Genomic DNA, 144,179 nt, shown 5'->3' on the forward strand with positions numbered 1-144,179 from the left:
TTTTTCAGTTCTTCCTGGGTGTCATCCTCATGCTGAGTCCTGGCCCACAGCCCAGACTCCTGCTTCAGACAAACCTAAGCACTTCCTGTTTCTCTTATAATTGCAGCGGGAGGCCAGAATACTCTGCGGCTTGGAGTAACTGTTCTTTTATTAGTTTTTTTTTAAAAAATCAATACCCTTATACATGGGAGAGAAGAAGGGAATAAGTCCTGTAATCAGTCTTCTTTGCTGGACGGGAGGGAATTGGAGGAATGAGTGAGAATGGGAACAGACTGATAAATATTGTTGGAACTAACATTATTTGGGGTATAAGATGCACCCACCTCCCCCTTAAAGGAGGGTGGAAATATCAGTGCGTCTTATACACTGAATGCAGCCATTTTTGCTGCCCCAAAGCCCCGTCCCACACCTGCAGAGAGCTCCTGGGTCCTGGGGGATGGCAAAACTTAGAAACATAGAAACACAGAAGTCTGACGGCAGAAAAAGACCTCATGGTCCATCTAGTCTGCCCTTATACTATTTTCTGTATTTTATCTTAGGATGGATATATGTTTATCCCAGGCATGTTTAAATTCAGTTACTGTGGATTTACCAACCACGTCTGCTGGAGGTTTGTTCCAAGGATCTACTATTCTTTCAGTAAAATAATATTTTCTCATGTTGGTTTTGATCTTTCCCCCAACTAACCTCTGATTGTGTCCCCTTGTTCTTGTGTTCACTTTCCTATTAAAACACTTCCCTCCTGGACCTTATTTAACCCTTTAACATATTTAAATGTTTCGATCATGTCCCCCCTTTTCCTTCTGTCTTCCAGACTATACAGATTGAGTTTATTAAGTCTTTCCTGATACGTTTTATGCTTAAGACCTTCCACCATTCTTGTAGCCCATCTTTGGACCCGTTCAATTTTGTCAATATCTTTTTGTAGGTGAGGTCTCCAGAACTGAACAACTTCCCTTGTTTTTGCGAAAAACAGGTCAGTTTTTGCCCATTATTTTTTGCAAAAATGGGGTGGGCAAAGGCAGTGGTGGGCAGCAGCTGGTGCGGTCAAGTGCTCCATCCTGGTAGGAAATTCCAAGGTGCGCATGCAGCTGCTTGTCCCCGATATGTACTCATGTGCCCCCTTGCAATATGTGGCTTCTGCACATGTGCTGCAAGTAAAATGTCACGTGAGGATGCTCGCGTGAGCAAGATTTTGATGATTTTTGATGATTTTTTGCTTCTGCGCATGCTACTGTAAAAAAATGAATGAAAAATGAGCCTTTTTCACAAAAATGGGGGGATTTCTACCATCCCCCAGCACCCAGAAACTCCCTGTAGGCTTCCCAATTTTTAAGAATGGTCCATTTTTCACAAAAATTGGGCTGTTTTTGTCTTCTAACTACTCCATCTAGCATGATGGAGGAGGAATACTGGAGTTGAAGTCCACTAGTCTTAAAGCTGTCAAGTTTGAAGACCCCTGTGTTAGACATGAGGGTAGTGGTGGGCTACAAGCCGGAATGCTAAATTGCGCTAGCTGCCGCGGCTTGTAAGTTCTTGCAGGACCAGCGCGATTTTGTTGCTGCACCTTTGGAGGTAGCAAAATCGCGCACGGAGCCACAGGTAAAACCTTGGCGAAACATGGGCGCAATTTTGCTACCTCCACAGGTGCAGCAGCAAAATCGCGCTGGTCCCGCAAGAACTTAGGAGCCATGGTGGCAAGTGCAATTTAGCATTCCGGCTTGTAGGCCATCACTGAATTAGGGGTACAAGTGTCTTCAAATGTGGCAAGTTTAAGACTTGTGGACCTCAACTCCCATTGCTGATCTAACATGGCTAGAGAAGGAATTCTGAAAGTTGAAGTCCACAAATCTTAAAGCTGTTAGGTTTGAAGCTTGTAAAAAGTGTACATGGTTGTAAAAAGTATGCATGTTTGTAAAAAGTATTCTGCAACATTGGTATTTTATTAAATAATATATTACTACACAATTTGTTTCAGAATACTTTTTCCCTTGTTTTCCACCTCTCAAATCATGGTGCATCTTATACTCCAATGTGCCTTATACTCCGAAAAATACGGTAGTTGTTGTCTAATTTAGATAATAACGCTGGTACTCTGTTACACATTAAAGTTAAGCAATCTAACAAAAACACTTACCAAATTCTCTGTTTGAAGGATTCTGCAGATAATCGAGTTTGTGGAGAGGGTCGGCATACAAATCTAATAAATTATTATTATTATTATTATTATTATTATTATTATTATTATTATGTCAGTACAACACAGCAAACGAGATCACTATGCTGGATTTCGTATTTCATCACCAGTCAGGTGCTTCCGAAGCACCTAAGACTGCGTGATGTAGCGACGAATTATGTTTGCCGATCCCAGTAAAGCGACCTTTTGCAATTGACAGATGGAGATTTTGTCAATTCTGATGGTTTTCAAATGTCCACTGAGATCCTTTCACTGGCTTATGCCAGAGTTGTTGCAGCTCGATTTTTAGATCTTCGTATTTCACGAATTTCTTTAGCTGCTTCTCCTCAATTCTGCTGTCTCCTGGGATTGCAATGTCGACGATCCATACTTTCTTTTTCTCCACGATCACAATGTCTGGTGTGTTATGCTTCAGAATTCGGTCAGTCTGAAGTCGGAAGTCCCACAGTAGTTTTGCTTGCTCATTTTCGACCACTTTTTCGGGCTTATGATCCCACCAGTTCTTTGCCACTGGTAAATGGTAGTTCCGGCACAAGTTCCAGTGGATCATCTGTGCCACAGCATCATGTCTATGCTTGTAGTCAGTCTGTGCAATCTTTTTGCAGCAGCTGAGTATGTGATCGATTGTTTCATCTGTTTCTTTACAGAGTCTGCACTTTGGACCGTCTGTTGATTTTTCAATTCTGGCTTTGACAGCATTTGTTCTAATGGCCTGTTCTTGTGCTGCCAGTATCAGTCCTTCTGTCTCCTTTTTGAGTGTTCCACTTGTAAGCCATGACCAGGTCTTTTCTTTATCCACTTTACCTTCAATCTTCTCCAAGAACTGGCCATGCAATGCTTTGTTCCGCCAAGTGTCCATACAACATTGAGTTACATTTTTTCTGTACTGGTCCTTAGTTTGCTTCACCTTGAGAAGCTTCCTATTGTTGACCTCCATCAATGCTGACTCTTTGCTCCCCTTCACATAGTCAGCTAATGCATGCTTCTCTTCTTCTACTGTCTGCTTCACTTGCAAAAGTCCTCTGCCGCCTATTTTCCTTGGTAAATACAGCCTGTCAACGTCACTGCGGGGGTGTAGTGCATGATGGATCATCATTAATTTTCTGGTTTTCCTGTCCAGGTTGTCCAGCTCTGTTTGAGTCCAGTTCACTATGCCAGCTGTGTATTTAGTGACAGGTATGGCCCACGTATTTATAGCCTTGATAGTGTTGCCACCATTCAGTTTGCTCTTCAAAAATTTTCTGGTCCTCTGGATGTACTCTTTGCTGATCACAGATTTCATATGGCCATGCTTGATATTATCCAGTTGCAAGATGCCCAAGTATCTGTAGGCTTCTGGCTGGTGGCACTTGATGGTTTGACCATTTGGCATTTCAATGCGCTCACTTTCAGTGATTTCCCCCTTTTTCAGTGCCACTGTGGCACATTTATCCAGGCCAAACTCCATGCTGATGTCATTGCTGAAGATTTGCACAGTGTTGGTTAGTGACTGTATCTCAGTTTCTGATTTTCCGTACAACTTCAGGTCATCCATATACAGCAGGTGTGAAATTTTTGGTGAATTCCTAGCAGTTTGGTAGCCTAGGTTTGTTTTCTGTAGGATGAGTGACAGCGGGATTATAGCGATGATGAATAGCAATGGGGACAAAGAGTCCCCCTGGAAGATGCCCCTTCTGATATTGTTCAGTCCATCGCTTTCATTCCCAACAAAAAGCTATTATTATTATTATTATTATTATTATTATTATTATTATTATTATTATTATTATTATCATCATCATCATTATTATTATTATTATCATTATTATTATTATTAATAATCATTTTTGAGGGGCAGGAAAAAAGTAACATTCTCAAAAAAATCCAGAAAACTACAGATCTGTTTCTATCTTACATTTCTTAAACGAAGCAATAGATTGATCCCAGTGAGACAATGTCATATCTCACGCAAGGAAACAGAGAGTGGTTTTCTTCCTACACATGGAGCATCTGTTGTCTCCCCAGGCTTGTCCTTGCCCCATCCTTCAGCTGTTTCCACCAGCTGTCTGAAATGAAGCGTTTCTTGTTTCTCTGTGCCAAAATGAAATCCCTTCAATATCACTTGCAAGGTAGCCAGGATCAGTGAAAAAGCCAGGAAGGGGTCAAAATGACCATATTGTAATCCTGAGTGGGATTTCATTAAAGCAGGGAAACTCATTAAATTAGAACCTGGCTTTCAACAAGATTCCACATTACTGATTGAATATTGCTATCTGTGATTACCAATATTGCCGTCTGTGATGACCCGATTGGAGCAAGACATTTAAAGTTGTTTAGCGGTCTTCTTACCTCTTGGCTGTTCTTACATTTTAAGTCCCTTTGGCACTAGTAAAGCAAGGCAGGCAGAAATAATAATAATAAAAATAAAATCTCCTTCTAGCAGGATTTCTCCATTGAAACAAAGGCCTTCTGCAGATAGATCAAACATTTCCACTTGCTGGCAGCAAAATTCAGATCAGCCTTATGATACGGTAACTGCAGTTATGAACTTGAGAACCTCAGGCAGATGCCCCCTTGGACAATTCTGCTGCATGAAAGCTTTCTGACATTTGCCCACATTAGCCGAGCTGCGCAAAATCCACTTTAAGACCATTGATTTTACACCATCGATTTTACACTCCATATACTGTAATTCATAAGTTTGCTGTACAGTTAGTGGGTCACAAAGTTGTGAAGCCATACGAACTTTTGCTGCAGTGTGGAAAAAGTTTTACTCTTCTGCACAAAACTAACATTTTATGCTATATTTAAAAAAAAGAAATACAATTCACTGCCATTAAGATACAGTTGGAAGCAACCCTGACTTGAATTATAAAGAAGACAAATGCTTCAGACCTTCGTAAAAATAAAATGTCTGTACTTCAGCCAGTAGTGAATGTGGTATAGGACTGCATTTTTTTTACCAGTGTAAAATAAAGTCTTACAGAACCGGATTTCAATATTTAGTTTTAACACGTATTTTTTTCTGAATAAAATCCATACCTGTCAGATTCCATCTTATATTATGAATTTCTTCTTCTTTTTAAAAAAAATGTATTTATTAATTTTTTTCCGTTTTAAAAGCAATACATAATCATATATACATTTCTATCAATGTTATCTTTTGGTTACTTTTAGATTTCTTGATGTTTTATTTCAATGTTTAATTTGAGTTTCTTTTTTTTTGTCCATTGGTACCATTTTGTCCAGATTTCATAGTAGTCCGAATCTTTTTGATTATTAAGTTCCATTGTCAATCTGTCCAACTCTGCGGAGTCGTATATTTTCTTGATGATCTCGTTGTGTTTGCGGGTTTTTCCAGTTCTGTGCAAATACAATCCTTGCCGCTGTTGTTATATGCAAGCTTAAATATTTCACATTTTTAGAATAAGACCCTCTCATAATGCCCAGTAGAAAAAACTCTGGTGTATATTCTATTTTTATTATGAATTATTTCTATTATAAATTTCTTCTAAGTTTGCTTGTTTGCTTGCTTGCTTAGTTTATTCATTCATTCATTCATTATTTGTATGTTTGTTTGCTTGCTTGCTTGCACACTTCTGTTTCGGCACTTGGTGCTGAAAAGGTTCACCAACACTGTTCTGTATTCTATGTTCTTCTCCTTTTCATACTTTCTTGCCATCTTTTATTTATTTGATTTGATTTCCTCCTGTTATTGCATTAATCTTTACATTTTGGCAGAGCTCTGAAAATTGTATCTGTACCTGTACCTCTTGTAATGTAGAACAAGCTTCCTGTACACTGGACTTCTGACAAGGTTTAAGTTGGTTACTTCTTACATGCTACTGAATATGACAGGAAATACTATTCAGCTCATGTAACTGGTTGGGTTTTGTTCTGCCGGCGTGTTTCAACCGCCCGTAATTACAGGGTAATTAGTCCAGGAAGACACACACCACACGATAAAAGGAAAACCCAAAAGTTTTTAAGAACAGAAAAACAGAAACAGCTCCCTTTTTAAATGTCAAAGGGATTTTCTGGTACACACAAGGCATAGGTGAAATGCAATCCAATTGCTCACCCAATAACTGGGAAATTGAGTCCAATTCAAAAGTCCAGAGAGTCCACACACACAATCCTGAACAGCAAAAAAACACAATCTTGACGAAACAATGAATCAGATAAACTGCCATGAGGCTAAAAAACCAGGCTGCACATTTATCTGTAGCACTAATTACAGCAGCCCCACCCAACCACAGGTGGCCTCATTTTCTCTTGTAATAATCCTTCAGTTGTTGTCTCCTATGCATCATTCTACACATGCATGGATGTGTCATTAATTCTTGTTCAGAATCCAGGGATGATACAGATGACTGATCTCCTCCTGGGCTGTCTGCCAAACTCCCCTTTTCCCTGTCACTCACGCTTCCTTGGTCAGAGGAGACTTTGTCGGCAGATTCTACTAGGAGCAAAACAGGCCTGCGGCATGTAGATGTCTCCCCCACATCCACCTCCACATTGCTTGGGGCAGGAGCTGGGCCAGAGCTAACCACAACAGGTTTATTTATTTAGTTACTTTTATTTGTCAAACCTGAAATTCCAACAGCTTTTACATATATATTTCAAAATCAAGGAAGCTCAGAGAATCCATCTGATTTTCTTTTTACTAGATTTTACCAACTGGTTGCTCAATTGATGCAGAGCCCATGTACGCACTCAGTGCATGGATACAATGCAGAAAAGTGCCACTGGTTTATTTATTTACTCTCTAAGGACTCTTCATTATTAGAACAACCATGTCCTGGTTCCTATGGCAACGGCTACTCAGCGGCAGATTCCATCAAAATACAAGAGCAGGCTAAAAAAAAGGGAAACAAAAGAATGTTAAGAGTTTGGATAAATAAAAAGAGGCTTTCTCTCTTTTCTTTCATTCTCTCCCTCATTCCCACTCTCACACTTTCATTTAAAAAAACAAACCTTTACAAATTTTCCCACTCTCCCACTTTCATTTTTTTAAAAAAATAAAGAACGATGAATCTTTACAAATTTTAAAAGAGAAATAATGCAGAATTCTGACAATAATTTAATTCACCTAAAATTCTCTTGGCTTCCAGCTCAAGTAAGTAATTTTGCTCATCTTATTGGTTGACGCTGGTACTTTAGTCTCTCCAAGCTTGGGTTAGAGTGCAAATACAGTGCTACCTCTACCTAAGAATGCCTCTACTTAAGAACTTTTCTAGATAAGAACCGGATGTTCAAGATTTTTTTGCCTCTTCTTAAGAACCATTTTCTACTTAAGAACCCGAGCCTGAAAAAAAATTCCCAGCAAATTTGAGAGCGGCACAAAGGCCCAGCCAGTTTCCTGCCATTCCTCCTTTAATCATGGCTATCTCGGTCTTTTCTGGGTTACCAGGGGAGCCTTTCGGTGGCGCTTAAGGAGGCTTTGGCAGTCCAGAGCGAACGAAGCATTTTCCTTTCTCTGGGTGCTTGGAGAGGGAATAAATCTCTGCCAGCGTCCACAGAAAAGAAATGCTCCCTTCGCTCTGGGCAGCCGAGGAGTCACCACAGCAAAGGAAAGGCTCCGGCTACAAAGCGAGCAAGTGAGAAGAGAGGGGAGCCCTTCAGCATGGGAAGGAAGAGGCAGCAGGTAGCAGCAGCAGCCAGTTTATGGGGGGCAGTGTATGGGAGGCAGCCATACCCAAATTCCGAGCTTTTATTTCTTTCCTAATGGGTTTGGACACATTATTTGCTTTTACATTGATTCCTATGGGAAAAATTGATTCTTCTTAAGAACGTTTCTACTTAAGAACCTGGTCACGGAACGAATTAAGTTCTTAAGTAGAGGTACCACTGTATACAGTTTGGGGAATAATGTGGCCATGCTGATGGTAACAAACAATCATTTGTGTAATTAGTGAGTCTAAAAACATCCTTTGAAGAGGTTGATGTTCTTCCTTGTTCTAGAGCCAGTGATGGAGAATGTTATTTTGCTCGGGTGCCAAAAGGGCATGTGCATGCCTCATGGAAGCCTCCAAACAATGGGTAGTCCCATTGGGCCATTTTTCTCCCTCCCCAGGCTTTAAGAAAGCCTCCAGAGCCTGTGGATGGTGAAAAACGGGCCCAACGGGCCTACCAGAAGTTCGGAAACAAACTTTTGGTAGGTCCGTTGGGCCATTTTTCGCTCTCCCCAATCTGCAGGAGGCTTTCCTAAAGCCCAGGGAGGGCCAAAATGGCCTATTCCCACCTTCTGGAAGGTCGAAAATCAGCTGGCCAGTGCACACATACATACTAGAACTGACATAGGGCAACGGCTTGCCTGCCCTCAAATATGACTCCGCATACCACCTGTGGCACGCGTGTCATAGGTTCGCCATCACAGTTCTAGAGTCTTGCATATGAGAACTACCATATCTCACCAACTCGCACCTCTCCCAGTCTTTTGCAAAGCTCTGAAAACACATCTCTGTCGACAGGCTTGGGGGCACTAAGACCTTTTGATATCCCTGGCTCATGAATGAAGAATAATGAAGATGAATGTGGACGTCTGTTTCTTAAATGTGTAGAGGTTTTTATAATTAATGTAAATTAGATTTTTATGTTTTTAGTAGTGAGTTTTTACTACATTTAAATATCTAAATATTATATTTCTTCATGTACTGTATTCTTTGTTGTGAGCCGCCCTGCGTCTCAGGAGAAGTGTGGCATAGAAATATGTTTGTTTGTTTGTTTGTTTGTTTGTTTGTTTGTTTGTTTGTTTGATTGATTGATTGATTGATTGATTAAACAAATAAACAAACAAATAAACAAACAAATAAACCAACCAACCAACCAACCAACCAGCCAATCAAACAACCAACCAGCCAACCAACCAACCAACTGATAAGAAGTACAAGAAAAAGAATCAAAATCTTCTGATCTTAAGATGCATGGATAGAGGATAACTCTGTGTGTGTGTGTGTGTGTGTGTGTGTGTGTGTGTGTGTGTGTTTGTGTTTGTGTGGGCGTTTAAGGTAGAGAACTTGCTGGAATTCATGGGTGGTTCTTTTACCTTCAACATAACAAATCTTTCTCAAAAAGGCTTTGCGAGTTTGGTTCTTGAGAGTAACAACATCCAGGTTTGTTTGGACTTACAATTTTTTGGGTATGTACGATTGCTTGGTGTGTATGTGTATGACTGCATAGTGTAGTACAGGGGTTTTTATAGATCAGTATTTTACTGTTTATATTTGACTTCTACTGTATTGTATTATTTATTGTTGTAAGCTGCCTTAAGTCCCGTGGGATTGGGCGGCATATAAACCAATTGTTATGTTATGTCATGTCATGTCATATTATATTGTTATGTTATGTCATGTCATGTCATGTCATATTATATTGTTATGTCATATCATGTTACGTTATGCTATGTTATATATTATTATATTATATTAAATTATATTAAATTAAATTAAATTGTACTAGAGAAGTCTGACTTGGTCTCCAAATAACCTTTCTTTTAATAGATGTGTGAGATAGGGAACTAAATGTATAAACTAATTTAGACAGTTTGGACTTTTTTGTTACGATGGAAAATGCAAAGAGACAGTTTGGTCTAGTGGTTAAAGTACCAGCCTAGAAACTGGGTGACCATGAGTTAAAATCTCACCTGTGTTTTCTTTCAATATCTTTCAGTGCAAATTGGGTGCTCTGGGGTGGAGCTCCATTTTCGTTACCCCACCGCATCCTCCCCCCCCCCAGTCTGGGCAGTAGCCCACCCTTGGCTCTAACCTCTGCACCACCCCGGCTCTTATGTGAAGAAGTGTTCTGGGTGGGTAGCCGGAGCCTCCCACCACCAATGCTATCAGTTCTTAGAACTGGGCTGAACCGAGAGCAACCCACCACTGCTATAAAGGCAAGATAGGATCTGTACATTAGTATGAGGGCGGATCTGCAGGGCAGGATAAAGAAAAGTCAAAAGGGCAGATAAGTGATCAGAACACTGTTTGGTGTGTGTGTGTGTGTGTGTGTTTGAAAGAGAGAGAGAGAGAGAAATGTGTGACACACATAAGAAATAACACCACTTTGATCCCAGCATTGAAGCTGTCATCTTAACTTTTTTTTTAAGTAGCCCCCTCCTCATTAGTTTCTATCAAAAAGAGATCAAGGCAGATTTTTCTAGCAAGAGAAACGAGGATAATTCTTCAGCTCCCCTTTGTGTTGCCCATATTTAATAGCTACTTTTATCTGTTTATATTTCAGGCAATATATTACTTACATGCTGTAATAAGTAGCAGCTTCTTAACCATTCCCCGATGCACAATTAAAATCCAGCCTAAAGTCTTAGAGAGATGTGTATTTTTTTAATTTAAAAAAAGTTGCATCACACTGCTCTTCAAAATAATGGTGTTATATTCATTTTCTCAGCCCTTTTCCAGCAGATCTTTACATTATGGTAAATAGTTTTGAAGTTCAGAGACTGAATGTCTTTGACATAAAATGTTTACAGCTTCCTCTTTCCCCCATCATTCAAAGTTGTGTATCAAAAATCAGTGTTGTGCTTTCCTGATACTCTGTGTGGAACTGCATAGGTCGACGTGACCTTGTGTGTTATTCCAGACTTGCCTCCCTCGATTGTCATGGACACAAAATTACTTGGCTGGCTGAGCAATAGTTCCCCCCCCCCCAGCTTAGTTCACCAAAACAGAACACAAGCAAATCTTCCTTGCTCAGGATTTTAAACAACTGAATCCATCATATTCAGCAAGTTCCTTACATATTTCTGGAACATCTGTCACCAGCCTAGAGGTTGCTATTTTTCCACAAACATTTTTTTAAATAATAAGAATTAGCCTGCCTGCTGTGCCTTTAGTTGTATAACCAACTCCTTGAACTTTGTGGTAAGTGCAACCCTTATTTCATAGATCGATTGGCAGATGACTGAGATGGCAGGGATCAAACCCACTTTATTTTCAATGTAAGAGCAAACTAGACAAAGGTCAGCATTGGGTGGATCAGTTCCATCCAACTAGGGTTGGTTCCTCCCAGTTCAGATCAGATCACAGATCGGACCAGATCACAGCAGCAGCAGTAAAAAAAGCAAATTCCATGCTTGGCATGATTAGGAAGGGAATAGAAAATAAGTTGGTAAGTGTTGTATTGCCTCTGTACAAATCGATGGGGAGACCACACTTGGAGTACTGTGTACAGTTCTGGTCACTGCACCTCAAGAAGGATATAATGGAACTGGAAAAGGTGCAAAAAAAGGCAACAAGTATGATCAAGGAAATGGAGCACCTCCCTTATGAAACCAGGTTGCAACGCCTTGGTCTCTTCAGCCTTGAAAGACAGCGTTTAAGGGGTGACTTGATTGAAGTGTATAAAATCATGCATGGGATAGAAAAGGTGGATAGGGAAAACTTCTTTTCTCTATCGCACAGTACTAGGACGAGGGGGCACTCCCTAAAGCTCATAAGTAAGAAAGTGAGGACAAATAAAGGGAAATGTTTCTTCACCCAGAGGGTCATTGGTTTATGGAATTCACTTCCAGAATAGGTCGTGACAGCTGTCAGCCTGGATAGCTTCAAGGCAGGATTAGACAGATTCATGGATGCCAAGTGTATTGGTGGTTATTGAAACGGATGTCCATGTGCCACCTCTATGTTAGTTGAGGCAGGCATGATTCCTTTGAGTACCATTTGTTGGGGGTCAAGGGAAAGGGAGGGTTTTGCCTTCTCTTTATGCTCAAGATCCCCATGCCACTGTGTGACACAGAATGCTTGATGGACTTTGGCCTGATTCAGCATGGCTCTTCTTATGTTCTTATGTTCTTATCACCCAAACTGTTAGCAACCCCCTGGTTACATAATTTTTGGCAACATGGATCTGGTTCTGTCTGTGCCATTCTGTGTGTGCTACCATCTTTTTTGGGGGTAATTTTTGATGATTTTTTTTTCATTATTTTTAGACTTCTCTTCATCCTCTTCTGTGAAAAAATCCCCCCCACCTGCCCACGGGTGAATACCAACCTTTATTTCTTCACCCAAAGCACATCTGAGCAACTCCTCAACTGTGTTTCAGCTTGAAACCACCTTCTGAGCATGCCCAGAAGTGAAATTACCAGAAGGGATGCATGCACGCGCAGTCACAATGCGCACCGGTAGCAAAGTGGAACACACACACACACACCAATCCAACTTGTGATGCTGAGATAAGTAAATTCATTTTCAAGCTTTGTAAACTGATCTTCTAAGTTCATCTTTCAACTATTTGAGGGCTACGGTGCATGTTTTCTTTACAGGAAAGCCCCTCTAGGTAAGTCACATATAGCGCCCGGAAGTTACTTATGTAGACTTCACTTGACACACCCACACCTGAAGGCCTGATTAACAAAATTACAATGACATCCACTAAACGGGTGATGGCAAATCTTTTTTTCCTCGGGTGCCGAAAGAGCTTGCGTGCGTGCTATCCTGCATGTGTGAGTGCCCACACCCATAATTCAATGCCTGGGGAGAGCAAAAACAGCCTCCCCTCCCCTGAGGCCCTCTGGAGGCTGGAAATGGCCTGTTTTCCACCTTCTGGTGGGCCCAGTTGTTGTGGTTAGCTCTGGCCCAGCTCCTGCCCCAAGGAATGTGGAGGTGGAGGTGGGGGAGACACCCACATGCTGCAGGCCTATTTTGCTCCCAGTAGAATCTGCCAACAGTCTCCTCTGACCAAGGAAGCGTGAGTGACAGGGAAGAGAGGAATTTGGAGGACAGCCCAGGAGGAGATCAGTCAGCTGTATCATCCCTGGATTCTGAACAAGAATTAATGACACATCTACGCATGCATGGAGTGATGCATAGGAGACAACAACTGAAGGATTATTACAAGAGAAAATGAGGCCACCTGTGGTTGGGTGGGGCTACTGTAATTAGTGCTACAGATAAAAGTGCAGCCTGGTGTTTTAGCCTCATGGCAGTTTATCTGATTCATTGTTTCGTCAAGATCGTGTTTTTTGCTATTCAGGATTGTATGTATGGACTCTCTGGGCTTTAGAATTGGACTCAATTTCCCAGTTATTGGGTGAGCAATTGGATTGCATTTCACCTGTGCCTTGTGTGTACCAGAAAATCCCTTTGACATTTAAAAAGGGAGCTGTTTCTTTTTTTCTGTTTATAAAAACGTTTGGGTTTTCCTTTCATCGTGTGGTGTGTGTCTTCCTGGACTAATTACCCTGCAATTACGGGCGGTTGAGACACGCCGGCAGAACACCAGTAGGCTCGTGTTTTGCCCTCCCCAGGCTCCAAAGACTTCCCTGGAGCTCTGGGAGGTAAAAATGCCCTCACCCATTCCCCTGGAGGCTCTCTGGAAGCCAAAACCACCCTCCAAGAGCCTCTGTGCAAGCCCAAAATCAGCTGCTGGCACAGACATGCACGTTGGAGCTGAGTTGGGGCAATGGCTTGCGTGCCAGCAGATATGACTCCATGTGCCATCTGTGGCACCTGTACCATAGGTTTGCCATCACTGTCCTAAACTGTTCTGAAGATGTTACTTAACCTGGTATTGAAATGTTCAGAAACCAGGGCACAAACCTTCATCCTCATGCATCGTGCGTTTTTTCCTGGTTATCCTATTTCTTCCCCTGCTCAATTCTCCAGCCATCTGCTATGACCTGCTGCCCTCCTAGCAAATGTTAATCAAGTTTAGAATGGAAGCTCATAAACAGAACTTTATCTTCCCTTCATGAAGTTGTATCATTTTGTCCAAGGGAATACAAGTTGTAATCTCTCTCAATTATTCTTCTTTCCTTGACTTCTGTTACATTAAACATTCAGAAGATTATAAAATTGGGGGTGGGCTACTGGGGGTTCTCAGGGGTTTGGGAGAACCTCTAGCTAAGATTCTGTGCAGTTTGGAGAACCCCCAAATCCCACTCCTGGCTGGCCCTGCCTGTCCATCCACCCACCCACCCGGTAGGGATTGCCGCTCCCGGTGCACTGTGAGCGCAACTCTGCATCTCTAGTGTGTGCATGTGTGCGTCTGAGATTTTGCTTCTGCACATGTGCAGGAAGCAAAATTTCACGAAGGGATGCACGTGTGTTTGAGATTTTGGTGACATTTGGCTTCTGTACATGCACAGAATTTAATTTAATTCAATTTAATTTATTAGATTTGTGTGCTGCCCCTCTCCAGAGACTCGGAGCGGGAAACAAACCCCCCCCACTGAAATCTCACCGTGTGCGTCCCCTCGCAAGGTTTTGCCTCCTACGCATGCGCAGAAGCAAAATCACACCAGAGAGACAGAGCTGCGCATGCAGCTCTATTTCCGCTACCGGTACGATGGTGTTGACTGTACTGGTAGTAACCCGCTATTGCAACCCACCCATCGAAGGAGTTCCTATGCGGCCTGTTTTGGATGCAGGTTAAGTGCAGGGCAAGGGTGGGCTACTGTCTGGATGGGGGGGCAACGCAATGGGGTAGCGAAAATGGAGCTCCTCCCCAAAGTACCCAATTTGCACTGAAAGATGTTGAAAGAAAATGTAGGGCGTCCTGCATAGTTCCCTCTAAGCTGAGCAGTGAGCAATTGCTCACTTAAAAATCATCATCAACTCAGAGTTTTCCAAACCTGCCTAGAAGCCGAGAGGGAACGAGTGAGAGGGAAGGAGAGAGAGAGGAAGAGAGGAAGAGAGAGAAACAGATAGAAAAAAGAGAGGAAGGAAAAGAGAAAGAAAAAGAATGGGAGTAAGGAAGAGAGAAAGAAAATCAAAATCTAGTTTGAAACTAGCTCAACTATTTAAGTGGCATTTTGATATTGATAGAGTTGCCCTATTATGAGCTCACTGTTATAGACACACAGTACAGTATTTTATTTTGAAATTCTCTGAGGCAAAACAGGGTGGGTTTTTTATTTGTTTGTTTGTTTGTTTATTTATTTATTTATTTATTATTTTTGTGCCTCCCAGTCCCGAAGGGAATGCCGCTCAGACACTATACTTTTCCACCCACCCCACCAAAAAATTAGAGGGAACACTGGCATCCTGCATAAGCCACGCCCACAGTGTGCTAGTTGGTAGCTCTTCACTGCATGGAGGCTATGTGAACACGGAAAATGGGCCTGCCGGAAGTTCAAGAAGGCTGGAAATGGGCTGTTTTCACCCTCTCGGAAGCTCGAGGAAAGCCTTCAGAAAAAGCCTTTGATGACCTTTTGATGAGCAAAGTCAGATTTGGGGAAGCCAGATTCACTTAACAACTGCAGTGATCCCTTTAACAGCTGTGGTAAGAAAGGTTGCAAAATGGGGCAGAATTCACTTAATTGTCTTGCTCAGCAGCAGAAATTTTGGGCTCAATTGTGGTTGTAGTTGCAGGTATACTCATACCTGAACATAAAAAAGAAAAGGCAGATTGCATCTGACTTTATATTTATATTTAGTGCAGATTAGGTGAAACCTGGCTCAATAGTAGTAATTTCGAGAGGGATCTTGGAGTCCTAGTCGACAATCACTTAAATACAAGTCAGCCGAAGCAATCTTAGGTTGCATTAACAGAGGGGTAGAATCAGTGATGGGCTACCAAAAATTTTACTACCACACCGTGGTCGTGGCTTATGCATTTTGGTTCAACATCTTTCAGTGCAAATTGGGTGCTCTGGGGTGGAGCTCCAAATTTTGCTACCAGTACTGCGTTCCTGACTGTACCCATAGTACCACTTTATAATACCTTGGTAAGACTACACAAAGGCTACAAAAATGGTGGAAGGTCTTAAGCATAAAACTTATCAGGAAAGGCTCAATGAACTCAATATGTATAGTCTGGAGGACAGAAGGAAAAGGGGGGACATGATCAAAACATTTAAATATGTTAAAGGGTTAAATAAGGTTCAGGAGGGAAGTGTTTCTAATAGGAAAGTGAACACAAGAACAAGGGGACACAATCTGAAGTTAGTTGGGGGAAAGATCAAAAGCAACATGAGAAATTATTATTTTACTGAAAGAGTAGTAAATCCTTGGAACAAACTTCCAGCAGACGTGGTTGGTAAATCCACAGTAACTGAATTTAAATATGCCTGGGATAAACATATATCCATCCTAAGATAAAATACAGGAAATAGTATAAGGGCAGACTAGATGGAACATGAGGTCATTTTCTGCCGTCAATCTTCTATGTTTCTATGTTTCTATCTGTATTGATTCATAAGTAAAAAGAAAATAATCAGTTACATATCTCTTTTTCATCACAATATTTACATTCAGACATTATCTTTTTCGCATATCGCTCAATATATACTGCTCAAAAAAATAAAGGGAACATTCAAATAACACATCCTAGATCTGAATGAATGAAATATTCTAATTGAATACTTTGTTCTGTATAAAATTAGGTATAATTTTGTATAAGGGTTTTTAACTGTTTTAATATTGGATTATTATATGCTGTTTTTATTACTGTTGTTAGCCGCCCCGAGTCTACGGAGAGGGGCGGCATACAAATCAAATCAAATCAAATCAAATCAATTCAAATAAAATAAGATAAGATAAGATAAGATAAGATAAAATAAAATAAAATAGTAAAGTAAAGTAAAGTAAAATAAATAAATAAAATAAAATAAAATAAAATAAAATAAAATAAAATAAAATAAAATAAATAAAATAAAATAATAAAATAAAATAATAAAATAAAATAATAAAGTAAAGTAAAGTAAAGTAAAATAAAATAAATAAAATAAAATAAAATAAAATAAAATAAATAAAATAATAAAATAAAATAATAAAATAAAATAAAATAAAATAAATTAAAATAAATAAAATAAAATAAAATAAAATAATAAAGTAAAGTAAAGTAAAGTAAGGTAAAGTAAAGTAAAGTAAAGTAAAGTAAAGTAAAGTAAAGTAAAGTAAAGTAAAGTAAAGTAAAGTAAAGTAAAGTAAAGTAAAGTAATGTAAAGTAAAGTAAAGTAAAATAAATAAAATAAAATAAAATAAAATAAATACAATTGAATGTGCATTTCTTCAGTTTCAAAAGCAAAATGGTGCTTTCGATTCCATGGGGGTATTGGTGTAGCTGTCAAAACCTCTTCAGAGCAGCTGGGATCATACAGCTGTCCTTTGCAGCTGCTGTACATTTTCCAATCCAGGGGGGGGGGGAAGACAGAATTGAAAGATACCCTTACATGTCCATCCCCATGAGTTCCAACACAACTTTTTGCCTTGGAACCCAAAACACTACACAATGCTAATTCATAGCTATATTATAAGGCACACTTTGTGTATCCATGATCAGGGGTCTCCTTACTGCAGGAGTGATTCAATTTATATTGAAAGATGATGTGTCTCTCTAAGTGTAGAATTGTGGATCTCCATTTACACAACTTCTACCGAATGAAGGGAAATGGAGTCGCCATGTCAGCTGTGATTCCGTTTCATTTGTGAAATATTCTGTTCGCCTGTTGCTTTTAATGAATGAAAACCCCAGAGAATTCTCCACTTAACTAGGCAATAAGGCCTGGCCTCAATAAGAAAGGAAAGTGCAAGAACAATACAATTTATGACAGTAATTGAGACCAGAATTTGAGTTGTGAGTGAAGCAGTTGTTAAGCGAGGCACCTATATGACTGTTTTGTTCAATGATCACAATTCTAGCTCTCCTAGTTGTGGGTCATTAAGCAATCACGTGGATCGTGAACACCAGTGTATCTTCATCTACTTCTCCTCTGGATCCTCCCATTTTACTCCAACAGCAACATCAGACCATATTTATTTTCCCAACTCCCTCTCCCTTTTATTATTTTTTATTGGATTTTTATGATACTTTATCTCCGTAATATAGCAGCTCCGGGCAGCTTACAATATACAGTGGTTCGTTCCATGACTAGGTTCTTAAATAGAAAAGTTTGTAAGAAGAAGCATTTTTTCCCATAGGAATCAATGTAAAAGCAAATAATGTGTGCAATTGGGGAAACCACAGGGAGGTTGGAGGCCCAGCAGATTCCTAGAGAGGCCCCATGGAGGCTCCTCCCTATCTTTTCCAGCCCTGTTTCCTCCCAGTAGATTCCTAGAGAGGCCCCATGGAGGCTTCTCCCCACCTTTTCCAGCCGTGTTTCCTCCCAGGAGATTCCTAGAGGAGGTTTCTCCCTGAGGGTAAGAATCTTTTCTACCCTGTCAGCCAACCCCAATGTCAGAGGACATTGGATCTTCTGGGGTGGAACTCCATTTTCATTACCCCACTGTGTCGTCCCCCCATCCGGGCAGTAGCCCACCCCTGGAAGCCACAGTTCCTTGAAGAATTAAATATATATAATTTATATATATATAAATTATAATTTACAGAGACAGAGAGACAGAGACAGAGAGACAGACACACACACACACACACACAGAGAGAGACAAACAGACAGAAAGACAGACAGAAAGACAAGATACCTATAGGTAGATAGGTAGGTGGATAGAGAGAGAGAGAGAGAGACAGACAGAGAGAGAGAGAGACAGACAGAGAGACAGACAGAGAGAGAGAGAGAGAGAGACAGACAGACAGACAGACAGACAGACAGACAGACAAGATAATGGTAGATAGATGATAAGTAGGTAGGTAGGTAGGTAGATAGACAGACAGACAGACAGACAAGGTAGATTGATGATAGGTAGGTAGGTAGGTAGATAGATAGATAGATAGATAGATAGATAGATAGATAGATAGACAGACAGACAGACAGACAGACAGAAAAGGTAGATTGATGATAGGTAGGTAGGTAGGTAGGTAGGTAGGTAGATGGATAGACAGACAGACAGACAGACAAGGTAGATTGATGATAGGTAGGTAGGTAGATAGATAGATAGATAGATAGATAGATAGATAGATAGATAGATAGATAGATTGATTGATAGATAGACAGACAGACAGACAGACAGACATGGTAGATTGATGGTAGGTAGGTAGATAGATAGATAGATAGATAGATAGATAGATAGATAGATAGATAGATAGATAGATAGATACACACACAGACAGACAGACAGACAGACAGACAGACAAGGTAGATTGATGATAGGTAGGTAGGTAGGTAGATAGATAGACAGACAGACAGACAGACAAGGTAGATTGATGATAGGTAGGTAGGTAGGTGGAGAGAGAGAGAGAGTGAGAGAGAGAGAGAGAGAGAGAGAGAGAGAGAGAGAGAGAGAGAGATTTAATTGCCAATTGAGCACTGCCCTCTGTAAAGCAGAAGACCTGGTTAACCAATCTTTTCCAACTACAGTACTGTACTGTACTTGGAACCATTAATCTCCATTTGTTCCTTTGCAGGTCAGATTGAATTCCGTAACCGAGTATAAAGGAAAAGGAAGCCGACATCCTCCTGGTGTTTTTCTTTATGGACAGGAACATGCGAGTGTGCACATTGTAGGAATTATTTGGCAACCCTAGATGGAAAATACGTTCATTGCAGGCAGCTGTGCGTGTAACTCAGTTCCTCAGTTCCTGTAGGGAGCCAATGATTCATCCTCCAAAAAGGGCTTTTGCTGATACAGGTTTGTTTTCAGAGGAAACATACACTGTGAGGTGGGATTGGTGATGATGGCAACGTCTCTGCTCCCTTACTAGAACCATTTCAATGAAGCAGAAGCAGATTGTTTGTATCTAGGAAACAATGGCTTCATGCTGTCATCCAGCACCAAATTAACAGAATAACAGAAGAGAATAGCAGAGTTCAAAGGGACCTTGGAGGTCTTCTAGTCCAGCCCCCTGCTCAAGCTGGAAACCCTGAAACATTTCAGAAAAATGGTTATCCAACTTTTTCTTTAAAACCACCAGTGTTTGAAAATCCACAACTTCTGGAGGCAAGTAGTTCTACTGATTAATTGTTCTAAGGTCAGGAAATTTCTCCTTAGTTATAGGTTGCTTCTCTTTTCGATTTGTTTCCATCCATTGCTTCTTACCCTGCCTTCAGGACAAGCTACTGGAGAATAGTTTGACCCCATTCTTCTTTGTGGCAGTCTTATATACACTGCTCAAAAACATAAAGGGAACACTTAAACAACACAATATAACTCCAAGTAAATCAAACTTCTGTGAAATCAAACTGTCCACTTAGGAAGCAACACTGATTGGCAATCAATTTCACATGTTGTGGTGCAAATGGAATAGTTGTGCAAATGGAATAGTTGTGCAAATAAAATAGTTGTGCAATTAAAATATTCAATGAGAATATTTCATTCAGATCTAGGATGTGTTCTTTGAGTATTCCCTTTATTTTTTTTGAGCAGTATATTATCTTATATATTGGAAGACCAATATATCTTATGTTGTGGTTGGCTCTGGCCCAGCTCCTGCCCCAAGGAATGTGGAGGTGGATGCAGGGGAAACATCAACATGTCATAGGCCTGTTTTATTGCCGACAGAGTCAGGTAGTACAGTTTCCTTGGATGAAGAAGAAGGTGGGAGTGACTTGGAAGAGGGGGGCTTGGCACACAGCCCAGGAAGCCAATCTCCATTATCTTCGTTCAATTCGGATGCGGAAGTCTTGGACTCACGCAGGCGCAGAGTTATGCGTAGAAGAGAGGACATATTACAGGAGATAAGAGAGGCCACCTGTGTTTGGGTGGGGCTCTAGTAATTAGAGCTGCTGATACAAATAGCAGCGTGTTGCTTTCGCCGTTGTGGAAGATTATCTGATCGCAGTTCTTCAGGACCGTGCTTTGCTGTTTTCCGGACTTTGTTGATTTTTCACGCCTTTGAAACCAAAGCAGAACAAAGTGTGTGTGTCTCACTTCGTTGGAGGAAGGAGGGCTGTGATGTTTCTTCACAGCTGCTAGCTAAGTACTTAAGGACTGATTAAGGGAATTGTACAGCCTACAAGGTTGTTTTGGGACAAGTGCTCTTTGCAATACAAAAAGGGTGCGTTGTTTCTTTTGAATTTTGTGATAAAGAACATTGTTTTGAATTTTCAAACATGTGCATGGCTGAAATTTGTACCTTTGAATTTTCGGGAGGCTCATCCCAGAGAGCCTGGCAGAACATCTTATATTTTATATATTGGAAGACTGCTATCATGTTACTCCATGTCCTTCTTTTCATACTAGACATACCTAATTCCTGCAACCTTTCTTTGTATGTTTTAACCTCTAGTCCCCTTTGTTCTTCTTCTCTGTCGTCTTTCTAGAATCTCACCCAAATGCAATCACTTTGTCCACCACAACGTGTTTCATCTTTTAAGACCTTTCTTGGAAAAACAAGGTAAAGGCATCAATTTAAAAATATGATGTCAAGGAGTTATGTGCATCCACCTGCAAGTTAAGATTGTCAAGCTGCCAAGTGCAGGGGATTATATTGATTTATACACATTGTAAAGGAAATGCATTCGGCTTTTCAAAGTGAAGAATTACCAGGGTGGTGGGGATAGCGGTGGTACTGAAGGGTCTTGCATGAAATGGCAACATAGGAGAGATTAAAGAAACACAGAATTTTAAGATGAGCAAGACAAGAGTGATTGTGATAATACCCGTTAGAAACTCAAATACAGTGGCCAATTTTATAGGGTGATTTGAGTTATTACTTTGCTGGCTTCATCTACAGAAAACCTTTTAAAATAAGCTTGGCAGCCAATGTACTTGGCTGATCTTGAGCATGGAAGTAAGGTAGAAAAAGAATTCTTTTGCCGAAATAAAAAAAGACACACACATGCCAGATGTTGTATTTCTAATAGAAGATCAGCCACAAAGGAATTTAAAAGAATTCTCCCCTGCAAATAAAAATAAGATATTGATATCAAATTTATTTCATATCCATTCAGAAATAGATTTCATGTAGTCCTCAATTTACAACTGTTCACTAATTTATGACCATTTTTCACACTTACTACTTGTTGCAGCATCCTCATGGTCACATGATCTACATTTGGATGTTTGACAACTGGTTCGTATTTGCTAAGATATTCATAAACTGGGAGAGCCAATGGTAACAAGGTCAGCCAATGAGTAGGCATAGCAACTAAGTCAGCCAATGGGAGCTAACCACTTCTGAATCTGCGCAGAGAATCGAAACTGGAACTTAAACATAAGGCTGGGCATGGTTCAGTCACCACTTAGTTCTCTTGTCCACGCTGCACTCTGCCCATTCTGTACTCTCTGTGTTTGTCTGCTCTGCTGAAGTGAAACTAACTGCTTGTGTTTACTTGAAGAAGTAATCTGCTAATGGTATTATAAATTCATCTGTTATTATGTTTACCAAACAGTTATTGAATCTAGCTGAATCAGTCATCTGTGTGTGCTTCTGGTTTTGATTTTGCAACAAACTCTAATAAATGTATGTATGTATGTATGTATGTATGTATGTATGTATGTATGTATCAGATTTATATGCCTCCCCTCTCTGGGGATAATATTTATGATGGTTACAGTGTCCCAAGGTCAAGTGACCTTGTTACTAATTTAACAACTGCAATGGTTCGCTTAACAAATGTGGCAAAGAAAAGTCATAAAATAGGGCAAAACTCACCTAGCAAATTTCCCATTTAGCAACATAAATCCTGGACTTGAGGACTACCTGTACTTTTCCAGAGGCAGTTTTTATTTATTTGTCTTATTTATTAATCAATTGTATACGGCTGACCATCTCACCAAAAGCTACTCTTTGCGGTGAACGACGAGATAAAATATTTGCTACTGTTTTCATGAAAAGCACTTTGGCATTCTTCTTTGCTGAAATTCATTGAACCATTTGCTTTTTTATCGTTTGCTCAAGAAGAACGGAGTTACAAAATGCGTTGGGCGGCAATAAATTGTAATATACTGTATATCAATGACTGGTAACAGAAGGTTCTTATCAGCTACTTCTGTATAGAAAGAGATTTCTTTAATCTCCCCAAAACTCTGCAATTCCCAGGCTGTTTCGTTGAAGGCAGAATTATTCAGCATTAGGACCAGGCATTACTATTTTCTCGTGAGAATTAATTTATTTTTACTGTACCATTGACTGAGCAAATTAAGTGGAGCTGTGGGGCAGAGGGAAGCACACATTCAAGACAACTGTAGTATGTACTGAGTATTGTAGTACTCAGACAAAGTGTTGGAATGCCCTTGTGGATCTCAGCACAAGAAGCACTTTATAAAAAAGAATCAGCCAAGACTTATCGGAAATTGTCCAAACAAAAAAGGAGAATATAAGATAGAAGTCTAAATATCAATTGATTGCAGAGGGATTTAGTTTCCAATGGTTTTCCTATATAGAGCTGAGAAAAAGATTTTAATTAGGCAAAAGAACTGAACAATACAAGAATTGGAATTAAGTGCAAATGGTGAACATATCATTGTTTAACTACATAAGCTTTTACTGAAATTTGAAACAGGAGAACAATTTAATGAGTGCATGATAAAATGGGCTAAGAACTTTGGTTACAATATACAGATGGATCAATAGGAAAACATACCAATAGTGCTTAGATTTATATACCACTTCCTAGTGCTTTACAGAACTTTATAAGCAATTTACAGAGTCGGCATATTGACCCCAACAATCTGGGTCCTCACCTTACCGACCTCAGAAAGATGTAAGGCTGAGTCGACCTTGAGCTGGTGAGAATCGAACTACAGTGTATTGGCAGTTGGTAGAATTAGCCTGCAATACTGCATTCTAACCACTGCGCCATCCTGGCTGCTATGGAGCTCAAAGGACTGAAATTTATATTATATTATAATGTAAAAGATATTTTTAATAAAATGATATACCTTTGGTGTATATTATATCGGAAGAATCTATAAAGGTATTTCAAATTTAGGTTGGAAATGTGGATAACATGAAGGGTCATTTTATCATGCTTGTTAAAAACAGTAGAAAATTTTGGATTCAAATACACGTGGTGATAAAAATAATTTTATAGATTAATGTCTATGAAGATTCTCAGTCATCCTGATCATGGTTGTCCCAAAAGTGCTCTTTCAAGAGGCAACTGGACTTTCTTATTTTTCTTCAACTGAAGCCAACATTTTTCTTGCTGGGATTAATGGACAGCAACTAGAAAAGGTTTAAGGACAATTGGTCTTTTTACAATTGGTCTTTTGGGGTGAAATTATTATATTTTATTTTTTTTAATTTTTTTGTTTTGTCCAATACACAATAATACACAATGAGGGTTATAGAGGATATAATCAGGTAGAATGTATAAAAAGGGGAATAGAGGAGAAAATAAAGGAGTAAAATATAACTATGAAAGAATAGCAGGAAAAGATATAGGTATAGAAGAGAAGATATAGGAGATATAGGAGAGACAATAGGACAGGGGATGGTAGGCACTCTGGTGCACTTATGTACGCCCCTTACTGACCTCTTAGGAACTTGGAGAGGTCAACTGTGGATAGTCTAAGGGTAAAGTGTTAGGAGCTAGGGGATGATACTATAGAGTCCGGTAGTGAATTCCACGCTTCGACAACTCGATTACTAAAGTCGTATTTTTTACAGTCAAGTTTGGAGCGGTTAATATTAAGCTTATATCTGTTGTGTGCTCTTGTGTTGTTGTGGTTGAAGCTGAAGTAGTCTTTGACAGGCAGGACATTGCAGCATATGATCTTGTGGGCAATACTTAGATCATGTTTGAGGCGTCTTAGTTCTAAGCTTTCTAGACCCAGGATTGTAAGTCTAGTTTCGTAGGGTGTTCTGTTACAAGTAGAGGAGTGAAGACAGAGCTCTTCTGGTGAAGTATCTCTGGACATTTTCGAGGGTATTAATGTCAGAAATGTGGTATGGGTTCCAAACAGATGAGCTATATTCTAGGATGGGTCTGGCGAAAGTTTTATAAGCTCTGGTAAGTAGTGTGAGATTGCCAGAGCAGAAGCTACGCACAAAAGTAGAAAATTCTAACATACCGATAGTGGAAAAATGATAGTGGAGAAAGTATAGGCCAGGAGTGTCAGACTTGCAGCCTGCGGGCTAGATACATCATGTACTAGCCACACTCACCCCGTTTAGTGAAGGGAGAAAAAGTCATGATTCAACACGTGACAACAATGTGACGTTGCGAGTTTGACACCCCTGGTATAGACCATAAAGAAGAAAATTGAATAGTAAAGTTAGAGAGGAAGGGTAAAATATAAATGCTTCTAACTGCTGTAAAGGAGTTCGGAACACGCAGGGAAGAAATGCTACTGATTCGGCCCAGTTTGGGCATACTGGTAGCAGCGGCCGCCCGTGGTTTGGAGAACCAGTAGTGGTGGCAGCACGAGGCTCCACCCACCCATCACCATGTTCTTTTTTAAACCCTCTGCACATGTGCAAAGTCTTCTGTGCATGAGCAGAAGGTGAAAAAGCATGTGCGACGGTAGTGCAAGCACAAAGTGTGCGCTTTCGAACCAGTAGGGAAAGCAAGTAGATTGCACTGCTGGGAACAGGCTTATGTATAACTTTTCCTTTTCTTTCTTTCTTTCTCTTCTCTGGCTCTTTTTATATCTTTCTCTCTTCTTCCATTCTTGTGCTAGTTATTACTTTTCTTTTTTGTTTTACATTTGTGCTGTTTTTACTTTGCTAATAGCTTCTTTAATCTAAATTAAAAGAAAAAGAAAAGTGTTGGATTCTGAAGAATAACATTTTATACTTTTTCTCCCAAATCTCATTAAAAAACAAAAGTTTCCTTCCAGTCAGTCCTATCTTTTTTTTCTTTCTTTTTTTAAGAATAGGATTCTTTATTGGCCAAGCATGATTGGATACACAAGGAATTTGCGGATTATGGTATATTAGTTTATGTATAAGCAACATACTAAGAACTTTAGTTTATATATGCATAGTACTTAAGATTTTGAAAATTCTAACCCAAATTTACTAGACTTTTTAATATTCAACATATATTCAATTATGTATTCAATGGTGGACATTTTAGTTAATTTGTTGAATTTGTTTTTATATGGGTAATATTAATGTCAACATTAGTTTAAATATACTGCTTGATGATTATGGTAGAATTAGTTTATGTATAAGTAACATAATAAGAATTTTGTTTCATCTACATATATTAGTAAAAATTGGGAAAACTTTAACTCAAATTTATTAGATTTTTTTTTAATATTCAATATATAGCTAACTATGTATTCTTTTTCTGTATTTGAATTTACACTTTCAAGATAAGCGGGGGAAATGTACCCCCACTTTATGTTTAATGTTTGTATGTGTGTTTGTTTATTTTAAAAAATTAATTAAAAAAAATTGGGGGGGAAAAAAAGGAATTTGTCTTTGGTGCATGTGCTCTTCGGGACATCTTTATGCTGTTTTCTTGATAGTAAAACAGAGGTGATTGGTCATGAAATTATTCTAATTTAGAGCACCAGTATTCCCTGGAGGTGTTCTATTAAAGTAGCAACTAGGGCTAGGTTCTTCTTAGCTTCTGGACAAGGCTTCTTGTGCAAATTCTATCATAGGTAGAATACTAGAAAGAAATGGGCAAAGTTCTTAATCAACTAAAAGGGTTTATGACATGATTTTAAGTTTTTAGCTGCATATGTATGAGATATATTCAACTTGATGTTTGAAAGAAAGGCAAATATAAATATGTGTTCTGCTGGCGTGTTTCAACCGCCCGTAATTACAGGGCAATTAGTCCAGGAAGACACACACCACACTATAAAAGGAAAACACAAAAGTTTTTATAAACAGAAAAACAGAAACAGCTCCCTTTTTAAATGTCAAAGGGATTTTCTGGTACACACAAGGCACAAGTTAAACGCAATCCAATTGCTCACCCAATAACTGGGAAATTGAGTCCAATTCTAAAGTCCAGAGAGTCCACACACAATCTTGAACAGCACAAAAACCACGATTTTGACGAAACAATGAATCAGATAAACTGCCACAAGGCTAAACCAGCACACTGTTCTTTTACAGCAGCCCCACCTTTTACAGCAGCCCCACCCAACCACAGGTGGCCTCATTTTCTCTTGTAATAATCCTTCAGTTGTTGTCTCCTATGCATCACTCTACACGTGCGTGGATGTGTCATTAATTCTTGTTCAGAATCCAAGGATGATACAGATGATTGATCTCCTCCTGGGCTGTCTGCCAAACTCCCCTCTTCCCTGTCACTCACGCTTCCTTGGTCAGAGGAGGCTTTGTCGGCAGATTCCATCGGGAGCAAAACAGGCCTGTGGCATGTGGATGTTTCCCCCACATCCACCTGCACATTCCTTGGGGCAGGAGCTGGGCCAGAGTAACCACAACAAATATGTCCTGAATTCGGGATGGCGCAGTAAAGTGCAACACTGCAGGCTACTTCAGGTAACTGCTAGCTGTAGTTCAGCAGTTCAAATCTCACCAACAGCTCAAGGTTGACTCAGCCTTCCATCTTTTCGAGGTGGGTAAAATGAGGACCCAGATTGTTGGGGGCAATATGCTGATTCTGTAAACCACTTAGAGAGGGCTGTAAAAGCACTATGAAGCAGTACGTAAGTCTAAATGCTATTGCTATTGCTATTTTAGGAATTGTAACTCAGTTCCATTTTCAGCAATTCTATTAAAATGCATAAAACTTAAGAGGGCTGAGAAAAATACACCATCCTGTGACAACCACAATAGAAAAATACTAAAATACCTATGTCAATTTTGTGCTCTCAGATGCTAATGGAATACAATCCCAAGACCTCTAGAGAGGGTGAGATTTACAGACATCAATATCCGAAACGGAAACTATATTAAAAAAAGACCAGCTCCTTTTGTGCCATTAAAAAAAATGATATTCAATTGCAAATGTTACATTGAAGATGAGTAATACTTTTATTTCATTAAAATATAATGGAAATGTATTTTGTAAAAGAGTTAGGGTTTTCAATAACTTATTAATATTTACAATTGCAAATGTTGCTTTATACTTATAATACAAAAGATTCCGAAAAGCTTTAGCAATGGCGAAGATGTACCATATACTTCCCAGCCCAGGGGGGTGGAGGGGAACAGAATTAATTAATAGAATGTACGGATTTCTATTACGTTATGGACATTAATATACATTGCAAACATGTGTTGGTTTAATACTGCCTTCACTGTCATTTCCCAATCCTTGTAAACTACAGTTTGGCATCAATAATTCACTGTGCTCTAACTCTAAAATACAGAACAACGGTTCCAGAACATCCTGACAAAGGAAGCAATGGTTGAAACACCTGCAGATGGGCCTCTTGTAAATAATTCAATCGCTATGAGTTTGAATGCTACCCTGTGAGCTCTATCTCAAATGAACGTTAAGGCAAAAACACTCAGCAGTTTTAAGCCCCTGTTTGGCTGCTGTGTTTTCGTGGGAGAATCAGTTCTCTTCCTCCGTCCATGTCTCATTCGTGGATTTAGCTCTGTGGATTTTACTTCTGCCATACCTGTTGTGTATTTTTGTCTTCTGACTTATGGCCACCTGAAAGGAAGGTCTAAGAACCACAAGGGTCACTCTTTGGAGGGAGTGATTGTATTCTCAACAAATGAGTACAGAAGTTCAATAAAGGCTACATATCGGCACTGTAGGCCCTCAATCTCCTATGCCAGCGACGGCAAAACTTTTTTGGCTCGGGTGCCAACAGGGTGTGCGTGTGAGCGATAGTGTGAGCGGCAAGTCTCACACCTATAATGCAATGCGCTCCTCCATATGCACGGGCACAATCCCCGCGCTGCCTCCCTGCGCATTCACTCAGGCCTCACTGAAGCCTCCAGACTTCCAGTAGGCCCATTTTTTGCTGACCTCAAGTTTCAGGAAATTTTCCTGAAATCTGGGGAGAGCAAAAAACGGCCCAAATGGAAGTTCAGAAACAAACTTCCAGTTGGCTGGTTGGGTTGTTTTTTGCAGTCCCCAGGCTTCAGGAGGCTTTCCTGAAGCCTGCGGAGAGCAAAAACAGGTGAAAATTAACAGGCCAGCACACACATATATGCTTGAGCTGACATGGGGCTACCTTTGAAAAGTGTTCGGAAACTTCAGATCGTGCAGAATGCGACAGCGAGAGCCATTGTGGGGCTTCGTAGATTCGCCCACGTTTCTACAACACTCCGTGGCCTGCACTGGCTGCCGATCAGTTTCCAGTCACAATTCAAAGTGTTGGTTATGACCTTTAAAGCCCTACATGGCAATGGACCAGAGTATTTCCGGAACCGCCTGCTACCGCACGAATCCCAGTGACCGATAAGGTCCCACAGAGTTAGCCTTCTCTGTGGCGGCCCTGGCCCTCTGGAATCAACTCCCCCCCTGGAGATTAGAATAGCCCCCACCCTCCTTGTCTTTCGCAAATTACTCAAGACCCACCTATATTGCCAGGCATGGGGGAACTGAGACACCTCCCCCAGGCTTTTATATTTTATGTTTGGTATGTATGTGTTGTATGAAACATAGAAGTCTGACGGCAGAAAAAGACCTCATGGTCCATCTAGTCTGCCCTTATACTATTTTCTGTATTTTATCTTAGGATGGATATATGTTTATCCCAGGCATGTTTAAATTCAGTTACTGTGGATTTATCTACCACATCTGCTGGAAGTTTGTTCCAAGGATTTACTACTCTTTCAGTAAAATAATATTTTCTCATGTTGCTTTTGATCTTTCCCCCAACTAACTTCAGATTGTGTCCCCTTGTTCTTGTGTTCACTTTCCTATTAAAAACACTTCCCTCCTGGACCTTATTTAACCCTTTAATATATTTAAATGTTTCGATCATGTCCCCCCTTTTCCTCCTGTCCTCCAGACTATACAGATTGAGTTCATTAAGTCTTTCCTGATACGTTTTATGCTTAAGACCTTCCACCATTCTTGTAGCCCGTCTTTGGACCCGTTCAATTTTGTCAATATCTTTTTGTAGGTGAGGTCTCCAGAACTGAACACAGTATTCCAAATGTGGTCTCACCAGCATTCTATATAGTGGGATCATAATCTCCCTCTTCCTGCTTGTTATACCTCTAGCTATGCAGCCAAGCATCCTACTTGCTTTCCCTACCGCCTGACTGCACTGTTCACCCATTTTGAGACTGTCAGAAATCACTACCCCTAAATCCTTTTCTTTTGAAGTATTTGCCAACACTGAACTGCCAATACAATACTCAGATTGAGGATTCCTTTTCCCCAAGTGCATTATTTTACATTTGGAAACATTAAACTGCAGTTTCCATTGCTTAGACCATTTATCTAGTAAAGCTAAATCATTTACCATATTACAGACGCCTCCAGGAATATCAACCCTATTGCACACTTTAGAGTCATCGGCAAATAGGCAAACCTTCCCTACCAAACCTTCCCCTATGTCACTCACAAATATATTAAAAAGAATAGGACCCAGAACAGATCCTTGTGGCACACCGCTTGTAACCTGACTCTGCTCAGAATACTCGCCATTAACAATAACTCTCTGATGTCTACGCTTCAGCCAGCTGCAAATCCATTGAACTATCCAGGGATTAAGTCCAATCTTCACTAATTTATCTATCAGCTCTTTATGTGGAACCGTATCAAAGGCTTTGCTGAAGTCCAGGTAGGCAATATCCACGGCACCACCTTCATCCAACACCTTTGTGACATAGTCAAAGAAATCAATGAGATTAGTCTGACATGATTTGCCTTCAGTAAAGCCATGCTGATTTGGGTCTAATAAGTTATTGTTTTTTAGGTGCTGATTTATCCTCTTTTTGAGTAGAGTCTCCATCATTTTAACTACAACTGATGTCAAGCTAACTGGCCTGTAGTTACCAGCTTCTTCTCTACTGCCCTTCTTGTGAATAGGCACAACACTGGCCATTCTCCAATCCTCAGGAACTTCTCCTGTTAACAAGGATTGGTTAAAGGTATGGTTTTAATTGTTGGGGTTTTATATATCTTTTCTTTTAATATTAGATTTGTTTACTGTTATATTGTTTTTATTGTTGTTGTGAGTCTTCAGAGAGGGGCGGCATACAAATCTAATAAATTGAATTGAATTGAATTAAGGCAACACCTTGGGTGTCCTCAGATATGGCTCCGCATGCCACTTGTGGCACGCATGCCATAGGTTTATCATCACGGTCCTATGCTATTATTACAGGAAAAGGAGTTCCTGTTCAGCTATCACATAAGATGCCGTTACTTTCCTACTGAAGTGATACCTATTTATCTACTCCCATTTGCATGCTTTTGAACTGGCAAGAACTGGGGGCAAGAACGGGAGCTCACCCCATCACGCAGCGCTTGGGTCTTTCCAGCCAACAAGCCCAGTGTCTTGACTGCTCAGCGATACATGATGTCATGCTGGACACATGACCACGGATACCTCTTTGGACAGCGCTGACTCCATGGCTTTGAAACAGAGATGAACACCACTCCCTATAGTCGGCAACGACTAGCAAAGTAAAAAGGGACTCCTTTATTTTGACCACATCACATAAGATAAGGTGGGGAGGAAGGTTGGTGCTTAAAGAGAAGAGTGGGGCAACTTTCAAATAATGATAGCTGTACTAATAAGCTTATTGCTGAGTGAGTGGTATGAACAACAGCTTGCATTCCTATTATAAATGGAAGAAGATACTCTCTCCTTGCACAGATATTCAATTCTTGCCACCTGTAAAATCAGATTTTTCTCTGGGCTGAAGCTCATATAGCACATGCCAGTGAGGTGCCACAGAATGCAGTTTTTTTGTGGCACATAATTCGTAACATTAAAACCATTCGATAACGTGAATCTGCCCCACCAAACTGTCAACTTCACTCCATATTCCTTTTGTTGTCATTTGTATTTAAGGGAGCAGGGCTGAAGATTACTCACCACGAAAATCATACTTTTGGCAAGTTACTTGCACTAGTCCATGGAAAGTTAAGTGACAGGAAGAAATGTATCCCACCTGTGTAAACATTAATACTGAGAATTGCAAAGTGTTCCTATTGTGGAAGGAAAAAAATCATGGGAAGTTTCGGGGAAAAAACCGTCAAAAGATAGGATGGACCATTTAAAACTCACCAGCATTTCCCTTTCCCTTAGAGCTACAATTTGCTTTTGTTTCACTATTATTATTTATTTACGGAGAAAATGATAGTTGCTCAAAAGATTAAAATCCTTGGTTTCAAATTAAGTCAAACTAAGCAGTTAATTCATCAGCTTATTTCTTGTAGGCACACATTACATAAGGCATCACTTACTCTGGAATACTTCCCTGTAAACGAACTACTGGACATTTCTTCCAAGCCGTCATGAGAAATGGAAAAAAATAACAATCCTCTCGTGTCTGATCATAATGAATCTTTCAACTAAAAAAGAGGTTCAAAATGTTGGATGGGATTAGAGACCACTTGACAAAAGAGGAACATGAATGTTATTTTCAGATTTCTCTGTAACTATTGGTACCGCTGATGCTTTGTTTCCATTTTGGTATCATCAAAGTTTTATCAGTACATCACTCAAGTCTTTGAGTCAACGTAGCTTTTGATGTCCTTGCTTCATTCTTTTTTGGCCATATAAAAACTCCTTTGTCCATTAGAGGAGAAAAGAGTCCTTGCAACTTGACCCAGGCAGCCACAGTGGAGAATCAAACAATGATTTCAGCTTTAAGGTTTACCTTTTGTGGGAATCCTTTTCTGTCTTGCCTTATATGCTTGTGGCAGGCATGACCGGTGCAAAGCTTGGAGGACACTGAATGCCCCAAGGAAAGACAATTGCCTGATGCCAGGCGTGAAGTCTGTTTGACAATCTCAGTCCAATATATCCGTTTCAAATGGAACCAGATGATAGTATGACAAGTTGGTGACATAAGCTGTTGGGTCATCAGCATCCTGCAACTCAGGGGTAAATTCACTAACATTTTCAAACCTAAAAATGGACAAAACAAAGAACTGTCATTCATACTGGAGGCTTCAGTTTCCGGTCACAATTCAAAGTATTGGTCATGACCTTTAAAGCCCTACATGGCATTGGACCAGATTACCTCCAAAACCACCTACTACCGCGCGAATCCCAGCGACCTTTGAAAAGTGTTCGGAAACTTCAGATCGTGCAGAATGCAGCTGCGAGAGCTATCATGGGCTTTCCTAAATATGCCCATGTCACACCAACACTCCACAGTCTGCATTGGTTGCCGATCAGTTTCCGGTCACAATTCAAAGTGTTGGTTATGACCTATAAAGCCCTTCATAGCACCGTACCAGAATATCTCCGGGACCGCCTTCTGCCGCACGAATCCCAGCGACCAGTTAGGTCCCACAGATTTGGCCTTTTCCGGGTCCTGTCGACTAAACAATGTCATTTGGCGGGCCCCAGGGGAAGAGCCTTCTCTGTGGCAGCCCCGGCCCTCTGGAACCAACTCCCCCCAGAGATTAGAACTGCCCCCACCCTCCCTGTCTTTCGTAAACTACTCAAGACTCACTTATACCGCCAGGCATGGGAGAGTTGAGATATTTCTTCCCCCTAGGCCATTACAAGATATGCATGGTATGTTTGTGTGTATGTTTGGTTTTATAATAAGGGTTTTTAGTTGTTTTATTATTGGATTGTTACATGCTGTTTTTATCATTGTTGTTAGCCACCCCGAGTCTACGGAGAGGGGCGGCATACAAACAAACAAACAAACACATACATACATACATACATACATACATACATACATACATACATACCACAACATACAATAAAGGAGATACTGACACAAAAGGAGATACTAGTTTATGTTTCTATGTTGTAACACCACCAAGATAATAGCCAGAGCTTTGCTGGCTGAGGAATTCTAGGAATTGAAGCCCACAAGTCTTAAAATCGCCAAGGTTGGAAACCCCTGATATACGGTAAGTCATTCACCCATTAGAATTTGGGGAATCTACATGACTGGTCAAATTTAACTGTCTTTTCAAGAAGATTATCCAGTATGAGCAATCTACAAGAGAACCTGTATAGATACCGCTGGCCTGTGGAATTTGAACACCTCGATATTTGTTTGTTATTTGTCAAACATATATAGGATAGTAGTAGTTTATATAAACATAACATAAGTAGAAAGCAATGATAAAAGAGGACAATAGGGCAATAGGACAGGGATGGTAAGCACAGTGGTGCGCTTATACATGTCCCTTACACACCTCTTAGAAATGGGGAGAGGATGACTATAGACAGTCTAAGGTTAAAGTTTTTGGGGTTTAGGGAAGAAACCACAGAGTCAGGTAGTGCACTGTTTTTCAACCAGTGTGCCGCGGCACACTAGTGTGCCGTGGGACATGGTTAGGTGTGCTGCGAAACTCAGAGAGAGAAAGAAAGCAAGAGAGAGAGAAAGAAAAAGAAAGAAAGAGAAAGAGAGAGAGAAAGCAAGAGAGAGAAAGAGCGAGAGAGAGAGAAAGAACAAGAGAGAGAAAGAAAGCAAGAGAGAGAGAACAAGAGAAAGAAAGCAAGACAGAGAGAGAGAGAAAGAGAGGGAGGGAAGGAGAGAGAGAGAAAGACATAGAGGGAGGTAGGGAGGGAGAGAGAAAGAGAGCAAAAAAGAGAGGAAGGAAGGAAGAGAAAGAAAGAGGGATGGAGAGAAAGAAAGAGGAAGGAAGGGAGAGAAAGAGGGAGAGAGAAATAGAGCGAAAGGGAGGAAGAGAGAATTTTTTTGTCCAAACTTTTTTTAGCGCCCCCCCCCCGGCCGCACTCAATGTGCGCCAGGGTTTCGTAAATGTAAAAAATGTGCCGCGGCTCAAAAAAGGTTGAAAATCACTGAGGTAGTGCATTCCAGGCATTGCTGAAGTCTATCTAAATTGTGTCTATTGTTTTACCCTGATCGGATTGAGTGGTCCATATGTTTTTGCAGTGTAAAAGTTGCAAATTACAAAGAGCTGCAAGTACAAATACGACACTAAAGATGAGGTTTAATTCCAGGGTAAATGTATCCAAATACAGAGCTTTTTGACAATGATACATCAGCCATATTAGCATCTTGGTTAATTTGTTCTGAATGTATCAAGCCTTGCAAATGGCCAGGTTGGTATCACAAACTGGTTATAAAATGTGAGAGAACATGTGGGACAGTAAAACTGGTCTCCATTTCAGTTATGGACGACTGAGGTTTAAACAATAGATAAAAAAAGATATAAATTTGTGTTCTCTGCCACAAATCTCTCTTTTTTTAACACTTTCTATGAGATTAATCATTCGCCTATTTTAGAGTAGGTTGTTTATTGGATAATGGTTCATCTGCACATTTTCTGACTCATGATGTTTACTATGGGCTGATCGTAACCTGAATTTTTATGTACAAGTTGATCATTTCAAACTATCATAACTGCAGCAACAATACGGTGTACAGATAAAAGCCACCAAGGGAAGAGAGTGCCACCTACTGAAAAATTTAAAACATCTTGTTTTGAACGATTCCTATTGAGTACTATCTGCTTCCTCTTTAATCAAAAACCACGTCACTATTCTCTCACAAGACTGAAAGTTCATCCGTGCGGAGCAATACAGTATAGTCAATATGTTATTCAATCCTGTCTTTAGATTAAATGCACAGAAGTAGAAATGGCACTATTGTAGTTTGGGATATGTAAAATGATTGAACAAAATGTTTAAATAACAAAGCACACACACATGGTGAAATTCAAAAGTTTCCCCTACTGGTTCTGTGGGCATGGCTTGGTGGTCATGTGACTGGGTAGGCGTGGTTTGGTCATGTGCACAAATCTCCTATCTTCTCAGAAATATTTTTTTAATATTGGACTTAATGATATGACTTCCTTGCTGTGTTAATAGTAATGAGGACTATATGAAAAAAAATTGCTAGATTAATCCATGTGAAACCAAGTAGGAATCTGTGACCAATCCACAACATATATATGCAAAATATATTTAGCAGTAATAGTATTTCCATCAGTAATGCAATATTTTCTTTAAAAAAAAAAGGAAATGCTATCTTTCCAGTTTTTATGCAATTCACATTCTTCATGCTAAATTTCTTTTAAGAATTTATCCTCATTCCCATTTTAAATGCAGAGGCATATTTGTGCCTGAGATTTATGCACCAATCCAATACAAAGAGAAGTCTTTAAACCAAGTGTTTTAAAATCTTTTTTTTTTTAGATCACACAGACAAAATTAAAAGAGCAGGTGGGAAGTAAATGGAGGACTTGGGAAAGTAATGATTGAGGAGAAAAAAATCATGAGAAAAGCAAAGATGCTGTCGTAACTTTGAACAGTTGCTAAGTCAACTGTTATAAGTCGAGAACTACCTGTATTCACCAGATTTATAAAGACTACTTTAATCTTCAGTGAATGAGCCCCCTGACCCCTGTGAATGGAAAAGGATGGGGGACTTAGAAGTATCTGAGCTGCAAGAAAGGCATTGACCTCTGATCCTATTTGGACTACAATACAAGGAAGTGACGATACACCATCTTCCTTCTCCCTAACAGGAGTTCAATATTTTGTTTCTCACTTACACTCAGTGTGGGGGAGGAAAAAGAGGAGGTGGTTTTATACCTACAGGCGAGGGTGTATATCTAGGGGTTACAATTACTTACAAGTGTTCTGCTGAATCAGTGTCCAAATGTCTTTCTTTGCCATTCGGTAGACTGTGATCGATTACTATTGTTTCTGTATTAGCTAAACAAAATCCATTCGAACGCATGATTTCTGGAGAAAAAGAAAAGCGAAAGTTTACAAACCTGACCTATATTCCTAAAACCTACATGCTTAAAGGTAAGTAGAGTACAGTGGTACCTCTACTTACAAACGCCTCTACTTGCAAACTTTTCTAGATAAGAACCAGGTGTTCAAGATTTTTTTGCCTCTTCCCAAGATCCATTTTCTACTTACAAACCCGAGCCTCTGAAACTGTAACCGGAAAAGGCAGGGAGAAGCCTCCGTGGGGCCTCTCTAGGAATCTCTTGAGAGGAAACAGGGCTGGGAAATGCTGGGAGAAGCCTCCATAGGGCCTCTCTAGGAATCTCCTGGGAGGAAACAGGACCTCCACCCTCCCTGTGGTTTTCCCAATCACATGCATTATTTGTTTTTACATTGATTCCTATGGGAAAAATTGCTTCTTCTTACAAACCTTTCTACTTAAGAACTTGAGGTACCACCGTATCTTGTTTCAGGGTGTACCATCTAGGGCAGGGGTAGGGAACGTTGGCTCTTCTGTGACTTGTGGACTTCAACTCCCAGAATTCTTGAGCTAGCATGATTGGCTCAGGAATTCTGGGAGTTGAAGTCCACAAGTCATAGAAGAGCCAACGTTCCCTACCCCTGATCTAGGGCATCTGTCCCCAAATGGTGGTCCATGGACCACTGGTGGTCCGTGAGAAAAATGTTGCGGTCCACAGAAAAAATATTTGCATTTTTAAAATATTGCACTAAATACTATTTATAATTTTTAAAAAATCATATTGGTAGTCCATGGGATTTAAAATTATGAATTTAGTGGTCCCTGAGGTCCAAAGGTTTTGTGACCCCTGGTCTAGGGAATTTACAGAATTGCTATTAAAACTCTCAGGAAATCCCAATTCCCTGCTGCTTACTCAGAAGTACACACATACTATCTACTGTGGACCTCTCCCGATTCCTAAGAGGTCAGTAAGGGGCATGCATAAGTGCACCAGCGTGCCTTCCGTCCCCCGTCCTAATGTTTCTCTCTTATTAGTATCATGAGAAATGTTTATCTGGGAACCCCAAAGTTTTTGCTCACTATTTCTAGATGATCTGAATTAGGTAAGGCATAACTAAACCTTCTTAATGTATTCTCCCTATCTAATGCTTAAACATTTACTGTAGATGATTATTGTATCAATTCCAACTTTGTTTCCTCTGTTCCCCACACCAGGAAATGCTGTTAAACTTGATTTATTGCAAGAAGGAAAGAAAAGTCACAGCCTTGTTCTTCTCCTTCCTATTCAGGCTGATGAGGGACCGTTTAGGGAAACGAGGGCTTTTTCATTCAAACTCTTTTGATGATATATGTGGCTCAAGCAAACATGCTAAACAGATCCAAAGTGAAATGTGATCGGAAGGCCTCCCCCCCCTTTTCTCCCTAACCCTTCTTTTGTAAAATTAAATACAGTGATACCTTATCTTACAAACTTAATTGGTTCAAGGATGAGGTTCTTAAGGTGAACAGTTTGTAAGATGAAACAATGTTTCCCATAGGAATCAATGGAAAAGCGATTAATGCATGCAAGCCCAAAATTCACCCCTTTTGCCAGCCGAAGTGCCCATTTTTGCTCTGCTGGGATTCCCCTGAGGCTCCCCTCCCCTTCCCAGTGAGGGGAGCCTCAGCGAAATCGCAGCATCACAAAAACACGGAAGTCCTCAAAACCCCACCTCTGGACCTTTTGCGATGCTGCAATTTCACTGAGGCTCCCCTCACTGGGAAACCCTACCTTCGGACTTCCGTTGCCAGTGAAGCGCCCGTTTTTGTGATGCTGGGATTCCCCTGCTGGGATTCCCCTGCAGCATCGCAAAAACACAGAAGTCCGGAGGTGGGGTTTGCCATGGAGGGGAGCCTCAGGGGAATCCCAGCAGCACAAAAATGGGTGCTTCGCTGGCAACGGAAGTCCAGAGGCGGGGCATCCCAGCAGCAGGGGTGGGTTTGTAAGGTGAAAATAGTTTGTAAGAAGAGGCAAAAAAATCTTAAACACCAGGTTTGTATCTCGAAAAGTTTGTATGACGAGGTATCACTGTATTATCTTATTGCATTCTATCTGTTCTAGCAAACCTACCAGATACATTTGCCTTGCGAGATTCTGAATTCAACAGCACATCAAGAGAGGTCAAAGGAATTTGTCTGATTTCTCCATTCATTCCCCCACCCCAAAATAGTACACAAAGCATGGCATGAATAATTACAATGAATATATTTATATTTTATCCTTTCCATTCTGCAATAACCAAGGACACATTATTTTCTTTGATGTGCAGACCTAGAAACACCATTCAATATTACATTTCAGTTCACAAAGGGCTTCAAGCAACAGTGGGTTGCTACCTGTATGGTAGAGGATGGTGCATCGGTAGCACAAGGCGCACTGCATGTGCATCTTTGGTTCTCTTACATGCGCACGCGCATGTGTCACAGCATAGTTTTGCTTCATGCGCATGCACAGAAGCAAGATCTTGTGAGGGGATGCGTGTGTATGTGTATGAGAGATTTTGGTGGGTTTTTGCTTCTGCGCATGCTGAGACGTGTTGATAGCTTATCTTCGGAACTTTTTTCCTCCCTGAAGCCTGCTAGGCCAAAAATGGGGGATTGCATGGGGATGGGGTCTTTTTGTTTCCAGCAGGCTTTTTGTTCCCTGCTAGGTCAAATATGGGAGTGGGTTTGGAACAGTGATGGGCTCCTACGGGTATGGTCAGGTACACAGTACCAGTAGCAAAATTTGGAGCTCCACCCCAGAGCACCCAATTTGCACTGAAAGATGTTGAAACAAAATGCATAAACCACCACGGTTTGGAAAGAAAGAAGAAAGAAAGAAAGAAAGAAAGAAAGAAAGAAAGAAAGAAAGAAAGAAAGAGGGAGAGAGGGAAGGAGGGAGGAATGGAGGGAGAAAGACAGAAAGAGAGAGAGAGAGGAAGGGAGGGAGGGGGGGAAGAAGGGAGAGAGAGGGGAAGGAAGAAAGGAAGATAGAAAGAAAGAAAGAAAGAAAGAAAGAAAGAGGGAGAGAGAGGAAGGGAGGGAGGGAGGGAGGAATGAATGAATGAATGAAGAAAGAAAGAAAGAGAAAGAAAGAAAGAAAGAAAGAGAAAGAAAGAAAGTGGGAGAGAGAGAGAGAGAGGAAGGGAGGGAGGGAGGAAGAAAGGAAGGAAGGAAGACAGACAGACAGCAAGAGGGAAGGAAGGAAAGAGGGAGGGAAGGAGGGACAAAGGAGAGGAAGGAAGGACTACAAACTTGGCACTAGAGGCAGCTTCAGGGGATAATCCAGGGTTGGAAGGGACCTGGAGGTCATCTAGTCCAACCCTGCTCCAGCAAGACATTGTTAAAGTGAGTTTCTGTCTTTTGATTCCTCCAGTCACGACTACATAGCCCCACCCACCCAGTCACATGACTCCACCAAGCCATGCCCACTAAACCACACCCACAGTATAGTAGGAAGTACAGTATGTTTAGATTTCACCACTGGTCACAACTGCTAAGAATTCTAGAAGTTGAACTCCACATACAACTGGAGGCTGCCCCAGTCAGGAATGTTGATCCTTGTGGTGATGGTAATCAATTATTCAGCCACTCATAACTTATGAAGAGTTATTCATAACACTTCATAACCCAAAAGACATCACTTTCAAAAGATTGTCAGGAATTGCTTGCGTTTTCTTACTCTTTATTTATTTTATAAATACTTGAAAGAAAGTGTAACAAGAGAGGACAAATCCTTATATCCTAAGATTTTTAATAATATTGCTTCTTCATTGCTTATTTGACCCCTATGACAATCATTAAGTGTTGTACCACATGATTCTTGACAAATGTATATTTTATTTTATGTACACTGAGAGCATATGCACCAAGACAAATTCCTTGTGTGTCCAATCACACTTGGCCAATAAAGAATTCTATTCTATTCTATTCTATTCTATTCTAAAGAGTCAAGAAGAATAAAAGAGCAGAAAAGTACGGTAATAGAAAAGAGATTTGCAAGCTGCATAAAACTGAATAAGAGTTAAGATTAGATTGGTACTGCATATAAAGGTGACTTTTAAAATCAATTTAGCACTTTAAAACCATTCTAAAAATCAAATCAATATTCATTAGTACAACAAGGCAGTCAATAGGATAAACATCATTGCCCGAATAAATAATTAATAGGTACTTATGTGTAATCTGAGAAAGCCTGCCCATATTATAATGAATAAAGCTTTATGTTAAGAGAAATCCAACCTTAGGATGTGGTAGAAGTGCATATGCCCAATTACGATCTATAAATAGCTTCCAGGTTAAATTCAATTCAGTACTAGATTATTAACTGCTTATATAAATTATTGCATGCTCATGCTTGTCATTAGTATGTTTGTTTGTTTGTTTGTTTGTTTTATTTGTCAAACATGTATAGGTTAGTAGTAGTTTATATAAACGTAGCATAAGTAAAAAAGTAATGATAAAAGAGGACAATATGACAGTAGGACAGGGATGGTAGGCACAGTGGTGCGCTTATGCACGCTCTTTACAGACCTCTTAGAAATGGGGAGATGTCGACTGTAGACAATAAGAACATAAGAAGAGCCATGCTGAATCAGGCCAAAGCCCATCAAGTCCAGCATTCTTTTTTTGGAACTCAACAATTAGGTAAGTATATTGTTCTATGTTTGAGTTGCCCTATGTGTGCAACCATACAGATAATGAATTCTATGGGCATTTATTCTTAAAAACACAAGTCTAAATGTAATACGATTGATTCGACGTTGCTCAGGGAAAGGTTTACCTAAGCAAAGATCTGGATCAGATTTCAAACTGGGAGACTGACAATAACAAAATGTAACATCATTTCAGCTTCCCAGGTGTTGATACATGTAGCTTAACAACCGGTATCGATAATAGAAACATAGAAACATAGAAGTCTGATGGCAGAAAAAGACCTCATGGTCCATCTAGTCTGCCCTTATACTATTTTCTGTATTTTATCTTAGGATGGATATATGTTTATCCCAGGCATGTTTAAATTCAGTTACTGTGGATTTATCTACCACATCTGCTGGAAGTTTGTTCCAAGGATCTACTACTCTTTCAGTAAAATAATATTTTCTCATGTTGCTTTTGATCTTTCCCCCAACTAACTTCAGATTGTGTCCCCTTGTTCTTGTGTTCACTTTCCTATTAAAAACACTTTCCTCCTGGACCTTATTTAACCCTTTAATATATTTAAATGTTTCGATCATGTCCCCCCTTTTCCTTCTGTCTTCCAGACTATACAGATTGAGTTCATTAAGTCTTTCCTGATACGTTTTATGCTTAAGACCTTCCACCATTCTTGTAGCCCGTCTTTGGACCCGTTCAATTTTGTCAATATCTTTTTGTAGGTGAGGTCTCCAGAACTGAACACAGTATTCTAAATGTGGTCTCACCAGCATTCTATATAGTGGGATCATAATCTCCCTCTTCCTGCTTGTTATACCTCTAGCTATGCAGCCAAGCATCCTACTTGCTTTCCCTACCGCCTGACTGCACTGTTCACCCATTTTGAGACTGTCAGAAATCACTACCCCTAAATCCTTTTCATTTGAAGTATTTGCCAACACTGAACTACCAATACAATACTCAGATTGAGGATTCCTTTTCCCCAAGTGCATTATTTTACATTTGGAAACATTAAACTGCAGTTTCCATTGCTTAGACCATTTATCTAGTAAAGCTAAATCATTTACCATATTACAGATGCCTCCAGGAATATTAACCCTATTGCACACTTTAGAGTCATCGGCAAATAGGCAAACCTTCCCTAATTAAAATTATAGTGGTAAAATAACATTCAGAACAGAGAACAAGTCTAAAGTGAGTAACTGTTGTTGGTTCTTCTAATGAATAATCCAAAATCTATCCTGGGCATTCTGATCCTTCTTTTTTATGCACATCGAAACGTTTCACAGACAAAAACATAATCCAGTAGTTACCATTACAATACCTGCTGCACAAGTAACACCCCACCAATAATGTCTATAGCAGTGATGGTGAACCTTTTTTCCCTCGGGTGCCAAAAGAGCACGGGCATGCACTATCATGCATGCACGAGTGCCCATACCCATAATCCAATGCCTGAGAAGGGCGAAAACAACTTCCCCAGGAACAGGCTGCTTTCTCAATTTCTGGTGGGCCCAATAGGCTCGTGTTTCGCCCTCCCCAGGCTCCAAAGGCTTCCCTGGAGAAGGTAAAAGCATCCTCCCCCATCCTCCTGGAGGCTCTTTGGAAGCGAAAAATGCCCTCCCAGAGCCTCTGTGTGAGCCAAAAATCAGCTGGCTGGCACACACATGCACGCTGGAGCTAAGCTAGGGCAACGGCTCACGTGCCAGCAGATGTGGCTCCGTGTGCCACTTGTGGCCCCTGTGCCATAGATTCACCATCACTGGTCTATAGGAACCCAAAATGAAATATAAACTGATTTTAGGGAAAGAAATGTAAGCATGAAAACAGTTAAATTTTCTGAGATTGTAAAATCTCATGAGATTGAATAACTTTATAAAACTGAATGTTAAAAAAAAAAAACACTGTAAAGTATTCTTAAACTCCACCAGTTCATATTGAGTTTGTATTGAGATGAATCACAATTCCTCTTGCTATCTAATGCAGATTAAAGCAAACCACTTAAACCTTACCAGATATTTTAACTGGACTCTGGAAACTTGGTTGGATTTTATGGACGTTGTCGTTTTTTAACACTTGATCTAAAGGAGATCTTTCAAAAAAGGTGAGGACAACTTCAGATCGGGAATACTGAAATAAAATTAACAAAGACAATTATAATCACCGGAGGAGGTAAAATAACATTTGGGGCATATTGCATGGGCCCAGTTAGAAACCCCTTTGTTCAATCTTTAGCGCTTGCAAATAGGACCAAGAAAAATTTCTACTTGAAACTCTACAGGTTTATATATATAATGATAAACCTGTAAAGCATCTTCAGGCTGGTGCTTCTGTCCTTGTTCTAGAGCGAACACAGCGAGACCTGAGCTGCCTTCCTTCTATAAATACTGGTGGCTGGGTGTGGTTTGATGGCTCAGCAATTGCCTGCTGTGTAGAAACTTCCTGGTGAGTCAGTGGGGTTACACTTGGGGTCGTTAATTTAACTGAGGTATGCTGATTAGTTAATGATTGTGGATTAGGGGTGATATCATTAACTAATCAGCATACCTCAGTTAAATCTGAAGACGAGTGGGACCTCATCGAAACGTTGCCAGAAATTTCTAAATCCTACATGGGAAGAAACCCGAATATACCAAGACCGTCATACCTGTACCCGTGAAAATCTATGAAAACATATCTATCTATCTATCTATCTATCTATCTATCTATCTATCTATCTATCTATCTATCTATCTATCTATCTATCTATCTATCTATTAGATTTGTATGCCGCCCCTCTCCGCAGACTCGGGGTGGCTAACAACAGTAATAATAGTCTTCGGAGAGGGGCGGCATACAAATCTAAGTAATAATAATAAACAGCATATAACAAATCTAATGTTTAAAATAATTAAAAACCCTTATTTAAAACCAAACATACACACAAACATACCATGCATAAATTGTATAGGCCTAAGGGGGGAAAGGGTAGTTCAGTTCCCCCAACCCTGACGACAGAGGTGGGTTTTAAGGAGCTTACAAAAGGCAAGGAGGGTGGGAGCAATTCTGATCTCCGGGGGGAGCTGCTTCCAGAAGGTCGGGGCCGCCACAGAGAAGGCTCTTCCCCTGGTTGCAGACCAACCTTCTAATGATGCCTTTCACACTGGCTAGGAACACTGCAAGTTGTAGTTCCAACAAATATAAAGATTGTGGAAATTTGAAGTGGGTAAGGAGCTTAACAGAAAGTAGACCATCTATTGAACTGCATACTGTACCAGCTGTATTGAACTGCTAAAATTCAGCAGTAAACTATTGATAACTGGTTTTTTGATTATTTTTAATTTTGGCAGAAAACAAACAAAAAGACACTTAAGTGTTTAGGTTTTACCCACCTAGAATATAGATAGATAGATAGATAGATAGATAGATAGATAGATAGATAGATAGATAGATAGATAGGATTTGTATGCCACCCCTCTCCGTAGACTCGGGGCGGCTAACAACAGTGGTAAAAACAACATGCGACAATCCAATACTAAAACAGTTAAAAACCCTTATTATAAAACCAATCATACATACAAACATACCATACATAAATTGTAGAAGCCTAGGGGGAAAGAATATCTCAGTTCCCCCATGCCTGACGGCAGAGGTGGGTTTTAAGGAGCTTACAAAAGGCAAGGAGGGTGGGGGCTATTCTAATATCTGGGGGGAGTTGGTTCAAGAGGGCCGGGGCCGCCACAGAGAAGGCTCTTTCCCTGGGTCCCGCCAAACGACATTGTTTAGCAGTGCCTCAGAGAGAAAGTCCAGAGAGTGGTAAGGACAGCTGAGAAGATTATAGGAAGTTTTCTTCCTGTTATTCAGGATGCTGCTTATAAGCTCTATGTGCTTAGAGCTCAAAACATTGTTGGAGACGCCACACACCCATTTTACGGTCTGCTTCTGTTGCTCTTCTCTGGGAGGACGTCTCCTATAACCCACCAGGTCTCCTATAACCCACCAAGCCCACTTTAAGGTTTACACTACAGTTTCGGTGTTAACCTGTTACCTAGGCTAAAATGCAGCCATTTGTGGCTCTCTTCAAACCATAATTCATAAGACTAACTTAGTGTATACAGTAGTCCCTCACCTATCGCTGGTGTTACGTTCCAGACCCGGCCGCGATAGGTGAAATCCGCGATGTGGAATTTATCGACTGATAGTACTTATTTAAGTATTTATATTGTAATTGTTTGGTAAGTTTTCATTGTTTTAAGTGTTTATAAACCCTTGCCCCACAGTATTTATTTTAGATACAGTATTTAAATACAGTATTTACAATTTTAGATTTTATTTTTTTTAAAAAACCTGCCGATCGAGTTCGGCGGGCTGTTTAAATCTGCCGATCGACTTCCTCAGAAACCCGCGAACCAGCGAAGATCCGTGAATGATTTTTCTCATTAATATTTCTTGAAAACCCGCGATGAAGTGAAGCCGCAGTAGGTGAAGCGCGGTATAGCGAGGGACTACTGTATTTTAAAATTTCTTCACTGGTTTTTCATGTCTCCCAGGTAATCGACATCGAACAATTGAAAAAAAATCAACATTGCCACTGAAGTTTATCATTCCTCTCACTTACCTTCCAAGGCATATTTATAATATTCTTTAGGAGCTTCTCTACCTCGTTCAGCCTGGCTTCTATGTCATGAGACTCTTTAATGGTAATTAAGCCTAGAAAAAAACGAAGAAGAAAATCTGAGGGAAAGTTACATTTTATCCCTGATTATACACATTTCAACCTGTATTTTAGGTTCTCAATACAGTGGTACCTCTACCTAAGAACGTCTCTACTTACGAACTTTTCTAGATGAGAACTGGGTGTTCAAGATTTTTTTGCCTCTTCTCAAGAACCATTTTCCACTTACAAACCTGAGCCTCCGAAACTATAACTGGAAAAGGCAGGGAGAAGCCTCCGTGGGGCCTCTCTAGGAATCTCCTGGGAGGAAACAGAGCCAGAAAAGGTGGGGAGAAGCCTCTGTGGGGCCTCTCTAGGAATCTCCTGGGAGGAAACAGGGTCTCCACCCTCCCTGTGGTTTTTCCAATCGCACGCATTATTTGCTTTTACATTGATTCCTATGGGAAAAATTGCTGCTTCTTACAAACTTTTCTACTGAAGAACCTGGTCACGGAACGAATTAAGTTTGTAAGTAGAGGTACCACTGTATATAAGAATATAACTGATATATATATATAGCCTTGGTGGTGCAGTGGTTAGAATGCAGTACTGCAAGCTGCTTCTGCTGACTGCTAGCTGTAGTTCAGCAGTTCTAATCTCACCAGGCTCAAGGTTGACTCAGCCTTCCATCTTTCCGAGATGGGTAAAATGAGGACCCAGATTGTTGGAGGCAATATGCTGACTCTGTAAACCGCTTAGAGAGGGCTGTAAAGCACTGTGAAGCGGTATATAAGTCTAAGTGCTATTGCTATAGCTTCAGTATATAAGAATGAATGAGACAAAATAATCCCCACTTACACATATAAAAGACATGTGGCTAACCAAAGTTATCTATATACTTTAACCCGGGGGTAGGTTCCACTTATGTTCACTACCAGTGTGAATTGTGACATTTTGCGCTCATGTGTGTCCACTCACAATCCTTTCTACCATTTTTACTTCCACGCATGCATCAGAAGGTGGTTTTAGGTCGAAACACAGCTGAGGAACTGATCAATTGTGCTTCGGATGAAGAGATAAAGGCTTTTTTCACAGCTGAGGACAAGGAGAAGCCATACAAACAATGAAAAAATTGCCAAAAATTCCTAAAACAAAGATGGCAATGCTCATGGACCAGCACAGGCCGGACCAGATCTGTGACTCCAAAATTACATCACCAGTGGTTTGGGTGATCTGGTCTGAACCGGGAGGAACTCACCCCTCCTTTAACCCTTTGCCAAATCCACCATTGCTCCTAACAATAACAGCTTAAAGAGAGAACACTTTCAAGTTTTTAAATGCCCCCTTATCTCATATCTTTTAATGTGAATATAAATCACATAATTGGCCAGAATATTCACCTATCTTTTAAAAAGCACCAAGAAGGAGAATTTAAAACTATCTGAAGCCTGAGCTTTATAGATTATAATACCACAAATAAGACACAACGGATCTTTTTCCAGAGGGTCATCTGGATCTAGAGCCTCGGTGGTGCAGTGGTTAGAGGGCAGTACCGCAAGCTACTTCTGCTGATCACCGGCTGTCAGCAGTCTGGCAGATCAAATCTCAGTAAGCTCAAGGTTGACTCATCCTTCCATCTTCCAAGATCGGTAAAATGAGGACCCAGATTGTTGGAGCCAATATGCTGACTCTCTGCAAACCACTTAGAGAGGGCTGTAAAGCACTCCGAAGCAGTATATAAGTCTAAATGCTATTGCTATAAATGCTATAACTCTCTGGATTACACCTTCACCTTGAACGCAAAGGTTTCTCTCTGTAAATCCTCAGCGCTGATCTACAGAAGAGAAGAATAATTTAAGACTTTCTATCAGCATGGATCCCCGGAATATGCACCCCTCTATTTTGTGCTATTATTAAAGAATGATTGTGTGGAAAGCACATTGCCTCCCGCCTGTTAATGAGGTAGCAAATGAGACTCAGACACCTTGTCCCTTACTGCAACTGACTACAAAACTATTATATCCTGACTAGCTCAATCTTAATAACTTTTTTTTTTCTTCTTAATTTGCTAGTTTCCTCTGACATCTCAGCAGAAGCCGGCGCTGGGCTGACTTTGAATTATCTTATTTTATTTATTTTTTATTTATTTATTTTGTCCAATACACAATTAGGGTTTTAGTGTGTGTGTGTGTGTATGTATATATATATATATATATATATATATATATATATATATATATATGTATGTATGTATGTATGTATGTATGTATGTATATATATATATATATATATATATATATATATATATATACATACACACACACACACACACACACACACACACAGTAAAATACATGATGAAGGTTATAGAGGAGATACTCATAGTAAAATATATCTAAGAAAGAATAGAAAAGAAGGTATAGTAATAGAACATATCAATGAAAGAATAGAAGAAGAGATGTAGGAATAGAAGAAGGTATAGGAGATATAGGAGAGCAATAGGACAGGGGACGGAAGGCACTCTAGTGCACTTGTACTTGCCCCTTACTGGCCTCTTAGGAATCTGGATAGGTCAACCGTAGATAATCTAAGGGTAAATTGTTGGGGGTTTGGGGATGACACTATGGAGTCCAGTACTGAGTTCCACGCTTCGACAACTCGGTTACTGAAGTCATATTTTTTACAGTCAAGTTTAGAGCGGTTAATATTAAGTTTAAATCTGTTGTGTGCTCTTGTGTTGTTGTGGTTGAAGCTGAAGTAGTCGCCGACAGGCAGGACGTTGCAGCATATGATCTTGTGGGCAATACTTAGATCTTGTTTAATGTGTCTTAGTTCTAGGCTTTCTAGGCCCAGGATTGAAAGTCTAGTCTCGTAGGGTATTCTGTTTCGAGTGGAGGAGTGAAGGGCTCTTCTGGTGAAGTATCTTTGGATATTTTCAAGGGTGTTGATGTCTGAGATGAGATATGGATTCCAAACAGATGAGCTGTATTCAAGGATGGGTCTGGCAAAAGTTTTGTAAGCTCTGGTAAGTAGTGTGAGATTGCCAGAGCAGAAGCTTGGAGGGTAAGTTCGTTGGATCTGGTTTGTACTTGGGCAGAAACCTACCAAGAAATACCAGAATTATAGGCCAGAATGGAACATTCACGGCCATATCCATATTCTCACCTAAAATACTGTACAACACAAATGTATTGTGTCTAGTACTCAAGACTGACTTGATGAAAACTTTGCACTTATATTTGTTTGTTTAAATTTCCAACTTTAGAAAATCTCTGAACATGAGGTCTTTCCACTGCAATTTGGTCAGTATCCAATAGAGGGAGCCATATCTCCACACTTCCACTACTTCTAAATATTTATGGAACCTATTGGAACACAGTTCTGCTAAATTTGTCCCATTACATGTCCTCACACCATCTATTACATAAATTACACAGATTTGCCTAATTTTGGAAAAATATGGAGAAAACTCCAGAAAAAGTAATAATTAATAACATTTCTGATTGCTCCAATATGTGCAAACTGACATTAGAGCTAAGAGGTCAAAAGTATTCAGAATATTACCAAACGTGGGAACAATGGTACAAATGGATGGAATTAAGAAAAACAAACAGGAAAACTATAAGTGACAGTCAGAGTTAATAGCAATGGAAAATATAAATACAGAAATCATGTAAGGTGAAATAGTAATATATAATTAAATTGATTGACATCTCAAGTCGAAAGTAATATTATATAACTACACTGTTCAAAAAAATAAAGGGAACACTTAAATAACACAATATAACTGCAAGTAAATCAAACTTCTGGGAAATCAAACTGTCCACTTAGGAAGCAACACTGATTGACAATCAATTTTACCTGCTGTTCTGCACATTCAACTTTGTACAGAACAAAATATGCAATGAGAATATTTCATTCATTCAGATCTAGGATGTGTTCTTTGAGTGTTCCCTTTAGTTTTTTGAGCAGTATATATTGACTGATGTGCGAAAAAGATAATGTCTGAATGTAAATATCATGATGAAAAAGAGATATGTAACTTATGAATCAATACAGATAGAAACATAGAAACATAGAAGATTGACTGCAGAAACAGACCTCATGGTCCATCTAGTCTGCCCTTATACTATTTCCTGTATTTTATCTTAGGATGGATATATGTTTATCCCAGGCATGTTTACATTCATTTACTGTGGATTTACCAACCACATCTGCTGGAAGTTTGTTCCAAGGATCTACTACTCTTTCAGTAAAATAATATTTTCTCATGTTGCTTCTGATCTTTCCCTCAACTAACTTCAGATTGTGTCCCCTTGTTCTTGTGTTCACTTTCCTATTAAAAACACTTCCCTCCTGAACCTTATTTAACCCTTTAACATATTTAAATGTTTCGATCATGTCCCCCCTTTTCCTTCTGTCCTCCAGACTATACCGATTGAGTTCATTAAGTCTTTCCTGATACGTTTTATGCTTAAGACCTTCCACCATTCTTGTAGCCCATCTTTGGATCCATTCAATTTTGTCAATACTGTATCTTTTTGTAGGTGGGGTCTCCAAAACTGAACACAGTATTCCAAATGTGGTCTCACCAGCGCTCTATATTTATATTTAAGATACTGTTTTTAATGTTATTTAAAAAACCAATAAAGTCTATTTCAAAAAAATAAATAAATTACACAAATGGAGAGACCTAAACTAGTAGACCACCTCTCAGTTAAGTGCCTCCCTTCTGCATTCAGCAGAGAAGCAACCAACTAGCAACGCAAGATACATTTTGAAGACAGAAAAAGGAAGGCATATGAGGAGACGATGCTCCTGCACAGAGAAAGCTAATTGTTCAGCAGATATTAGGTGGTATTTTATCTCATTTGACAATGCAAATGAAAGTGTAGGGAACGTTATGCTATGGAGAGGCATTTAATCCCAAAGCAACTTTCTTACACTTTGAAACAGCACAGCCAAGACACAGTCTGGATATCAGAGATAAATTCAACAGAAATCTTCCACTTAGCCAGATGGCCTAATTCATTTGGGTCTCATGGCTTGACTTTGGCTTGAGCCACATGTAGATACTTGGGATATTGGTAGAAAAATCCCCAAACCCCCAACACTTTACCCTTAGATTATCTACGGTTGACCTATCCAGATTCCTAAGAGGTCAGTAAGGAGCGAGTACAAGTGCACTAGAGTGCCTTCCGTCCCCTGTCCCATTGCTCTCCTATATCTTCTATTCCTTTCTTCTATTCCTATATCTCTTCTTCTATTCTTTCATTGATATGTTCTATTACTATATCTTCTTTACTATTCTTTCTTAGATATATTTTACTATGAGTATCTCCTCTATAACTGTCATCATGTATTTTACTATGTGTGTGTATATATATATACCCACTAAAACCCTCGTTGTGTATTGGAAAAAATAAATAAATAAATAAATAAATAAAATAAAAATAAATAAACCATCTGTCCCGCTTGCTATTATCTCCAGCTACAAATGGACCTGTTTTTTGAAAAAAATGGGGTGCCCAGTGTATTTGGAAGGCCTGCAGAGTGCTCCCGGGGGCTTGCAAAAGCAAAAATACCATTGTTTTGTGGGGAAAAGACTTTTTTTTTTTTACAAAAATGGGGGCATTTTAACCTTCCCTCAGCCCCTATGAGCAGTCTGCAGGCCTCCCAAACCCTCTGTACACCCCATTTTTGCAAAAACCAGGTGTTTTTGCCTTATCCCAGGTGCCTGGAGCATTCTACAGGCTTACCAAACCCTCTGTGTGCCCCTTTTTCACAAATATGGGTGAAAAATGAGTTGCACAGATGGTTTGGGAGGCTTGCAAAGTGCTCCATGGGGATGAGAAGGACAAAAACTTTTTTTCTTACTTACCTCTTTGAAATATTGGTGCGTCTTATACACTGGTGCATGTTATAGTCTGAAAAATACGGTAAGTACTGTGTTGTTGAGCAAGTGTGTACATATGATTTAGAATTATTCTTTTCTTCTGAATATTACATAGGCTATGCCTCTGTATATGTAATCTGTATCTAAAATATAAATGCTAACAGTCCAGCAAGATCTGTTTTCATGTGCTTATTTAGTTCCTTCCTAAAGACTCAACAAGGAAAGAAAAGCTATAGTTTCTGTTGTGGTTAGCTCTGCCCCAGCTCCTGCCCCAAGGACTGTGGATGTGGGGGAGACATCCACATGCTGCAGGCCTGTTTTGCCCCCGGTGGAATCTGCTGATGAAGGCTCCTCTGACCAAGAAGACATGAGTGACAGGGAGGAGGAGAGTGGGGCAGACAGCTCAGGAGATCAATTATCTAGCTCCTCCTTGGATTCAGAACAAGAGTTAATGATACAGCCACGCATGCGGAGAGCGATGCATAGGCAGCAACAACTGAGAGATTATTATCAAAGAAAATGAGGCCACCTGTGGTTGGGTGGGGCTGTGGTAATTAGTGAGGCTGCTATTTATAGTTTGGCCATTGTGGAGGATTATCTGGTCGTTGTGTTTTGTGACTGCTTTACTGACTTTGACCTTTTGTGTGCTGCTTTTTCCCCGCTTTGAAACTAAACCAGAGCAAAGTGTGTGTCACTTTGTGAAAGAAGAAGGACTGTGAACTGCCTCACAGCTGCAAGCTAAGTATCACAGAACTGATAAGGGACTTGTACAAATTACCAGTTTGTTTGGAGACAAGTGCTCTTTGCTATACCAAAAGAGGGCTTGGTTTAAGTGAATTTTCATTATAAAGAACATTGTTTTGAATTTTCAAACGTGTGTGTGTCTGAAATTTGTACCTGTGAATTTTTGGGAGGATTCTACCAGAGAGCCCGACAGAACAGTTTCTATTTTTTGTTTTGTTTTTTCACATCCAGCCAGCAAAAGACCAAATTTGCAGGTGAATTTTAAAATATTGGGATGGGTGCAGATAGTTTAATATTCCTGCTTGCAAGATTGGCTTTAGGCATGGACAGCACAGACTTAAAAGATATTTAGTTTTAAAAATAACTGCTTAATGACTTGTCTGGTATTAATATAATGGTTTCAGCCAGAATGTTCTCCCGCCCTGGAGGAGGTAGTTTGGTCAAAAGAATTCTACGCTGTGGGAAAAATTGAAAACGCAGAGCCTGTTTTATTTTTCCTACGTTCTGATTAATTAAAATGTCTCTCCTTCCAAGCAAATTACTGCTCAATGTTCAAGAAAGACTAGGGCTGCAAAATTAATCTAAAACGTGATTAATTCCACACACACACCCCCTCTCGAAAATAGTAATTTATTTTAGGTACAACAAAAAGTGAGAACTATATTTTTAATATAGAGTCCTCGGAGAGGGGCGGCATACAAATCCAATTAATAAAATAATAAAATAAATACTGTGGGCATATTAGTCTCCCATTTTCTAAGCTGGCACATGTATTGGACTACAATACCTGTAGATGAAAGTTATGGAAAACGTATCCCTCTCTGCATCATCGTTCCTTTTTTGGCAGTGGTCTGGCCCTTTCCTGGCATCAGACCAGATTACTTACAGGACCGTCTTCTGCCTCATTTATCCCAGTTTCAGTCAGTTCCCACAGAGTTGGGCTTCTCCAGATCCCATCAGCCAGACAATGCTGTTGGGTGGGGTGTAAAGGAAGAGCCTTCTCTGTGGCGGTCCCTCCGGAGATTCGCACTGCCTGCACTTCTGCAAGTTCTTAAAACTCACATCTGCCAACAGGCTTGGAGCCATTGAGCCTTAATATCTAGCCCCAGCCAATGACTGAATGTATGGTGCATGATGGGATGAATGTGACTGATTGATTTTAAGTATTAAGTATTTTAACTTAGATTTCTTACATGTTTTGTATTAATCTTTGTTGTGAGCTACCCTGAGTCTAAGAAGAAGGGCGGCATAGAAATCAAATGAATGAATTAATTAATGAATTAATCAATTAATCAATTAATGAATTAATCAATTAATAAATTAATGAATTAATCAATTAATGAGTAAGTAAGTAACCTAACTAACTAACTAACTAACTAACTAACTACTTAACTAACTAACTAACTAACTAACTAACTAACTAACTAACTAACTAACTAACTAACTAACTGGCAGCCAGGGGAATCCATGGAAGGTCCAAAAAAAATATCGAACTGATAGCAGTATCCATGCAATTAGATCACAGTCAACTGCTTCCAAATTGACCTTTTCAATCACCCCCTGTCCTTATCTGTGCGTAAGCATGAGGACAACCTATGGACAGCATAGCTTTTTTGAAAAAAATAACAATCCAGAAATTCATCAAAATGGCTTCATTGAAATTTGAGCAGCAAACCCCCCCAAAGAGGCATCATGATTATTCATGAATTTTTCCTATTTTACTTTAAAACTTCACCCTCCAATTGCCTCCAAATTCCACCCCCCCCCCTTTGGAAAGAAATCAAACCAAACAACTAGGGGCACAGACTGTGGAAAAAACTATATTAATTTTTCAAGATGCTATTGAATTTGATGCAGTGGTGGTATTCAGCCGGTTCTATCAGAAATGGACAAAACAGTGGGGGGTCCCACCCATGTTTTTGAGGTTATGCACATGTGCAGAGGGATTTGTGCATGTGAAGAGGAGCTGTGTGCGAGCGAAGCAAGAGAGCATGCATGCTCACATTTGCGTACCAGTAGGGAAGTTAAGTGAATATCACCCCTGATTTGATGTTTCCTAAAGTTGGCTTTTATTTTTATCTTTATAAATAGTGTTGGGCTAACCGAACCCGCAAAGTTCAGGCTTCTACCAAACTTTGTGGGGTTCGGTATACCGAACCTGAACCCAAATTTTTGCAAAAGTTTGGCAAAAGTTCAGGTTCGGGAGAGCGCCAGGGAGTGCCGCCACCCAGCTGTCACCTTCCGTAACAGCTGGGGGGCTTCCCGGCGTTCTCCGGAACCCAAACCCGAACTTTTGCCGAACTTCCGAGTTCAGCGTTCGGGAGAACGCCGAGAAACGCCCTGGCTGTTTCTGAAGGTGACAGATGGGCGGCGGCATTTCCCGGTGCTCTCCCGAATGCCGAACTCGGAAGTTCGACAAAAGTTCAGGTTCGGGTTCCGGAGATCGCCGGGAAGCACCCCCACCCGGCTGTCACCTTCCAAAAAAGCTGGGGAGCTGTCGGCTGGTCAGGTGGCGCAAAAGGAGGTGGGGAATCCCATGAGGGGATTCCAGGGGTGGAGATTTGACGTCACTGAGACGTCCTTCCTGGCTGGCCGAAATGTGGACTCCAGGAAGGACGTCTCCATGACATCAAAGCTCCGCCCCTGGAATCCCCTTGTGGGATTCCCCACCTCCTTTTGCGCCTCCCGACCGGCCGACAGCTCCCTGGCTGTTCTGGGAAGCGCCGCCACCCAGCTGTCACCTTCAGAAACAGCCGGGGCGCTTCTCGGCAGTCTCCCGTACGCCGAACTCGGAAGTTCGGTGAAAGTTCGGGTTCAGCAAACAAACCCGAACCCGAACTTTGTTGGGTTAGCCCAACACTATTTACAAATATGTATTAAACTCATGTTTGGAACTTCATTCAGTAAATGCTAACAAGCACACAGTACATACACACAAAAACCTCTCTTGGATTTATGCCACAACCTTTGGACCAAACAGCAATGGAGTGCGTTCTAAAATTAACCACAAGTTACTCTGAAATATGTTAGTATGATTGCTGACACACAAGAAGGAAATGAGGGCTATGCCTATTTCCTCTCTCTTTAAAGCGCCATCTGAAAAATCAGTGCATCCTGCCACTTACTCATAGTTTGACAAACATCTGTTCCTCCACACACTGAGTATGCATATTCTTAAAAGTGCTTTCAACAAAATTCCATTTATCTCCCTGCTGTGGGAAAAAGAAAACAGATGAACAACCTTATTTTGTGGAATTGGGATGATTGCATCTGTGTTCAGTGTTTTAAGCAGAATTTTATGTAATATTGTCCTGAGTGGCTGACTTGAGAAACAGCAAACTAGCAATAGCAGTTGCATTTAGACTTATATACAGCTTCACAGGGTTTTACCGCCCTCTCTAAGCGGGTTACAGAGTCAGTGTGTTGCCCCCATGAAACTGGATCCTTGTTTTACCGACCTAGGAAGGATGGAAGCCTGAGTCAACTGTGATCTGGTCAGAATTGAACTGCTGATCTCCGGAAATCTTGTCCAATACTGTACTTTAAATATACTCTATGGTTCAGTGTGTACTGATAACTGCATCTTCACACAATTTCATTTATGATTTTGTGGCGTGTTGTGATGCATGGTGTAGTGATATGGTGATATGGTGTGATATGGTGTGATGTTATGTTATATGACATTATGTTATGTTCAATGATCCCGCTATATAGAATGCTGGTGAGACCACATTTGGAATACAGTGATCCCTCGAGTTTCGCGATCTCGATCTTCGCGAAACGCTATATCGCGATTTTAAAAAAAATATTAATTAAAAAAAAAACCACTTCCGGGTTTGGCTTCGGGAGTCAGCTGGGAAGCGGCGCGGCTGTTTTAAAAGGTCGCAGCCGGCCTGGGGGGCTTCCCAGCACCCCCCCCCCCGAACCCCCAACCTGGGTCTTCCCGGCCATCCACGCAAAGGGGAAACCCCGGCTCCTCGTTGATGCCTGCCGCTCGCCCGCCCGCCAGCAAGAGGGGGAAGACCCAGGGAAGGTTCCTTCGGCCGCCCAGCAGCTGATCTGCTCGGTAGCGCAGCAGCAGCGAGGAGCCGAATCGGGGTTTCCCCTTTGCGTGGGCGGCGGGGAACGCAAACTCCACCATCTACACATGCGCGGCCATAGCAAAAAGGGCGCGCAAGCGCAGATGGTGTTTTTACTTCCGCAACCCTACATCGCGAAAAATCGATTATCGCGAGGGGTCTTGGAACGGAACCCTCGCGATAATAGAGGGATCACTGTACTGTGTTCAGTTCTAGAGACCTCACCGACAAAAAGATATTGACAAAATTGAACGGGTCCAAAGACGGGCTACAAGAATGGTGGAAGGTCTTAAGCATAAAACGTATCAGGAAAGACTTAATGAACTCAATCTGTATAGTCTGGAGGACAGAAGGGAAAGGGGGGACATGATCGAAACATTTAAATATGTTAAAGGGTTAAATAAGGTCCAGGAGGGAAGTGTTTTTAATAGGAAAGTGAACACAAGAACAAGGGGACACAATCTGAAGTTAGTTGGGGAAAGATCAAAGGCAACATGAGAAAATATTATTTTACTGAAAGAGTAGTAGATCCTTGGAACAAACTTCCAGCAGACATGGTTGGTAAATCCACAGTAACTGAATTTAAACATGCCTGGGATAAACATATATCCATTGTAAGATAAAATACAGGAAATAGTATAAGGGCAGACTAGATGGACCATGAGGTCTTTTTCTGCCGTCAGTCTTCTATGTTTCTATGATGGGCTACTTAAATTTTTACTACATTGTGGGCGTGGTTTATGCATTTTGTTTCAACATATTTCAGTGCAAATTGGGTGCTCTTCTAAAATTATACACATTCAACCTCATTTACTGCAATAGGAAAAATATACCCGGACACCAGAAGGGGAAAAAAAAAAAATTTTTTTTACTACCGGTACTGCGTACCTGACCGTACCCGTAGGAGCCCGCCACTGATTATGTAACATGCTGTGAGCCGCCCCGAGTCCTCGGAGAGGGGTGGCATACAAATCCAATAAAATAAAATAAATAAATAAATAAATAAATATGTTATATGCTACGTTGCTTTTATATTGTGGTACACCATAAGTGTGATGAAGAAGAAAAGTTGGGATCATTTTCTTCTGGCAGCCGGCAGTCAGCAGAATTAAGCTGCAATACTTTTTCTAACCACTGTGCCACCATAGGAAAACCAATGTAAAAAAATCTGTAGCATTAATTGTTCCCATGTAATAACTAAATTACTCATACATATGCACAATGTGTAGGAGTGTCCTTATGGGCTGTGGAAAACACCTCTCTTGCTTTACATTTATAATTACTATGGTAACCAGAAAAATTTCTGGATACTTTGCCCAGTGATTGAAATAGGCTGCATTCCCAAAATATATTTGAACGGTTAGAAACCTTTTTCTTTTGCAGATACAACAAAGGTGGTTTTGTTGATTTCTTCAAGGGATGCCGTTTGATATCATTTTGGAGTCGTAATTGTATATTGTATCCATTCCAGCAATATACTGTGATATCTCATACAAGCTCCCCTTATTGGAGCAAGGAAAATGATTGTATCTAATGTGAAGAACACCAAAAGAGTCCTCTGGTTGAATTTGCTTGACCTATGACCATTTGTTCAGCAACTGTTTGCAGCACTGAATGAATGATGGTTAGGAAGAGGGAGATTGTGAGACCACATTTGGAATACTGTGTTCAGTTCTGGAGACCCCACCTACAAAAAGATATTGACAAAATTGAACGGGTCCAAAGACGGGCTACAAGAATGGTGGAAGGTCTTAAGCATAAAACGTATCAGGAAAGACTTCATGAACTCAATCTGTAGAGTCTGGAGGACAGAAGGAAAAGGGGGGACATGATGGAAACATTTAAATATGTTAAAGGGTTAAATAAGGTCCAGGAGGGAAGTGTTATTAATAGGAAAGTGAACACAAGAACAAGGGGACACAATCTGAAGTTAGTTGGGGGAAAGATCAAAAGCAACGTGAGAAAATATTATTTTACTGAAAGAGTAGTAGATCCTTGGAACAAACTTCCAGCAGACATGGTTGGTAAATCCACAGTAACTGAATTTAAACATGCCTGGGATAAACATATATTTTATCCTAAGATAAAATACAGGAAATAGTATAAGGGTAGACTAGATGGACCATGAGGTCTTTTTCTGCCGTCAGTCTTCTATGTTTCTTTGTTTCTATGTTTCTAGGATCAACCCTTGGATTTCTGGCTGACCTAACACCTCTGCAATCATGTGATTGTGATGTGAGCACTTGGCAACAGGTTTCCACTTATGCCCAGTTACAATGTTCTGTGATCACATGATTATCATTTGCAACCTTCTCTCCTAGCTTCCCCAAGAAAAGGAGTCGCCTAAGACCACGGGAAAAGAGAAATTTCTCATGGTGTTAGGGACTAAAGCTTTTATTCTGGCGCCTTGGAACATATATTTACAATCTGACCAATCAGGCAGTGTCCCTCTGACCTTTCTGCCAATCAGCTTAAAGCTCTGTTGGGAGAACTGGCGCTAGACTTATGGTTGGGGGTCACCCCAAGATGCATTATGGGTCGCAGCATTAAAAAGGTTGAGAACCACTGCTTAAGTCTAAGGAATTGCATAACTGGGTAATAATCTTTCATTTTGGGGAGAATAATAATATAAAGTCTATGTATTTACTTTATATAACATTAACCATGCAAAAGAATGGATGGGGAGCCTTTCCTCTCCATTGAGACAACATCTGGTTATACACTGTATAATTAATTGAATTGTCTTAGTAATACATGTGTGAATTAATTGAAATCTATGGGGACTTAAATTGGTTCTGATTACTTTAAGTACCTCTGATGGCCATGGATTTATTCTAAAAACTGCTATGTTTGCAGAGGTAAATACAGTAAAGTTATTACTGATGGAGAGCAGTATTTGCACTGATATTTTATGATGTAGAAGTCAATTAGCTATTTTCCACAGACAGTAGCTGCTGTTGCTATGCTGCAGCTATAAAGATTAGTTTCACAACAGATAAATTGCATCAACTGTGACACATTTTATTGTGCCAATGTCAAGAGTCCATTAAAAAAAAAAAAGCCCTGGCTGGTAAACAAGAGATGGAACCCTTTAATTATCTGACTGAAAGTAAGTTTTTTAGCTGTATAGTTCTCCTGTAATTGCTGTCGTTTTTAATGGTGGGAGTAGGTGGGGTGTTGAACATCGTGAGGCGCAATACACAGGATCAGAAGCTTGTTTGCATTTTTTGTAATAATCAGCAACTTTCGTGCATTTTGACGAAGCAATCTTGCTGATACACTGCAAATATATTAGCCATTCCTAGCATTGTTTTTAAAGTATACAAGTAGCCATTTTGGGACCAGCAATTTGGTCATTAAGCAAAACGGTCACTAAGGTCCCATCTTGTTCCGGCTGAATGGATATGAATGTTTAATATTAAGGGTTACTTTTATTGTTTTAATTGTGTTTATATTGCTGTTCGCCACCCAGAGTCCATAAGGAGTTGGATGGCCTATAATTCTCAATAAATAAATAAAGATAAAGATTAAAGATTAAAGATTAAAGATGATAAAGATAAAGATAAAGATGATAAAGATAAAGATAAAGATAAATAAATGAAAGCATCGTGATTTTACAATTTTACCTCAGCTTTCTGCTGCTTTATAGTCACACCTCAGACATTTTTAAATAAGAAGACTGGCCTCAAAGTTACTTTTTCATTCCTGGGTAATGGGAAATGTTAACTAAATGAATCAGTTCATAAGAGAAACACTGCCTATAAACTAATAGCAACCAAGCTGGCCTTACAAATAAAAAGTTACTAGTCCACATTTTTGTCTGCTAGGTATGAGTAGCCTTTTACTCGTGATGAGAAATAACCTTTTTGTTCAGAAGATGCAGTAGCTCTCTGCAGAGGAAGGGTTTCCATTAACTACCTCTGCAGCTGTTTATGTTGCCTCGGGCTGCTGCAAAGAGCTCTCGATTTTTCCACACATTTTTCAGGTAAGCTCAGGGAAAAAGAATAATGCTCCTTCCTCCCTCAATTTTTACAAAGGGCGCCTCTAGGTCAGGAGTATCAAACTCAATTTCATTGAGGGTTGTGTTTGACCTCATGGTGCCAGAAGGGGGCGTGGCCAGTGTGGACATAGCCAGCTCAATATCACTTGTGTCGAGGTGACTAGAGTCTGCCACATTCACCTCAGACAGAACTCTGCCACAGAGAGCACTCTGCCAGCGAAAACACACTCCCAAGCTCTATTTTGGGCTCCCGCAACCCTCTGCCAGTGAAAACGGAGCTGGGGAGGGCCACCCATGGCACTGGTAGAGGCACTACGGGCTGCTCCTTCACTTTTTCTAGGGCAGGCCCACAAGCCAGATCTAAGCACCTGCAGGCTGAATCTGGCTCCTGGGCCTTGAGGTTGATACCCTTGCTCAGTGATGGGCTACCAAAACCTTTACTACCACGCTGTAGGCGTAGCCTATGCATTTTGTTTCAACATCTTTCCGGACAAATTGGATGTTCTGGAGTGGAGCTCCATTTTCGCTACACCATAGAAACATAGAAACATAGAAAGCTGGTGAGACCACATTTGGAATACTGTGTTTAGTTCTGGAGACCTCACCTACAAAAAGATATTGACAAAATTGAAAGGGTCCAAAGATGGGCTAAAAGAATGGTGGAAGGTCTTAAGCATAAAACATATCAGGAAAGACTTAATGAACTCAATCTATATAGTCTGGAGGACAGAAGGAAAAGGGGGAACATGATCGAAACATTTAAATATGTTAAAGGTTTAAATAAGATTCAGGAGGGAAGTGTTTTTAATAGGAAAGTGAACACAAGAACAAGGGAACACAATCTGAAATTAGTTGGGGGAAAGATCAAAAGCAACATGAGAAAATATTATTTTACTGAAAGGGTAGTAGATCCTTGGAACAAACTTCCAGCAGACGTGGTAGATAAATCCACAGTAACTGAATTTAACATGCCTGGGATAAACATAAACAATTCTATTGCTATAGCTGTATTGTCTTTTCAAAGGAACTAAACTATCTTCTCACCCATTCTGAAACTTCCATCTCAAATCCTGCAAAGTAATACACAAGATTCACTAGGTGCCTGGCACAAGAAATATTTTGTCAAAATATTCCCATTAAACAATATTTAAATCTACCGCAAAGTATTAATATTGAGTGTCTATGGAGATTCTCAGGCATCCAGGTCATGGTTGTCCCAACTGTGCTTTTTCAAGAGGCACCGGACTTTCTGGTTGCCTCTGGAAAAAGCACTTTTGGGATACTTTAATACTGGGACTGAAGAACTGCAGTTTTGTTGGTTAGCAAGTTTCCACAGCAGTACCGCAGATTTGACTGCAGATGGCAGCTTGGGACGGTGAGTCTCTCCAAAATTCTTTCAGCTTCTTGCTTCCAGCTGAGGAGAAACCAATGTGGGAATCACTTCACATTTCCAAGATCAGAAAAATGAAGCGAGAGCCCAAACAATAGTATGAAGATTACGTGGCAGAAGCAGAAGAAAGTGAAACTATGTGAATCCCCAAGAAACAAACTGCAATACTGTAGATTACCAGGGACACCTGAAATTTAACTGAAGATAACAGCTCTAACACTGCTAAAACACTTACTCTGTCTAACAAATATAAGAACCCCAAGGGAATTAATACTCTGGCTCAGAACTTTCTCAGTAAGCTAAGCTGCACTTCTATTACTATTAGTTTTTTCCTATCATCCTTTTCCTCCCACTTAGGACTGTATTACTATAACTTGCTGCTTGTATCCTAAGATTTTTATTAATATTGATTGTTTCTTCATTGCTTATTTGACCCCTATGACAATCATTAAGTGTTGTACCACATGATTCTTGACAAATGTATCTTTTTCTTTTATCTACACTGAGAGCATATGCACCAAGACAAATTCCTTGTGTGTCCAATAACACTTGGCCAATGAATAGTGTGTCTGCAAGAATATAGATAGTCTTCGATTTACAACAGTTCACTTAGTGCCCATTCAAAGTTACAACGGCACTGAAAAAAACTGACTGATGTCAATTTTTTACACTTACATCCCCATGGTCACATGATTTACATTTGGATGCTTGGCAACTGACTCACATTTATGACGGTTGTAATGTCGCGGGAGGTCATACGATCCCCTTTTGCAACCTTCTGACGAGCAAAGTCAATGGGGGAGACCAGATTCACTTAACAACAGGGTTACTAATTTAACAACTGCAGTGATTCACTTAACAACAAGGTTACTAATTTAACAACTGCAGTGATTCACTTAACAAATGTGGCACAGAAATGTCATAAAATGGGGCAAAACCTGCTTAACAAATTTCCCACTTAACAACATATATTTTGGGCTCAATTTTGGTCGTATGTCAAAAATTACATGTACTGCAAGAAGTTCAGGACATAGAATTCTTTTTTTCTTCCTAGTGCTTTCCTCCAAGTATAAGGTCTTTTTTGGGTGGGAGGAGATAAACTAAGCGTTGATCGATTGCTTGTGTCAGGAATTGATTGACCGGGTTGTCACCAAGCTTGATATCATGGCCTGAGAGGCACCCAGACAGCTTTCATCCTTAAGGTGGAACTAGACTCACAGATTTCCTGCCTAATCTCGTGCCTTAACCACTATTCCAAAGTGATTTTGCAAAAAAAATATATAATGAAATGAAAGCTAAATCTTGCAAAATTTGCCCAATTCATTTGAAATCTTGTGCTCTTGGCCAATCCTTTGTGTTATTGCCAACTCAGATTCTGAAAAGGAAATTTTAAAAAAGCAGCCAGTTCCCGAAATAATGAACAAACCCTGGCTGTGGAGCAGGGGCAAAATTCAGCAGGTTCTGGAGAACTGGTAGCGGAAGTTTGGGTAGTTCACATAACCAGCAAATACCACGTCTGGTTGGCCTCAGAGTGGGGTGGGAATGGAGATTTTACAATATCCTTCCCCAAGAGTGGGAAGGAAATGGGGATTTTGCAATCTGATCTTGTGTAGCTTCTTCTCTGGCAACATTGCACTGCTAACCGGAGCTTACAAAACATTTGTTAGACCAATTTTGGAATACAGCTCACCTGTCTGGAACCCACCTTGGATATCAGACATTAAAACAATTGAGAGAGGAACTCTGAGGTGGCGAGGAGGAGCACGTGCTTTTCATACACCCTTCTCCCATACACAGCACCAGAGAGACAAACCCAGGTAGGCAAGAGGGGGAACGCCACCGAAAGGCTCCTCTGGTACCCCAGAAAAGCCCGAGATGGCCATGATTAAAGGGGGAATGGCAGGAAACTGTCTGGACCTCTGTGCCGCTCTCAAATTTTCTATGAAACTTTTCCAGGCTCAGGTTCTTAAGTAGAAAATGGTTCTTAAGAAGAGGCAAAAAAATCTTGAGCACCCGGTTCTTATCTAGTAGAGGCGTTCTTAGGTAGAGGTACCTCTGTACCTTATTCCACCAGACTTGAAATACTGCAATTAGACAATTTATAACTACGTTGCCTCCGATCTGATCTAACTGTAGTTCATAAAATCATACACCAAAATGTCCTTCCTGTTAATGACTACTTCACCTTCAACTGCAGCAATACACGAGCAAGTAATAGATTAAAACTAACTGTGAACCGCTCCAAACTCGACTGCAGAAAATACGACTTCAGCCATAGAGTGATCAATGCATGGAATGCACTACTTGACTCTGTAGTTTCATTCCCGAAACCCAAAAACTTTAACCTTAGACTGTCTACAGTTGACCTCTCCCCGTTTCTAAGAAGTCTGTAAGGGGTTTGCATAAGCACACCATTGTGCCTACCATCCTTGTCCTACTTTCCCATTGTCCTCTTTTATCATTACTTTTTATTTATGTATTTTTTTTTTATTTTTTTATTTTTTTATTTATTTATTTATGTTTATACAAACCACTACTATCCTAGACATGTTTGACAAATAAATAAACAAAATAAATAAAAAATTTCCTTCCCCCAGGAGGTGGAAGGGAATGGAGATTTTATAATAGCCTTCCCCTGCCACACCCACCAAGCCACGCCCACAGAACAGATAGGGAAAAATTTTGAATTTCACCCTTGCTGAGGAGTTCCAGGCAGAAGAAATTGTGCCACATTGGGTGCAGTAACCAAGAGACACAGCTGCCCCCGGTCTCTAAAGATGAGTCGAAGCTGCCACTCCCTCTTAGTGCAGAGGGTCATTGGGAGGTGAGCAGAGCTAGAAAGAAACCTCATCCTTCCAAATAACCAACACGAGGCTGCTATCTATCTATCTATCTATCTATCTATCTATCTATCTATCTATCTATCTATCTATCTATCTATCTAATTATCTATCTATATCTATCTATCTATCTAATTATCTATCTATCTAATTATCTATCTAATTATCTATCTATCTATCTATCTATCTATCTATCTAATCTATTTATCTATCTATTTATCTATCTATCTATCTATCTATCCATCCATCCATCCATCCATCTATCTATCTATCTATCTATCTATCTATCTATCTATCTTCCATCTGTCCATTTATCTATTGGATTTCTATACCGCCCCTCTCCAAAGAAGAGAGGAAGAACCTCAATCCTTTCTTAAGGTAACAACCATGTCTTGACCTACAGTTTGGAATTTTCATGTTTGTAACTCTGGACCTGGACTGGTTGACAACCCTGTCTGGTTCTTGTGCCTGCTGTTGTTGACTTGGACACTTTTCTCAAGGCAAGCTTCCTGGTCTTTGGGGGACTTGATTTCTCTCCTCTGTGCCTTCATGCTTGTACACACATTTCCTTGGTCACTTGTTTATTTGTTTAAAAACTTTCTAGTAAAATTTGCAAATCTCTCTGGGGGTTGTATGCATGTGGCCTAAGACAGGATACTTTTATCTCTCTCTTTTTTTTGTTACATACGCTTAAAAATAATATTAATGTGTTTTGGGAATACCGTCCAGAAAGAGTCATGATGATGATGATGATAATAATAATAATAATAATAATAATAATAATAATAATAATTTATTAGATTTGTATACTGCCCCTCTCCGAAGATGCCAATAAGCATCACATAATTAATGCTGATTTACGCACTGGTCTTTAAAAGCCTTTGATGATATTGTAAGGGCATGTACAAAGAAGAATGATGGGAAATGCTATTGCACGCCCAGCTGATTTCTGATAAATAGAAGACTTAGTATATAGGCTAGCTCCTGCTGGTAGCCTCATCAGAAAATTAAAGGTTCTTGGAAATCTTCTGATGAGGCCATCAAAAGCATGAGATAGCATTATGCAGTTAATGCATATTGAGAATAACTGTAATTCCAAATACAGTAGTGCAATTCAGAACTGCAATCTGACAATGATGACATAAGTAAGTATCCTGATGATATTAATTAGTTCCTTACCTACACAATACAATATCTCCCTTTCCCCTCCCTTCATCCAGTGTCATAAAAGTCAGGTTAAAAACATCATAGGAACATATGCTAGTATGCTCAGCTTAGTATGCATAGTATGCTAAAGCTTAATTAGTTTTAACCCTGGCTTATTTATGATCATAACATTATGAAGTTCACCCATTTGCTTCGTAATCCTATTCTATAGATAGATTGCGCAATTAAAAGTACTCTAAGGGAAAATCAATTTCTAAATTGTTACCAATAAGCTTGACAGTGACACCATTCAAATATACTGCTCAGAAAAATAAAAGGAGCATTCAAATAACACATCCTAGATCTGAATGAATGAAATATTCTCATTGAATACTTTGTTCTGTACAAAGTTTCACTTGATTGACAAGCAAGTGAAATTGATTGTCAATTAATGTTGCTTCCTAAGTGGACTGTTTGATTTACTTGGAGTTATATTGTGTTGTTTAAGTGTTCCCTTTATTTTTTTTGAGCAGTGTATATTGTGGTCAACTGATTTCTAATTCTACTGACCAAAGGAAGCTCCATCTAAGTACAGTGTGTGAACTCTGCCCTTGGATAATTTAATCCTTTAATAAAATGTGATCATCAACCAACTAGAGAAGTTATGGTATTCTTCTAAGTTATATCTACTGGCCATCATATAGTTGCCAACTCAAAAGACTTTGCAACATTCAGCAAGGTATTATTTGCACTGCTATCCAGACTTCCAAATCTGAGCCAACTTCTCCAACCAGAGAAAAGAAAAATGCACAAATCCAGTCACACCAGCTTAACTTAGCAGCCCAAGAAACATTTATCTATTTATTATTTGGATTTCTATGGCGCCCTTCTCCAGGGGACTCAGGGTGGCTTACAGAATAAAAAATACAAAATCAACAATATAAAATCCTATGCTAAAAGCTACATTTACGATGCCAAATAATTAAAACCTACTCTTAAAAATCCAAACATTCAAAACATTCAACCGACATTCGTCTCCATCAAAATCATAGTATTCAGCCGGAGCAGATATCAATGCTCAACGGCCCCAGGCCTGTTGGCAAAGGTGTGTTTTTAAAGCCTTATGAAAGGCCGGGAAGGTCGGGGGCAGTACAACTCTCTGGAGGGAATTGGTTCCAAAAGAATCAGAGCCACCACAGAGAAGGCCCTTCCCCTAGATCCCACCAGGCGATATTGCTTGGCTGACGGGACCTGGAGAAAACTGACTCTGTGGGATCTGACCGGCCGCTGGGATACAGGAAGCAGGCGACGGGATATTCAAATATTATTTGATCTATCTATATCAGTAGAAAATCAGTGTTGTCAAGATGTTTTATTCCTTATGAGGATTTCCAGGCATTTACAACCTGACCACAAATGTTCAAATTTCTCTAAGGATGATAACCCAGAGCAGAGAACTAATTATGAAGCTCTCAGCTGTGATTTTATGCTGCCTAGCCAGGAGATCAGTCCTTAGAGTTGCAGAAACAGTGAACTCTGTCCATTTTCCTTCCTCGATATCTCTCTATTCAGCGGCTTCAGCAGCAACTATGTACCTCTTGTGTACACAGAGCCCGAGTATCCCGTTCAGTTTCCCAGCAATCAGAGCCAAAGTACAACCACAGAATTAACAACAAGACTGCCTGCCAAGGATTTCAATGTGACTTGACTGCACTGCTTGTTCTTACGGCCATCCACTTGCCGTCTTATACATGACCCCATGCAAAGCCACACAAGGAACAAGCAAGGCCTTCCACAATGTAGCATTTCATTCTTCTTACAATCATCATAAAACACAACTGTAACTGAGGCTACAGGGACAATGAAATGGAGAGAAAACATTGCAGAAAGGGGTCTATATTTAAGTTTAATTTTATATCAACAATGAATATATTTCATCTATCTATCTCTATCTATCTATCTATCATCTATCTATCTATCTATCTATCTATCTATCTATCTATCTATCTATCTATCTATCTATCTATCTATCTATCTATCTATCTATCTATCATCTATCCAGGGCCGCCGATAGACCGGTACTACTGGGAGTCCCGTCCCGGGCCCGGCGAAATTGACCAATTAGAGGGGCCCGCAGTCAGCAGCTCCTTGCACATGCGCAGACTGTCACCTCAGCAAAGAAAAAGGCCGGGCCTTTTACTTTGCTGAGGCAGCAGGCAGCAGGCAAAAGAGGGAGGGTACAGTCTGTGCATGTGCAAGGAGCTGCTAAATTGGCGCCAGAAGGCCCCTAATTGTTCAAAAAGTTGTGAGAAGAGGAAGCTGAGCTTCCTTCTTAGCGCCTTCCAAGTTTTCCGGCAACTGCAGCGCCCCGCCCGGCTGGAGCTTCCCTGGCGGCTGCAGCAGGTGAGCTTTGGGGTTGGTGGGAGGGTAGCGGCAGCGGAAGGGCGGCGCACAGCGGGAGGGTGATGGGGGCGGCAGCGACAGCCGCAGCGGGTAGTAGCCCCCCTCTCCCCCCTCTCTCCCTCTCTCTTTCTCTCAGCAGTCGCAGCGGGTAGTAGCCGTGGGGCAGCAGCAGAGTGGTCAGCTGTGAGGCAGAGCTCTGGAACAGAGGCACTGACCGCAGCGGCTGGACAGCATTTACGGCGTCTAGCAACACGGTCTAGCCGCCGCCGTCAGTGCTCCGTTCCGGAGCTCTGCCTCACAGCTGACGACCTTGCCGCCGTCGAGAGAAAGAGAGAGAGGGGGGGGAGAGAAAGAGATAGCAAGAGAGGGAGAGAGAGAAAGAGAGGGAGAAAGAGAGAGGGAGAGAGGGGGGAGAAAGAGAGAGAAAGAGATAGCAAGAGAGGGAGAGAGAGAAAGAGAGAGGGAGAGAGGGGGGAGAGAAAGAGATAGCAAGAGAGGGAGAGAGAGAAAGAGAGAGGGAGAGAGGGGGAGAGAGAGAGAAAGAGAGGGAGAGGGAGAAAGAGAGAGGGAGAGAGGGGGGGAGAGAAAGAGATAGCAAGAGAGGGAGAGAGAGAGAGAGAGGGAGAGAGGGGGGAGAGAGAGAAAGAGAGGGAGAGGGAGAAAGAGAGAGGGAGAGAGGGGGAAGAAAGAGATAGCAAGAGAGGGAGAGAGAGAAAGAGAGAGGGAGAGGGGGAGAGATAGCAAGAGAGGGAGAGAGAGAAAGAGAGAGGGAAAGGGGGGAGAGAGGGGGGAGAGAGAGAGAGAAAGAGAGAGGGAGAGAGAGAGAGAGAGGAGATAAAGGAAGAGGAGTGATAGAAAGAAAGAGAGAGAAAGAAAGAGGGATAGAAAGAGAGAGAGAGTGAGAGATGCTCAGTGAGCCTTTCTTTGAAGTTGCCTTTCTTTCTTTCTTTCTTTCTTTCTTTCTCTCTTTTTTCTTTTTCTCTCTTGCTCTCTTGCTCTTTCATTCTTTTTTCTTTCTCTTGCTTTCTTTCTTTCTCTTGCTTTCTCTCCTTCCTTCCCTCCTTCCATTTCTTTCATTCCCCCTCTCTATTTTTATTTCTCTTTCATTCTCCTTTCTTTCTTTCTTTCTTTCTTTCTCTTTCTTGCTTTCTTTCTTGCTCTTTTTCTTTCTCTCTTTTACCTTCCCTTCCTCTATTTCTTCTTTTCTTTCTCCTTACTACCTTCTTCCCTCCCTCCCTTCCTTCAGTCCTTCCTCTCTTACTCTCACCTTTCATAAGTTTCCTTGCTTCCTTCCTCTGTTCATGTCCCTTCCCCCTTTCTTTCTTTCTTTCTTTCTTTCTTTCTTTCCTTCCTTTCCTCCCTCCATTTCTTGCTTTCCTTTTCCTTCCTCCCTTCTTTCCTCCATCATTCCCTTCTTTCACTCCTTCTCTCTTACTCTCCCCTTTCACACCTTTCCTTGCTTTCTTTGCACCCTTCCTCTGTTCCTGTCCCTTCCCTCTTTCCTTCCTTCCTTCCCACCCTTCGTCCATTCATTCACCCATTCCTCTCTTGATCGCCCCTTGTACCATTCTACCCTCCCTCCCTCCCTCCTTCCTTCATAGCTCGCCCTCGCCTTTCTTCCCTTCCTTCCAGATGGGAGTGCCCCCTCAAGACACCTGCCTGACTGCTGGTACCCTGCTTTTTCTCTCCCCTCGTCCTTTCCAGCTCCTCGCGTTTGCTGGCTGGGGAATTCTGGGAGTTGAAGTCCAGATATCTTCAAATTGCCAAGGTTGGGAAACACTGGCCTATGGGACCACCTCGCTTGGCGTGAAGCGGGAAATGATCCCCGGGGGATGGAGTGGCTTGGCGACTTAAAATAGTTTTAAAATGGCGGGGGGGGGGGCAGACACTTAGGCTGTATGGGGCCCCAAAATTCCTGATGGTGGCCCTGCATCTATCTATCTATCTATCTATCTATCTATCTATCTATCTATCTATCTATCTATCTATCTATCATCTATCATCTATCATCTATCAATCTCTATCTATCTATCTATCTATCTATCTATCTATCTATCTATCTAACTATCTATCTATCTATCTCCGAAGACTAGGGGCGGCTCACAACAAATTTTACGGATGTTTTTTCTACTTTTTGTTAGCCTTTTTTCACATTTAGATAAATTTAATCACCATAATAAATCTATGATTTTTTTCTTTACTGCGTACCACTGTCATTTTTCTTTTCTTTTCTTGAGTTTCTTTGTATTTCATTATTAAAAACAAACTATATCTTTTACAAAGATCCTTAATCTTTTTTTCTTTAATTGTCTTTATTTTATTTCAGTTAAAATCAACTCCAAAATGAATTTTAAAAAGGGGGGTTTATATATCTTGGTCTGGGAATATCATCCAACGAAGAGAAGTGTTATGATAAATATTTGTAATATAGTATGCTAACTTTTTCAAGGTGTTTTAAATGCATTTAAATATTTGAAATATTTGACTTCTACAAATGTTACCAAATAACTGGGAGTCAAAAACCCTTTGTTAGAACATATTTACACATCAAATTAAATCTGCTTATGAGAAAAGGATTCATTACTTGAATAGATGCATAACATGTTGGATGGAGAAATGGATGAAACATATAAATATCAAATGTAAAACTTGCCAACATGGTGATTACATCATTACTACAGAGTCAAGAATGCAAAAATTTGTCCTTAACTGCACTTTGTGACAAGTGTTTTTCTTCACCTAGATGCTTGTTCGATTTTGAACAGAGAATCAATTTATCACAAGGATAAGTTATTATTATTATTATTTATTGGATTGGTATGCCACCCCTCTCCGCAGACTCGGGGCGGCTAACAACAATGATAAAAAACAACATGTAACAATCCAATTTAATAAAACAACTAAAAACCCTCATTTTAAAAACCAAACATACACACAAACATACCATACATAACTTGTAATGGCCTAGGGGAAGGAATATCCTAACTCCCCCATGCCTGGCGACAAAGGTGGATCTTGAGTAATTTGCGAAAGACAAGGAGGGTGGGGGCCGTCCTAATCTCTGGAGGGAGTTGATTCCAGAGGGCCGGGGCCGCCACAGAGAAGGCTCTTCCCTTGGGGCCCGCCAAACGACATTGTTTGGTCGATGGGACCCGGAGAAGGCCAACTCTGTGGGACCTTATCGGCCACTGGGATTCATGCGGTAGAAGGCGGTTCCGGATATTGGTTCTGAGGATCTGCTCTGTCATGCCACCTGAGTCATTTTTGTTTCAACTTTTGTTTCTTAAAATGAATGGAGGGTATTTTGGGGGGCTCCACTATAATTATAGCATTGCTTTTGCAGAACCAGGTAAATTCGGTCCCTGCAACACTTATAATCTTGAAAGAGCATGGAAAAGCTGCTGACAGCACATTTCGTATGTATGGTACTATTTTAAAGCATCTATTTTAATGTATGTTTCAAGGTGTCCAATAAGTGATTTAAGTCAATGTAGTAATTTAGAAATTTGAAGGAGCAGAATAAGGCTGGAAGGGACAAAAATTTTATGTTATATTTTTATTTATTAAATTTATATGCAGCCCAGCTCACTGTTCAAGCAACTTGGGTGGCACAAGGCAACTCTGGGAGGCTCAGAAAGATCACCGGTCCTTTCATTTTGCTATCACGGATTCCTGGATTAATGTCACTTCATCTGAATATCAGAGTGTGCTTCACTTATCCTGCTGCAGTAACTGTTTATCTACTTGGGTAAGTAAACATTTGATGAATTAGGATGCCCAGCACTCATACCAGCTACACACAGAGGTGATTACTGAGAGTCCAAAGAACAAACAGGACTAACAAGCATCAACAACCAGTAACTGGTGTCCATAAAACAAAACTATGACGCTATTACTTTGCTGTTTGCCTGTTATCAGCATCCCTACCAGTTATGAGGCTAAAATTTAAAGTGCATTGATAAAGTTGAGAACCCCATGCCAAAAATCAGAAAATCTGAATAAACGAACATTACATCACAACGCCCCATACAACAGCAACCATAACATAGAAACATAAAAGATTGATGGCAGAAAAAGACCTCCTAGTCCATCTAGTCTGCCCTTATAATATGTCCTGTATTTTATCTTAGGATGGATATATGTTTATCCCACGCATGTTTAAATTCAGTTACTGTGGATTTACCAACCACGTCTGCTGGAAGTTTGTTCCAAGCGTCTACTACTCTTTCAGTAAAATATTTTCTCACATTCAGTAAAATATTTTCTTCTATTATTTTCTGCATTTTATCTTAGGATGGATATATGTTTATCCCAGGCATGTTTAAATTAAGTTACTGTGGATTTACCAACCATGTCTACTGGAAGTTTGTTCCAAGCACCTACTACTCTTTCAGTAAAATATTTTCTCACATTGCTTCTGATCTTTCCCCCAACTAACCTCAGATTGTACCCCCTTGTTCTTGTGTTCACTTTCCTATTAAAAACACTTCCCTCCTGAGCCTTATTTAACCTTTTAACATATTTAAATGTTTCAATCATGTTCCCCATTTCCCTTTTGTCCTCCAGTCTATACAGATTGGGTTCATGAAGTCTTTCCTGATAAATTTTATGCTTCAGACCTTCCTCCATTTTTGTAGCCTGTCTTTGGACCTGTTCAATTTTATTAATATCTTTTGTAGTTGAGGTCTCCAGAACTGAACACAGTACAGTATTCCAATTACAGTAAAGTTTCATTTTAGGAATGTACTTGTTCAACCCTCATAATTAAAGGGCAGTGCAACAGGCCAACTGTTTTCAACACCCACAGATGCCTACCACCATCACCCCCAAAGACCCACACAGGAATTCAAGGAGGTCTAGCCACGTGGCTCTCTACCCCTTCTATTCCTACAGTCCTCCTTCTTGGCTAAGGGGGAAAAATGAGGTTATGGCCCCATACATTCCCATCCTCGCTCTCAAGTTATTAGCAGAAAAATAATTATCGCAAGTATTTCGTATTATCATTTTTGTGGTGAAGCCTTGGGGTGGCTGTTTTGCGGCTGTTTTAGTATTCCCAGAGACATTATATCGATCATGAATGTCAACGACTAACTGAGACGAAGAACAAGTTCTGAGTCTATGCTTGAAATAGGGTTTCCTGCCTGAGCAGGGGAGTTGGACCAGATGACCTCCAACATCCATTCCAAATCTCTTGTTCTGTTCTATGGAGGAATGATTAAGTCTGACTGAGACTAGGACCAAGTTCTGAGTGTGTGTTTGAAATAGAGGTTGGACTAGGTGACCTACAGGGTGCCTTCCAACTCTTGTTAATCTGTTATGGTGACAGGTGACAAACTCAATCATTCTTCTGTAAGAACGGAGCAGAACAAGAGATTTGGAATGGATATTGGAGGTCATCTAGTCCAACCCCCTGATCAGGCAGGAAACCCTTTTTCAAATATTCACTTAGAACTAAGTCAGACTCAATGATTCTTCTGTAGAACAAGAGATTTGGAATGAATATTGGAGATCATCTAGTCCAACCCCCCTGCTCAAGCAAGAAAGCCTATTTCAAACATACACTCAGAACTGGTCCTAGTCTCAATCGGACTCAATCTAAACACGATCTAAGTATTGCCCACAAAATCATATGCTGCAACGTCCTGCCTGTCAATGACTACTTCAGCTTCAACCGCAACAACACAAGAGCACGCAACAAATTCAAATTTAATATTAATCGCTCCAAGCTTGACTGTAAAAAATATGACTTTAGCAATAGAGTTGTCGAAGCGTGGAACTCATTACTGGACTCAGTAGTGTCAACCCCTAACCCCCCAACATTTCTTCCTTAGACTATCCACGATTGACCTCTCCAGGTTCCTAAGAGGTCAGTAAGGGGCGTACATAAGTGCACTAGCCTGCCTTTCGTCTCCTGTCCAATTGTCTCCCCTTATCCCGTATATCATATATCTTTTCTTCCTTTCATATATCTTCTCCTCTACTTTTATATCTTTTCTTTATATATAATACTTCATGTCTATCCTCTTCAATATGTATTGTGTATTGGACAAAATAAATAAATAAAATAAATAAATAAATAAAATTCTTCTGTAGAACAAGAGATTTGGAATGGATATTGGAGGTCATCTAGTCTAGTCCAATCCCCTGCTCAAGCAGGAAAGCTTATTTCAAACATACACTCAGAACTGGTCCTAGTCTCAATTGGACTCAATCATTCCTCCGTAGGACAGAACAGAGTCAGTCTTTGACATTCATGATCAATAGAAGGCCTCTGGGCATACTAAAAGAGCCTCCCCACCACCACACCAAGGCTTCACCACAAAAATGGGAATAGCAAACACTTGTGACAAGCAGGAGACCCTCCATCTAGAAACAAGATTAGAGACACTCTGCCTTATCTTGGTTCGCTTCCCTGTACTTACAAGGAAGGATTCAGAGAAAACGTCGGGTCTATTTAAGGCTTCGGCAGCAAACAGGTTTAGAAAGGAAGCGAAAAGTTTCCACACACACACACACATACACACAGACACATCCCGATCCTTCAACTGTGGCGCGAAGGAAGCGCCGCTCCTTCTCAGGGAACTTCCTCTCGCCTTGTAGCGACGTGGGCAGAGGATGGACGGAGTAGGGGAGGTGGGGGGGGGTTGAAAGTCAGAAAACGAGGCGCGTCCGTCAAACCTTGGAGGAAGGGGGACTGTGACAGCTCGGGGCGATCCTCCGGGAAAGAGTCCAGCAGGCGCTTGAAGAGGCGGCCCAAGTCCGAGTAGCTGCGGTGCAAGTAAAGGACGTTGCGGTCCGACCACTCGGTCCGGATCTCGAAGAACTCCTCCTCGTCCCCGCGCCGGTTGACGATCAGCCTCCGGATGCCGTTCACCCAGCAGCCCCGCACGTACATGTTCACCAGCGAGGTGCCCTCAAACACAGCCGAGGCCATCCCGCATAGCAGCCCCGGTGGCGAAGAAGGGGGGGGGGGGGCGGCGGAACTCCCTCCTGTCCTTCGCTTAATAAAAGCCGCCCGGCGGAGCCACCATGGTCGGAGCGGGCGTCGACGACGGCACAAGAAGGCGCTGCCTTCAAGCTCCGCGCAGGGCGGCCAGAGGCGCCTCCGGCATTCTTCGCCCAGGAAAAAGAAGAGGAGGGGAGGTTCTCTCAGCCGTCCTCCTCCGCCGCCGCCGCCTCCTCTCCCTTGACTACAGTCGCCCTTTTCTTTTTTTTCCCCGCCGCCGCTTGCTAAGTCATAAGCGCGGGCTGAGGCGGGAGGAGCTGTCGGGCAAAACCCAGACCGGGCTTCTTCTGCTGCTGCTTTTCAAGCCGAAGGGAATGGCAGGCTTTTTCCTCTCTCTCTCTCAGGGTGGCGTCGCGTTGCTTCTTGTGGCTTTTGACGCTTCCTTCCTCTTTTCGCTCCCTCTTTTTCCCCCTCCTTTGGCGACCCTCCTGAACGTTTGGGAGGGCAGAACCGAAGAATCCGGTGTTTGTAAAAGTCGCCGGAGTTTGGACTCAGGCTTTCTTTCTCTCCCCACTATCCGAGGGTTTTCAACATGTCCCGCTCCTTGGACTCTGTATTACGTCTGGTTCTCGTGGCAGAGGAGGCGCTAGACGGGGAGTTTTCTCGGTCAGATGTTAGCAGGGTATTGATTTTGGCAGAGGCAGGCGTTTTAAAAGGAGGAGATCCTGTGGAGGCTACAGCTTCAAATCTCAGTGAGGATATGGCTAGCTGATGAGAGGAAACGACCTCGAAATAGACATATACAGTACTAGACTCCCTTCATTTTCAGTTCAGCAAAAACGGGTCTACAAAAATGGTGGAAGGTCTTAAGCATAAAACTTATCAGGAAAGACTTCATGAACTCAATCTGTATAGTCTGGAGGACAGAAGGGAAAAGAGGGGACATGATTGAAATTTAAATATGTTAAATATGTTAAATTTAAATATGTTAAATATGTTATAAGGTTCAGGAGGGAAGTGTTTTTAATAGGAAAGAACACAAAAACAAGGGGGCAACATATGAGGTAAGTTGGGGAAAAGATCAGAAGTAACATGAGAAAATATTTGACTGAAAGAGTAGTAGATGCTTGGAACAAATTTCCAGCAGACCTGGTTGGTAAATCCACAGTAACTGAATTTAAACATGCCTGGGATAAACATATATCCATCCTAAGATAAAATACAGGAAATAATATAAGGGCAGACTAGATGGACCATGAGGTCTTTTTCTGCCGTCAATCTTCTATGTTTCTATGTTATGTTATGTTATGTATGTATGTATGTATGTATATGTAATCTGAGTGTATCTGTGTGTATCATAGTTTTGCTGCTAATGAAAAGGAAGGAAGACTATTGTAGATTTATTTCAAGCTATTTTGCTCTCATTACCTAGCCATACCCTTACTGGGATTTGAACCCAAGACCCCTCTCACAGTTGCTAATTTGCATCCTAATCAATCCAGACTCACAAACCACAGCTGAAAAAGCCAAGTAGAGCTAATCCTAGACTTACAACAGTTCGTTTATTGGAACCATTCATAATTACTACAGCGGTGAAAAAAGTGACTTGTGACAGTTTTTCACAACTTCTGCATCATCCCCGTGGTCACTTGATCATACTTCAGATGCTCTGCAACTTGTTGTTCATGTTTACGACAATTGGTGTGTCCCGGGTTCATGTGATCACCTTTTGCGTTCTTTTGACAAGCAAAGTTATTTTTTTAAAAAACCCAGATTCACTCAACAGCTGGGTTACTAACTTCACAATGGCAGTGATTCACTTAGTAACAACTATGGCAAGAAATGTCATAAAATGTGGCAAAATTGCCTTAACAAATGTCTTACTTAATCACAAAAAATTTGGGGCTCAGTTGTGATCGTAGCTCGAGGACTATAAGAACCAGCTATAAGAACCAGCTTCTGCTAAACCACCTCCATGTACAATGAAGCATTTCTCAGCATCCAAAAAGATTGACTCGGAGAGAACATATTCTATGGTTAGCTTCAGGTTGGCTAGTCTTGGGGCCAGTTGGTCTCCTTTGCAATCAATGGGGCATGGTGACCTTCCTTAAGATTGGAAGATGGCACAATGTACAGTGCCCTATGTTTCTTCAAGTCATGGATAACTCCAAGCCACTGCCTCGTAGTCCGTCTATTTTTCCTGACAAGATTTTCAGAAGCTGTTTGCCATTGCTTGCTTCCTAGGGTTGAGAAACAGTGACTGGCCCAAGATCATTAGCTCACTTCATACAAGACTAGAATTCCTGGTCACCTGGTTTTTAATCTAGCTTCAGGTGGCTAGTTTCAGGTTGGCTCAACCACAGCCCTAAACTGACCGTCTAAACTCAGGGCTACCCACAAAACATTAGTTGCCTGAGTTGAAACAGTCCTCCCTGTTGGCCTGGCATAATATCCCACACAGTTATTTTGGGCCCTGAGACCTAACCTCACAGCAATTCTCCTACCACTTAAAAACCAGTAGCAACAATTACCAATTAGCTGCTCTGTCATGACATCCAACATCTGCTGACTGCTGCAGATACCTCACTGCCTAATGGTAGGGTCGATGTTGTGCCTTGCTACCACTTTAAATTCCTACTGTGGCCTGATTAAATAGAAGCTATGCCTAGTCATCCAACAGTGTTTGGAAGAGAGGATGGAAAAATGGTATCAAAGCCTATTCTTAGGTCCAGACACTGGGCTTTCCAGTGCCTGGTGATGAGGCAACTCCTACCACCTTCATGTGATTGTAGAATTTGCCTTCAGTTCACACAGATGTGCTAGGCATTCTTTTTTCTTCTTTCCCTCAACAGGAGATTGATTGATTGATTGATTGATTGATTGACTGACTGATTTATTTGTTTGTTTGTTTGTTTGTTTGTTTGTCAAACAATTATAGGATGGTAATTTGTACAAATAAAACATTAGATAAGTAACAATAAAAAGTAATGATACAAGACAATAGAAGAGTAGGACAGGGAGGGTAGGCTGTCCTACTGTTCTATTGTCTTCTATCATTACTTTTTATTGTTACTTATTTAATGTTTTATTTGTACAAATTACCATCCTATAATTGTTTGACAAATGCACTTATGCACGCACGCCCCTTACAGACCTCTTAGAAAGGGGGAGAGGTCAATTGTACATAATTTAAGGTTAAAGGTTTTGGGATTAGGAGTAGAAACCACAGAGTCAGGTAGTGCATTCCAGGCGTTGATTACTCTATTGCCAAAGTTGTATTTTTTGCAGTCTAGTTTGGAGCGGTTGACATTTAGTTTAAATCTATTTCGTGCTCGTGTGTTGTTGCGATTGAAGGTGAAGTAGTCGCTAACAGGTAGGACATTTTGGTATATGATGTTATGAACTATAGTTAAGTCGGATAGTTGATAACCATCCTGAAAGTGAGTCCCAAAAAGGAGTGGATGCAGCTATATCATTAAAAGCAATACTTAAATAACTATAAAGTACAGCAAGTGCCAGAATCCCATATGGGATAATCCATTCTGAGGTTCCACTAATATCAGCTGGCATGGGACGTACTTCCTAATGGATTTCAGCCAATATTACAGTATGCTTGGAAAACAATACTGTAATAGCCGTCAAAAGGACCAAGTAGGCGTTGCGTTTAATGGATATGTACAAATTGATTGATTTTTTCCTCTTTTTTTCTTTTTTCTTTTGTGTGTGTGTAAAATTGTTTGTCCTAAATGTTTATATGTTTTGTTTTTAGTGTGACTATTTCAATAATATTTTTTTTAAAGTAAAAGCTTATCAACAGGATTTCCTTATTTAGGAATTAAGTTATAAGTCAGCTCTAATGAAGCCACTTTTTCATTTTATTTATTTATTTATTTATTTATTGGATTTGTATGCCGCCCCTCTCCGGAGACTCGGGGCGGCTCACAGCAATAATAAGACAGCGTAGAATAATAATCCAATACTAAAAACGATTAAAAACCCATTAATATAAAAACTAAACATACATACAGACATACCATGCATAAAATTATAAAGGCCTAGGGGGAAAGGGTATCTCAATTCCCCCATGCCTGGCGGCAGAGGTGGGTTTTAAGTAGCTTACGAAAGGCAAGGAGGGTGGGGGCAATTCTAATTTCTGGGGGGAGTTGGTTCCAGAGGGCCGGGGCCGCCACAGAGAAGGCTCTTCCCCTGGGTTCATCCTTCTGTTCTTTACGGTTCCTTACATATCATGAGGAAACACCATTAAAAACTCTTGGAGAAGTTTACTAATAGTTTTTCAAACACATGTCCTACTGGAAATTAAAATATGTGAACAGGAAAAGTTTGTGGCCTCATTTCTAAGCTGGAAAAGACTTTGCTGTAGCTTAGTGCCACTGACCCACCACAGACATAATTAATGGAGGAAGTAAAGTTTTTCCCTCCTCCGCTTCAGGCTGGATCGGAGGAGATGCCTCATCAAACGCAAGCACAGATGTCTGCTCTTGGCTCGGGATTTCAGGAGGGAGACATTACAGATTTTACTTTTTTTCAGATTAACGTTGAGGAAAATCTGACGTGGGAAGCCGGGGCTGCAGAGCTAAACCTCTCGAGGGAAGACTAGCCTGACAATGAGGACACGGTGAATTGAGGCCTTGCATCATCTTCTCCAGAAAGCTGCCTTGGACCAAAGCCCAGGGTGATGCAATGTTGCTGGAGCGACCAAAGTTTTGGCTGCGAATGCCAGTGTTTGACAACAGTGGTAACGAGGGAGAAGAGGAAGTCGGAGGGTTTTGTTTTTGAAAAAAGGAAAGCCACATTGGAGAGTGGAATGGGGATGTGGCGGGGGGGGGAGGGGCCCCCCCATTACATTTCTTAGAATTGAGTGGGGTGATTTTAGGCCTGCCTGGAAAGAATGGGATGGCATTTCAAGGAGTTTGGATTGTTCCCCGTTGATTTTAAGTTTAGTTTAGTTTAGTTTAGTTTATTTAGATTTGTATGCCCCCCCTCTCCAAAGACTCGGGGCGGCTAACAACAATGAAGAAAACAATGTAACAAATCTAATATTAAAAAGTACTCTAAAAAACCCCAATTTAAGAGACCAATCATACCAACAAGTATACCATGCACAAATTCTATAAGCCATGGGGGAAGGGAGAAAAAATTTTCAATTCCCCCATGCCTGACAACAGAGGTGGGTTTTAAGGAGCTTGCAAAAGGCAAGGAGGGTGGGGGCAACTCTGATATCTGGGGGGAGCTGGTTCCAGAGGGTTGGGGCCGCTACAGAGAAGGCTCTTCTCCTGGGTCCCGCCAAATGACATTGTTTAGTTGACGGGACCCGGAGAAGGCCAACTCTGTGGGACCTAACCGGTCGCTGGGATTCGTGCAGTAGAAGGCGGTCTGATCCCAAGAAAGCACTTCCTTTTGTACAGGCAGATTGTTCCAACAAGGTGCAATTAGATTACATTCAGAAATATATATCATATGGGAGAAACTGTATATATGGCTTGAAAATTTTTTTAAAAAAAATTGACTTTTTTCCTCCCTGCGCATGCGCAGAAGCAAAATTTCACGAGGGGATGCTCACGTGCATGAGATTTCAGTGATTTTTCTGCGCATGTGCAGAAACTAAAAGTCACCAAAACTGCATGCGCGAGAGCATCCCCTCACAAGATTTCAGTGTTTTTGCTTCCTGCGCATGCGTGGAAGCAAAATTGCGCAAGCCTGCACACAGGGGCATGCTGAAATCAAGAGGATGTGTGTGCAGCACACCAGTTTGCAAGTAAGTGCAACCTGCCACTGATTACATTCCATGAGAGAGAAAGGATGGTGTCCAGGTATAAAATCCAGCAGGTTCTGACAGGTTCTGGAGAACCAGTAGTGGAAATTTTGAGTAGTTCAAAAAACCAGTAATGGAAATTTTGAGAAGCTCAAAGAAACAGCAAATACTGTACCACCTCTGGTTGGCCCGAGAGTGGGGTGGAAATGGAGATTTTGTAATATCCTTCTGAACTCTATTTTTCTCTGCAGAAATTCAGTTTCAGTTTAAAAACCTACCCCCTGTGTACTTAATCGGGGTATAAAGATGACTTAATAGCCAAAATAGCCTCTCCCACAACTGCCGTAAAATCATTCATATCTTGTCCTCAGCCGATAAATAAGGGATACTTAAATCATCATTAACTATTGAAGTAACATTCACCTCTTTATTCTAGTTCTAACCATGATGTAAAAAAAAAAATCTGCCAACTGTTGTTGTTTTGGAGACAAAAATCAGGTGATCAGTAATATATTTGGCTTCTTTGACCTCGGTGACTTGTAAACACACCTTGTCCTTTGGTCACTGACTATTCTTTCCTACTGCTTCTTTTCCAGATTTTGCTTGTTTCCCAAGTTCCTTTCTTGTCTGTCATTTCCACCCTCTTCTGTTTTTCATACAGGTTTCCCTTGGAATAAAATAAAAAGGGGACATTTGTGATTCATCCATTTTGATCATTCCTTTCACCCATTGTATGAGTAATGACAGCTTACCAGGTGAACGATGCCATTCCCCCTCCATTCGCCTCTCACAGCCGGCTCCCCCCACCGCCCATGCTGCTGCCTTTTGCCCCAAGAGAGCGAGGCGAGCAAGGCGAACGGCGGCAGGCGGGCGGTGGGGGGGGCAAGCGGTGGCGACAGCGGCAAGCGGGCACTTGTTTGCCCATTTCCGGGAGTTTTCGCTTCTGCGCATGCGCAGAAACAAAAAAAGGCCTAGAAATTGTGCTTGTGTACACGCAATGGGGGGAAGCAGAATTGTGTTTGGCGCACGCAATGGGGAAAAGCGGGGGCACGCTCCCGGCTTGTTCCATATTGGCCAAACCATTAGTGACCCGCTGGTGATGCAAGAATGGCATCACAGATCAGGTTCAGGCAATGCTGGTCCATTTTTGCGGAAATTTTCCCAAAATTTCTCAGTGTTGAAAGGCTTTTCCTCTTCTGCTGCTTGAAAAAGAGCCCTCCTGCCCAGAGAAGGCCTGCCATCTTCGACGCTACTGGTGTGCCCTGTGAGACCATAGTGGGCGTGCACACATCTGGCAGACACCCACATGCCCGTTGGCGTGAGATTTGGCTGCTGCACATGTCCAGCAAACAAAATCTGATGCGAGGACGAACGCGAGAGTGAGATTTCAGTGATTTTCACTGATATTTTTGCGCGGAAGCAAAACAATTGACAATAATCACTGAAATCTTGCTCGCATGAGCATCTTCATGGAAGAAGATGGTGATTTCCTGTGTACTTCCTGTGTCTCCCAGTACTTCCTATGTCACCCAGGTTGTACTTCCTGTGTCTCCCAGTACTTCCTGTGTCTCTCTCAGGGTAGGCCTCACACTGTGGCCATGCTCGCAGGATGCTTCCTGTACAGAGGTGAGGGCGTCCCCTGGAGAGAAAGGGAAGGAGGATGAGAGAAAAATGAAGAGAAATCTGCCCCCTCCCCCATCAATGGTGTCCCGCTTCAGCAACTTAAAAATCTGGTCACTTTAGTCTAGTAGCATATTGGCAAGGGTGGAGGCATAATCAAGGGAAAAATCAATTGTTTTTCCAACAGCAAGTGGAGAACACCATTCATCAATGACTCAGAAGACATACAATAGAAGCACAAAATGGATTAGCAACTGGCAGCATTGCTCATGCTGGCACCTGCCTTGCGCCGAGTTTCGTTTGGGTGCCTAGCAAGGGAGAACAATCCTTTGCACTGCACTATTTGTGCGAATGTAACATGGGAGCTGTGAATTTTCCTGGTGAATTGCTATGGATAGGGAGACCACAATAGTGCTTGGGAGGGCTATTCCCTCAACCACTCTTGCTAAGCTGGTGCTGGGATGCTTCTTGGTTTACTGAAGCACTCCAAGAAATCAAGCGCATGAGGAAATACCGTATTTTTCAAAGCACTCTCGTCACCACTGTTAGATCAGTAAAGACACTGAATCCATTAAAGCTCGACTTGCATTTATTAGACAAGAGCTGAAACGATAACCATTAACCAACAACTTTGGAACCCGTATCGCATCTCAGACATTAACACCCTTGAAAATGTTCAAAGATACTTCACAAGAAGAGCCCTTCATTCCTCCACTCAAAACAGAACACCCTACGAAACTAGACTTACAATCCTGGGTCTTGAAAGCTTAGAACTATGACGCCTTAAACATGATCTAAGTATTGTCCACAAGATCATACATTGCAATGTCCTGCCTGTCAAAGACTACTTCAGCTTCAACCACAACAACACAAGAGCACACAACATATTCAAGCTTAACATTAACCGCTCCAAACTTGACTGTAAAAAATATGACTTTAGTAATCAGGTTGTTGAAGCACGGAACTCATTACCGGACTCTGTAGTATCATCCCCTAACCCCCAACATTTAACCCTTAGATTATCCACGGTTGACCTCTCCAGATTCCTAAGAGGTCAGTAAGGGGCGTGCATAAGCGCACTAGAGTGCCTTCCGTCGCCTGTCCTATAGTCTCCTATATCTCGTATTTCTTCTCTACTATATCCTCTATAACCTTCATTGTGTATTATTGTGTATTGGACAAAATAAATAAATAAATAAATAAAAATAAAGAATACCAACAATGCGCACCGGCCAACCATTGTTCTATTTATACCTTTTTCAAAGCGGCGGCCAGACTAAGACAGCTGTTTAATTTTGGGCGCATTTGTCTCAACCAATCAGCGGCTGTTGTCGACAGCCGCTCAGGAGCCAGTCAGATTACTAGATTTAATTACTGTCAGACATAACAATAAGATGCACCTTTCCCCCTCTTATAAGAGGCTGGAAATTTGAGTGCATCTTATACTCTGAATGTAGTTATTTTTTAAAAAGCTTTTTCCAGCCCTAACGAGGTGCTAACAATCTTCCTGGCTCTTCCCAGCTTGCAGGTTTGTTTTCATTGCTACTCTCTCCCAAAAAGGTTTTTTTCAGCCCTAACCAGCGAATAAAATAATGTGCTGAGGTTGACCAGACTAAGAATGCTAGCCAAATGAATACCTGGTAACTAAACCTGCCCCCTTATTTTCTTCCCCGAAAACTGGGGTGCGTCTTATTCTCCAAAAAATACAGTACAGTGTTCCCTCGATTTTCGCGGGTTCAAACTTTGCAAATAGCCTATACCACGGTTTTTCAAAAAATCTTAATTAAAAAATACTTTGCGGTTTTTTGTCTATATCACGGTTTTTCCTGCCCAATGACATCATACGTCATCGCCAAACTAATAATTTTTGCAAATAAATAACAAAAAAATAATTATTGTTAATAAATAATTATGTTTATAAATATCAGGATCACTAAGTGCCTTATTCAATGGTGAGTACCAATAATAATGGTGAGTAAATGGTTGTTAAGGGAATGGGAAATGGTAATTTAGGGGTTTAAAGTGTTAAGGGATGGCTTGGGATACTGTCCATAGCCAAAAATGGTGTATTTACTTCCGCATCTCTACTTCGCGGAAATTCGACTTTCGCGGGTGGTCTTGGAACGCATCCCCCGCAAAAATCGAGGGAACACTGTACTTGGAGTGGTGGAAGATCAGAAATGAAAATGGTCCACTATGCAGATGGACTGAAATGGAAACATGTACAAGCAGAGAAACATCAATGTGATTCCATATTTATTGAGTCTTTGGGATGCCAATCACCTTTGGGATGCCAATCACCTCTGTTATTAGGATGACTCAGTTCCTCTTAAGAATTCTGATCTAAATGTCTTCCTGTTGTTCACTGTGGGCAGTTTACAGGCGTGATCGCTCCCAGCCATTTTGAGGTAGACACCATATTGGTGGGTTCTCATGAAATGGCAAGGCAAGAATTGATGACATTGTTTGGAATTCTTATGAGCTTGTGATATCTGAGGAAGTGAATAAGATCTCCCGTGGAATGAATTCAACCACTTGCAAATTAGATCTGCACACTAATGATTCCCGGACAGGAAGTGGACTTGAAAGAGGAAGAAGCTTTCTTCTTTTTCAAAACAACTTTGTTTTAGCAAAATGCCCTAGACATCTAGTGACCAGTTTCCAATCTGCTTTTTAAGGTATGTTTGTAGAGATGGCGGTAATGCTGAAAGTACAGACAGCCCTATACATTAGTCAGATACTTTTCCTTTGGGATACTGGACCAAGTATGGTGTAGAAACCACTTTGGCAACTTCTATGGATGACCTGCAACAGGAATCCAAACACAGTGGTACCTCTACCTAAGAACGCCTCTACTTACAAACTTTTCTAGATAAGAACCGGGTGTTCAAGATTTTTTTTGCCTCTTCTCAAGAACCATTTTCCACTTACAAACCTGAGCCTCCGAAACTGTAACCAGAAAAGGCAGCGAGAAACCTCCATGAGGCCTCTCTAGAAGTCTCCTGGAAGGAAATAGGGCCAGAAAAGGCGGGGAGAAGCTTCTCTGGGGCCTCTCTAGGAATCTCCTGGGAGGAAACAGGGCCTCCACCATTACTGTGATTTCCCCAATCGCACACATTATTTGCTTTTACATTGATTCCTATGGGAAAAATTGCTTTTTCTTACAAACTTTTCTACTTAAGAACCTGGTCATGGAATGAATTAAGTTCGTAAGGAGAGGTACCACTGTAGTGTGATTTAAGATCTCCTAGTATGCTAGATCTATAAATAGTGGCATTGACAATGGTATCCTTTCATATTGGCTGCAGGAATTACGGATTAAGGGCAGTGGTTTGGTTCCTGTGGAGTAAATAAGGGAGGAGAAATGGAGCCTGCAGATAATAATAATAATAATTTAATAAAATTTATTAGATTTGTATGCCGCCCCTCTCCAAAGAATGCATATGGAGTGTTCCAAACCTGACCCTTTCCACTATATTTTTTATATTACATGAAGCCTCGGAATGAAGTCAACTGTGGCAGGAATCAGGATCCCCAACTCCTGGACCATGGACCAGTATTGGGCCAGGACCTGTTAGGAACCGGGCCATACAGCTGGAGATGAGCGGCAGGCAAGCAAAACTACACATATGTGGGATTTAGGTTGCGCGATTCTCTCTCCCAACCCCCTCCAGTCTATGGAAAAATTGTCTGGAAAAACGAAATTGGTTTCTGTGCCAATTCAAGATGGTCGTGGTTATCTTAGAAGCCCTATATCTGCTCCGATAGCAAGGATTAAGTATGGAGGGAGTAGACCAGTTGATTTTTTGCTGAAAGATCAATGGGACAGGAGCAATAGATTGACCGTAGTGTAAGTATGGCTCTCTTAGGATATTGTTTTATTATATTATTGATTTTATTCTGATTGTTTTTCAATATTTCTTTATTTTTCTATTGTTGTATTTATGTTACTTGTAAGCCCCTATACAAATACATATAAATGCAATAAATGAGCCAAGGGGGCACAGTGGGTAGAGTGCAGTACTGCAGGCCATTAAAGCTGACTGCTAGATCTGAAGGTCAGCGGTTCAAACCTCTTCACCGGCTCAAGGTTGACTCAGCCTTCCATCCTTCCGAGGTGGGTAAAAGGAGTACCTGGATTGTGGGGGCAATATGCTGGCTCTGTTAAAAAGTGGTATAAGCCGCCCTGAGTCTAAGGAGAAGGGTGGCATTAAAAAATAGAATAAATAAATAAATGATGGTGATGATGATAAATAATAATAATAATAATAATAATAATAATAATAATAATAATAATAATAATAATAATAATAATTGGAAGCTTCTCAAGGTGAAGCAAACTAAGGACCAGTACAGAAAAACTCTAACTCAATGTCGTATGGACAGTTGGTGGAACAAAGCATTGCATGGCCAGTTCTTGGAGAAGATTGAAGGCAAAGTGGATAAAGAAAAGACCTGGTCATGGCTTACAAGTGGAACACTCAAAAAGGAGACAGAAGGACTAATACTGGCGGCACAAGAACAGGCCATTAGAACAAATGCTGTCAAAGCCAGAATTGAAAAATCAACAGACGATCTAAAGTGCAGACTCTGTAAAGAAACTGATGAAACAATTGATCACATACTCAGCTGCTGCCAAAAGATCGCACAGACTGACTACAAGCATAGACATGATGCTGTGGCACAGATGATCCACTGGAACTTGTGCCAGAACTACCATTTACCAGTGGCAAAGAACTGGTGGGATCATAAGCCCAAAAAAGTTGTCAAAAATGAGCAAGCAAAACTACTGTGGGACTTCCGACTTCAGACTGACCGAATTCTGAAGCATAACACACCAGACATCCTGATTGTGGAGAAAAAGAAAGTATGGATCATCGACATCGCAATCCCAGGGGACAGCAGAATTGAGGAGAAGCAGCTAGAGAAATTAGTGAAATACGAAGATCTAAAAATCGAGCTGCAACGACTCTGGCATAAGCCAGTGAAAGTGTTCCCAGTGGTACTTGGAACGCTGGGCGCAGTACCAAAGGATCTCAGCGGACATTTGAAAACCATTGGAATTGACAAAATCTCCATCTGTCAATTGCAAAAGGCCGCTTTACTGGGATCGGCAAACATAATTCACCGCTAAATCACACAGTCCTAGGTGCTTAGGAAGCGCCCGACTGGTGATGAAATACGAAATCCAGCAGTGATCTTGTTTGCTGTGTTGTATTGACATAATAATAATAATAATAATAATAATAATAATAATAATAATAATAATAATTTTAAAAAATGGGCTTCTCAGCAAAAGCCACTTGATTGGGGAAGAGCGTGTTACCCAAGATCAAGATGAACTCAATCCTCCAATGCCTTTAGGAAGGCATTGAAAACAATCCTTTTTTTCTAAGGCAGATTTTATTGATAATATGTTATTAATTTTGTTGTTATGTTTTGGGCACATAAACTGTCTAGAGTCTGGTATGTGGACAAATTGATGTAATAAATAAAGTCATCGCAGATTGTGGTTTCTACATTATATTTACTTACCTCAGTGGAACAGTCACACAAACAACTCTGCTCATGTTGGCTATTAATATTGATTCATAATTTTCATCTTGGAAGCTAATAGACTTTAAAAAAATAAGATTAGGTTTGATAAATTAAGACTGCATCAATGTATATAACTGAATTACATCTCATTCAGTTTAGTATCACAATTACTTATAAATAATTTGTATAACATCTGGCTGGATCCCACCTGATTATTGCACAGATAGTGGATCGATTTCTTTCTAGGGAAAGGTTGTAAACTATCATGACATAAGAAAACCCCTAAAACCCATAGCCATTCAGTCTTGTCTGGCTTGAACCAAAGCCTCTTCTTCCTTATCCAGACCTGAAGTATCTCCAGGCAGTGATAAAGCATCGTGAACTGTTTACATCATTTGGAAAACCCAGGGCAGAGCTGATATTTTATGTCCATGCTGATGGATGACCTAACTCAACAGTTTCATGACAATTTTAAGTGGAACAAGAATAGAACTGTTAACCCTGTGGGGTAGCTGAGACAAGAAGCACAAGTAGAAATATTGGCTTTTACACACTGTTCTGCCGGCGTGTTTCAACCGCCCGTAATTAAAGGGTAATTAGTCCAGGAAGATACACACCACACAATAAAAGGAAAACCCAAAAGTTTTTATAAACAGAAAAACAGAAACAGCTTCCTTTTTAAATGTCAAAGGGATTTTCTGGTACACACAAGGCACAGGTTAAATACAATCCAATTGCTCACCCAATAACTGGGAAATTGAGTCCAATTCTAAAGTCCAGAGTGTCCACACACAATCTTGAACAGCACAAAAACCATGATCTTGACGAAACAATGAATCAGATAAACTGCCATGAGCCTAAAACACCAGGCTGCACTTTTATCTGTAGCACTAATTACAGTAGCCCCACCCAACCACAGGTGGCCTCATTTTCTCTTGTAGTAATCCTTCAGTTGTTGTCTCCTATGCATCACTCTATGCATGCGTGGATGTGTCATTAATTCTTGTTCAGAATCCAGGGATGATACAGATGATTGATCTCCTCCTGGGCTGTCTGCCAAACTCCCCTCTTTCCTGTCACTCACGCTTCCTTGGTCAGAGGAGACTTCGTCGGCAGATTCCATCGGGAGCAAAACAGGCCTGTGGCATGTGGATGTTTCCCCACATCCACCTGCCCATTCCTTGGGGCAGGAGCTGGGCCAGAGCTAACCACAACACACACCAATTGTACAATCTGCAGCTCTCTCTCCTGCCTGCCACGTTCATTCCCACAGAGCATTAAAGAATCAAGCCCTGGACTTCCTTATCCTCCTGACTGACTAAGCCATGAGTGTCAAACTCACAGAGTCATGTTGCCATCACATGACGTAGCGCAACATTTTCCCCCAGTTTGACATCCCTGAACTAAACTGATCTTGAAAGAAGGACAACAATAAAATAGAGTAGAGTAGAACAGAACAGAACAGGATATAATTATTTTATTGGCCAGGTATGATTGGACACACAAGGAATTTGTCTTGGTGCATATGCTCTCAGGTGCATAAAAGGAAATATAGATTTGTCAAGAATCATGTGGTACAACACAATGATTGTCAATACATAAGTACTGTATGTTTCCTGTTCCTAATCTAAACCCTCAACTGGCTCAAAAGAGAACCATGATTTGACAGTATTGAAAATTGCCAAGAGATCTAAGAGAGCCAAAATGGATATACGTACTACCCCCATCCCAAGCCCATCAAAAGTCAATCAATGCCATAAGTACTATGGCCCAGTTTGAAACTCATCTGTTAGACGTCCAGATAATCCACTTCTTCCATAGTTCTTCTGAACAACCTTTCTTTAAAAGGGGATGGTTGGAAACTAGACAAAGATGACTGAACAGGCATTATATAATATATAGTATATGCCTCCCTTCTGACTATTAAAAGTTATGTGGGGTTATGATTGTGTAGTATCAATTGTTTTTAAGATAATAGGTTTTAGTTATAGTTTTAATTATTAGATTTGTACCTGCATTGTTTTATTGTTGTTGTGAGCTGCCCCGAGTCTCCGGAGAGATGATTGATGATGATGATGATGATGATGATGATGATGATGATTATTATTATTATTATTATTATTATTATTATTATTATTATATAAGCTACTCCATCTTTCCATCCTTGGTAGATGTTTTTGTAATGAAACAAGTAAAAAAAAAACAGTAATGAAACACAGAGTGCCTGAAACCCTATAAAATGTTGTGCATGACACAGTATGTATGATCAATAAAAGACTCAATTTTATGAATTATTTATAATGATTTGACATCTATTTTTTACAGATGAAAAAGAAATATCAACATACATTTGACCAATCCATATGTAGAGTAGACCTTCAACGCCTAGAATTTCCCAGCCAGCCATTAGTTGAAGTCCACAAGTCTTAAAGTTGCAAATGTTGGACTTTCCTGCAGAATATTATGCAGGGGTAAAATTTAACAATTTTCCCTACCAGTTCTATGGGTGTGGCTCGGTGAGCATGGCAGGGGAAGGATACTGCAAAATCTCCATTCACACCTCCATACCACCAGCCAGAGGTGGTATTAATGATTCTCAGAACTACTTAAAATTTCCATTACTGGTTCTCAGAACTTGTCAGAACCTGCTGAATTTCACCCCTGATATTATGCTGTGTTACACAAGTTCTCTGAGACTAAAGTATCAAGAAATTGAAACCAAGACCATAGTATTCCAAGCCATCTTTCTTTCCACAAAGGTGGAAAGGTGGTATAATTTGGTTTAGGACTACGGTATATAATTCTTGAAGAAATCTGTTGATGTACCTAGAATTATCTGCAGCAAATGACAGCTTGCCTAGAAGAAATACAAGTTTAAAAAATGATCAATCTCACAAGGATAAAAATAGTGAATTATCATCATGGTATTTTGTTGAAGATGAAAATATCTAACTTTGTTTTTCTGCTATGTCACCCCGGTGCTTAACGGTTTCCTTAGGCAATTTATCTTAGACTTTTTTCTAAAGAGAGGATGATCATTTATATTCAACTATTTCTGCAGAGAATTGAGAAAAGAAAAGGAAATCTATCTGTTTCACCAAGGGTAATTGGAAATATTATCCACACCCCAAGGGACAGGCTTCTTAATAAATACAATTTTCTTTCCTCTCTCAATTTCTTAATGCCTTTTATTTATATTGAGAATAGAAATGCTAACCATCTTTGAGAGCTCTAAATGCACAACTTCCGATATTATTTCTGCCTTAAGAAGTATAATCATCAGAATGTGTCAGCCACTTAAGCGACTATTTCTAAAATTTATCTCTCTTATTAAAGGAATAAGCTGTTGCTTGAACAATAATATTGATATATTCCAGAATATTTAAGACTTTCAATGTTTAGTCCCCAAATACATTTCTTCACATCATGTGATATTGAAGAAGTGACTCTCAAAGATGATCTCTCTAAAAGATAAGCCAGTTATCTGAAAACAAAAGTTTTGAACATTTTTATTGAAAAGATTGGTAGAAATGTTTGGTAGAAATTGGTAGAAACCAAGTTTGACACGATTCTTTTTAATGTACTCGTTTATGCATTCATTTTTTCCAATATACAGTGATACCTCATCTTACAAACCCCTCGTCATACAAACTTTTCGAGATACAAACCCGGGGTTTAAGGTTTTTTTGTCTCTTCTTCCAAACTATTTTCACCTTACAAACCCAAGCCGCCGCCACTGGGATGCCCCGCCTCTGAACTTCTGTTGCCAGCGAAGCGCCCATTTTTGCGCTGCTGGGATTCCCCTGAGGCTCTCTTCCATGGGAAACCCCACCTCCAGACTTCCTTGTTTTTGCGATGCTGCAGGGGGATCCCAGCAGCGCAAAAATAGGCGCTTCACTGGCAACGGAAGTCCGGAGGTGGGGTTTTGAGTGTGAGGAAACCCCACCTCCGGACCTCCATTGCCAGCGAAGCACCCGTTTTTGCGCTGCTGGGATTCCCCTGCTGGGATTCCCCTGCAGCATCACAAAAACACGTAAGTCCAGAGGTGGGATTTCCCATGGAGGGGAACCTCAGGGGAATCCCAGCAGTGCAAAAACAGGCGCTTCGGCTGGCAAAAGGGGTGAGTTTTGGGCTTGCACGCATTAATCGCTTTTCCATTGATTCCTATGAGAAATATTGTTTCGTCTTACAAACTTTTCACCTTACAAACCTCATCCCGGAACCAATTAAGTTTGTAAGATGAGGTATCACTGTATAGGTAGTCCTCAACTTACAACAGTATGCTTAGAGACCATTCAAAGTTACCATGGCACCATGGAAAAAAATGACTTATGACTATTTTTCACACTTAGGACCATTGCAACTTCTCCGTAGGCACGTGATCAAAATTCAAATGCTTGGCAATTGCTTCATATTTATGACAGCAGCAGTGTCCTAGGGCCGTGTGGTCAACTTTTGCGACCTTCTGACAAGGAAAGTCAATGGAGAAGCCACATTTATTTAACAATGGTGCGAGTAACAATGGTGCGAGTAAAGAAAGGTTGTAAAACCCACTTAACAACAGAAATGTTGGGCTCAATCGTAGTCATATGTCAAGGACTTCTTGTATTAATTTCCCATCTTTCCTCTGATCAGGAGTTCCAGGCAAGACACATATTTTCTTCTCCAATTTATCCTGGCAAGAATGACTGGTCCAAAAGTCACCTCCATGACAGAAGATGGACTTGAACTGGAGTTTCTCCAGTCCTACTTCAACAGCTTAATTACTGGTTCCTCAAACAACTTGAAATTTGAGACGTGAGCCTCGCACTCTAATTACTTAAGAATAAAATCATTAGGGACTGCTGCCCCACTTATGTAAACCCTGTGAAAATTGAATAATTGAGAGTTGCCTAGTGATGATCAGATGTGCATATCTCATGTGCAAAAACTTGCTAAGACATGAATAAAGACTGTGTGGATTCCAGTTATTGTTAGACTGAAATTCCCTCACTAATAGCCATGATCTTTTGGAGTGAGGGTAATACAAAGATGATGTCAATTCCCATATTAGGATGGAGAGGGGCGGCATACAAATCCAAGAAATTATTATTATTATTATTATTATTATTATTATTATTATTATTATTATTATTCATCCTGGAATCTCACTGTCTGAGTTACCTAACAGTGTTAATTAAAGTTCAGTTAACAAGTTTAGGATTATTTTACAGTTCAATGTATTACCGCATTATACAAACGCAGACAGTTTGGTAATCAGGTTAGAAAAAGTGCAGAGAAGAGCGACAAAGATGATTAGGGGATCAGAGGCTAAAACATATAAAGAATGGTTGCAGGAACTGGGCATGGCTAGTTTAATGAAAAGAGGGACCAGGAGAAACATGATAGCAGTGTTCCAATATCACAGGGTTGCCACAAAGAAGTCAACCTATTCTCCAAAGCACCTGAGGCCGGGTAGAACAAAAAGCAATGGGTGGAAGCTAAACAAGGAGAGAAGTAACTTAGAACTAAGGAGAAATTTCCTGGCAGTTAGAACAATTAATCAGTGGAACAGCTTGCCTCCAGAAGTTGTGAATGCTCCAACACTGGAAGTTTTAAAGAAGATGTTGGGCAACCATTTGTCTGAAATAGTGTAGGGTTTCCTTCCTAAGTGGGGGGTTGGACTAGAAGACCTCCAAGGTCCCTTCCAACTGTTGTTGTTGTTGTTATTATTATTATATTATTATTATTATTATCATCCTCATATTATTATTATTATTATTATCATATTATTATTATTATTATTATTATTATTATTATTATTATTATTATTATGTGGCTGTGTTATTATGATGGAGTATGCAGCCGAAACAGAAACAGGGAGGATTGGCAGTGGTAGTATTGCAGTTTCCCAATGAGGAGGCAGTACATTCCAGAGAGAGGCACATGAGGCAAGAGACTGAAGGTAGGGCATGTCATTTAATAGGGTCCTGGGGTTGGTTTTTTTGCAATTTCTTTTGTTTGTTTGTTTGTTTGTTTGTTTGCTTGCTTGCTTGCTTGCTTGCTTGCTTGCTTGCTTGCTTGCTTGCTTGCTTGCTTGCTTGCTTGCTTGCTTGCTTGCTTGTTGGATTTGTATGCCACGAGGACTCGGGGCGGCTCACAACATATCAAGCAATATACAATGTACATGTCCAAAAACCCAATTAATATTGCTAAAAAAAATAAAAAACTCTAATAACATTAAAAATCATTCATTCCCATTCATACAGCAAGACATAGACTGCGTACCAGACTTTTCCAGTGAGGGGGTTCTAAAACTATGTGGTTTTACACCAAGAATTTAAATTTGCTGTTATTTTCACAATTGCACAAAGTTAGCACAGTCCTGATGGCCTAGGGAAGAAAAGGTTCAAGGTAGCCACATCCTGGAACAGTGTTGGTGAACCTCTTTAGCACCGACTGCCAAAAAGGGAGTGTGTGCATACTCACACACTCATTTGGGCTAGAACCCGAAAAAGGAACTGCCCAGGGCATATGCGCGTGTGCCCGAAAATAAACTTCTGGTTTCTGGCACAAGCATACACGCCAGCCAACTAGTATTCCATGTTTCTGGCATGCATGTACATGTGACAATCAGCTGGCCGGCGTGCATGCTCATGCAGGAAAACCAAAGACCAGCTCTTCCAGTTTCCAGCACTGCCACACGCATGAAGGCCATTTGATCATCACACATGCGTACGTGCCCGAAACCTGGAAGAGGAATGGGTGATGCTGCGCATGCCAGGTAACATGGCGACACGTGCTACTTTGGGCACACATGCCATAGGTTTGCCATCACGGCCCTAGAACTTCTCAAGGTGTATCAGTTAGATTAGAAGATTATAGTGGTCCCTTGACTTTTAGTGGGTCCGACATTCGCGGAAAGGCTACACCACGGGTTTTCAAAAAATATTAATTAAAAAAATACTCTGTGGTTTTTTTGAACACCTTGGGTTTTCCCGCGGCTGCCCGATGTACAGTACTCTGTGTTTTAACTCTCCTCCTCCCCCACCATCCCAGCAGTCCTGCTTCTTTAAATAAAAGCTCCGCTTTCACCCCAGCCTCCTGATCCCTTCAGAGCGTAGGTACGCTCAACTTGAAGCCAAGCCTTGTGGGTGGACAAGACCACCCTAACATGCCCGAGGGGGGAGGAGCTGAGGGCATTGTTGGGTCAGGGGCGTGGCTGCCTCTTTTTCCACCACCGCTGCTTACTGTGCCCGCCGCCACCACCTCTTCTTCCCCCACCCACCTAAGCCATCTCCCTTAGTGGTAGCGTCCGACCTCCCAGCTGACTGGCCTGCAATCCCGGTTTCGAGTCCTGGCCTGGATCCCTCTTGCCTTGAACTTCCCCTTCCCCTGCCCTGACCCTGAACACCGGTGCTGCTGCCACTGCCGCCATGGGAGACGCCGGCAGCGAGTGCAGTAAAGCACCCACTTGCCAGCCTGTTGCCCCTGCGTGTTTTGGGGGTAAGTAAAACCAGGAATGGAGGAGGGAGCGGGAGGAAGGAAGGAAGGGAGTGTCTCTACTTCACAGAAATTTGACTTTCGCGGGCGGTCTTGGAATGTATCCCCCGCAGAAGTCAACGGACCACTGTATAGCTTTTGTGTTACAAAGATCTATTAAAAGGTAAAGGTTTCCCTGTCAGTCGTGTCCAACTCTAGGGGAGGGTGCCTAGTAGTGGGCTGCTGTGTAGACAGTCTGGTACCCAGTTCCAGTTGGAAAAATGGAGATGCAGACGCCTCTCCATTTCCCTGATGCGTGCACATGCATGTACACATGAGATTCAGCTTCTATGCATGCGCAGGAAGCACAATCTCACACACTGACACTCGTGTGTGCAAGGTTTTGCCGTTTTGGGGCTTTTTTTTCCTTCTTCCACACATGCATGGTAGCAAAGGCGGAAATTGGCAAAATCTCGCATGCGAAAGCATCCTCGTGCAAGATTACACTTCCTACACATGCGCAGAAGGCAAATCTCATGCCAGCATGCAGACACACATGTGAGAGAGATGCACACGTCCGTGCCGGTCTTCGGGAAGAAGGGTGTCAGTATCCGAAGACAATTCCATGTTCATGTGGTCAGCATGTTTATATGGCAAAGATGCATAGAACACTACAGATTCAACAACTACGGTAGTAAGGACAAAAGTCTGGGTAGGAAATAAAGAAATGCTTCTGAATGCAAGTTGAATGCAGGGGCTGAACTGTTCTGCCAGGCTCTTTCACTTTCATCCATTCATAGAAGAGATGGATAGCCTCAGGCCTGAAACAGGATTCATTTAAGGACGTCTTCATTTTTTTTCAAATAGGGGAGAGGACACTTAGTAACTTACAAGGCCAGTGGGTTTATCTCATCACCTTTTTGTTAATAATGTACACAGAGAGAGAGAGAGAGAAAGATATACATATATTCCGATTTCCAGTAGCATATACCATGTCTGAAAGCAGTCTGAAACATTCTCACTTCCACCCTTTTAATAGTAATGCTGAATTTCATATAATGGATGAGACTAAGATTCATGCCATTAAAACATCTATCATAAAAGTTCACGGATGCATGAATAGCCTCTGAAGCCAGCTGTATCAATGCCATAGGGTGATTGTGTTCCATCTAAAAGATAAAAAAACACAATGTTGTCTTGTGTAAACCTCAGATAACAAGGAAATTGCCTACAGAATTGCAAGAATTGCTACAAGAATGGTGGAAGGTCTTAAGCATAAGACTTAATGAACTCAATCTGTATAGTCTGGAGGACAGAAGGAAAAGGGGGGACATGATCGAAACATTTAAATGTGTTAAAGGGTTAAATAAGTTTCAGGAGGGAAATGTTTTTAATAGGAAAGTGAACACAAGAACAAGGGGACACAATCTGAAGTTAGTTGGGGGAAAGATCAAAAGCAACGTGAGAAAATATTATTTCACTAAAAGAGTAGTAGATCCTTGGAACAAACTTCCAGCAGACGTGGTTGGTAAATCCACAGTAACTGAATTTAAACATGCCTGGGATAAACATATATCCATCCTAAGATAAAATACAGGAAATAGTATAAGGGCAGACTAGATGGACCATGAGGTCTTTTTCTGCCGTCAGTCTTCTATGTTTCTATGTTTCAAACCATCTTATAAGCCTCAAGGCTGAGCAATTATTTCAGGCATAATTCTAGCTTTTGAGGAAAAATCATAACTTTGCCGTTCTATTTGAAGGCGAGCTCTTTCAACTTTATGTATTCAACATATTGAAAAACTTTTCTAAAATCTTGAATGGGCATTTAGAAAAGGTAATATCAAGGGCCTTTTTCGATGTATGGGTAATAGATCAAATGAACTTCTTGACTAATACATGGCCCTTCTGGATTTATCATTTTAAACATTTCATGTCAAAGCAAGTATAAATGATTGGAATGTCTGACTAACATAATTAGAGATGTAAATGACTTCTCAGAAACTAGAGCATTAGACTATGTAATTATTATACATGATACACATGGAATTATTTTACTTTAAACGTACTGTAATACACAGCATTGTTATGAAAATCTTAACTTCAGGCCAGCATTTTTAAAACCATTTTATTTATCAGATTTTGAAACTGCCCAATTCTCTCACAGAGATTGACTATTTTTTGTAGAACATTTCTGTTTAAAACAGTTCTTTATTGATACTTTTTAATAACACTTGGAGGGATGAGTCAATGACCAATATTTATTCAGCTACCATTCCCTTATGAGGGTTATTTCTAATTATCTTAATTCCCAATTTATTCTAGCTATGCATTGTCTGCTACCGATTCTCCAGAATCTGCTAGATTTCACTCTTGGATAGCAGATGAAGTGGGAATGGAGAAGGAAGGAAGCAGGTCTTTTGCTATCAGCTCTCTGATGTCTGATGGAGTGATCAGTACGTCTCAACCTTGTTAATTTTAAGATGCGCAGAGCTCAAGTCCCAGAATTCCCCAGCCAGCATGCCAAATATTCTTAACATACTGCAGTAATTACTCAGCTCATTAATGCAAGAATGTCTGTGCCACACTTAATAACTGTTACATGAGTGTTTTCTACCATTAGATGAATTATTTTATTTATTTATAATAATAATAATAATAATAATAATAATAATAATAATAATAATAATAATAATTTATTAGATTTGTATGCCACCCCTCTCCGAAGACTCGGGGTGGCTCACAACAATAATTTATTTGTTTGTTTATGTATTTGTTTTTTATTTACTTACTTACTTACTTACTTACTTACTTACCTACCTACCTACCTACCTACCTACCTACCTACTTATTTATTTATTTATTTATTTATTTTTATAAGCTGCCCATTCCTGACAGACTCAGGGCAACGTACATGAATAAAACATGTATTTTTATGTGTTACACCTGCTGTATTCTCCATTGGGTGCCTACTTACTCTCTTACAATCCCTTTCTCTCCAATATACTAACTAGAGCATACAAAACTTTCGCCAGATCAATCCTTGAATACAGCTCATCTGTCTGGAACCCACACCTCATTTTGGACATAAACACTTTAGAAAATGTCCAGAGATACAGTACTTTACTAGAAGAGCCCTCCACTCCTCCACTTGCTACAGAATATCCTACGCAACTAGACTTACAATCCTAGGTTTAGAAAGCTTAGAACTACAGCATCTTAAACATGACCTAAGCACAGCCTATAAAATCATCTGCTACAACATCCTTCTTGTCAACGACTACTTCAGTTTCAACCACGACAACACACAAGCACACAACAGATACAAACTTAAAGTAGACCGCTCCAAACTTGACTGCAGGAAATACAACTTTAGTAACGGAGTAGTTAATGCATGGAACTCACTACCTGACTCTGTAGTATAGTCACCTAACCTCCAAAGCCTTACCCTTAGACTATCCACTGTTGACCTCAACCGTTTCCTATGAGGTCAGTAAGGGGCGAGCCTAAGTGCACCAGCGTGCCTACCGTCCCCCTTCCTAATGTTTCTCTCTTATTAGTATCATGTAAACATTGTTATATCTTTGTATACTACCAATATGTACTTAACTAACACAATTCAAAGTGTTGGTCATGACCTTTAAAGCCCTTCATGGCATTGGACCAGAGTACCTCCGGAACCGCCTGCTACCGCACGAATCCCAGCGACCGATAAGGTCCCACAGAGTTGGCCTTCTCCGGGTCCCATCGACTAAACAATGTCGTTTGGCGGGCCCCAGGGGAAGAGCCTTCTCTGTGGGGCCCCTGGCCCTCTGGAACCAACTCCCCCCGGAGATTAGAACTGCCTCCACCCTCCCTGTCTTTCGTAAACTACTCTAGACTCACTTATACCGCCAGGCATGAGGGAGTTGAGACACCTTTCCCCCAGGCTTTTTTATACTTTGTTTTATGTTTGGTATGAATGTGCTGGTTGGTTTTTTAAATAATGATAGGGTTTTATATGTTTTTAATATTAGATTTGTTCCACTGCTATATTGTTTTTATTACTGTTGTGAGCCACCCCGAGTCTTCAAAAATCTAATGAATACAAATAAAAATAAAAAATAAAATAACTAACTAACTAACTAAATAAACAAACAAACAAACAAGCAAGCAAGCAAGCAAGCAAGCAAGCAAGCAAGCAAGCAAGCAAGCAAGCAAGCAAGCAAGCAAGCAAGCAAGCAAGCAAGCAAGCAAGTAAATATCTCTACTCTATAAGTAGGGAGTGACAAGCAGCATCTCCTGCGTGCAAGTGGGGAGGGGGAAACAATCTCTTAGGAAAAATTGCCTAAATCGGGGCTGTCAAACTCCCAGTCTACAGTTTGGATGCTTCATGTGCTGGCCACATCCACACCCAGTTTAGTAAAGGGGGGGTTGTTCCGATACGTCGTGTAATGACGCTGTGAGGTGAGTTGGACACCTCTGGCTTAAATAGACTGCTTGTTTAAGCTATATCTCCATCTGCAACACAGCAAAAAAAAAAGTAGTGGGGGGGGGGAGAACAGATCAGGTACAGAAGAATTTGCTTAAAGAGATCACTTGTTCAAGCGATCTCTCCACTCTGCAAGGAGAGAAAAAAAATATGGGTCAGGCCAAGGACAATGCAGACTGACTGACTAATGGTGAACATGTGATTGAAAGGAAGATATTTGAGGATCATAAATGCATACCTTAATTGCAACGTAGGGCTTTTTTCCCCATCACTGTCATAATGAGACTGTCCATGTGAGGTCTACCTGTATTATGATGGTTTACTACTCCTCACTTCCATTCAATAATGGATGTACATATGTTCTGTTTTCAAGGTAATACTCTTTATATCTGATGAAATGGACTACAGTGTTCCCTCGATTTCCGCGGGGGATGCGTTCCGAGACCGCCCGCGAAAGTCGAATTTCCGTGAAGTAGAGATGCAGAAGTAAATACACCATTTTTTACTATGGATAGTATCACAAGCCATCCCTTAACACGTTAAACCCCTAAATTACCATTTCCCATTCCCTTAACAACCATTTACTCACCATTATTACTGGTACTCACCATTGAATAAGACACTTAGTGATCCTGATATTTATAAACATAATTATTTATTAACAATAATTATTTTTTTTGTTATTTATTTGCAAAATTTATTAGTTTGGCGATGACGTTTGACATCATCGGGAGGGGAAAAACCGTGGTATAGAAAAAAACCCGTGAAGTATTTTTTAATTAAAAATTTTTGAAAAAACGTGGTATAGGCTATTCGCAAAGTTCGAACCCGCGAAAATCGAGGGAACACTGTATACGGTCCACATGATCTTGTGTCATAACAAACATGGCATAACTATGAAGCCACAAGATTTCTTTTAGAAAAATGGAAAACCCAGAACCTCTCATGCATGCCATCCTGTGAACCTATGGACAAATTAGGAAACCACAATACAGACAAAATATGGTGAAACAGACTGGCTCCAGGATGGCAAAGCAATGGAACAGGGCTGTATATTTTTCCCTTATTTATACAACTTATGAATTGACTATGCACATGTCCAGTCAGTGAAGTAGTGGAAGCAATGTGCCGGTGCCTGGAGGCTGTTAGGGTTTGGATGAGTGTCAACAGGCTCAGACTCAACCCTGACAAGACAGAATGGCTGTGGGTTTTGCCTCCCAAGGACAATCCCATCTGTCCATCCATTATTCTGGGGGGGAGGAATCTTTGACCCCCTCGAAGAGGTTTCGCAACTTGGGCATCCTCCTCAATCCACAGCTAACAATAGAACACCATCTTTCGGTGAGGAGGGTGTTTGCACAGGTTCGCCTGGTGCACCAGTTGCGTCCCTATTTGGACAGGGAGTCACTGCTCACAGTCGCTCATGCCTTCATCCCCTCGAGGTTCGACTACTGCAATGCTCTCTACATGGGGCTACATTTAAAGAGTGTTCAGAAACTGCAGAATCTGGCCACGAGAGCTATCGTGGGGCTCCCTAGATTCGCCCACATCTCATCAACATTCCGCGGCCTGCATTGGTTGCCGATTAGTTTCCGGTCACAATTTAAAGTGTTGGTACTAATGACCTATAAAGCCCTACATGGCATCAGACCAGAATATCTTCAGAACAATCTTCTGTCGCACGAATCCCGTCGACTAAACAATGTCATCTGGTGGGCCCCAGGGGAAGAGCCTTCTTTGTGGCAGCCCCAGCCCTCTGGAATCAACTCCCCCTGGAGATCAGAACTGCCCCCACCCTCCTTGCTTTTTGTAAGTTACTGGTGATCCACCTATGTTTGAATGTTTCTGGGAGGCTAGAATAGAGTACATAATGGAGCGCGCAACATTTTCTTTCAAGGCAGAAGCAAAGTTATAGTCAGAATTCATTTCTGGAACTTATAACTTAATATCACTGCATATAATTTATTTCCTATCTCTTCATCTACTCAATTCCCCATCAGCAACCAATAATGTGGGGTTGAAAAAATGTTGATGTAATGGATCTTATTTCAGGGCCAGAAGAAAGAGAAGAAGCTACACAGGAAGACTGGCTTTATTGCCTTTCATTGATGGCTGGTAAATTATTAGTGAAGAAATGGCAATCTTAAATTCAGGACAACAACCTAGGGAGGGAAAACAACATGATCAATTCTATATTCTTCTATATTCTTCCTTCTATATTGTTGCTATCCATCTTTATTCCCATGGAAAGGGTACCCAGAGAATGGCTTTCGTGAAAAATATTAATCTACGTGTAGATACAAATAAGATTCCTCCTAAAATAAAGGTAATGGAATAACCTAGAATTATTTGCAAGGTTACAAAGGGGGAAAAAATCTGGAATGTTGATCTAGCTTAAATACAGTCAGTCCCCAGGCTTTGCCCAAATGGCACAATCTAAAAGAGAGAGAGGTCAAATAAAGGATAGTGAGCTGAAAGGCAAGTACGAGTTAAGCTGGAGCTTTAGCAAAATAAGATCCTTTACAATTTCTATTCCCACAGAAAACATTTACTGTACAATTATTTATAAATGTAATGAATGTATTAACGTGGAAATTGTATTAGTTGAATAAACAAGTAATAAATATCGCAAAAGAACTTTTGTGTACCAAGTGTGTTAGACATCAATTCCCGTAGTTTCAATAGAACACACATCTAGAAACCAAAAGTAGGAAAATATTACATGAAGAAAAATATTAATAGCCAAGCATAAGTCCTATAAATTGCATCATTATTTTTGTAGACTCAATCTGGATGATTCAATAGAGCTGTTGAATAAAAGATTAAGCCACCTTATAGAAAACCCTATGTCACTATTTTGTTAAGCTGAAATAGATTTGATTATCATAAACAAATGTGTCATAATAAACTTGAATAAGCTTTTAAGAATTCAGTGCACACCCATTGGTATCTAGACACTAAAGGAAGGACATTCTTCCCTTGCTAAGTCAACCAGTTGAATTATCTGCATTCATCATTTCTGCTTTGAAAGAATATTTTGATTCATTAGAGCAGCTGTCATTCTAGTTAGTTCAGTTAGCTTGCCTTCCAGGTATGTTCACTGGGACCTGCCCAGGATATAATTTCATTGCTTTAAAGGATGTAACATCAGAAAAAATATAATGCATCTGAAGTGGGTGTGCCTATTCCCAGTTTGTTTTCTGATCCACGCTTGTAACCCTTAGAATGTATTTTGAAGGTCTAAACACTGAAACTTTTCAAACTACAGTGATACCTTGTCTTACAAACTTAATTGGTTCCGGGACAAGGTTCTTAAGGTGAAAAGTTTGTAAGATGAAACAATGTTTCCCATAGGAATCAATGGAAAAGCGATTAATGCGTGCAAGCCCAAAATTCACCCCTTTTGCCAGCCGAAGTGCCCGTTTTTGCACTGGTGGGATTCCCCTGAGGCTCCCCTCCATGGACTTCTGTGTTTTTGTGATGCTGCCGGAGAATCCCAGCAGGGGAATCCCAGCATTGCAAAAACGAGCGCTTCACTGGCAACGGATGTCCGGAGGTGGGGTTTCCCAGCGAAGGGAGCATCAATGAAATCACAGCATTGCAAAAACATGGAAGTCCTCGAAACCCCACCTCCAGACCTCTGTGTTTTTGCGATGCTGTGATTTCACTGAGGCTCCCCTCGCTGGGAAACACCATCTCCGGACTTCCGTTGCCAGCAAAGCGCTCATTTTTGCACTGCTGGAATTCCCCTGCAGCATCACAAAAACACGGAAGTCTGGAGGTGGGGTTTCCCATGGAGGGGAGCCTCAGGGGAATCCCAGCAGTGCAAAAACGGGCGCTTCGCTGGCAACAGAAGTCCGGAGGCGGGGCATCCCAGTAGCGGTGGTGGATTTGTAAGATAAAAATAGTTTGTAAATAGAGGCAAAAAAATCTTAAACCCCGGATTTGTATCTCGAAAATTTTGTATGACGAGGTGTTTGTAAGACGAGGTATCACTGTACAATGATAAGCCAGAGTTTCTGGTCCGATGGGAAAGTGAGAAAGTTTATATAATAGATCCACATATTGCTAAAGGGTTGATTCAGCTATTACCCTGTTCTACAGAAAGTGTTGAAAGATTTTTCCTCAGGTTGCATTTCACTCAGGAGCTATCACTGTTTTTTGTTTTGTTATGAGCAAATATTATAGATCTAACAAGATAAAACTTCCCCTTTGGAATTCAACTCATTTCAAGTGTTAAACCAGTGACCTGAAAGATCTTAGATAGAAATCCCGTCTATGAGCCATCATTTGCCTAAGATGGAAATTATATCTTAGCTATTTGGCACCAAAGTACTGTTTATTCTTTCAGATTAGGTCTGTTCTTTTGCAGGACCAATGGGGAGATTAGCTCTTTCTATGTGTGCTCAGCCTTTGTCTCTGAATCTGCATTCCAGATAATAACCAGTGGTGCCAGTATATGACTATAACTTAATGTGAATGGAGCCATTTGAATGGTGCTGATGAATGGATGCTTCATTCTGGAAGTTATCCTTGTTGATGTAATGATATGGATACACAGCATGGCTCCAAAAAAGAACTACAGGATCTTTTCCAATCATAGGATCTACATGGGTTGAACAATTACTCCATGGGAAAATTTATACAGCTCATCTGCTTCAATGTCTTTTGATACTCACAGACTTCAACTACTGAGGCAACTTCTGTTTTTTCTCATTATGCTCAAATGTGAAACCCAATAATTTCAGATGATTTCATAATTGAAACAGTTAATTTTAGCAGCAATTCCTCTCCAGCCCTAGTGTAACTAGCCAATTAGATTATTGGCGAGGAAATTACCTTAAGTAAAAACAAAACAGAAATTATAGTGCTGTATTTATAGATATCCATGGGGACACAGATTGAGAAATTTCTCAGTATAAACCACAAACTGGTATACACAGAAAATGAAAATAGTTCTGTTTGAGAAATAGGGCTACAAGTTACACAAAATAATTCATCTGAAAGCTCAGAAAGAAAATACAGTATTAGCAGAAACAAATCCTTGTATTATACTCTCATACATAGAATATTATCTTGGCTGAGAATTTATAACCAAATGTCATCATTACCATCATCATCCTCTTCCTCCTCCTCCTCTTTTTAAACATTTTTGCTCCTCCTTTTCTACATTTTTTTGTTCAGAGGATCTCTCCAAGCAGGCTCATGTTTCTTCCTGGTTTTAGATGACTACTTAAGAAAGTGGAGTTGCCATCATACATGGCTCAAAATTTGACTGAATGAAATTATTTTCTTAGATGTTGAGGCAATAATGGTAGGGTAGCTCCACTGGATATTGTTTATGAATCTAAAACAAAAAGGGGATTATGTATTTTTTGAACATTCAGATTTAAAATTCATTTTTCAATATCCACAAACTAAAAACATTAAAAAATATCAAAAGCAAGCATCAGATCAACTAGAGGAGTTATAGCATTTGTTTAATCTCATCCAGAATCAACCTGATGTATCTTTTTGAGGATGGGGGCTATTGCAAGAATCTTCTTAGTAATACATAGTAATGATAATAAATAGACAATGGGCTAAAAATAAAACCATATAAGAACGGATGTAGCTTCCTAAGGACATTATCCTATGTATAATACAGATCTATTACTGAGGTCGGTGATCTAGAAATAGCATAAATGAATGCCACCCAGTTTATGCCTGAATGGCAAATTCCATAGACAGAGGAATCATACAATTCCACAACTTTATACTGCAACCAGTGAAGCAGACTAAAATTAAATGGTACAATTGCTGTCATATCTCAACAGTAGAGCCATTGAGTGTTTTGTTATGTCTAGAGAAATAACTGAAGAAATGTGTTGCAGTATAAAACCACTTATAGTTATTTCCAAGCCAACAAGATTTATAAGAATCCTGTAAAAGGAACATCAGGTGGAGATATACTATTTAGGCTTTCTGCATTACTAAACTAAAATGATACCTCACAAATATATTAAAGATGTGTTAATACATTTTAAATATATTAAAGATGTGCAGAAAGTAGGAACACTATTCCATGTGTTCCTACTTTCTGCAGCATGAAGATGCTCCACAGACTTCTTACACAGGACATCTCCTAATGTTGCCTCCATCTCACTTCCAGCCCTCAGGTAAGAGAAGCCAGTTAGCTTTGATGTCACAAGGTAGAAGTAATAGCTTCCCTCTTAACCTGGTGCAAGACTTCTTATGAGGATAATTTTGATGCCCAAAGAACATGACAATCTAAGTCAGGGGTGTCAAACTCGATTTCACTGAGGGCTGCGTCAGGGTTGTGTTTGACCTTGGGGGGGAGAAAGGGGACATGGCCAACTTGACATCACTCATTTCGGGGGGCATCTAAGGCAGCTCAAGTGTTCTACCAGCAAAAACGAGCTCCCAAGCTCTGTTTTTGGCTGGGACAGCCTCCTGCAGCCCTCTGCCAGTCAAGACGGAGCTCAGGAGAACCTCATGAGGCCCTCCTTAGTTCTATTTTCACTGGTAGAAGCCCTTGGGTTGGCCTTTTGCTGTTTCCAGGGCAGCCCCATGGACCAGATCTAAGTACCCTGCAGGCCAGATCAGACCTGTGAGCCCTGAATTTGACACCCCTGGTCTAGGTCAACCATCTGCTTGGGAGTCCAGTTGGCCAGCAGATCTGTTGGAAGACTTTCCTTTCCTTTCAGATTTCTGGGCTTTGTAGCTATGATGTTGCTTTGGGTGAACCCTGTCTTCCAAAACTGCTTTATTTGCTGTTTCTAAAGAAAATATTACATGATAGCTCTGTAGAGTTGGAGTAAGAATATCCAAAACACTTTTGCAACTTAATTCTGGCTCTTCAATTATTTATTTAGCAGCTGCATCTGGGATATACAAATCAAGGTGACCACTACATGGTAGCCAAAAGAGACATAATGTATTCATTCTTTGCTACCAATTAGGGATTGATAGATAATAGAATAGAATAGAATAGAATAGAATAGAATTCTTTATTGGCCAAGTGTGTTTGGACACACAAGGAATTTGTCTTGGTGCATATGTAGTGATGCGCAAACCCAACGGTGTTCGGGTTCGGCAAGTTCAGATGAACTTTACGCAAAATTCGGCCGAACCCGAACTTGAACCCGAATGGGGAATCCCTCCCATGAAGAGATTCCGGGGGCGGAGCTTTGATGTCACCGGCAGGTTACTAAGGACACCAAGGTGATCACTTCCTGGATTCCATGGAATCCAGGAACTGATCACCTTGGCGTCCTTAGCAACCTGCCAGTGACGTCAAAGCTCCAAACGCTGAACACAACCTCGAACTTTGCCTGAAGTTTAAAAAATAATCGGGTTCGTGTTCGGCATACCGAATACCACAAAATTCGGTATGGACCCGAATTGTGCAGGTTTGGTTCGCCCATCACTATGCATATGCTCTCAGTGCACATAAAAGAAAAAGATACATTTGTCAAGAATCATGGGGTACAACACTTAATGATTGTCATAGGGGTCAAATAAGCGAAGAAACAATCAATATGAATAAAAAGTCTTACACTGATAGAATCCTAAGTGCGAGGAAAAGGATGATAGGAATGATAAGAAAAAACTATAATAATAGAAGTGCAGATTTAGTAAAAAAAATTGACAGTGTTGAGGGAATTGAGAGTTAGCGACGTAATGAAATGGGTGGATGTCCTTGAGGATGTAAGGGAAGAGATGCTGCCTAGGACACAATAGGGCAAGAAAGACAGGAGCCCTCAGTGGCTTAACAATCAGGAACTTAGGAAGAAACTGCCATAATAGTTCAAGCAGTTAAAAGTGGCAGCAGGAGGTTGGAACAGCTGACAGGTACTGATAAGCCTTATCCTAATTGAAAGATTAAAAAGATTTTTAAAAATCTGAATGGGCAGATTTCTTGGAGCACACAAGCACCAACCAGCATATATTCATATGGTAATCGATGGTCATTTTCTGTTGGTGATTTGGGACTGGAATTTCAGCCAAAGAAATCAAAGGCACTGCCTTTATCGTCTTGCACAGTAGAATTGTAGGATCAGAAATACAACAGAGACCCATTTTGGATGCACATTAAGGATATTAATGATTCTGACTGGCTCAAGGTTGATTCAGAATTCCATTCCTCTGAGGTTGGTAAAATTGTTTGGGGCAATATGCGAACTCTGTAAACTGCTTAGAGAGGGTTGTAAAGCACTGTGAAGCGGCACATAAGTGTAAATGTTGTTACTATTTATTTTATTATTTATTTATTATTTAGATTTGTATGCCGCCCCTCTCCGTGAACTCGGGGCGGCTCACAACAGGCATAAACAAATCGTACAAATCCAAATAGTTTCAAATAAATTTAAATATTTTTAAAAAGTTTAAAAAAGAACCCCGATATACTAACAAGCACACACACAAACATACCATACATAAATTGTACATGCCCGGGGGAGATGTCTCAGTTCCCCCATGCCTGACGACAAAGGTGGGTTTTAAGAACTTTACGGAAGGCAGGGAGAGTAGGGGCAGTTCTAATCTCCGGGGGAGTTGGTTCCAGAGAGTCGGGGCTGCCACAGAGAAGGCTCTTCCCCTGGGGCCCGCCAACCGACATTGTTTAGTTGACGGGACCCGGAGAAGGCCCACTCTGTGGGACCTAATCGGTCGTTGGGATTCATGCGGCAGGAGGCGGTCTCGGAGGTATTCTGGTCCAATGCCATGAAGGGCTTTAAAGGTCATAACCAACACTTTGAATTGTGACCGGAAATTGATCGGCAACCAATGCAGACTGCGGAGTGATGGCGAAACATGGGCATACCTAGGTAAGCCCATGACTGCTCTCGCAGCTGCATTCTGCACGATCTGAAGTTTCCGAACACTTTTCAAAGGTAGCCCCATGTAGAGAGCGTTACAGTAGTCGAATCTCGAGGTGATGAGGGCATGAGTGACTGTGAGCAATGAGTCCCGGTCCAGATAGGGCCGCCACTGGTGCACCAGGCGAACCTGGGCAAACGCCCCCCTCGCCACAGCTGAGAGATGGTTTTCTAATGTGAGCTGTGGATCGAGGAGGACGCCCAAGTTGTAGACCCTCTCCGAGGGGGTCAATAATTCCCCCCCAGGGTAATGGACGGACAGATGGAATTGTCCTTGGGAGGCAGAACCCACAGCCACTCCGTCTTATCTGGGTTGAGTTTGAATCTGTTGACACCCATCCAGGCCCCAACAGCCTCCAGACACCGGCACATCACTTCCACTGCTTCGTTGACTGGACATGGGGTGGAGATGTAAAGCTGGGTATCATCAACGTACTGATGATACCTCACCCCATGCCCTCGGATGATCTCACCCAGCGGTTTCATGTAGATATTAAATAGCAGGGGGGAGAGGACCAACCCCTGAGGTACCCCACAAGGGAGAGACCTCAGAGTCGACCTCTGACCCCCCACTAACACCGACTGCGACCGGCCGGTAAGGTAGGAGGAGAACCACTGAAGAACAGTGCCCCCCCACTCCCAACCCCTCCAGCCGGTGCAGAAGGATACCATGGTCGATGGTATCGAAAGCCGCTGAGAGGTCAAGGAGCACCAGGACAGAGGATAAACCCCTGTCCCGGGCCCGCCAGAGATCATCCATCAACGCGACCAAAGCAGTTTCCGTGCTGTAACCGGGTCTGAAGCCCGACTGCTGGGGACCTAGATAATCGGCTTCTTCCAAGGACCGTTGGAGCTGGAGCGACACCACCTTCTCAACAACCTTCCCCATAAAGGGAAGGTTGGAGACTGGACGATAGTTATTAAGTACGGCTGGGTCCAGGGAGGGCTTCTTGAGGAGGGGGCGCACGAGCGCCTCTTTATAGAGAGTTGGAAAAACTCCCCTCCCCAAGGAAGCGTTGGTAATCTCCTGGACCCAGCTCCGTGTCACCTCCCTGCTGGCCGAGACCAACCAGGAGGGACATGGATCCAGTAAACAGGTGGCGGAACTCACAGATCCAATGGCCTTGTCCACTTCATCAGGTGTCACCAGATCAAACTCTTCCCAGACAGGTGGACAAGTACGTGCCCCAGTCACCTCGACTCCTGGAGTGGGATGGGCATGGAGATTTTACAATATCCTTCCCCTGCCATGCCCATCAAGTGATACCCACCAAGCCACACAATGTCTACAAGTCACGCCCACAGAACTGGTAGTAAAAAAATAAAAAGGATTTCACCACTGATGCAATGTGAGCAAAATGATTTGTGCCAATGTGATTTTCTAGTCTTTCACAGAGAAGGTTCACAGATAACATGATATTCTAGTGCAGTGATGGCGAACTTTTTTTCCTAGGGTGCCGAAATTGTGCACATACACAGGATAGCGTGCAAATACATGCACAATCTATAATTAAATGCCTCATGCGCCACATCTACCTGTGCATGTGACCCCTGAGTATGCACATACAAACCCATGCACTTCCCCACGCATGCGCACATGACCACCTTTCTGCACCCCATTTTGGCCCTAGTAGGCCTCCCTGAAGCCTCCAGAGGCCAGAAATGGCCCATTTCAAGACTTCCGGTAGGCCCATATGTCACCCTCCCCAGAGGCTTTCTTCTTCCATTGTTGTAGGGTGTATTAGGGTGTATTAACCAAATCTTGAAAGTTTGTTCAAAATCTTTTCTGAAGGACAATAAGGCTATAGTGGAGCTGTTCTGAGTTTCTTTATTATACTCTCTAATTCTCCAAGACTGTGTAACCCTCTTACCTCCTTCTCAAGGTCAGAGTTCAATTTGTCTTTACAAGATGACAGGCGTTTTGACATTTCCTCAGAACTTATCTTTCCACAGTTTGTTTCCCCGAATGTAAGAAATATGTACCTGCTTGTATACAGAGATAGACAATTTATCTGCGACAATGCATTGAAAACAAAAACCACTTTTTCATAGCCGGCCTTAAGTCAATCTTGATTCTATACAGATGAAAGAGAAGAAGTGTCCTCTTCTATCAAATAAAATCTAGAGTTATTTCTTTTACATGATAGGAGTGATTGTGGAGAGGCAGTGGAAGAAAACAGAGGCATAAACAATCAAGAGACTGAAGTGGCCACGTCAGCAGACAGCTTATCTCAAAAATAACACTTCAGCTCAGGTGATGAGAAATTTGGGAAGAAGCATTTTTAAGGTATTCAAAGAGACTCGGCCTCACAATAAACAAGGTTGGAAAAATTCTTATTACAATTTTATTTTAGTATAGCTAGGCCTCAACTTACAACCAGTTGCTGTTGTGGTTACCTCTGGCCCAGCTCCTGCACCAAGGACTGTGGATGTGGGTGAGACATCCACATGCTGCAGGCCTGTTTTGCCCCTGGTTGAATCTGCTGATGAAGGCTCCTCTGACCAAGAAGACATGAGTGACAGGGAGGAGGAGAGTGTGGCAGACAGCTCAGAAGGAGATCAATTATCTAGCTCCTCCTTGGATTGGGAACAAGAGTTAATGATACAGCCACACATGCGGAGAGCGATGCATACGCAACAACAACTGAGAGGTTATTATCAAAGAAAATGAGACCACCTGTTGTTGGGTGGGGCTGTGGTAATTAGTGAGGCTGCTATAAATAGCAGCCTGTGGGTTTGGCCATTGTGGAGGATTATCTGATCGTTGTGTTTCATGACTGCTTTACTGACTTTGACTTTTTGTGTGCTGATTTTTCCCTGCTTTGAAACTAAACCAGAGCAAAGTGTGTTTCACTTTGTGAAAGAAGAAGGACTGTGAATTGCCTCACAGCTGCAAGCTAAGTATCACAGAACTGATCAGGGACTTGTACAAATTACCAGTTTGTTTTGGAGATGAGTGCTCTTGGCTATACCAAAAGAGGGCTTGGTTTAAGTGAATTTTCATTATAAAGAACATTGTTTTGAATTTTCAAACTTGTGTGTGTTTGAAATTTGTACCTGTGAATTTTTGGGAGGATTCTACCAGAGAGCCCAACAGAACAAATATGCTATGCCATGCTATTCCTATGCCATTCATGGAGTCATGAAGGCAGTTTCTTTATGCAGTCATTTATATTTGGATCCATTTTAGTGAGGTTGAAATGCAGATGATGTAAAACTCCCTTCCAAATAAAGAATGCAATATTCTTCAGAGTTTTCTTCATGAAAATAACTGCTATGTAAATATCATGGGTTTCGTGGTATGCATAACATTCCGCCAACCTCCTTTAACACTGCTTGACTTTCAGTATTATGTTCAATGTCTGCAATATTCTCCATACCTCTAGATATTCATCCGGTTAACTTTTAACCTTAAGCCAATTCATTTAATTTTGGATTCCAAAGAAAAGAGGTTCAAATGGCTTGGTCATGCTTCTATTAAAAGGATCTGGCTGAATTCCCACTGACATTGTTTGGAGAGGAATGAGAAGCAGAAGACAGTCAAATATTGTTTTCTTCAGTCAAAGCATTTTCCCCAAGTTAGGAAGCTAGTACATGTTTCTAGGAACCCTTTATTTAAAAATATTTAAGGGCACAACCCATAGACTAAGCAACAATGATCAAATTTCTCTTGGAATTTGGTACATTAATATTCCTTTATTATTGTGGCTGTGCAAATCCTTTTAAGGAAGTGCTTAGCAAAGTATACAAATACATATACATTGCACCAGAGACGGGTTTTAACTTACCTCACAATCGGATGGCTTCCTCCCATGCTGTGTGGCTGTGTGTACGTGTGTATGGGCAGGGCCAAAAAACAAGCATAAAATAACAAAAAAAGCCAAAACCAAGATGGTGGCACATGCGCAGTAGTGAAGACTCAGCTTCTGCGCACATGCATAAGCAAACATCATTTTAAAAAAAGATGGCGGCTTCCACGGACCAGCACCGACACAATTGGCTTTGTGACATTACCATCAGTTTACTACTTGTTCTTATAGAACCAGTGCGAACCGGGAGGAATCCACCTCTACATAGTGCCTCTTTTTGCACTGCTGAAAGAGTAGCTTCCCTTTCTAGACTTCTGAAGCCACTTTGAAAACATCTCCTGCATGTGCTTCTGCACCTTCTCAAGGAATTTTTAAAAGGAATTACATCACCCTATTTATTATGTCATTATTGTGATGGGCTCAGCCGTCATCCCTCTGAACTGCATCTTTTATTGCTGGCATGATGCACCGTATTTGGTTACTATAATCCATCAGCAAGATGATTTGCCACTCCTATGTTGCTAGTCTTTACTGACAATGAAATAGCTGCAAAACTCTTGTCCTCCTTCAATGGTCCCCAGGAAATACCGTATATACTCGAGTATAAGCCGACCCGAGTATAAGCCGAGGCACCAGTTTTTGCCACAAAAAACCTGGGAAAACTTATTGACCCGAGTATAAGCCGAGGTTAGAAAATGCAGTGGCTACTGGTAACTTATAAAAATGGAAACCAATAAAATTACATTAATTGAGACATCAGTAGATTAAATGTTTTAGAATATTTATTTTAAAGAAAACCAAAATTAGCTCTGTAAATTTAAAAGAGGGTAAACGAAAGCAATCTGGTAATAACAATAAATTAAAAAATAAAAAAGTAGCTCAATCAGCAACCAAGCTAAACCTATTTCTAAACCTAATCCAGGGGTCTTTAAACTTGACAGTTTTAAGACTAGTGGACTTCAACTCCCAGAATTCCTGCACCAGCCATGCTACCTCAGGAGTGGGAGTTGAAGTCCACAAGCCTTAATCTTTCCAGGTTTGAAGACTTGCATTTCTAACCCTAACCCAGGGCTCTTTAAACTTGACAGTTTTAAGACTAGTGGACTTCAACTCCCAGAATTCCTGCACCAGCCATGCTACTTCAGGAGTAGGAGTTGAAGTCCACAAGCCCTAATCTTTCCAGGTTTGAAGACTTGCATTTCTAACCCTAACCCAGGGCTCTTTAAACTTGAGTTTTTAGAAGCCTGGAGAGAGTTCATGCTGTCCCCCCCCCCCCCCTCTTTAGCTTGCTGGCTGGCTCGTTGGCTTGATCTCCCACCCCTGGTCCTCCCTCCTCCTCCTCTCCCTTTATTGCCCCATGTGTTGTGCAGGGAAGCAGATTTGCTAAAGAGATCCACTTGGGACAGCAGCAGGGAAATGAGGAGGTGGAGAGCCAGAATAGCCCACAGCCGCGGGGGAGGAGGAGGAAAAGAAAGAGCTGCCCTCCTCCTCCTTCTCCTCCTTCCCCTGCTGCCGTACCAAGTGGATCTCTTTAACAAATCTGCTTCTCTCTCCGGCTGGAGGCTTCTAAAGCCTGGAGAGAGTTCATGCTGTCCCTGTCCTCCCCGTTTAGCTTGCTGGCGGGGCGCCCTCTTGTGGTGATTCGGCGCCCTCTTGTGGTGACTCGAGTATAAGCCGAGGTCAGGTTTTTCAGCCCATTTTTGGGGCTGAAAAACTCGGCTTATACTCGAGTATATACGGTACTTTATTTTCTGATCCCTTGACCTCTTGGCGTATACTATGTTGGAAGAAAAACCCAGGCCCATTCCAAGCCCAGAATAAAATGAAGGCTGAGTGGCAAGAAATATTCTGTTTATTGGTGAACAGAACCAAAACACACAGCGTGCAGTTCTGGGACAGCTGACAGAATGGAGTTGAGAGTAGAGTGGGTATTTATTTATTTATTTATTTATTTATTTATTTATTTATTTATTTATTTACTTACTTACTTACTTACTTACTTGTTTGTTTGTTTGTTTGTTTGTTTGTTTGTTTATGTTCTGCCAGCGTGTCCCAACAGCTCGTAATTACAGGGTAATTAGTCCAGAAAGACACACACCACACAATAGAAGGAAAACCAAAAGTCTTTATCAACAGAAAAGCAGAAAAAACTCCCTTTTAAAATGTCAAAGGGATTTTCTGCTACACACAAGGCACAGGTTAAATGCAATCCAATTTCTCACCTAGTAACTGGGAAATTGACTCCAATTCCAAAGTCCAGAAAGTCCACACACAGTCTTGAACAGCAAAACCACGATCTTGACAAAGTATGAATCAGATAAACTTCCACAAGGCTAAATCAGCATGCTGCTCTTTTTATCTGTAGAACTAATTACAGCAGCCCCACCCACCCACAGGTGGCCTCACTTATCTCCTGTAAAAATCCTTCAGTTGTTCTCTTCTATGCATCACTCTCCGCATGCGTGGGTCTGTCATAAGTTCATGGCTGGCTCTATAGGCAAAAGGGGAAATGTAGATCCTAGGTGTTTGAGCTAATCTTGTCTTGCCTAATTGCTTATCTGGAGTTTCTGTCTGACCCAGTCTTTCTGAATAGATTACCAAATCTACATTTGTAAAATGATTTCCTTAGTTTCTGTTTAGGGCAGGGAGACTGATGCTGGTTTCTGCTTCTCTTAAGATTTTTTCCCCATTTCTCCTTTGGGGGAAATATTCTATCCTGCCCTTTTAATATTCCCCCAAATATTTCATTCTTTAAGAGGGTGGGTGGGTGAGTGCTCACTTTCTACAGCTACCCCAAGCTCCTTGAAGTAATATATGCCTTTCACCTTAGGAAGCCCATTACCTGAGACCCAGGACAGCAGCCTCAAACAGCCCTGCAGTCTGCTGACTGGCTGCTAAATTACTTTGACTTGGCTTGGATTTTGGACTCAAGGAGAAAATTATATTATTTTTTATTTTATAGCTTTTTAAAATAATGACAAAAAAACCCCAGGAAAACCCCACACAAAGATTTAAAAAAATACATTATCAAAGAAAAAGAAAGACACATAGAAAGTTATTTAATTTTTCTGGAGGAGGGAGTCTCAACTGTCTGACTTCTTCTTTTGCCCTCTAACTCTCACGAGTACTTAATTTGATCAGTGTGACACCTTGTTAGTTTGACACCTTTTCCCTGAGGCTGAGGGAAACCAACAAGGTCTCCCTTGTGCTTGAAGAGCTGGGTTCCCTCAGATGTCTATTTTATACACTTCTAGCTGGCTTCCCCAACTCTTGCTGTATCCTCCCTCTCCCCCTTGTTAATTTTGTGTTTTTTTTTAAATATACTGTAATCCTTTCCTTTGCTCTTTCCTGATCATCTCAGCTTTTCTTCACTCCCACACTGCCCACTCCTCTTCACTTCCCTTGTATGCAGCTGCAATTAGCACTTAAGGGTAATTTTCATACTTACAAGTGGGCACTTTTTAATTTTTAAAAAATATTAACTGGCATTCCAGGCTCACGAACCATTCAACATCCCTTTCTGAATAATCATCCAGCTGACTTTAACAATAGAAGAAGCTATTTTTGAAATAGAAACATAGAAATATAGAAGACTGACGGCAGAAAAAGACCTCATGGTCCATCTAGTCTGCCCTTATACTATTTCCTGTATTTTATCTTACAATGGATATATGTTTATCCCAGGCATGTTTAAATTCAGTTACTGTGGATTTACCAACCACGTCTGCTGGAAGTTTGTTCCAAGGATCTACTACTCTTTCAGTAAAATAATATTTTCTCATGTTGCCTTTGATCATTCCCCCAACTAACTTCAGATTGTGTCCCCTTGTTCTTGTGTTCACTTTCCTATTAAAAACACTTCCCTCCTGAACCTTATTTAACCCTTTAACATATTTAAATGTTTCGATCATGTCCCCCCTTTTCCTTCTGTCCTCCAGACTATACAGATTGAGTTCATTAAGTCTTTCCTGATACGTTTTATGCTTAAGACCTTCCACCATTCTTGTAGCCCGTCTTTGGACCCGTTCAATTTTGTCAATGAAATGAATGAGACTCAGACAAGGAGTACAAGATGGTTCCGTTTATTCAGCTCTCTCGAAGTGACTTCAGCAAGGAACGCATCTGAGCTGTCAGTGTCAAAACAGCCCTTTTTATACCTTTAAGGCTCGCGCCTAAAAGAAACGGCCGTGCGTCTTAGCCAATCAGACGCGGCCAAGGTTTATTCATAGTTTAAACAGTATTTACAAGATCTTTTCTTTTACAGAGTTTACATTGGTTATATACAGACTTAACACCCCTCCCTCATTAGTTGAGTCAAACTGTCAATCAGTGAGCCAAGTGACGTAGTCCTCCAATCGATTGGGCCGGCGTGACGTGCGCTCAGACCTGCGCAGATCATTACCGGCTGGTATGTCTATGGTGGAGGTTGGCTCGCAGTTGTCTCCTGTCCGCGGCTGGGCCCAAGTTGGGGCTCTGGCCTGCGGAGACAAGTATGCTGATGGCGCACCGTGCCCAGAAGAGGAGGAAGGCTCGGCGTCGCTGGAGGATGCATCTGGCCGTGGTAAGTCCTTTTGTAATTCCAAAAGTTCGAGTTGCGAATTAATGTCTGCTTGGGGGGAAGAATTTCCGTTAGCGGCCGGCTCTTCATTTGGTGTTATGCGCCCCCTTAAATGATCGATGTGCCGCCTCCATGTGCGGCCATCTTCCAATTGTACCACATAAGATTTTGGGGCTGTTTGTTGCATTATTTTTCCTTTCAGCCAACTCAACCCCCCATCAAAATTTCTAGCAAAAACAAGTTGCCCTAGGTACATATTTCTTTCAGGTGCTATACATGTTTCATCATTTACATTTTGAGTACAATAACGAGGGTGCAACCTGTCCAGGGGGGACCTTATTTTTCGACCCATTAAAATCTCTGCTGGGCTTTTGTTTGTGATGGAATTTGGGGTAATATGCTGCATTAGTAGAAATTGATCTAATTTGTGTTGTATTTCCCCTGGGCCTGCCCTGCGCAAGGCTTCTTTGGCCACACGTACATAACGTTCTGCAAGGCCATTAACCCATGGCGAGTAAGGGGATGTGAGTGCGTGTCTGACCCCTAAGTTGCTTAAAAAACACTCAAATTGTCTGGCAGTCAATTGTGGCCCGTTATCTGAAACTAGGATGTCTGGGCACCCATGTGTGGCAAACAAATGGTATAATGCCTTAATGGTGGCACAAGTAGTAATGTTTTGCATAGCAATGATTTCCACCCATCTGGAGAAAGCGTCTACCACAATTAAAAAGTTTTGAGTTCCAATAGGCCCTGCGAAGTCAATATGAATGCGGGACCATGGCCCAGTGGGTCTTTCCCATTCCAGAGGTGTTGTTTTCGGGGGATTGGGTCGTGACTCCTGGCAAGGGTCACAGTTTGCTACCCATTGCTCAATGTCCCTATCTAAACCTGGCCACCACAAGTAACCCCTGGCTAAACCCTTCATTCTAACAATGCCTGGGTGGCCTGCATGCAACATACTTAGTACCTTCTGTTTTAATGTATTGGGGATGACCACCCTGTCACCCCATAACACGCATCCCTTCAAGTAGGATAATTCCAACCTCTTAGATTTAAATTCTGACAGCCCAGTTTCCTCAGAGTCTCCCAGCCATCCTTTTTGAATACAATTGATTACTTTTAACAATAGTGAATCCTTCTTAGTGTGCTCAGCCACCTCTTTGGCAGTGGTCAGGCAGTTTTCCTCAAGGTCAATTAGTAAAACATCCTCTGTGGGGGTTGGATCTGAGACTAACTCGGGCATGGGGCATCTACTTAAGCCGTCAGCATGGTTTATTGATTTTCCCCCCTTATGTGTTAGTTGGTATTGGTATCCAGACAGGAATAGAGCCCATCTTATTAATCTAGGGGACATGAAAGGAGGAGTTGGTTTATTGGCAGCTAGAAGACCAAGCAGGGGTTTGTGATCTGTTATTAGTTCAAAATTCCTCCCACAGAGATAGTAATGGAATTTCTTAACGCTAGAGACTAGGGCCAATGCCTCTTTGTCTAATTGGCTGTAATTTCTCTCTGCCATGGACAATGTTTTAGAAAAGAAGGCGATGGGGGCCTCTGTATTGTTTGGCATTATGTGAGCTAATACCCCGCCAACCCCATACGCCGAAGCATCGCACGTGAGCCTTATGGGCAAAGTTGAGCTATATTGAACCACTACGCTTTTAGAGGTCAATAACTGTTTTATTTTATGGAAAGCTTCGCGCTCCATTGTGCCCCAGGTCCAGGGAACTCCCTTCTGCAGCAGTCGGTGTAGCGGTTCTGCTGCCGTTGCCTTCTGTTTCAGAAAGACAGAATAAAAATTAAGGAGGCCCAGAAATGCTTGGAGTTCTGTCTTATTATTTGGCTCGGGTGCTTTGGTTATGGCCTCTAATTTATCTGCTGTGGGGTGTATTCCCTCACTGTCTATTCTATAGCCCAGAAATTCTATGCTATTGGCTCCCCACACACATTTGTCTGGTTTTACTTTTAACCCCTTAGCTTGAAGTCTAGCCAACACTTCTCTGATGCGCATGTTTAATTCTGCTTGGTTTTTTCCTGATATAAATATATCGTCAAAATATGGGGAGGTTCCTTTTATACCTGCTAATAATCGTTCCATGAAACTTTGGAAAATGCCTGGGGCGGTGCTGACCCCGAATTGCAGGCGGGTGCACCTGAAAGCACCCCTATGGGTCACTATGGTCTGGGCCAGGGATGTGGCCTCATCGACCGGAAGCTGTTGGTACGCTTGCGCCAGGTCGATTTTTGAAAATACTCTCCCTTCCCCCAAGGAATGTAGCAATTGTTGGACTACTGGGATCGGGTATGGATGGTGTTGAAGGGCTTTATTGATAGTGGCTTTGTAGTCTGCACAGACCCTTAAGGAGCCATCAGGTTTAACTGGGGTGACTATGGGGGTTTCCCATGGCCCTTGTTCTACAGGGACTAAGATGCCCTGGGCAATCAGTTTGTCCAATTGGATGTCTAGTTTAGGCAATAGCGGTAGGGGTACCCTGCGAGGCTTAAGTCTGACTGGGGGTACCTTGGGATCTAGAGAGAAGGAGATAGGTGCCCCATTATAGGTGCCCAAAGTAGGGCTGAAAACCTCAGGAAATTCTTGGATAAAGTTAGGAATATCAGGTTCAGCATTTACATGACAAAGACCCAGTATTTCAATACCCAAAGGAGACATCCATGTTAACCCCAGGAGGGAGTGTTTGGCCCCCTCAACCACAATCAGAGGAAGAAAATATTCACAATTTTTAAATTTTACAGGCACATCTACTTTCCCCAAAACAGGTATGACATTACCTTGAAAATCCCTTATTATTAAAGTTGAGTTAACAAAGTCAGTTTTAAGAAAATTTGGCATATACATTTTGAATTTGTCCCAAGGCATAATAGAATGCTTAGAGCCTGTGTCTAATTCTAGGTTACAGGGTTTGTTATTTAAAAGTAGCGAGATGATAATCTTGTTCCCGCCTTTAGCAGTTGCGCAATTTACGTAAGTTTGTGCTTTACCTCGTGCGTAGTCACGGTTAGCGGTAGAGTCGTTTCTGCGATTGAAGCCTCTGGAAAATTTGTTGTCTCGCGGTTGTTGTGCCTGGTTGTTGAAACGTTGTTGGCGGGGTGTAGAGAAGGACTCCTCTGGAAGGGGCGCTCTGCAAGCCTCGGCGATGTGCCCGCGTCGATTGCAGCGGCGGCAAATGGCGTCCCTGAAAGGGCAACGCTGTCGTGGGTGATTTCCTCGGCAACCGGGGCATGGGTTGGAGGGACGTTGGTATCTGGGTTGTCTGGCTTGCTCGGATGGCAGCAGGAGACAGGTGTCGTCGTCCGTGGCAGCTGGGCTGAGGTCATCTGTGGTTTCGGCGCGGGAAACAGCAACGGAGATTTTGGAGACGGTCTCCTTCTTTTCGTGTTCCTTGAGTTCTTTGGCGGCCGCGTCAGCTACTTCGGCTGTTTGAGCCAGCTTGATAACTGACTGAAGCGTTGGGTCGTCCTCTGTCAGGATTTTGTTTCGGACCGTCGCATTCTTCATCCCAAAGATTAGAGCGTCTGTGAGGCGAGCTTCTGGGCTGTCAAATTTGCACTTTGACAGTACCGTGCGAAGTCTCGTGGCGAATTGATTGATTGTCTCAGACTCACGCTGGGTCATCCTGGAAAATTGATGTCTGTAGACTACGGCAGGCTTCGTTGGTTTGAAGTGGTTTGCCAGTCTTGCTTGGAGGTCGTCCCACGGAACGGATTTAGCTGGAAGCGGGTCGGTGAGCGTTTGGACGAGGTCAAAAATCTCAGTCCCGCAATAGTTCAAGAAGATCGCCCGCTTCCTGTCGTCTTCAGCTTCTCCCATTCCTGCCGCTTGTAGGAAGATTTCAAATTTCGCCATGTAGGCGTCCCAAGACGACTTCTCGGGGTCGAAGTAGTCGGGAGCCCGGCCGATCTGGAGGTGATTCATGCTTGACTCGTGGATTCTTCGTTCTCTCGTCGCCAGTGAAATGAATGAGACTCAGACAAGGAGTACAAGATGGTTCCGTTTATTCAGCTCTCTCGAAGTGACTTCAGCAAGGAACGCATCTGAGCTGTCAGTGTCAAAACAGCCCTTTTTATACCTTTAAGGCTCGCGCCTAAAAGAAACGGCCGTGCGTCTTAGCCAATCAGACGCGGCCAAGGTTTATTCATAGTTTAAACAGTATTTACAAGATCTTTTCTTTTACAGAGTTTACATTGGTTATATACAGACTTAACAGTCAATATCTTTTTGTAGGTGAGGTCTCCAGAACTGAACACAGTACTCCAAATGTGGTCTCACCAGCGCTCTATATAAGGGGATCACAATCTCCCTCTTCCTGCTTGTTATACCTCTAGCTATGCAGCCAAGCATCCTACTTGCTTTTCCTACCATCCGACCACACTGCTCACCCATTTTGAGACTGTCAGAAATCACTACCCCTAAATCCTTCTCTTCTGAAGTTTTTGCTAACACAGAACTGCCAATGCAATACTCATATAGGTATCCAGTGATGGTTTCCTATGGGTACGGTCAGGTACGCAGAGCCGGTAGAAAAATGTTGGTCAGGTACACAGAATCAGTAGAAAAAATTTGATTTATTTCCCCCTCCTCCCTTCTAGGCTCTGGGTATGTTTTTCCTATCGCAGTAAATGTGGTTGAATGTGTATAATTTTAGAAGAGCTGTGCGTACATGTGTGTGTACATACATATACAGGTTTTATAACAGATAATGTATATTTTTGTGTGCCTGTGTGTAATATGTATGTACACATATGGCATACATACACATATTTTTGTGTGCCTGTGTTTAATATGTATGTACACATATGGCATACATACATAGAATTAAATAGTATATTTTGGATGTTCAGTAATAGTAAATAGATAGGGAAATTGTATCTCTTTGAGGCAAGGAGAGGCCAAGCACCCTAACCCTAACCCAAAATCTTGACGTGAGTGACGTCAAGTTGGCCACCTTTAAGCTAGCCACATGACTTTTAAGCCACTCCCCGGTCACATGATCATCAAGCCACTCCCACTTGGTCACATGGCCATCAAACCACACCCACAAAATAAGACACGCCCACAGTGTGGTAGTAAATTTTTTTACAGCTCTTCACTATGGGCATCCCTCCTATTTACAGCAGTTTATTTAGCGACTGAAGTTACAATGGCTCTGAAAAAGTGACTTGTGACCGTTTTTCACAGTTTACGAGCTCTGCAGCATCTGCACGATCATGTGATCAAAATTTAGATGCTTGGAAACTAGCTCATATTTATGACCGCTGCTGTGCCCTGGGATCCCATGATTTATCTTTTGCAACCTTCTGACAAGCAAAGTCAATGGGGAAGCCAGGTTCACTTATCATTCAAGTTACAAACTAATCAATCAACTGCAGTGATTCACTTAACAGCTATGGCAAGAAAGGTCATAAAATGGTGAAAAACTCACTTAACAAATGTCTCACTTAACAAAAGAATGTTTGGGCTCCATTATGGTTGTAAGTCGAGGGTATCTTGAATGCGTTACTGGTAGACTTTGACTTACAACCATTATTGATTCTACAATTTTATTCCAAAGTTACTACGGATGTAAAGCAGATCACCCTGTAACCATACCCAATTTTATAAACATCTTTGCAGTGCTTGTTTTGTGAATGCCGCGGCCGTTAAGCAAATGCTGTAGTTATTAAGCAAGCCTCTTGTTTGCCAGGTGGTATATTTTTCTACAAACTGGAAGCAAGCACTGGTTTCAGGCAAAAACATTGTTAATCACGGTCATGTGACTATGGGATGTCGAAAATGGCCGTAAATGTGTGCCATTTGGCAAGCACTCAAAATTCAGTCACATGACTTTGGAGAGGGCTGGGCACTGGAACTTTGAGTCTGGGCCATAAGCAGTGAAGGGCTGCCAAAATTTTTACTACCACACTGTGGGCGTGGCTTATACAGGACGCCCTGCATTTTCTTTCAATGTCCTTCAGTGCAAATTGGGTGTTCTGGGATGGAGCTCCATTTTCGCAACCCATTGTGTTCCCTCCCATCCAGGTAGTAGCCCACCTCTGGTCATACATAGCTTTTTGAGGTCTCTCATAACTATGAACGGTTGCTAAGCAACTGTTCTGTCGGGCTCTCTGGTAGAATCCTCCCAAAAATGCACAGATACAATTTCAGACACACACACACATGTTTGAAAATTCAAAACAATGTTCTTTATACCGAAAATGCAAATAAACAGAGCACTCTTTTTGTATAGCAAAGAGCACTTGTCTCCAAACAAATTGGTAATTTGTACAAGTCCCTTATCAGTTCTGTGATACTTAGCTTGCAGCTGTGAGGCAATTCACAGTCTTTCTTCTTTCACAAAGTGAAACACACTTTGCTCTGGGTTAGTTCCAAAGCAGGAAAAATCAGCACACAAAGATCAAAGTCAGCAAAGCAGTCATGAAACACAACGATCAGATAATCCCCCACAATGGCCAAACCCACAGGCTGCTATTTATAGCAGCCTCACTAATTACCACAGCCCAACCACAGGTGGCCTCATTTTCTTTGATAATAATCTCTCAGTTGTTGCTGCCTATGCATCGCTCTCCGCATGCGTGGCTGTATCATTAACTCTTGTTCTGAATCCAAGGAGGAGCTAGATAATTGATCTCCTTCTGAGATGTCTGCCCCACTCTCCTCCTCCCTGTCACTCATGTCTTCTTGGTCAGAGGAGCCTTCATGAGCAGATTCTAATGGGGGCAAAACAGGCCTGCAGCATGTGGATGTCTCCCCTACATCCACAGTCCTTGGGGCAGGAGCTGGGCCAGAGCTAACCACAACAATATTGGATAGGTTGTACTTTGTCCTGAGAATACAGTATCCCAAAATTGAAAGATCCCATCTTGTCCTCTTACATAACATACAATGACGAAAGGGACATATAGCATACATTTGTGAAACCCTTTGGGTCAATCAGTCTGTCTCAGCTCAATCTACCTAGCAGGATTTGGGAGAAGGAGGGAATAGGAGGGAGAAGCAAAAAAAAGGTGGGATAAAAACCTAATAGCTAAATGCATTCCAATAAAATCTTTCTGTTACAAAATTATAAAATGCCACTGTTTTCCCTCCTTCTCAGAAGCTACATGTTATTTGCTGTCATAGTAGTCCATGCCAGTAAAAATTCTTTCTCCAATGAGAAAACTAATGCCACCCAAGCTGTTACGTATTGACGCAAGGAGCATGGATTTGCATAGCTGCCGCTGATTGGCTAATCTAGCGGTGGGAGAAATAAATTGCTGTCAGTGGCTAGCAGGCTTCAGAGAAGTCCTGAAAAGTGGCTTCCCTGCTACCTGCCGGCAGTCTGTATTAGTTATGGCTAACAGACAATAAAGGTGCTGGACTGTTCCTGTTTATTTGTTTGTTTGTCAAACATGTATAGGATAAGGTGACCAGATGTCCCGCTTTTAATGGGATAGTGCTGCTTTTTAGGAATTTTTCCTGTGTCCCGCGTTGTTTTTTAAAAATCCCTCTTTTTTCAGGCAGCCAGTGTGCAGAAGCACACTTGCTCGCTCCAGCTCCGCAGCACCCCACCGCCACCGCCGTGATGTCCCTTGCCTGTCCAGCCCTCCTCCTGCTGGGCTTGCTGCAAGCTGGCAAGCCGACCCAAGCCGCTTCCATGTCCCAAACTGACAGGCCAAACCTGTCCTGACACTGTGGGACCCACAACTCCTGCTGCAGTTCTCCCTCAAACCCTCCAAGCCCTCCAGCGATGCTTACAAGACAGGGGCCCTGCAGACGCCATGAAAGCCGCCACCCTCCATCAGCTATGTTTTCATGGGGAAGAACAGGCAAACTTTTTTGAGTACAGTGTTCCCTCGATTTTCGCGGATTCGAACTTCGCGAAAAGTCTATACCACGGTTTTTCCCCACCCGATGACGTCATATGTCATCGCCAAATGTTGGTCTGCTTTTAATAAATATTTTCTTAATAAACTTTAATAAATAAACATGGTGAGTAATAATCTAAATGGTTGCTAAGGTAATGGAAAATTGCAATTTAGGGGTTTAAAGTGTTAAGGGAAGGTTTTTGATACTGTTCATAGCCAAAAATAGTGAATTTACTTCCGCATCTCTACTTCACGGAAATTTGACTTTCGCGGGCGGTCTCGGAACGCATCCCCCACGAAAAGCGAGGGAACACTGTATTATGAATTTTTTCAGTCATCTGTCCGTCACCCCTCCGCTCCCGCCACCACCGATGGTGTCCCGCCGTACCTAACTCATGACCTGGTCATTTTAGTATAGGATAGTAGTAGTTTGTATAAACATAACATAAGTAAAAAGTAACAATAAAAGAGAACAATAGGACAATAGGACAGGGACGGTAGGTACAGTGGTGCGCTTATGCATGCACCTTACAGTCCTCTTAGAAATGGGGAAAGTTAAACTATTAACATCTTGTTAATAGCTTAACAAGACAATGGAGAGCAGTAAATAATGAAAAGGAGGAATGTCCTGCAGCCCAAGGTGAACAATGATGATGATGTTGTGAGATACCCAACAAGGAGTCCTGCATCTCCTGGTGAAGATTCCAAGGTTCCAACTCCTACAGGAGCAACCAAGGAGTCAATGAAGTATAGTAGATTGTATCCATAGAGGGGGAAAAGTGGTTACAGGTCATGTTTGTGCCATAGTTAGGGCAAATAATGAAGAGTCTTTAGAGGCAATTAATTATACATTCAATGTTCTATATAGGGATAGCATTCCAGAGAAGATAGACAGAATATCCAAGCAGCTGCTCATATACTGACTCTTCATGCCAGCCCTGTGTTTAACCATGCTGACAAAAATACAGATAGCCTTCCAAATCTTATATTCTAGGGCAGTGATGGTGAACCTTTTTTGGTTTGCTTGCCAAAAAAGGGGGAGCGTGGGTAGGTCATACGTGTGAATGCCCACACCCATATTTACATGTGAGGGGGTCCCTGCGAGTGCACGTGTGACCCTCTCGCCCCCTCACGACATTTATTTATTTATTTATTTATTTATTTATTTATTTATTTATTTATTTATTTATTTATTTATTTATTTATTTATTTATTTATTTATTTATTTATTTATTTATTTATTTATTTATTTATTTATTTATTTAATTGATTTATATGCCACCCAACTCCCAGAGGACTCTGGGCGGCTTACAGCAAAAACATCTTAAAAACAGTTTTAAAAAACAATTTAAAACACCTTATAAAAATATATGTCTCATTTGCTCAACGACTATCTTCTTGCTCAAGGACAGGGGGTAGGCAAAATCGGCTGCTCCACGACACGCGGACCTCAAATCCCAGAATTCCTGAGCCAGCATAATTTGGCTTAGGAATGCTGGGAGTTGAAGTCCACAAGTCACAGAAGAGCCAACCTTGCCTACCCCTGCTCACGGATATTGCAAGAGAGTAATGGCACACCTGTTTTTTGCTCTCTCAAGGCTTCAGAGCATTTCTAGGATTCTGGGGAGGGTGAAATGGCCTCACCCCCCCCCCCACAAGGCAGAAAATGGCCCATTTGCCAACTTCCGATTGAACTAAAGGCCCATTTTTCTGCTCTCCCCAAGTTCCAGAGCCTTTCTAGCAGTCTGGGGAGGAAAAAAATGGCCTCCCCACTCCAGAGACTCTCCAGAGGCTAAAGATGGCCCATTTTAACTTGGGAAACAGGCCATTTCTGGCCTCCAGAGGACCTCTTCTGGGGTGAGAAAGGCTGTTTTCACCCACCCCAGGCTCCTAGAAAGGCTCTGAAGCTTGGGGAGAGCAGAAAACGGGCCTTGCCCACCTCCTCCGGAATCTGAAATCAGCCTGCTTTCCAACTATCAGTGGGCCCAGAAGGCCTGAAAATCAGCTGGCTCACATGCCCACCGATATGGCTCTGTGTGCCACTTTTAGCACACGTGCCATAGGTTCACCATCACAGTTCTAGGCATCTGTTGAAATTACAGTTTCCAGAATCGCTAGTGAGTCCAATTGCTCTGATGAGGTTGAATTTAATTGAAGGAGGTTTTCATATTACAATATTTAGTGTCTGATTCTGGTTTGAGAAAAAAAATAGCTTGGATGGAAAAGCTCCAAGGTATGATATAGTGCAATCAATTTAATCTGATTCTCCAGTATTATTAGACAATCCTCTTTCAATATGCAAAGATTATTATTTACAAAAAAAAACCCCACACTGGTAGCTTTTAAGAGCAGTTGGAAACCTCTCGTTGCACTGTAAGAACAAAACGAAACTATTAATAAATTTTTAAAAGAAACTTGTAAATGTTACTATTAATACCTTTTCAAATTAATTATATACAAGATGTGCCTAATATTTAGAGTCTTGGATTCAAGGCTGTCCATCACACAGTTGCTGAGATATGTTAACTGTAATTAAAGCATTTGGGTGGGAGGTAATTTTCCTCCTTTTCTTGGCTAATTAAAAATAGACTGAGGTTGCGGAGGCATAAGCTCTGCAGAGAAGCTTTGTATTCTATTTGTAATTATAACTAATTTTCTGCTTCAACCCTTTCAGCTTTACTAGATGAGAAATCCATGTGCTGGACCTTGGGGTTAGGGCTGAAAATATATATTCAAGTTACCATCCATGGGTAACGGTTTTCATTAAAATTCTAAAGAATACACATACACGCTAACATGAAATCAACTATCAGGTTAAAGCAAAGTGCTGCAGATTTTTTTTCACGACTGAAAAGGAACTATGTCAAATATATACTTCAAGCCCACAATGCAATTTGGGTGAGTGGGAAGGAGGAACATCTAGCTGTAGTGAAAATATTTTTAAATGCCACTGAAAAGCGTTACTGTTCTACAAAGTTATGCAAGCATGGTGTAAGCCTGATTCTCATGGCCTGCTCTTTAACCCTAACATACCATGGACCCTAGAAACATCTGGATGAATCAATTAAGAAACTGTTATAGAATATGACTCTCTGGTTTTAATAACTGACTGTGTAGGGTGCCTTTACCTCTTGCAGGTCTAGTATCTGAAATATGAACATTTAGAGATTATACAATGGTACCTCATCTTACGAACGCCTCTTCTAACGAACTTTCCAAGATACGAACCCGGTGTTTAAGATTTTTTTGCCTCTTCTTCCGAACTATTTTCACCTTACGAACCCAAGCAGTTGCTGCTGGGATGAAGGGGTTTCTTTTTTTCCCCTTTTTTGAAGAAAGAAAAGGGAGGGGCTGCTTGGAGTAGGAAACATTTTGCAGAGAACAACGTGCTTGCAAAGGAACTGTAAGGGTGTCTTTTTAAGAAAGAAAAGGGAGGAGGGAGGGGCAGCTTGGGGTAGGAAAAATTTTGCAGAGAACAACATGCTTGCAAAGGAACTGAAACGGTGTCTTTTGAAGAAAGAAAAGGGAGGGGCGCCCCCCTTGCCTTTCTTCCTTCCCACTCACCCTTTAGCCTAGCCTTGCTTCTTCCACCCGCCCCCTTTAGCTGCTCCGCCCTGCCCTCTGATCGCCTCCCTTCTAAAGTTTGGGATTTTCCTGAAGGATTTGCACTCATTATTTGCTTTTACATTGATTCCTATGGGAAACGTTGTTTCATCTTACGAACTTTTCACCTTACGAACCTCCTCCTGGAACCAATTAAGTTCGTATGATGAGGTACCACTGTACATTGTAATATAATTCCGATGAATTAAAACTTCATTTTTATTGCATGAATACATATAGTTTTCTCTTGTCTGGTCTGCACTTCTGTTCTCTGCTATATTTTCATCACTGGGTCCAGGGTGAAATCCAGCAGGTTGTAACAGGTTCTGGAGAACCGGTAGTAGTATTTCTGAGTAGTTCAGAGAACCCATAGGAGAAATTTTGAGTCGTTCAGAGAACTGGCAAATACCACCTCTGGTTGACCCCAGAGTGGGGTGGGAATGGAGATTTTGCAATATCCTTCCCCTGCCATGCTCACCAAACCATGCCCACAGAACCAGTAGTGGAAAAAAATGGATTTTACCATTGATTGGGCCTCAAGATATTTTACAACTTGAAGCAGAGTAGAAAATGAGTAGACTCTTTCCCACTCCAATCAAGATACATAGAAGCTGAACCGGGCAAATGGCTTAGGTATAATTATTTGCTTTTTAATAAGATTTGTATTTTAAAATGTTAGTGATCAGGCCTGGCAATTGTCAAGAGTGAGGCCCTCGGGAACCTTGGTCATTCCAGGTCAAAAATTCAGGATTCTAGACCTAATTCATTGGAACAGTTTTCTGGAAGAGAAATTAAAAGGAAGTACAGTAGTCCCTCACCTATCGCTGGTGTTACGTTCCAGACCCGGCCGCGATAGGTGAAATCCGCGATGTGGAATTTATCGACTGATAGTACTTATTTAAGTATTTATATTGTAATTGTTTGGTAAGTTTTCATTGTTTTAAGTGTTTATAAACCCTTCCCACACAGTATTTACAATTTTAGATATTTTTTTTTTTTAAACCTGCCGATCGAGTTCGGCGGGCTGTTTAAATCTGCCGGTCGACTTCCTCAGAAACCCGCGAACCAGTGAAGATCCGCGAATGATTTTTCTCATTAATATTTCTTGAAAACCCGCGATGAAGTGAAGCCGCAGTAGGTGAAGCGCGGTATAGCGAGGGACTACTGTATACATGAAAGAGAGTTTCTTGCTTTAATCTGTCTTGCTACAAAATGCTTATTAAAACTGTTTCTGTTGAATTGTAACCCATATTTTCAAGTTCTACAAAGCTGCAGATGTTGACTTTTTTTTAGTTTTTATTTTGAAAGGTAAAAAAATTAAAATCTGATTACAATTTCACTGAAAGGACGTTATTACGTGTATAGTAATACAATTCCCATTGTTATCAAGAAAAGTTGTTTTGCCATTTTAAACATGGAAAATGGTGCATTTGTAACCTTAAGTTCATTTCTTCTTCTTCTTTTCTACTCCTCTTCAACCTTCTGAATCATATGAAAAATCCATGGCAACATTTTGACATTCCAGCCATACTCTTACAATACCGTCACAACGGAAAAAAGAATTGTCAGAAGTTCTTAATAATTGTGGAATAGAAAAAGAGAAATCTCATCCATACTTAAAATCAATTTTTCTCTTTATTGTTAATGGAGGTTTGGAAGAAAACACGTAGGTTTTAACAAGTAACCACATTGCATTAAAATAGGAAAAAGTATTACAACATGAACAAAGGAGAAAGGGAGAAAACAGCAGGGTTCTCAAGGAACCATAAAAAATAAAGAACAGCTTTGATGTAAAATGAAAACAAATATATATACATACACAAAGATATATAAAATTTAAAAAACATTTGAATTTATTAAATTAAATAAATGATATATTGAAGTTTTAAGGATAGTTTTATATTAAGAAATTTAAAGGACAAGGTTTTTTAGAGTAAGTAATTGATTTTAAATATTTTATTATATTGTTACATTAGATATAATGAAGTAGATTTTAAAGTGTATAATTATATAGTATAGCAGTATTTTAAGAAATTTTAAGTATAAGCTTAATTGGCTTTAATTATCCTAATTATATCATTAAAATGAAAATATAAAATTGAAAATATAAAATTGAAACGTTATATTTTAATAGTATATTAATATTAGAATTGATTTTAACGAAATGAACTGTAATATAAAAATGGAAATATAGATGTAGAATGTTGTCAATTGTTTTTCTGTATGGATCTGATTACAGTTAGAATTTTTTCTTTCTGTATTAGTTAGACTTCTATGACTAGTGGAGCAACTGTAGCTCCTTTAAATGTTAAATGTTGTTTGTGTTGTTTGTCTGAAGAAAAATCAATAAAAAAAATTTTTTTTAAAAAAAAATTGTACTCCATGTCTTTATTTTCATCTCATTATGTAATTACAGCTTCATATTTAAGATGGAAGGACAACTATTTCAATTTGAATTAAGGCTAAGTTCCCATTCCTGCAGGCCCTGTTCTAAGGTGGGATACACTGTCACTTCAGACTCTTGGCATCCACCTGTCCCCTATTTATATTTACCTAAGAGATGTCTTTTTTTATTCAGGAGATGTCAGTTCATTCTCTGGCACTGAATTCAAAGGAAAAGCTTATTTGGCTGAAACCCCCAGAGTAGCAAGTGATCACAGCAAACAATGCTTCTGAGATGGACAAACGCAATGACCTGATATGAAATAGCTTCCATTGAATGCTCTCTCCAAATCCAGTGGCAGGTTGCTGTAAAAACTATGACATTCATTTATTTTGAACTCAAAATGCAAGTTAATAGAGCAGAAAATCTTGTTTTGTGTCTATGGAATACTTCAGACAATGTTTTTTTCAAGAGTTAGCTGCAGCAACCTTCCTGTTGCTGATGCAGTTCAGAAATTGAAATATTAATCTTACGGCTATGGCTTTTCCTATTACTGCCATATTTTGTGCAAAAAATCCAAGGATTGTCAATAGGACTTTATAGTGCATATACAGTGGTACCTCTACCTATGAACGCCTCTACTTAAGAACTGAGGATTTTAACTTGTTTTTCGCTGATAAAGTCGCTCAGATCCGGACAAACCTCGACTCCAATTGGATAGCAGTGTCGGCTGACAACGAGTCAGTCGAGGTGACTGGAGCCCGTCCTTCTCCATCTGTCTTGATGGAGTTTGACACCTGGTGACACCTGATGAAGTGGACAAGGCCATTGGAGCTGTGAGTTCCGCCACCTGCCTACTGGATCCGTGTCCCTCTTGGCTGGTTTCGGCCAGCAGAGAGGTGACACGGAGCTGGGTCCAGGAGATTGTCAATGCTTCTTTGAGCATTGGGGGGGTTCCTTTCCAGCCCCTTACAAGGAGGCACTTGTGCGCCCCCTCCTCAAGAAGCCTTCCCTGGACCCAGCTGTACTTAATAACTATCGTCCAGTCTCCAACCTTCCCTTTATGGGGAAGGTTGTCGAGAAGGTGGTGGCACTCCAGCTCCAGCGGTCCTTGGAAGAAGCTGATTATTTAGGCCCTCAACAGTCAGGATTGAGGAGAGGCCAAGCACCCTAACCCAAACCCAAACCCTTGAGGTGAGTGACATCAAGTTGGCCACCTTTAAGCCAGTCACATGACCTTTAAGCTACCCGGTCACACGATCATCAAGCCACTTTCACCTGGTCACATGGCCAGCAAGCTACACCCATAAAATAAGCCACGCCCACCATGTGGTAGTAAAAAAATTTGCAGCCCTTCAGTAAGCTGTTCCCGGTTCCCAGGAAGTTTCTGTGTGAATGAGATATGCCAGATTGTATCAACAACAAAAGTGAAGTCAAGTTAAGAATAGAAACCCTTAATTTGAAACCAAAAGAATGTCGACTTTAAGCCTGAATGATTTAAGGTTGCCTCTGGGATGGGATGGGGGATGAAATGGAAGGTACTGTATGTCATGAGGTTACTGCACACACAAAAAGAGGTTGCTCAGGCATGTCTATGGCATGGTTAGATACAAGCAAGGACAGGCAGTAAGAATTTTGTTGCCTGAAGCATGGTGTTGCCTCTGCTCCGTTCTTATTGTAGAAGGTGACTGAACTTATAATAGAGATTTCACCACTGTTGATGTGACAGCATTTGCCAGCTTGGACCAAGAGGGTAGGTTAAGCAGTGTTTTCAAGCAACCCATAGTTCTGTCCATCGGTTGAGAGGAACAACCAGGGATCTGCTATAGCTGTGAGTTTGATGCCAGGTGTTTGATGTCGTTACCATATTCTTCCTAAATAGTAGGGCTGGACTTGGTCAAAAGAGGAGATGTGGTTCTAACAAAATTGATAGCATGTTACATACAGCAAGACAAGTCTGACTCTCCTATTATTGTAAAATGGGGCACATTACTCCCTTCTCTTTTTTCCTTGTCTGACTTGAATGCCTGATTTCCCCCCACCTTTCCTTATTTTATTGATTGAAATTTCATTCATTTTAATTGGCTCTCCTGTTTGCCTTTTGTGCTTCTTCTCTCTGAAAGCATTACCTGTCTCTAGAAACAGCTGAAGGCTAATTTGAGGCATGAAATGTTTCTGCCTGTTGCAACTTGCGTCATTTAAGAGAAACTGCTAAACTTTGGGTTCTTCATTTCCTTCTTCAAGGTCTGTTACTGAGATAAATTTTGGCTCTGTTGTGGTCATTAACTGTACATTAACTGTACTAGCCAGAACTAAGGAACATGATGCTAGTGGATAGGTCTTCAACTTGGCACTTTAAGACTTGTGGACTTCAACTCCCAGAATTCTCCTGCCAGCATAGCTGGATAATAATTCTTTCTCGACTTATTAATCAACCACATCCTCTCTTTTGGACAAAAGGACCATTTTTCATTTTTCTCTTGCTTTCATGCAATGATTAGATTTGTGGTTGTCTTATTTTCAATGCCCCATATTTTGAGGGGAATATAAGATACTGTACAGCTTTTTCCTCCCTAAAAGAGGGCTGAGGACCTAACTAGATGCTAACAATCTTCCCAGCTCTTACATTGCAGGTTTTGTTACTGTCTTTGAAGAATGTTTTTCCAACCCTAAATCTTTGCAGGCTTTTTTTCATTGCTCTACTTGCTCCGAGTAAGTTTCTTTCCAGCCCTAACAAGGTAGTAATTGAAAAATACTCAGAGGAAGGCAACTGGTGAATTGGCAGTTTCTTTATTTTTCTCTCAGTCAGAGCAGGCAGGTTAAACAGATCAGTTAGGGTACAGTCACTAATTCTCTCTCAGAGAAAGTGGCGTGTCTTTTTCCCTATTTATAGGCTTCACAAAGCAACAAACCTTATTTGACATAGTAACAAATTCTCCCGCCGGAATGAACAGCCAATCAGGAGACAACATTCAAATCCTGCCCTTAGCAACTCTCTCTGCATATTTAACAGTAATGATTTCCCAGCTCTTATTGGCTTGCAGGCTCTTTCATTGTTACTCTGAATTAGGGGTTTTTTTTAAGCCCTAACTAGGGGGTAAAATAATGTGCTGAAACTGACCAGACAAAGGGCGCTAGCCAGATGAATATTTGGTAGGCAGATTTCCCCCCCCCCCCCCGCTATTTTCCTCCCCCAAAACTAAAATGTGTCTTATATTCTAGTGCATCTTATACTCCAAAAAATATGGTAACTCCCAACACTACTGAGTCAGTTTGTCTTCTGGTATATAAGTGTCTTGTGACTGATTATGGTCCATCATGGCAATCATTTTGTGAGTGAAGTCCTTTCCATAAAATGATGTCAGCATTTCAGAGGTCTTTATCAAATGACAGTTAAGCCTAACCTTTTGACAAAGAGAATCAGAATATAGAATAACAGAGTAGGAAGGAATGTTAAAGATCTTCCAGTCCAACTGCCTGCTGGAGCAGGAGACCCTATATCAGTGATGGCGAACCTTTTTTTGCTCAGGTGCCAAAAGTGCCATTATCCCATAATGCAATGCCCCCTCCATGTATACATGCACAACACCCACCCACCTGCGCATGTGCACAGACCACACGGAAGCCTCTAGACTTCCAGTAGGCCCATTGTGCTATTTTTGTGCCCTAGCAGGCTTCAGGAAAGCCTCCAGAGCCTGTGGAAGGCAAAAAATGGGCCCAACAGGCCTACAGGAAGTACACAACCCTGAGGGCCTTGTGCGCCCTCAGATAAGGCTCTGTGTGCCACCTGTGACACATGTGCTATAGGTTCACCGTCACGGTCCTATACCATTCTGGACAAAAGATTATCCAACTTCTTTAAAAACCCAAGAGATGGAGCCCATACAACTTCTGGAGGTGAGCCATTCCACTGATTAAATGTTCTCGCTGACAGGAAATTTCTCCTTAGTTCTAAGGAGAACTAAGTTGATTCTCTCTTTGATAAACTGCCCTCAGGTATTTTGGTGAATAGGTTGATTAGCATAGTCTTCCTCTCATCTCCCATTCTTAAGGGAGGAGAGGGGGGGAACACATCATAATCTCATGATGTTACATGTGCTGAATCTTAGAAAAATAAACAGCAATTCAGCATTAACTGTTCAGAGATGTCTCAGACTGGACTCTGTAACTTGTGTTTTGCTATATTTCATTAGTCTTAGATTTTTGTTTAAATAAGCATTCCCTTATCTAGGGTCAGTGTTCCTTCTAATTTTTTTTTGGGGGGGGGCGGAAAAGTATAGTGTCTGAGCGGCAGTCCCTTCGGGACTGGGCGGCACAGAAATAATAAATAAATAAATAAATAATAAACAAACAAACAAACAAATAAATAAAAAACCCACCCTGCTTTGCCTCAGAGAATTTCAAAATAAAATACTGTACTGTGTGTCTATAACAGTGAGCTCATAATAGGGCAACTCTATCAATATTTATTACTTAGACTTGTATGCCGCCCCTCTCAAAATGCCACTTAAATAGTTGAGCTAGTTTCAAACTAGATTTTGATTTTCTTTCTCTCTTCCTTACTCCCATTCTTTTTCTTTCTCTTTTCCTTCCTCTCTTTTTTCTATCTGTTTCTCTCTCTTCCTCTCTTCCTCTCTCTCTCTTTCCCTCTCACTCTTTCTCTCTCGGCTTCTGGGCAGGTTTGGAAAACTCTGAGTTGATGATGATTTTTAAGTGAGCGATTGCTCACTGCTCAGCTTAGAGGGAACTATGTCTAGGGTGGATGGTGGTGAGAAGAGAATTTACCTTTGATAACATCAAGGTTTTTTGTAGATGCCTTCTGTACATTGGGCCTGGCTCATCATTACAACATCCACCAATTAGAATATATACTATTTTGATTTAACTTTCAAGCCTTCAAAAAGTCAAGGGGTGCCTCGTGTGTTTAGCTCAGGGGTATTTAAATCTGGCCCTTGGGGCTGGACTGGAAATATCAAAGGATCAGCCTGTAATGCCTCGGCTGGCCAAAATGGGCTAAGTGCAGCCCCTCCACCTGCAGTCCATTTTCAGCCTCCCAGGCCACCAGCAGTACTTTGCCGGCCAAAACCAGTCTGCATGGAGGCCACAGGAGGCCTCCAGACAGCCCTTTTTTGGCTGGCAGAGTGCTGTTTGAGACCTGGGATGCTGAAAATGGGCTGCCAGTGGGTGGGGCTCAGAAGGCATCTGTGCAACCTGTTTTTTGCTGGCAGAGTGCTGCTGGAGGCCATGGTAAGTGAAAATGAGGTGCGGGAAAGCCACATGTGCCCCCCACCCCACATTCCATTTTGACCAGTAAAATGCTGCAGAAGGCTGTTCAGGCTGAAAACAGGGGCCTGTTTTGGCTGGCAGGGTGCTGCAGGAGCCTCCAGCTAATGGAGGAGAACTAAAATGCTGACGTGGCCCTCGAAGAAATCCAATTTGACACTCATGAGCTAACTGGTTTGTGAAAGACTCATCATCAGTCTTTCAAACTTACTTTGTACTACATTCTTTTAAGCAATAATATCATGGTTAGAACAGTGATGGCGAACCTTTTTTGGTTCACGTGCCGAAAGGGTTCGTGTGGCTGTGTTGGCATACATGAACGTGGAAACACTCCTTTTCTTTCCACCCACACATGTGCACGCCCCCTGTGCTGCCCCACACACATGCGCACAGGCCTTTCTGAAGTCTGGTAGGCAGTGGTGGGTTCATACCAGTGTGGTCCAGAGAGCTGCACTGTTGTGAGCCCACTGGCAAGGCATTTTTTTCAGTGGTGAGTTCATACCGCTGTGGTGCAGAGAGCCGCACTGGTATGAACTGACTGATTTTTGGTGATTATTTTTCCTGGCGTCCCGTGTCAGAAGAAACCCTCCCACCCCCACCCCCATCTTAACGCTGACCTTTATTCTTCATCCGAAGCACAGCCGAGGGTTCCTTCTACATGGAGATGCCAGAAACAAATCACCAAATATGTCAGTTCATACCAGTGCGGCTCTCTGAACCACAGCGGTATGAACTCACCACTGAAAAAAATGCCTAAACCAGCAAACCAGAAGTGCATTTTTCCAAATTTCTGGTTTGTCTGTTAGGGGATTTTTTTTGCCTCCGGGACTTTAGGGAATCTTCCCTGAAGCATCCAGAGAGCTAAATATCCTTTCCAAAGGCCAAAAATCAACTGGCAAGCGCACACATGCGCACTGGAGCTGAAACATAGAAAAGTCTCACGTGCCCTCCCATATAGCTCCACATGTCACCTATGGCACCCGTGCCATAGGTTTGCCATCATGGGTATAGAATGTCATATAATGTATTATGATCCAGCTATTGCTAAAGAATTTTAATTTTTTTTTTAAAAAAAATCTATTTTATTTGAATAAACAGATTTATGGCAATTGCCCACCCTTCTCTGAAGACAACGTGTCTTTCTGTAGCTGCCTCTGTCAATTGGCTGTTGCTTTAATTGGGCTACATGGCAACATATGACAGCCAAGTTCTAAACTATGACCTATGGGCTCTCTCTGCAGTATGCCTATTGTAACAAGGCATTTTGTAACTAGTTATGACTCACATGAATGCTAAATATGCTTCATTTCCTGGCTGTGATCCCATGATCTTGTGCCATCAACAGAGAAGGGTCAATCCTTCTGTTCATTGGACAAACAGCAATAACACTGAAACCATTCTATTGGAATGCAGTTAGCTAGCTACAAGAATCTGATTTTGTAATCTGTAGCTAGCTAAATTTGACACATGCCTAAACTTTGTTCTCTCCAAAAGTTTCCAAATGAAGACAAAGGTTAAGAAGTGTAATGCTTGATGGACAATTTAAGACCTAATAAATACATCAGCTGGACTTTATTATGCTTCCTGTAAAATTCTATTATCTTTCTTTTGGAACATTATATTGAAAAGATATGGATATGTCCATATGGAGGACTTATGAACTCTCCATGCAAGAGAGGAAATTCCAATTAACTTGTTTTTTCCTGGCACCTGGAAACAATAATATATAACATTCACAAACTCATTCATTCATTCATTCATATTAACACAAAGGGGGAGTATAATATATTCATTTATTTGCTTTCCATTCACCAATCAATCCTTGGATAGAAGTTCAGTAAAAATTCAGTGTGAATGTATCTAATCTATCTATGAGGGAATTAACAGTCTTCGGAGAGGGGCAGCATAAAAATCTAATAAATTATTATTATTGTTGTTGTTGTTGTTGTTGTTGCTATTGCTGCTGCTGCTGCTGTTGTTATTGTTATTGTTATCATACCTGTTATCCATTCACTCTCCCATTGAGAAGAATGGAAAATACCTGTAAACATCAGCTTCCTTAGCAGGCTTCCTTGCTGGACTTGAGGAGGGGAGAAGGCAAAGCTATTGCCCAAGGGTGGAAATCCGTCTTGAGAGCATCCTTTTCCAGGCAGGGGCAAAGAAGAAGAGCTGCTGCCCTCCTCTTCCTGTGTCTCCTGCCCAGCTTTCTCTCTTCTCTCTCCCCTTTGCCTCCTCACACTTGTTTACCTGTCCCAGAGAGTGCCTTCCCTCAGTGGTTTGTTTTCTTACCTCTAGGCCAGTGTTTTTCAACCAGTGTGCCGCGGCACACTAGTGTGCCGCAAGACATGGTCAGGTGTGCCGCGAAGCTCAGCAAGAGAGAGAAAGAAAGCAAGAGAGAGAGAAAGCAAGAGAGAAAGAGAGAGAAAGAAAGCAAGAGAGAGAGAAAGAGAGAGAGAAAGCAAGAGAGAAAGAGAAAGAGAGAGAAAGAAAGCAAGAGAGAGAGAAAGAGAGAGAGAAAGCAAGAGAGAAAGAGAAAGAGAGAGAAAGAAAGCAAGAGAGAGAGAAAGAGAGAGAGAAAGCAAGAGAGAAAGAGAAAGAGAGAGAAAGGAAACAAGAGAGAGAGAAAGAGAGAGAGAAAGCAAGAGAGAAAGAGAAAGAGAGAGAAAGGAAGCAAGAGAGAGAGAAAGAGAGAGAGAAAGCAAGAGAGAAAGAGAGAGAAAGAAAGCAAGAGAGAGAGAAAGAGAGAGAGAAAGCAAGAGAGAAAGAGAAAGAGAGAGAAAGAAAGCAAGAGAGAGAGAAAGAGAGAGAGAAAGCAAGAGAGAAAGAGAAAGAGAGAGAAAGAAAGCAAGAGAGAGAGAGAAAGAAAGCAAGAGAGAGATAGAAAGATAGGCAGGGAAGGAGGGAGAGATAGAAAGAGCAAAAAAGAGAGGAAGGAAGGAAGAGAGAAAGAAAGAGGGATGGATGGATAGAGAGGGGAAGGAAGAGAGAGAAAGAGGAAGAGAAATAGAGCAAAAGGGAGGAAGAGAGAGAGAGAGAGAGAGATTTTTTTGTCCAAACTTTTTTTAGCCCCCCCCTGCTCAATGTGCCCCATGATTTTGTATATGTAAAAAATGTGCCGCAGCTCAAAAAAGGTTGAAAATCACTGCTCTAGGCGGCTATGATGATTTTGTCGTTAATGATGATTTTGTCGTTAGCGGCTGCTCCGCACCTTTTGATCTTTCTCAGGTGCGGAGAAAAGCGACGTGAAGAGATTGAATCATCCACATCCTGGCACCAACAGAAACAAGTCTGTGACATTGTTGTGACATCACCAGCATCTTACTATCAGTTCAGGCGAACGAGTCCGAACCGGGAGGAACCCACCTCTGATTCCCGTACAAATAAAACTAATCATATTAAACTTTATTATTACATTCAATCAACTTACATATTTCTAATAACAATATTCATCCATATTACCCCATTGCCCTCAAATAAGACATCCCCTGATAATAAGCCCACATCGGGCTTTTGAGTGCATGGCAATATGGCCAAGCACTTATTTCAGGGTTCAGAAAATACAGGTATGAAGGTCTTGGCATATTCGGGTTTCTTCCCATATAAGTTTCAAAGATTTCTGGCAATGTTTCGATGAGGTCCCACTTGTCAACTTCAGGCCCTCTATTTATAGAGGGAAGGCAGCTCAGGTCTTGCTGTGTTCACCCTAGCACAAGGACAGAAGCACCAGCCTGAAGATGACGAGTGGGACCTCGTCGAAACGTCATCAGAAATCTCTGAAACTTACACAGGAAGAAACCCGAATATACCAAGACCTTCATGTATGTATGTATGTATGTATGTATGGGTTGGGCCAAGAGGCAAATAAGGAGCTGTGACCAATGGGAGCTCTCAGCGCACATAAAAGAAAAAGATACATTTGTCAAGAATCATGAGATAAAACACTTAATGATTGTCATAGGGTAAAAATAAGCTACCAGGATGCAATATTAATATAAATCATAAGGATACAAGCAATAAGTTACAGTCATACAGTCATAAGTGGGAGGAGATGGGTAATAGGAATGATGAGATGGTTAGATAATCATCATCTACCCATCATCTCTGGCTCACTGCAATAGTTCTGAATTGTTTCTTGGGGTAATTTAAAGCAAAGAAAAATCCTCTCTCGCAGTTCCGTCCCAGCTCCCCTTCTTCTCTCCTGCACCACTCTTAGCTGTTATTCATTAGCTGTTGTCCCAGCTTTGTAGCAGCCATCCTTTAGCCGCTGCTGCTTCTTGCCATGGCTGAGAGGGAAAAAAGCCCCTGGGTCAGACAGAAGAGTTGTGACTCTCCCTGACTTAACAGAGCTTCACTCACTTCCCTTTCAGGGCAGCTTAGGCTCTCTCCAGAGCCCGCAAACAGAAAGAGCTCAGCACAGGGGACGTGGAGACCGGTTCTTCTGTGTCTGAAATTGCTATGACGTCAACCGGAAGTCCATCATTAAACCATCTTTCCAGTCAACCTCCATGTTTGCAGTGTCTTTCTCCCAGCTTGGAACTGGACCAGATGGATTTTCCTTCCAATACTAACATGTCTTCAGGAAACCAGGTCAGGAATATCTGATTTAAGAAGTCTTGCAAAAGAACTTTAATATTTTGAAATTGAATATAGTTCCTGTTTCAGCTGTTTCCAACCAATTCAAAATATAGTGAAATCTAAATATGAACACATGTTGAAAGAATAGAGGCTTCAAGGGGGAAATTAAACTGTGGTAAAGTCACCATGATATATTGTTTTGATTCAGAAAATTGGTAAAATAAAACATACAGAAATCACTGGCAATCTCTTTATAGACACCTTTTATTGGTAAAGTATTCCTTATTGTATTTACAGCATCCAGGTGCCCTAAGAAATATATGTAAAATTCACACCAATATTCACTTTATTGCTATGGTTGCATTATAATACAAAATCTTGTACCATCAACATGCAATGCAGCTTTGGCAAAAGATGAATCTTTAGAAGGAAGGAATGAAAATAACTTCAAACACGGTTAATTAAAATATTATTACATACTATTCTGGAATTAGCCCATATTTCTCATCTTCACTTTATATAACAAGCATTTTGAAAAACAAGCAGCTGATTTTCTCTGCATTTGCTTGTTGCTTGAGGGCATGCTTGAAATCACAAGCTAAAATTAACAGAATCGGTTTCTATTGCTTTTCTTAAAACAAATAATTGCTTGTTAAATTTCGGCAGAGTCTAATTCCACCCCCCACCCACCCCCCAAAACTCACAGACACACACGTAATGTTTTCCTGATGCTTGAGGGCTGGATTGTATGTGGCTGTTGTTGGGACAAAAAAAGAGAAAAATATATATAATGATTGTGTATACAATGTATAAATATATGATATATTAATAGGAATGTAAATATATGATGTCAACATACCTGAAAATATAAAGATGTAAATATTTTTTTAAAATTATGGCAAAAAAGTGGCTGTTGAATATTTATCAATGCTATTGAACAATTATTATTACTACTTCCTACACCATATGGTGAAGTTTGTAATCTGTTGACTCAATTATCTGCAGCAAACAAGCATGTAACATTTCAATAAGCTATAACAAATGGATATGTAGGAAAGCCAAAAACAATTGGTGCACCAGTTGTGGCCCTATTTGGACCGGGACTCACTGCTCACAGTCACTCATGCCCTCATCACCTCGAGGTTCGACTACTGTAATGCTCTCTACATGGGGCTACCTTTGAAAAGTGTTCGGAAACTTCAGATCGTGCAGAATGCAGCTGCGAGAGCAATCATGGGCTTTTCTAAATATGCCCATGTTACACCAACATTCTGCAGTCTGCATTGGTTGCCGATCGGTTTCCGGTCACAATTCAAAGTGTTGGTTATGACCTATAAAGCCCTTCATGGCATCGGGCCAGAATATCTCCGGGACCGTCTTCTGCTGCACAAATCCCAGTGACAGTTAGGTCCCACAGAGTTGGCCTTCTCCGGGTCCCGTCGACTAAACAATGTCATCTGGCGGGACCCAGGGGAAGAGCCTTCTCTGTGGTAGCCCCCACCCTCTGTAACCAACTTGAAAGTGAAGTAGTCATTAACAGGAAGGGCATTTTGGTATATGATTGTATGAACTACATTTAGATCAGTTCGGAGGCAACATAGTTGTCAATTGTCTAATTCCAATATTTCAGGTCTAGTGGAATAAGGTATTTTGTTGAGATGGAGGACTCTCCTCACCTCTTTTTGGCAGTGATAATGGAATAAGAAGCTATAGGATTTTTAAATCATATGGGATTTGGGATGCTTACATGAGTGATGAGCTGCTTAAACTTTCATGCATTACTTTAAAAACAACTTAACATTTCAGGTAATCTTTCTTATCCTACTTAAAGAACATAGGTAAAGCATGTAAATGAATAAAATCTCTATATCAGCTCTTCTGATATAGCCATAGCAATATTTAAATCTAGGCGTCTCCCAGCAAAACTGCAACGTTTGTGAATAACTTGGGATCTTCGCTCCCCTCTTCCTCCCCAGTTTTCTCAAGTAGCAGATTTATTACAGGCAGACAGACATCAGCTAGCACAGCAGACAAAAGCCCTGCAGGTGATTCTTGGATTCTGTTCAGAAGGATTGTGGCGCTCCCTTATCTGAGGCCCTTTAAAGCTTTTGGGAGGCCCAGCTCCCAGCTCCAGCAGATGTCGGACTGCTGCTACTGAGGGAGAAAGATGCCATCAGAGTTCTGCCAGGAGGCTATAAAGAAAGTAGACAAAGGAAAGATGCATCTCTCTCAGAATAAAGAACATCTGTCTTCAGCCCAATTGGTTTTTGCCATGACTCTGCAAAACACAAAGACTCAGGTTTTAAGTCACGCTGTAAAACAAATGGCAGCTTTTTGGCAGCCACTATAATACACTATAATATAAATTATAAATTGTGTGTGTGTGTGTGTGTGTGTGTGTGTGTGTGTGTGTGTGTAGATTGTTCTGAGTTCGGGTTTTGCCCCGTGTAATATTTTGAATGTCTATGTTTATATATATATATATATATATATATATATAAACTTACGAAGTTTTCTAGATAAGAATCAGATGTTCAAGATTTTTTGCCTCTTCTCAAGGACCATTTTGTGAGCCGCAACAAGTTTTCGAAGAAGAGCGGCATACTAATAATACTAATAATAATAATAATAATAATAATAATAATTGTATATTATTATTATTATTATTATTATTATTATTATTGTTATTATTGTTGTTGTTGTTGTTGTTGTTGTTATTATTATTATTATTATTATTATTATTATTATTATTATTATTATTATTATTATTATTATTATTTTACACTTACAAACCCGATTCCTTGGGGCAGGAGCTGGACCAGACCTAACCACAACAGATTTTAATGGGCTTTTCATAGAAGAGGGCATTCATTACTCTCCAAAGTCCAGGAAATCAAGCAATTTGTCATCCCACTGATGTGAATAATGCAAACCAGGCCTTTTGTTATTATGAAGATGATGTACTT

At 41.1% G+C, this 144,179-nt stretch overlaps 1 protein-coding gene across 1 annotated transcript; it reads right to left on the minus strand.

The window, feature by feature from the left end:
* Positions 1–27,850: 27,850 nt before the first annotated feature.
* PXDC1 (PX domain containing 1) lies at positions 27,851–76,012 on the minus strand. The gene is made up of 5 exons (XM_070747180.1): positions 75,133–76,012; positions 45,921–46,012; positions 43,336–43,453; positions 36,564–36,675; positions 27,851–32,895 (listed from the first exon to the last, which is right to left on the minus strand). Exons 1-5 carry the CDS (start codon positions 75,386–75,388, stop codon positions 32,778–32,780), a joined length of 696 nt encoding a protein of 231 aa, XP_070603281.1. The 5' UTR covers positions 75,389–76,012; the 3' UTR covers positions 27,851–32,777.
* Between the last annotated feature and the right edge of the window lie 68,167 nt (positions 76,013–144,179).

Source organism: Erythrolamprus reginae, chromosome 3 (assembly GCF_031021105.1).
Source record: "Erythrolamprus reginae isolate rEryReg1 chromosome 3, rEryReg1.hap1, whole genome shotgun sequence".
Lineage (NCBI taxonomy): Eukaryota > Metazoa > Chordata > Lepidosauria > Squamata > Dipsadidae > Erythrolamprus > Erythrolamprus reginae.

Excerpts from the sequence above, each read along its gene's own strand:
- PXDC1 (XM_070747180.1), bottom strand. The coding sequence starts at position 75,388 with ATGGCCTCGGCTGTGTTTGAGGGCACCTCGCTGGTGAACATGTACGTG. Across the intron at positions 46,013-75,132 it reads ACAGTCCCCCTTCCTCCAAG|GCTTAATTACCATTAAAGAG; the intron begins GTTTGACGGACG and ends GTTTTTTTCTAG. Across the intron at positions 32,896-36,563 it reads ACTGATTCAGCAGAACACTT|GTTTGAAAATGTTAGTGAAT; the intron begins GTAAGTAATTGT and ends GTCCATTTTTAG.